This window comes from Sylvia atricapilla, chromosome 14, assembly GCF_009819655.1.
Source record: "Sylvia atricapilla isolate bSylAtr1 chromosome 14, bSylAtr1.pri, whole genome shotgun sequence".
In the NCBI taxonomy this organism is placed as follows: domain Eukaryota; kingdom Metazoa; phylum Chordata; class Aves; order Passeriformes; family Sylviidae; genus Sylvia; species Sylvia atricapilla.
In genome coordinates this window covers 7,212,154-7,356,332 of record NC_089153.1, presented here as the reverse complement: position 1 = coordinate 7,356,332, position 144,179 = coordinate 7,212,154, and the positions used below count along the sequence as shown (strand labels likewise).

The 144,179-nt window shown below is 37.1% G+C and overlaps 1 protein-coding gene across 2 annotated transcripts; it reads right to left on the bottom strand.

Annotated features, from left to right (window-relative positions):
* Window positions 1–34,322: 34,322 nt before the first annotated feature.
* LOC136367401 (gamma-aminobutyric acid receptor subunit beta-2) lies at window positions 34,323–127,986 on the bottom strand. Of its 2 annotated transcripts, XM_066328963.1 has the most exons (7): window positions 127,702–127,986; window positions 98,228–98,310; window positions 60,802–60,939; window positions 59,419–59,571; window positions 56,000–56,244; window positions 44,213–44,263; window positions 34,323–40,428 (listed from the first exon to the last, which is right to left on the bottom strand). In XM_066328963.1, exons 1-7 carry the CDS (start codon window positions 127,905–127,907, stop codon window positions 40,081–40,083), a joined length of 1,224 nt encoding a protein of 407 aa, XP_066185060.1. In that variant the 5' UTR covers window positions 127,908–127,986; the 3' UTR covers window positions 34,323–40,080. The 2 variants fall into 2 exon arrangements, with proteins under 2 accessions (XP_066185060.1, XP_066185061.1); XM_066328964.1 differs by lacking the exon at window positions 44,213–44,263.
* Between the last annotated feature and the right edge of the window lie 16,193 nt (window positions 127,987–144,179).

The following is a 144,179-nucleotide window of genomic DNA, read 5'->3' as shown; positions in this document are numbered from 1 at the left end:
AAATTTATTAACTCCTGAATAAAATTTCACAAAAATCATGAACTGAAGGCAACAAATTCCTACTTCATTCTTCGTAATGGGTGTGTACCAATTTAAAATTATCTGACAATGCTTTTTGTACAACACAGGGAAATTATTCAGGATTATCTTTAGTTAATTGAAATGTATTAATTCAGCTACTGACCAACTTTTCACATACTGGGAATTTTTATATACAATTGCCTTCAGTCTCAGAGCTACTTTAAAGGACTTGAAATTTTTCAATAATTTGATCACCACTGTGACTCAAAAGGAAAAAGTGGTTTCAGTTTTTTTCTATAAAATTTACTATTTTAAAAAATATTTGCATTTTTTTATCTATGTCTTGTATTTCTACTTTTCTGCCTTATTAGATCATAGTGGATGAAATAACAAACTGGAATGGATAATCAGAAATTTATAACAGAAACTCTCTGCAAATTTCTTTCAAGTTCAAATACTGACAACTTTCTTTTATCCTCCCTCTACACAGGGGTGGTTTGCATTTAAAGTTCCATCCATGACAGATTCCATGAAACACACATAGGTGTTTAAGCTTGAACATATTTGTGATGTCTATTAAAATTTGAAACTTGTTTTTTCTTTCATCTATTACAGTGCTTTGTTTAGTTACAGATGATGTTAACAGCACTTTTTGATATCATCCTCATCCTAGAAGAGCGTAATACAACATTCCAGATTTTCCAAGATCATTATGTCTCCAAAAGCTTGAAAGAGAAACACATCTTCAAAATGGAAACACAGGTTAGAAAGCAGTTCATGATGAGCAATCTTTATAAAACACTGATTCTCACAGAAGTTCACAATTAATGACAGTTCTAAATTTAGATCTGAGTCTTGAAATCCATTTTCCTTGCAGTGTTCCAGGGATATTTTTGTTCTTGAGGGAAAATAAACTCACAGCCCATTTACAAGCTAGCACATAATCCTGTGGCTCTCAAAGAATATAAAATAAACAGCACTAAATCTCCTTCAGTTCTTTATCTTTCCCACTTCATTATAAAAATTGCTTCAAGTGAAAAATTTAATAACTGAGGTTCTTCAGTCTATGAGAAATTACATAACAACTCATGGAAATCCATATGGCAAAAGTTTCAAAGTTGACCCACAGTTGAATTTGAATCACCAGAGATATCGTTAAATAAAATTAGCGAGAGAAAAATTAAGTATTCCAAAGGGCTATTTCTGCTTGGCATGATTCATGCTGGAAAACAGCTCACTTTTAAACTAATAAGGCCTAGCACCAAGCCATATGAATTAGGCCACCATCCTGCTGAAGGAAGGCCCTGAGTGGCTGATCCTGATGCACCTGTATATTTCTGTTACTATCTCAACAAAAAAGGAAGATGAGCCTTATATATTAAGGCTCTAATTAGCAGGAAGGATTTTTCATATTATTGCAGAGTGTTTTAGTGAATAAAAATCTTTTGCTTTTTTTGATTTGCCTGACAAGTCTTTAAAACCTGTGTGGGGATTCAGGGGTAAGTGTTGCATAATACAGAAAAAAAGCAAAAGTCAGCATTCAGGAGATCCAGTAGGAGAATGGTGTGTGCAAAGCTATGACTAAAATTGGTTGACAGTGGAAACATTCATTTACGGGAGTGTCACACCTTCACCAGTGTTAGAGCCACTTTTATGCTCCCTGGATCTTAGTCCAAAGCAAGCTGCAGCCCTGAGCTGCATAAATAAAATCCAGAAAGCAAAAAAGTGAAGCACTGTTTGGTATCTTTTAGTTTCTTATGAAATACTAAACAACACATTTTGAGCTTCAGTCTGTGTACAGTGAAAACAACTGACTGAAGTAAATCAAGGTGTATTTTGATTTTGATTGTCCAAAAAAATTGGACAAATTCCAGGGTCACTCACAAAAAGCAAAAAGTTGAATAGAAAAAAGAGGAGTAGGCCTGTTACAGAGAATTAAGTGATAGGATTGATAGGATCATATTCTCTTGTTATTTTATGTGAGCAATTTTCAGCCTCTGTGAGGTTTCATAAATGAACCATTTTTACTCTCCCTTGACCTGTCTAGGGTATTGATGTTGATCTCTGTTGAAAGGGCAGTTAGTATTAAAACATACAATCATTTTGCACAGCATTTAGGCCTCTCCACCTCTTACTTTATGTTTCACACACTTCCTCAAAAACCTCTTCTTTTGAATTAAACACCCAGATCTTAAAAATCTCAGAAATGTGTGCAAGAATGAATTCCTTGGCAACATGACTCACTTCAGTGTCTTAGCCTCATTAGTAAGCAAGGCAGATGTCCAGATACCAATGCTGTCTGTAGCACATACATTTTTATATAATATCTCATTATTTATACATAAATGTGTAATGCCTTATCCTGAGCATACAGCATCAATTTTTTGTGGAACATTACTAAGATTCACTCATTCTTAGGAGTGTCTTGTTTATTTTAGTCCACTTTATGGTTTTCTTCTTTAAATTTTGCCATGATTATTTAGGAGAAAGCAACCCCCCTTTGGGATATTTTCCCCTGAATGCATTGCATATTATAAAATGTCAGTGGCAGAATCTCCTATGGTGTAGCAGTTGACAGTCTGCATACTTTAATCAAGCCTTAAAGTTTTAATTATACTGCTGGAGGCACTGCATTTACATTTATTTTCTTTAATAAAGACTCTGTGAGAAATTAAAAAAAAATGGAAGAGGAAAAGGTAGAGCTCCTTGGGAAGAAAGAGGAGGGCACTCCTCTGTTTCTTAAACACAGACAAATCTGATCACTCACTATGAAACAGTCATCGAGTGTTTTAGGTTGGAAAAGACCTTAAAGGTCGTCAAGCCCAACCTTTAACCCAGCACTGCCAAGACCAGCACTAAACCATGTCCCTAAGCTCCACACCTCCAAGACTTTTAAACATCTCCAGGGATGGGAATTCAATGACTTCTCTTGAAATCCTGTTCCAGTGCTGGACAACCCTGTCAGTGAAAAAAATTCCTAGTAGTATAGAGTAATAGAACATCCTGAGTTGAAGGAGATGAACAAAGATCGTCAAGCCCATCTCCTGGTCCTGCACAGCACACCCCAGAATCCCACCATGTGTCTGAGAGGGTTCTCCAAATGCTCTGTGACCTCTGGCAGACTGGTGCTGTGACCACTGCCCTTGGGAGCCTGCTCCAGTTTCCAGTGAAGAATCCATAGTATCCAATTAGAAAACTTCCTCTGGCACCACTTAAGGCCATTTCCTCTTGTATTATCACTTGTAGCTTTAGAGAAGAGATCAACAACCACCTGTTCCCCACCATCTTTCAGGGAACTGTGGAGAAGAATAAAACCTCCTGATATTCCTTTTTCCCCGTACTGAATACCCTCAGTGCCCCCAGCCATTCCTTGTAGGACTTACTCTCTAGGCCTTCCCTGATCTGCTGCTCTTCTCTGGACTTGCCCCAGCAGCTCAATGTCATTCCTGAATTGAGGGGCCCAGAACTGGACACAGCACTCAAGGTCCCTCCCAGCAGAGGGGGACAATCCCTGCCCTGGTCCTGCTGCCAAATTATTGCTTGTTCAAGGCTGGAGTCCAGCCTGGAGCACTGCGGGGCGTTACAGTGACCCAAGAGCAGGACCTGTTATCACTGGTCTGAACTCATCAACCTGGCCTGTCCAGAGCCTCCTGCCCTTCAGGATATCTGACCTCCCACCCAGCTGGGTGTCCTCTGCAAACTGCCTGAGGCTGTGCTCCAGCTTCTATTCTGGATCATTGATAAAGATGTTAAATAGGACTGCCCCCAAAACTCAGCCATGGGGGACATAATCCCCTGACACCAGCTGGATTTAGCCACCACTCTCTGGATCTGGTCATCCAGCTTGTTTTTTACTCACTGAACAGTGCACCCAACCAGTGAGCAGCCAATGATATAATTTGGTGGTTTTTACACCAAGGAAGAGAAAAATATATGTTTGATACTATTAATTATAATGCTCTTGGATACTGTAACTGTTCTAATAGCAGGACCTTTAAATAAAATTCTCCTCCCTAGCCATTTCCCTTTTTTCTGTCTTCTGGCATTCAGTACTGGGAGTGGGTAACCCCATGCAGTTGGGAACTGTGCACCTGAACAAATACAGCTGTAAGAACAGCATGTGTCTTGACCTATTTAAGCTCACCTTGAACAATGTTGAGGCAGGGGATTTTAGCTTGGGAAATATAAGAAGGATCTTACCAGATGCCTGCTTTAGGAAAGAAAGGCACCATTATGAGATATCTGTTGGCCTTTGAAATTGATTAAAGAAAAAAAAGAAGCAGAAGGGCCCTGCTGTCATCTATTGAAATAGAATTTCTTCTCTTCTCAGAAGGACAGCACAATTTCTCATCAAAATTCGTTTTAGATTTAAATGTTATGCTATCATCATTGAAGTCACTAGGTCAGATCCTGTTCAATAGTATTTTATATATATATGTATTTCATTAAATAAATTTAATTAATGATCTGTTTTTGATGGCCATTACTTCTGGGTCTGAGTTCATAATTTACCTTATGGTGTTTTTTTTCCCCGAGGATGAGCTCATTAGCCATGGGGTTCCTGATTTCATTCCAAATCAGGTAGTTCTTTCTCCACAAATTCTCTTTAACCCTCATTTGGATGCACTGTATTTCTCTCCCTAGTCTCAAAGTACTATTTGTGTAGCATTACTGTTAGAAGCTTTTCCTCATTCTTTCCACACCATAGGTATCAGAACTGTAAGAGTGAGAAAAACAATCTATATGGGATGAGTAATGGCTGGAAGTTACAGATACAAGATACATTATATATGGGACTATTAATGTAGTCACAGTAGCAAGATAACAGATATTTTGATTAAAATTGCACTTAAATACCAGATCAAGTCTCTTCACAGTTGTCTTGTTTGACTGAGCAAACAAACACAGCACATATAAAATGTTTTAATCACCCCAAACCAGATATTCCAGCTCAAAAAAGGATTTAAATGTCTAATACATAAATTACATGGAGTTTAAACTCCCATATGCAAAGACACAGGCTTGAAACTATGCCCTTGGATTGCACAGACTCTAGGTAGCATAAACTGAAGAGAGAATTCAATATAAAAGTTATTCAGATAAAAAAAATCTAACTTCTCTAAATGATGACAAAGAATTAATTCCTGGAAGAGGTAAGTGTCACGTACTTCACTGCAGATGTCTAACCTGCATTTCTCTGCCTCCCCTTCTAAAGAACTTGTGCCAGAAGGTTTTAAAGAACACTGCAGAGTCATTTCTTCTTATAAAAAAAAATCCCATAAATTGTTTTCTTTTTCAAGATGAACAGAAAACGAGTGAGGTTTTCCTTTCCCTTGCTTTTAGACCAAAGCTCACTCTTTGGAACAGTGACCCAGGGTTCATTCTCTTTCTGCCTTTAAAATGGTGTTCAAACCCATGTAATTACCAGATAAGAACATGCACAGAGGTAAAGACAGAGGTGCTTTCAAGCTTCCTATGGAGGCTGTGGTATTTTCCATATAAGAATCAGGCACCACTTGTTGGGTATTAAGAGGAAGGAGAAAGGCTGAGTCACATTCCCTATCCTAGGAATAACAGCGGGCAGCTGGGGAGATGGATTTCCAGGCTGACCTACAGAATAAAAAAAACAAATATAATTCAAAACATTAAGGAAGATAATTGAAGGAAAAGGGATCCTTGTTTAAATTGAATCCATCTCTCTTCGTTTACTTTTTGTTCAAATGGAACCCATTCCCAATCTTATGCTGATTCCAGCAGCAAGTACAGTATGTGACAGTGCACTGACTTATGTAACAACAGATCTACAACTACTCCTATCTGGAACACAGGTGTCCTCTTGTGATACTTTTTTGGCTAGACAGACAGCATGTTAATTTTTTTGGACATCATCCACAGCCATTTCATAAAGACAATTGTACATCTTCTCTGCCACTAATTATAGTAATCATCTTACTGAACAACAAGCCAAGAGCTTGCGCCAGAGCAACTAATTTTGCTTTTACTCCCAATTCCCAATTCATGCAACATTGTTCAGCCTTGTGTCAATTAAAACTTGTCTAAATGTTTAGGTGGACTTAAAACAGAGGAAGTAATAATATTTCCTTCAAAATGTAGACTGGCTTTCCTGACATAGATTGTTAAGCAATACTATATTACAGTGTGAAGTAGAACAAACCACATTTTGAGGTGTTTATTTTCCAATAGCATGTTAAAAAAAAAATAAAAATCTTTTTGATTAAAAAGTACCTTAAATGCACTGTTTATGTCAGTGAAAACATTTAAAGCAGCCCTTCATATTATTTCAGTTTTGAGATGAGAAGAAATAAATGAGTTGTGCCAGCAATGTTATTCAATAAAGTGTCAAAAGTTTTATGAATCTCTTTGATATTAATGCTCAGCATTCTGAGAGCCAAAGACATGCAACAATGGAATTAAATTGATGACGGATATAATGGGTAAAACCCCTGAAATAATGACATTTTATCATCAGTAATATTCAGAAAATTCTCACAGAAATGTCATTACTGATCTGAAATTTAGCTGTGACATTGTGAACTACAATATATGCGGGAATATTTCAAAAGTTGGAAGTTATTTAGAAAATTTTGAATAGTGATAATATAAAATATGACATAATTACTGTCTCCTGTGAATTCCATATGTGATTTCCTGTATTTTAAGGATAAATATACATTGTCTGACCTGTAGACATCCTATCCATAGTCTTCTTGGCTTAGTTCTGTTCCATACTGAATCAATTATGAACATTTTGTGGGTTTAAAACTATTTATACCTATGCAAAGGAGACATTTTCATTATTATTGAATATATTGCCTTTGCATAGACTATGAGAAAAGGCTGAATTCTCTGTAGCCTGCTTGAGCTACATTTCTTTGTTTACTGGGTTGGGAGCTTAATTTTTCAGCTCAGAAATTATTAGTTAGACACACAGTGAGGGACTGATCTGTCTTAACTCAGATATCTAAGCACCAAATTAATAAATCTGAACCAGTCACACCCAATCCCTTTCCTAACTGAAAACAGGCATCTTTAAATGTTTTTAATTTGATCAGAAAAATTGCATCTCTATCTTTCTCTTTCCCCCAGCTCAACAGTTCTGAAATAAAGGAATTATTCTTGAAAACTAGACCTGCGGCTGGTTTAAAATTATTAAAACTTTCTGTGCCACCATTATGCAGTGCCTTGTTCACAGCTGAGAGTGCAGTGAGAGCAAGAGTTTCTTGAATGATAGTGCAATATCTCCATATCTTTTCTATGCTCTTCAATGTTAAAATCTTGAACTTACTAGCTTGAAACGGAACTTCAGTTGTCATTCTCTGTTTCTTCATAGCCTTACTGTCCTTAAGTGTTCTTGAGAGATTAGGACAACCTTGAGAACAAAAGAAAAAGCAGAAGTAATTTATTGCAAGCAGTACAACTGCAGAGGGTTTTATGTTGATAAGGGAATAGCCCTGGAACATGACAAATGCAAATAAGGCAGGCAGTAATGTACTGCATGTTTAAGAACTAGTTATATAATACATAAACACTGAAGGAAATTATTTCATATTGAGCATGGCAGCTTTTGATATATTTTGTGAACACCAAAATGCCATTCTTAGAGATGAATCACTGCTTATCAATCCTCTGTCCCTCAACACATAAATACATTCATACATGTGCATTTGGAAAAATTATTAATAAGAACAAGCAGAATCAATTGAAAAAACCTACATATATTAAAGAAAGTGTGCTTGTTTTAAGTCAGACAGCCAGCTCAAATATGCTTCAAATTGGTGCACTCACAAGAAGTAATCAGAACAGTATAAGTAGAGGTAGGTAACTTCAAAAACATCCCCCATAAATTTTATGAAGTTATAAAATTAAAAGAGGAAAACATGAATGTTTAGTAGCTTGGGGTTTTGCATAGGGAATACAATTTTTTCTTGCTCATGCTCCACTGAAAATATTTCAGACCTTCCAAGATGCAGCAAGGCATTTCATGCAGCTAATGGACAAAGAGGGTTCTAGTCCATCCAAAGTGGTGTTAAGCAAGCAGGAATTAACACAGAATAATGAATTCAGCATTAATTTTTCATTTTTTTTACTCAAGGATCAGATCTCCTTTTGCCTCCACCTGACTGTTTCATTGTAGTATGCTGGTTTCTGCCATGTACCGTATTTTGATACGCAAGGAAGCAATATTCTCTAAAAAGACTTGAAGCTTTCTTTGGTTTGCCTGCTACAAAAATCTGCAGGGTGGAAAATAACTCCCACAGGACACTTTCTTCTTTAAAACTTCTAAATCTAAAATATTATCCTTTCTGCCTTGTTCATTTGGAGAGCAGAACTGCAGAACATGTTAAGGTACACATTAGTCACTTCTTCAAGTGAGCTAGCTAACAGAATAGGAGACATTTAAAATGTACAAAACAAACAAAAATGTCTTTCAGATACATTATGAACAAAGATTGATTGTCATCAAAGCCAAACATTCAAAGAAATTTGATCCAAAGTCAAACGTTTCGCTCAATATAACTGCCACAGAAGAGACATACATTTGAATTTCTGTGTCTGTCAGTGATAAATTTTCAGTGACATTGAACATCTTACCCACATCAGTTAGCTGAAACTCATGACATTTTCCCTGCAAAATCAGGAAGGAATTCGACTTGAACATTTAGTAGATGTGGAAATGAAGAAGTTTTGTATCTGGTCTTCCAACTAAAGGTGAATTGCTCCAGATTTTTGCTTGAACAGATGACAGAAGTATTTGTCAAAACATGAAAGTTTTCCACCATCTTGTACAGAAAAAGTTATACTTCTGTAGCTATTCCACATATTTCTGTTTGGAAGTCAGCCTAGTTAATCCTATTTTATCCAAAGAACTGATATGCTCAAATCCATGGTTAAATTACTGGCATTTTCACAAAGTAAGAAATCTTTGATCTTTAAAATAGAAAAATCTTTGTTCTACTGGCCAAAGATTCTATTTCTACTTCCTTATAAATAAAATTTTTTAAACATTTTCATGTTTCTGTCTCTATTATCAAATAATACCAGATTTTTCTGAATATTTTTTAATTAAAATTGTTTTTTGAATGAAATCACATATTCTTTGGCTTTCCACTTGGTATTTAACAGAGGCTTTCCTTACTTAAAATATTCTAATTATTTTTGCCTAATGAAGCTACTCCAGATTTGTACAGTACATGGAGATATTGCTTTCTGGTCAACAATGAGGATGTTTTCTAGCAATGCATCTATCAGAAGTTTAGAGACTTCTTTGCCAAATAATTGCTACAAGGGTCTAATGCACAAAGAATTCCAACACATAAACTATTAAACTGGGAAGAATTTGCTGTTTTTCTCTCCTATTCCCTGGTATAATTAATTATGTAAATCTTTACCATATTTATTTCTATAAACTAGAATACATAATCTTTTTTTCTCTTTTTCTTAAAATAAGAATTTTTTGTCTACTTTATGACAGTTTTTGGTTACAATCCACTCACTAACTTGGAAGTAATGAGACACTAGAAACATTTTATGCACTCTCTCCTTTTGCTTTTCCTGTTTTGATATTTTTGGGATTTTAGCTATGCCACTGCTTGTTTTCCTAGCTTGTTTACAGTGAAGTTGAATTTGTGTGTGCTGGTTTTGAGGCTTGAGGTATTGAGGGACATGAAGACCTGGAAATGACTGCTGAAAATGCAGAAAACTAACTTGGGTGTTTAATCCATTTTTGTGCTGAAGTGAAAAAGCCCTTAAAATGATTTTCGGGCAGGTGTGCAGTCTGTCAAGAAATTTTCTTCATTCCAGTCCAACATATTTCCATACTCTAATGTCTGTGTAAGAAAGCTTATGTTGAACAAATTGTGGCTATTGATATTTGTATTCCCCACAGTCAGAGCACCCACACTGTCTAGCTCATTACTGAAATTGCTTTAGAATGCCTTCAGTATGAAAGGTGTTATTACAGTATCAAATTCTACTCTAGTCTGAATTTCAAATTCTTGATTAAAAAAACGTTTTGGGCTAACAGGTTCTCTATTAACATCTCACCTATATACTTTACACTGAATAATTCCAAATTATTTGTTACAGCTAAGGAAGGTTAAGGTTGCTTAAAATAATAGTCTGCTATTACTGCTTCAAATGAGATGTTTATTGCAACTGTGGATTCAGTATTATAAAATATTATATTCTATCAGCTACTGCCAGTGAAAGAAGCTCCTGAACATCTGTAGGGAGTGGGAGCTATAAGACTGAGGTTAGCATCATACACTGGTATCATTAGTTCTTTGAAAATATAAGTGAACAATAGATCAAGGATTAATTTTGTCATTCATGGCAGAAAGAAATAAAACTCTGATTACACAAAACTAAACATGCACAGACTATCTTAGAAGTAAGTATTACATATAGTTACAAATTCAAGACATCCTGGTCCTATCCATACTTTTACTTGTGGGAAATCTAATCAGATGCACAACCTTAATACGTATATGCCCTTTAAGGCAAGCATATAAATGGGTTTAAAGGAATTTAACATAAATTAGACATAGAAAGGCACGGCCTTTTTGTGCTCTTGTTTCCATCATTTAGCATCTCTTGCTGTGGATAGAAACAGTTCAGTAGTGAGGGAAAAGGCTCCAGGCTGTGTGGGACAGTGCCAGGGCTGGGTGGGACAGCCTCAGGGCTGGTTGTGACCATGTCCTGCCACAGATTGCATCCCACTTGTAAAGCGTGACCCCAAGAGATAATCCTGGAATCACAGAAGAGTTTGGGTTGAAGAGACCTTCAAGATCATCTCATTCCAAGTCCCCTACCATGGTCTTCAAAAGTCCTCCCTTACTGACAACACAAAGCCTTTTATTTCCAGGTAAAGGCAGATTTGCAGCATCACACAGGCAGGGTGATGCACCCCACAGAGTCACTTTCCTCTGTGTAGGTGTAGCTGTCAGAGAATGCCTTGGTTACATGTTTGGATCATATCCATAAACAGGAAGGCCCACAGCCTGGAATACAGAAGAGGGAAATCACTGAACCTGCTTCAGAGGGATTTGCTGCTCAAGCCAGTGAGCAGCTGAGACAAAGACAGCTTCAGAAGGGATCTCAGAAATTAGGTCAGACCCAGTTACCATCGGGGTATGCCAATCCCTCCAAGTGACTCAACCACGCCTGTAAACTGCTTTATCAAAGCAAAAACATGTGTAAACATTTTTTACATGTTTACACACAGGAAAAATCCTTTCTACTATTCATACAGTTGATTTCCAAAACAAATCAAAAAATGGTAAGGAATTTTTCTCCTCTCCCCAACTCCCAAAGTGCTGCACAGCAGTTAAATTCTCAGTGATCCATGTTCCCCAGGCAGGCACCATCTCCCCAAGTGCCAAGTGCTGACCATCGCCTGTGCCCCGTCTCACTCTCGGTTTGCACAGTCTTGCTTCTATTTTGGTCTAAAATTCCAGTGCAGCCATGAACTAAAGGAAACAAGGCCAGATGCTCACAGTGCAGCCCAGGCACAAATTGCAGTCCAAGACAGGCCCAAAGGAGTCAAAGTTGCTGCTCTGAGAAAGCTGGGAAGGAACCAGCAGTGAAATGTGGTGATAGGGAAGTGCTATGATCTGGAGAGGAGGGAAGACACACAATGCATAAGCCACCAAAGAGAACATAAGGAAATACTGTGAGGAAAGAAAAACTGGTGGGCTCAGAACACCATGACCTGAACAGTGATTCTGCAAAGGAGTCAATAAGCCTGAGAAACAGAGCCCATAAATAAATAAGTAAAGGAAATGAAGCAAGACAAGCTGAGGTAGAGAAGATATTCCAGAACTAGAATAGGTTGGACAAAACTTATGCAAGAGAAAGCAGGAAAGCCATTGGCTGCTAGAGGAAATTCTTTGGACTCCACATGGAAGGCAAGATTCCTGACAGTTATGATTCTGAACACTAGCATAGCCATTAGCCTGCTGCTCCTTCATCACATTTAGTGCTAATGAGCACTAATCAGAGCCTTTACTGCTGTCAGTTATTTCAATTGGTAATATAATGGGTTCCCTACATGCTAATCTTGTATATAAAATTAATATATTTTTATAGTTTTAGTGCAGGTTCTGTGTGTACAATTTTTATGTTATTTTAGTAAATGTTTTGCCTATATCCTTGGCAATATAAATGGCTAGAAATAAGTGAAAGGCAGCATGCCTATGAATTTGAAGATACATGCTTTTGAATTGTTGTGTAGGACTGACCAAACCCCTGCTGTTTCATGCTGAAACCTGTTGGAAGGTCTGTGTGAAACTGCAGAAATGGAAGCACTGTATTTAATTCCTTAATAAAACATCAATTTAAAACCACAAGTGAAAAAGACACCTTCCCAGCGGGTAATAGGACTCAATAATCTTTCAGATAGCCATATGAATGAGCTACGACAATGTCACAATTTTCCTACATGTTCAGTGAACCCTCAAAGCTAAGCCTACAGCTAACAAAATTCCTTTGTTGTGGAACTCAGCTCCTGCACTGCATTCAGGAGCACCCGTGGGTAACCTGGGAGAGACCCTACAATTCAGAATGCCATCAAGGTTCCTGTGTCTGGCCTTGCAGTCTTTGCCATTCTTATTTGCTTTTGTGATAGCATTTTACATTTCATACCAGAGAGACAAGGCTGAAATCACCCTGCACTGACAGGCAGCCCAGTATCACATATCCCAAAAGAGTAAATGAGTGGGTAAGTGCCTGCACTGAAATTAACTCAGAGGTTGATGGTGAAACAACATGAATGCAAGAAATTTTATATGATACGTTTCAGGTAATCAGTCCTTCAAATCCAGATCATGCTAATTTTTATCACTTATTGAGTAATTTCTAATGCTTTAAAACTTCAAAACCATCCTAATCTGTGTTTCATCCTAATCTGTTCTAGTCTTGTTGTCCACATATAGGATAAGGGCCTTTGTTGTATTTCCCCTTTCCTGTCCAGCTGTGGAGGGCACTGACAGAGAGGCTTTGGTGGGTGTCTGACACACAGCCAGGGTCAGCCCACTACAGGAACAAAACTATTACCAATTATTGATATTGATCTGGTTGGAATGAACTGTGGAAAGCAAACAGTTGAAGATTACACTGTGTAGAAGGAAGCAGGGCAGGAGTTGTATTGCTACAGGCATTTGAAATTTCAGAATATTCCCACTGTGTATTACAACAAACTAAAGCGCTCTCAAAGCTTTTCCTGACAAAGAAAAGAGGGCAGAAGAGGAAAAAAAGACCAAAACTACATTTTTAGCTACTATTTGGATGTTCACTTAGGCTGTAGGGAACTGGCATTGTGGTTTTCAATCTTCTGTATTGAGAGCAGGAACTTTGAAGATATTTTTCCTTTCACAGGCACTACAAAGCTGCTGGTAAGAAAATTCTTTGTTTAGCTCAGAATCAGTCTCTTGGCTGAACAGAAATTACATTCAGGAAAATAGTTCTTTGTAACAAGAAGAAAAAAGTGTATTCTAGTAGAATGTTTTCTTTTTTTTAATATTTTCCTTATTGAAAATATATATAATCAGAAAATTCCTACTTACCTCTAGGAGAAAAAAATCTTCCTCCATACATTTGTTTCAGTTGCAAGCTTTGTCACTATAATTAAACTATTACTTTTGTAAGATAAATCTCTTGAAGAAACTAGTGCTGTATTTGCATTTCTATTAAACATTCTATTTTCATGTTATCTTGAAAACACGCTGCTTATATTAACAGCATTTACTTTTTTGACTGTTTTGAAGGCATAAGATTTTCTCTGTGCAGATATCTATAAAACTTTTTAGTAAGTAATTCAACTGTTTGGTTATTAAATGAAACAGTTTCTCATTTCAATTAAGAATTCAGTGTTTGTTCATTTCTCTGGTTCAGTGGAATCAATTTGCTCTGTGCTGGCACAATGTTTATTTTAATGCTCAGCCTTAAAAAAAGGGTTTTGCAACCATAAATCTATCAAATAAAATGTTTAAGAATGTAACCTATGTTTCAATGTTTATCTTCTTCCAAACATGAATGCAAAATTGACACTTTTCAGGATCAAGCACAAGCAGTCCAGCTGACAAGGTGTGATATGACAACTGACTTACCTTTCCACCCACCTCAAGCTAAGATACTTGAAATATTAGTGGGGTAAGAATGCCTAGACATAAAAGCAGAGATAAAGTTATTCGAGCAAATTTCTACCTTTATTCTTTTACAATGTGAGTACAACTAAATTGTCAAATAACTGTCTGATGTTGATGTATGAAGACAGCCAAGTTCTTTTTCTAGGCTTTTTTTCTTTAGTCATTCGGCTTTTTGCAAGATACTCTCTGCTTAACAAAATTTTTGTTTTGTTGATTTTCAGGAATTGTTGGGTTTTTTTGAAAACACTCAGTTATTTGCTAAATAACATATTTTGCAGAGTTTTCTTTCCACCATACTAATGAAGATTGGAGGGAAATAAAGCTCCTGTGATTAAATTTGCTTATTAGAGGATAATATATTATAAATCAGCAGCAAAAATGGCCTGTTACAGGTAAAATACAAGAATTAAATGACCACTTTATGACAAAACATTTCAAAACCCGTGAAAAGCAATCTCATTAAGAAGTATAAACTTTAAAAAAAGAGTACAGCTGAATATGCCAAAGATTTCACATGATTTTGGAGTCAATATATAAAAGCAGTTACAGAAATGGAGTTTCATATCAAGTCATTCACAAATTTAAAGGGACATGTTGTCATGTATTAAAGTAATTTGTATTAATTCCTGTTGTCAAATATGAATACATGTCAATAGTCATTTAAATCTTATGCTAATACTTTAACTCAATCCCTGTGCCTTAAAAACTTTGTAGGAAAAAAATCTTAATCAAGTCACTTCAGCCTAATTTAAAAATAATAATAAAAAGAGCAGATAAGATGTCGATGACTGTAAACTGGTGTAATCTGTCTGCAGGATGTGAGATCACACTATCACATATCTGAAGATGTGGCCTTTACTTATTTTCCTCCAGGAACTGTGTGTTATTTGCCTTTTTATGATAAACAGCAAATAGGTCTTGGGCTTTCTGCTTGCCAGATGCTAGAATTTAGAATTTTTGAACTAAGTCAGAGATAGTTATTGGAAGAAAGGAAAAAAGGACTAAGCTGAGAACAAAGATAAAGCTTCACACAGAAGAGGATATTTCTGTACATGCATGTGCAGTTAATCACCTGTTATGGCCACCATGTCTGACAAAAATCCTAAAGCTAAGACATCCCAGGAGACTAAAACCCTGAACCTGTGCAAATCAGGTAGTGATGAGAGAGAGCAGAAAGGCAGTGGGGAGTTTGTGGGGCTCAGAGACTCCCCTTATGTGTCAGATAATGCACTAGACTCCTGTCCACAGCAACTTCAGTCCTTTGACATCACCTTCATTTCTGTAGAGTAAAAAAATGACAATGAAAAGGTTTTGAATGTTTTTGATCAGCTATTTGCTTTTAAATGAGAACATTCATAATTGCCACATGTACTTTGTACTTTATATCCAGACTTTTAGTCTGGATATAGAGGACAAGTTCCATACTGTATTTAAGTGTAGGGTTACTCACCTACAGAAAATAAGTTATTTTTATATATTATCTACTATAATTTATAAATTACTTACCATGAGAATTGCTCTTCTTGGCAACAATACCCATTTATTGGTGTAATAAAACAGCTCAGTGTAAAATAAATCTCTCAGGGCAAAGTACAATCATAAATAGGATAAATATTATTCAATTTACATAAACTAGTCCTATATTTCTGTTTCTCCAAATCCAATTTTTTCCCTTAGATTTAAATAAGATGTAATTTTTCTCTAAAATATATTCTAACTTTGTGTTCACTTGAGTAATTTTTTCTTTTATGGCCACTTTCAGTGAGATTTTAGTGCTCTACAGATCCTCTTGATTTTTCAGGTGAAAATTATAGTAAATGCCAAAAACTCCTTATGAGGTTTTAGTTGCAGCAATAATATCAGCAGCAAATTGAAGATAATCCAGGAAATTCTTGTTAATGATCTGGTCTCCCTTAAAGATTTTGGACAAAAGGTGAAATAGTGGCTGGGACAGTGTCTTCTTGTCTAATATGTCACTTTAATTTTCTATCTTAACTTCTCTTGTCAGGTGTAAAAGTTGTTCAGCTGGTCAGATAGACTCAGGTGAATTCAGTTGCATTTAATTTAGCTTTATCTTTTGTGCTTTATACAAAGAATCTCAACTGGCCCCTGAATTTTAACAGTTACTAACAATAACTTTATGAATATATGTTAAAAATAAATAAACCTCAAATCTCAGCCACTGTCACAGCAAAAGATTTCTTGAAGTATGTTAACCTGGAATTAAAGGATTTCAAGTTGTTGCCACTTACTAAAAGAGGCTCCCTGGGAAGTGAATATCTGAATTCCCAATCTCAAGAGGTATCAGCAAGCTAAAACCTTTCAGGGTGCTTGCAGAGCAAAGTAAAACAGAAAGACCTTCCGCCTGGATGTTGTTTTGACTGACATCATCAAAATTTTGATGAGGATACCTGAGCATCTGTATGGCTTGCCCTCCTCTAGAGGTCATATTTTCAACCTGACCCCACAAGGAGCTGCTGAAATTCATCAATTTGAAAAGGAATTCAAAGTACCTGTTTTAGCACTGCACTGGGACTGTTTGCCTTGTTCCAGCTGGAAATGTAACACATCATTTTGGAATGATCAGACATCCTGCAAACTGTGCACAAAAGGTCTCTTACCTGTCAGATACCAGTGAGCTCTCAGCAAGAATATCAAGTACTTCAGGGTGGGTTTTTTTGTTGCTAGGCTTTGTTTTGTTTTCAATTTTTATCTTCTAGATAGAAATCAAGCAGATTAAATTATGGGCCAATTATATAAATAAAGTTTCATTAAATAACAAAAGCTAAAAAGAAAACATAAATTACTGTAAGGCAAATCTGTCAGTCTTTCACTGCAGGGTGCCACTTGAATATGTGGCATTTTAGCACCATGTTTGATTCTGTATAAATGTTTACATTTTTTGTTCCCAGGAGACAGAAGTTTCCCTACTCTAAGCAAAACAGTAACTAAATCAATATTTTTTAAACACATCAAACACAGGAGGTGCTAATGTTTAAGAGGAAGGGGAGACTTTCAAAAAGAAGAGGGGTAAAAACTAATTCTACCCTTCTGCTTGGATTTTTGTCCTCCAGCCAATGTCCATTTTTTAATACCTAGTTAAAGGCTTCCCACTGCTGTTTATGCCTGGACCACCTGTTCCCACAATGCACTCAAATCAGCAGGATTTGGCAGTGCATTAGATACTTCATAAAAATACTAGTTCAACAGTAGACATTTAGGGTGACCAGCCTAGATCCCATGATCTGAGCTCTGTTTCAGTTCCATAAAAACCTAAATGGTTATAGTTAGGAAGGAAAAATTTTATTGTAGGCCAAGCTGGTGGAAGTGAAGGAAAAAAAAAAAACTTCGAAGAAAAGCCTCAAATGTATTTTTCCCTTGAGTGTTAGAGTGAGGGGGAAAAGGCACAATGAAGAGTAAGGAATGTAGACCATAATTTCTGGAGTTAAAGGAATGCAAATATGTTGAATAAAGAGAAGGAAGAAGCCATTTGTCTGTTGATAGATTAGAATAGGAAGATTAGATTAGAAGATAGATTAGAATAGGAAGAGCAGGTGATCAATCATCTCACATGAAGAGGTAAATGAGTGGTACAGAGACGAGAAGAGAAGGTGAAGTGGTAGGTGACATGGAGATTAAACAGGCAGGTTAGGCTGGTAAATAATTATTGAGTGGCAGTTTTTAAAATTCTCTGAATTTCAAATTTCAATTCAACCTTCACATCTAGGCTCTCACAAAACTTTATTATCTATAGGTATATATTCATGTCTGGAAGAAAAAGTCATGAAGCACAGTTACAAGTCTTTTGTGTTTATCTCATAAGAAACTTTTCTAGCTGCAAAACTGAAGCTTTCTGGTTCCTTTAACTTCCTCTCATTGCTACAGACATTAGACTCTGCCTAACAGCTGACATGTAATGGAATTAAGGTACTATTGCCATTCCAGGAGATGAGGAGGAAGAGGAGATCCTCCTCCTTTTGGAATGAAGAGCTTTTCATTCACTCCTGTTACAGCAGCCTCAGGCCTCTATAATTTGACTTTTCATGGAGAAAACCCTTTATTCCAGGTCTTGGCACTGTAGTGTTCTCTAACATTCAGTCCAGGGGGGTATTATCCCACACATAACACCACACAGAGGGAGAATCCCAAGCTTCTAAGTGAACAGCACTAGATCTCAAACATTTCATCCACTAAATCTGACATGATTTTTTACATACCTTCACAAGGAACTGAATGTAGACCCTGAACAGGTCTGTCCTCAGTGAATATTTACTGGTAAAATGAGACGCTTGCTTGAATAGAGGCAGCTTTCTCTGAAAAGAACATGATACTTAGCTAAGAGCCAAGTTAGTCCTGGAACTTGAAGAGAGGTTGATAGAGAGGTTAAAATATCAAAGTAAAAGGTTTCTTTGTATGAAGTTCAGGAAGGAAGAAAAAATATTAATGACAGAAGGTTTTATGAGCCATCCTGTACCTGGTGAGGCTGATACAGATCCAGAGCCAACAGTCTAATAACCTCCTTGCTCATCCACTTCTCTGTCTCTACTTGGAGCCTTACAATTATGTGTAAATAGTAGGTTCATTATGGCTGGGTATGCAAGGAGCTAGCTCAGATTCATGGTCCTCAATGCTTTCATAATATACCTAGTGTTTTCTTCATACACTTTAAAACCTTTTGTAGCTCAAACATGTCCTTATCCATACTGGTCTGCAATCCAGAAGATAAGAGAGTTTAAAGTTTGATATTTTAAGACAGTTAAACACAGATTTTTTTATCCTAGGAAAAGCACAAGTCTAACTTTTCAGAAAACATTTAAGGAAACTAGCACAACATGAATGCAAATTATTACAGTGATGCAATTCCTCCTTCAAATACACACCTTCCTTTGGGATTCTGCCCATGTAAATACCACCATGTTTTCTGTTTTGAGGTTTCAGAATGCATGTGAAGTGGATATCTAAGAGACACTGTTGAATTTAAGAAAAATTATTGAAAATCTTATTAGACTGAGCCCCAGCTGGTATACAGTCTTTTTTTTTTTTTTTGCCCCATCATAGAGGAGTTGGGACTTCTGCCCCTGCCTTTCCCTTGGTTCACAGCCTTCCACTAATTCTGAACATGTGCATATTTCCTACATTTTTTGACATCATCAAGCTGGCAAGTGTCTCATCCAATTTGCTGGAGCAAACCAAGGTGCTGGCATGGCTTTCTTGAATGGTAAATATCACCACTGAGTGTGTAACAGCTGAGAATGTTGCCTCTAGCATCTGCCCACATATTGCAGGATTATCTGGCATATCCAAAATCTATTTGCTAGCAGGAAAATAAATAAAACCCCAACAAACAAACAAAAAAACACCCCCCAAAAAACCAACTAACCAACCAAAAAAAAAAAAAAGCCACAAAAAACTTCAAAACAAAATCAAAACAAAAGAAACAAAACCAGTACAGACACAAAACCAAGCATTTAACTCATTTAACTCTAACTGAAGTTTTCTTTAACAAACACAGAAATATGACCATATCTGCTTCAAAAAGTAAAGTTAACAATGAGATCACTTATGCTGCCCACACACTGCCTCTTGCAAAGCAGCAAACATGATACAGATCCAGAGGAAGAAATTCTGTCAAATTTCATGTGGTTACTGTTGCTTGGGAAACCACTTCCTTGGTAACTACAATGCATTCTCAGCACGACTCAGTATCAATTTCTCTCTGCCTCTGAGAGACTCAAACCTGCAGTATGGTGTGAAGTGAGAACAAGAAAAACAAAAAACCAATAACAAGAAAGCCAACCTAAAGAAAAAAAGGAGAGAATGAGCAAAAGATTCCTTGTTGCTGTTTTTTCAAATGTGTCTAAATGAAAAATAACGTAATCAGAAGTCTCTCTGGAAGTTCTTTTTAATAGGGTTTGGAGGAGAAAACATTGATATATGTCAGAAAGTGTGTCTTGAATCATAAGTGTGAGGTTGGAAACAGGTTCCTGGGTGCCTCTGGAGAATTGGCACTGAGCCTGCTATGGAAACTTGGCTGTCACTGGTGTTTCCTCTGTTCCACTTTGTCAGGACATTTGTTGCTGAATCCACACTACTGAATGCAGTTTAAGAGAAGATCTGTAAGAATAACTCACTAGTATTTTAAACATATTTCTGAAGAAATTGTTTGCAAAAAGAAGATATAAACCTTAAATCCTTTGTTACACTGCTCCAAAAGAGTGGCTCAGGGACACTGCTGTAAACCAGTTACAGTTTCCTTACCCTAAAACACAGTGATCTTTCTTTTAGAAGTATTGATTTGAGCTTTTTAAATAAAATGCAAAATTTGGTTTATTCATTGTTTCACACCAAAATCTTGTCTTCTGCTTACCTGGACCTCCAACTTCTCTTTGACAACAGGCATGTAAGTAAGGACCTCAGCCCAGTTTTTATTCTTGAACTACACAAAAGAAATTTAATTTTTATATGAAACAAGTAGAAAAATTCTCTAGTTATAGCACTGGCAATTTGATTTTTTTTTCAGTTTGTCTTTTTCTGGGCCTTCTATCAGAATCATTATTGTGTCGTTCCAGTAGTCCAAATCAAGTAGTAGGGGAAAAAGAGAGGAAACACTGAGAATTAATTCTATTTTAATTGTCCTACTCTTACAGGCAAAGCAGAGCCACCAGCCTGTACAGTCCATAAAAGTGTGTGCAATGGAGGGTTGTTTTTACACAGCTTGAAGTGACGAGGGTGGCAAAAAGGAGACATCCTGACCTCTCTACTTCTTCCATTTATATCAAGTAGCTTAGGACAGAGTGACTCTAAGGAAGTATGAAAAATAAGTAAGCATGCTAGAGAAATCGTTTAAATCACCCTTTTTCTCAGTGCAATGACGTACTTCTTTTTTGTATGTCTGTTTAAATATGTAGATTTCTATCTGTACATAGACATACACACACTTGCCGTTTCAAGGACAGTAATAAATTAGCTTTCTACTTATTTGCAGACAAAAAAAATAATTGGTTGAAGTTATTTTATTCTTACAGAAGGAGCATCAGCAAAAAACATTAATAGTGTCATTTTAACACCTTTAGTTCAAGCATGCCTTCCACCCACACTCCAAATGGCAGAGGATATACAAAAAATACATCTCTTCCAGGAATTCAGGAACTTATTGAGTCAATGCAAACATTGGTGCTAAACTGCAATCATATACTCATCCCATTTCCTGGTGCTGTTTCCTGGATTAAATACAGGGACAAATCAAGAAATCTGAAAATTAGAAGAGTTTATCATTTGTCCTCTGGAAATACAAAAGTTTGTGTATCTGGTCTGGAGTATGTGGCTGTGGGATGAGGGCAGGAGGATATCTCTGGAATATTAGAAAAGATATGATGGAGAGATGGGACAGATCTGGGTAACAGCAATGGAAAGGGCACGCTCTCTTTTGGTGTTGACTACCTAATTTCTCTTCAAGTATAGTGTCTTAATTCAAGAAAAACAAATTAGGAAGTCCAGAGGAGTTGAACAGATATTATATTGTGCTACTCTTCTCAGGTAGTTGAAATATTTCTTTGGCATATGTTTATGCTACATTGAGAATGAAAAACAACAGTGGGAATTGCCAAGTCTTCCACATTGCTGAGATAGCACTTAAAATGTTTTGGCAGTTCTCCTTCCCCTCCCTGTGAGGTTTAGTTACTCTATCCAAAAGCACCAAGTAGCCATTAGGATCAACATTATTTGGACAGTGATGCCATGGAAGCTCTAGACTTGGATGTGAAGTTGTAGGTCTCCTGGTGCATAATTATTGTTTCCAAACTATTCTTGGATGAAGAGCGGGAAGTTACATATAGGCTAGCTGTTTAAGAATTTGTATATTTGATTTCTCAGAGGACTCAGTTATATCTACAGTCTGCAGGATTGAATTAAGATAATTACTCTTGCCTTTCAGGCATTTATTTGCAGGCACATCAGGTTTTCTGTGAATTTTTTTAAAGTATGTTTGCTATACATCTGAGGGAGGAATTCTTCTTACATGGAATGAGTAACAGACTTCCATTTATCTTTTATCATGGTGCAGATCAAGGTACTAGCTTGTCACCTCACTGTCCAAGAGATAATAGATTTTTTTGAGATGAAGTACAGTGTGATTAAACCTATTTCAAGTATGGTTTCATTACAGAATTTTATCAGTATCTGTCTGTGAAGTGTTCCAAAGCATTCTCAAAAAGCTTTATGGCTCTTCAATATTAGAGTACATAGAAAAATTTTCGAAAGAAATGTTTTCAATATATGAGGTTCCTGTGAACAATTTTTTTTAACAGACAAACAAGATGTGTTATTCAGAGAAAAATTGCTGGAATAACAGGGACCTGTAGTCAGATCTAGGATTTACACAAAACAGGAGCAAATATCCATCTCTCTTGTACCTTTGGTTGAAGTCCCAATGACTGGGATATTTGTATTCTGTGCCATTTCCCATACTTCTTTAAATATGCATCAAACTAATGAAGGGTGATCTGGAGCGTCGCCCATGACGTTAATGAATCAGGAAGAGCAACATCTCCAACCTTGGGCTCCCAGCAGCCAGCCAATTGTCATTCTCTGATGTTTTCACAACCTTAATTTGCATGGTTTTAATTTGTTTCAGTTCAGAATAAAGAACAAATGTCAAACCCCTCTAATTTTAACAGAGCTTCCATTTTTCAAGCAGGCTTTCTTACCATTTCTGAAGACTTTTTCTTCAGAGGACTCACACTATCACAGAGAAAATCCAAACACAGTCCCATGGAATATAGCTCTCCTCCAAACCAGTACAAATGGGCAATTTGTCTAAACTCTGGTTAAACCTTTCCCTGAGGCTGCAGGGAGCCCAAGCACAGTCAGCTCCAGGCAAGGATTGATTTGCAGAGGAGCACACTGGCCCATTTAGGCTGAACCAAGACCCTGTATTTCCAAACATCCTTCTAAACCCTGAGCAAGGGGCACCTTTAAGAAATTAAGAAAAGTATCAAGGAAAGTCCAAAGAACACGAATGGGCAGTGGGAGCAACTATTACAGATGTAAAGGAGGGAAATTATAAGAAAATGTTCACAGAGTCTTATTAAGACTCATTATTTCCAGTCCATGGCCTCACCTCTTCTGATACTTGCACTTCACCCCCACACCACATCTCCTCTCATGTGTCCCCAGTAAAATGAATTTTTGTATTGTAGCAACTCTCTTGCTCCTTAATTCCCTTTGGATTTCTTCCCACTTACAATGTATGTTTTATCTCCCTCATTGGATAAGTTTAAGGGGAGGAAAATGTAGTTGCTGTCATGTTGTCCTTTTCCCTTGTGTTTTTCATCCACCACTCTATTCTTTATCATAACGCCCATGACTATTAGTAAGTAAAAGTAACTGGTTTTTCTGCTGTCACTGACTGAAGTGCAATTAAACTGGTGTCACTTTTAGCACACAAGTTTTCAAAAAATAGTGGCAAGAGATTAGCTTAAAGCATTAAAAAAAAAAAAAAAGGTTTCTCCCTTAATGAATAAAAATTGACACCCCAGCTGGCACAACACCCCCTGGGCTGAGCCACCTGATCATTTCAGCCTCCTCTCCCCTAATCACCAGGATATTCATGTGACCACAGTCCCAAAGATCTCTTCAGTGCATATTTGTGTCCCACAATTTCATGGGCAGAGTGGCTCAGACCATGACAAATGATCAAATAATTTTCTAAAGCAAATAGTTTAAAGCTAATGAAAATTAGGATGCAGCTAAAATCCTGTGTCTAGCATAGGGTTATTTGCTTTTTGCTTTCAGCTTCCTAAATAATAGTGGTCCTATAACTGACATTGCTTATGATACTTCTGTTAACAATTCAAATACAACCAAATGCATTGCAAATACAGCCAAGGGTCAGAGATCTTTTTTCTCATGTTTTAAAATTTTAGTGACATCATTAGTCAGGTAAAGAGAGAAAAGAAAGGGAGATATAATAGAGATCTACAAAATTATGAGTATGATGAGAAAGTTTAACAGCAATATTTACTCTTTGTTGTAACAAAATGACTAGGATAGAAATTCAAACCAAAATTAGAAGCAACTTTCACACAAACTGAACTATGGAGATTATTAGTAAAACATGTCATTGATTCAGTTTATATGGATTCAAAAATACATTTATCAATTTATGGAATGAAAATTGGGAAAAGTACAGCTTTTCTTTTACTATCCTTAATAAGTGGCAACTCTGTGATAAGGTATTGACAGACAAGGGACCTGAGAGGTAGCTAAGACAGCAGTTATTAAGATGGAGGATGGCAGTTTCCTGAAAAATCAAGTAAAAATTGATTCTTTCATGCAGCTCCTGCCAAAACAAGAGCAAACCACAAAGCAATGCGCTGCTTGTATGAAAAACTAGCTTGAAATTTAAAGCCTAAATCCCCAGAAATTGCAGAGTGCTTAAGGATCTGAGTCACACTTTTGCAGATAAGTAGGCTTTTGTTTCATGTAATGGAACTAAATGCTTGAACTCAAGAGCTTTTCCTTAAGTGTAGCTTATTTATTCAAATAATATGAATTGTTCTAGATACTACAATTTCTTAACATTGGGATGACATTCAAATCAGATTTCCACAAAATTGCGTAAAGAGGTAGTCTAGTCAAAAATAAAAGTTTTCTCTCAATTATTCTTCTTATGCCACAGTAATGTAACACTGTAAATACAAATCATGTCCATAATTTTAGGAAATACTTGTATGAACAATGATCTTAATTATGTTGCTTGTATTGAACTTCAAGTAATCCCGGTTGCACTGAATTTTCTATACCTTTATCAATGAAATGAGAAAAAGAAACGGGGCAAAATGATGTTTAAACCATTATATGCCAAGAGAGACTCTCCCCTTTGGCTCCTGCCTCAAGCCTTGATAGTACTGCCCACCATAATGCTGCTGGTGGCACAGCTGCAAGGTGACACCACAGACCTGCACTCGGCTGATTGTCCCCAGGTCTCCCAGGACACCTGCAAAGCTGATGCTTTCCAATGGTAGGAAACAGCTACTCCCTACAAAAATGTGAGTATGAACCCAAAATTCATATTCTCATTCTCTTTTACAGTACTGAAAAGGGTTCTTTTCAATATACTTCTGGACTGTTATAAATACCTTCTGTGGAACCATCAGATCTAGTCAAGAAATTCTGGTGTTTCTAAGTTTGACAAGACTTCTAATTAGATTGTTGAGCTATTTTCCTATCCAGCCCAAACAAGAACAAAAACTAGTCACTAATTACAGTCTACATTAACCTTTACCATTCAAAAACTAACCCATGAACACTCTGGTTCTTCATTAAAATCAGCTTAAAAAAAACTTATTTTATTATTTACAAACCTCCAGGTTATGCATGAACTTTCCTGAGGTCCAGCTGATCAAGTAGAGCTTGTTAGTTCCAGACTCCACACAACCTACAAGGTTCAAATTTTAAACCCTCGAAAGTTTTTGCCCCAGACTCCTGACATTTTCACTTCATTAACTTCCTTTGAAATGGTGATATGTATATGCATTTCTGTGACCCTCACTTGTGTATATCTTCTCCCTAAAATACTCTAAAGTCAACAGAAAGTTGCAAACAGCACTGCATAAACAGGGTTTTTAAATGCAAGTACAGAAAGGGCAAGTTTAGCAAATTGCCTGAGCAAGAAAAGTATTCATTAGAGAATATGTCTTAGTGTGTACTTTAGTACCACTTCAAGTCTTCACAGGAACAAACCTTATTTACCCCTCACATTTTGAAAATGTATTTTAAATTCAATTGAACACAACTTTTCCTGTGCATTACTAGTAACAAACACAATTGATTTAAATCTATTTTAAAAATCGGGAGACAGGACACATGATGTTGTAAAAAGATCAGGATAAACATTCTAAGTTTGAAATTTTAAATTAAAACCTTGGGATAAATTATATTCTCTCATTTGAATAGTGAAACAGCAGGAATATTCAGAGACAGTGAGGAGTCCTCTCCCTGGATTCCTTAAGTAACTGCTCTCTTCTGTTTTAAAAAGAGAGGTTGTTATTCTCCTAAGAAGGACTCCAAGAGAAGAAGAAGGGGCAAGAGCTGATATTTACTACTGCAAAAACTACAACGTTCACCTAAACATAATACATGAAGCCAAGACATCTGGAGGAAGAGAACTTCCATCATCCATCTCTGCCTGTCTACTAGTTTTAAAACAAACCAGTGGGAGATTCCAAGCCAGAACGGCAGTTTAATAGGAAAAATAAGATAAAGGTGGAAAACATTGGCTTAAATCAACAGTCAGGATACAACGTGGCACCCTGTTGGTCAGGGTGGTGGTAGCAGCATGAGTAAACAGGGGCTGCAGTCCTGTTGAATGATAGATGTGGTTCTGTTGAAGCTGTGATCCTGTGGAAGGGTCTGGTCTCCCTCTGAAGGTCCCTTGGTAATCATCAAGCTCTTGTCCTCAGTGGAAAAAGGCTGCCCGTGCTGTTCCAAGCCTCAGATTATATCTGGGTAGGAATGCTTGGCTCCTCCCCCTGGGTGGAGCATCTCACAGTGGGGTGATTTAATTTGATCAGTGATGCAGTGAGACTTGATGGCCCATTGGTGCAGACAGCCCCCAGAGGGAATTACCAGGGATGAGTTATGGAGGAGATAAGGAACACTGCCCCATCAGTTTTAACAACTTATGAAGATGGTGGCAGAATATGGCATGAGACTGAGGGACAGGACTTCAAAAGAGGGGGTGCAAAAGTTGTCCGAACAGAGAGCCTTAAGCCAAACTTTGAGCAAAAATAGGTTTGTGTTCAAACTGAAGTCATTCAAATCCCAACAAGAAAAGGAGTTGGTTTATTTTCCTCTCAGTTCAGTTTTATGTACTGCTGCAGCTCTAGGCAGCCTAAGCGATCACATCCTTAAGCAAGAATTTCCCACTAGTTACAGAATTAGTCTATTGTTTTCATTACTTGGCAGCCTTACAAAACTACATAATTTCAAAAACCTTGATATCTGCATATGCTGCATTTTCTCAGTTCTTTTTCACATCTGTGATTGCTTGTCCTATGGATTGCATCTTACTAAGGCCAGGATATCTTGATCCATAAGCTCCACTGTGCTTTCTGTTCCCTCTCTCATCTGTTCTTCCATAGACTACATACTCCAGAGGGAGTTACCAGGGATGAGTCATGGAGGAGATAAGGAACACTGCCCCATTAACAATGAGGATGGTGATGGAATACATACTTTTGGTTACATCTTACACTGTAACCTAAGACACTGGCCAAGGGTGGAAATTGAGTTTATGGCCCAGAAGAGTTAATTATCACAGTACATCAGTTCCATGGTTTTCAGGACCAGCAGATGCCATGCTATTTTCTCAGGACAAAAATTAATTGAATGGAATACTTCAGTTAGAAGAGACCTACAGCAACCATCTAGTCCAACTTCTTAAATTGTGTGCAATCACTTAGGACCAAGGAGATATATTTTTGTCCTGAAAGGAATAAAATTGCTAGTGACCATTTTTGACCATCTTAAGTTGATTTAGAAAAAATCAAACCAGAAAATTTTCAAATTTTTTCACTTCTTTGCTTCCATATATTCACTTATAAATTTCTACAGAGTGGAATATATTATCATCTATTTAACCCTGCCAAGAAGCCATATCAATTAACAGCATAAATGTCTTACTGTATATGTTTTTTATTATAAGTAAGCTTAATGGCAGAATTCCTGTAGACATACTTCTTGTACATAATGATTTATAGTACATAGTGTCCTGAAGCCATTTTAAGCATGTCTTTTCCCTTTCTCCCCTCCAAGAGAGTGAAAATTTACATGGAATCAGAGGATTATGTTTGATTTTTTAAAATGTTGTTAAAAACAGGGTGGAATTGGAATGATTCTTACTCTTATAAACAAAAAAAGGCAAAAGGCTTTTGAAACTGTGAAATAGGACACATTTGAAAACCATGCAAGTAAACTGCCATTATCTGTATGTTAGGATAACTTGTGCTTTACAGTCTTTTCTGTCTATTTGCTGTGCAAACTGCTTAGGAGCAGAGGAAACCATAAGCTCCAGGAGCCAATCTGCCACTGTTGTCTGTTTATGTAGTCTGATAGAATTTACATAGGCTGGCAGAAAAAAATTGCCCTTTGCATGCTTTGTCTCTAGGGGAGTTTGGGAGTATGTCCAATTTCTATAAAATAGTGATAGTCACACAATACACCATGCACAAATAACCAATTTTCCAAGGCCATTTCTAAGCAAGCTGAGTCTGTTGACGAACAGAAGATAGCAGATAATACTTAAAAGAAAAGGAAAACCAACCCATTTATGCATCAAAGTTAAAGTGGGTCACTCTGCAACATAAAGCACATTTTTAGTGGATATAAATTTAGCAGCTCTCTGCAGCATTATGCATGACAGCTGTCTTGTGATATTTCTAGTATAGAACAGGTCCCTGGAGACACCCTGTAATTTATAATGGACTAACCATAATGAACCATAGCAGTCAGAAAAGGAGCTGGTTCCAGTGAAATAAGGAATGTTGGTCTACTTGTCTTATAGGAACATCATGTTGAAGATCTGACTTATCTGGGGTCAGACAGGAACAGTGGGGAGGTCAGTTTGTCAGCCACAAGAAAGGGAAAAGCCTAAACAGAAAATCTCCTCTTTGTCTAGAGTAAGAACTTAAAGGAAATAAATACAAAGGATCACAATGCACTTTTCCAGAAGACTAATAACTAGCGACCCTTTCCTCCAAGCACACAGCAAATGCCTTTCTGCTGTTTGTGCTGGCAATGCTTTATCATAATTGGTGCAGTAACAAAATCCAGTGATACCTGCAGGTATCTGCCTTCCTCAGCTGTGCTGCAGATTAATTAGGCCCCAGCTGTCTACAAAGGCACTCTTTATTTGTGATGTATCTGTTACTTCATTATTTCACAGGGTCCTTGCAGGTAGACTGTGGGTGTCTGTTTGCTCTGTTCATGGCTACCAGGGACTGATACCTGACAACCTGCACACAGTATGGGAAATGATAAGCAGATTAAAGGCTCTCTTTTCCAAAACACAAGGGCAACTTTAGCATGTCCATTCAGTGCAGTGATCTGCACACCTTGTAATTTATGAAAATTTAGGTTAACCTCTTGCTTTTCAAGACCTGGAAACTTCATTTCTATATCCTAATTTCTTACAAGCCTTTGATGACATGAGAAATTATCAGAGATAGTATTAACATGATGAGAGTTTTGCTTAACATTCTCCCATTCTGTCACTTTTTCCTTCAAAATAACAGTAACAAAGTGCTCTAGTTGCATACTTTGCAGTTATCGATTAATGATATAATTAAGGCACAGGTATAGCAATACTATAATTGTGATAGTTAACATCTAATTCAATATTAGTGGAGGTAAAGTGTCTAGGAGAGAAAAAGGGGGATGCCATATTGGATGCAAACCTGAGGCAAGTCCCAATCTGATGGCAGGCTTACTATCTATCAAACAAATGCTCTTGGAAATCCCAGAACATCTTTTCACATTCGCAATACGCAAAAACTTTGGTAATCTTAATTTAATTCCTCATAGCAAAGTGTCAGTGCTTGTACACAACTGTCATCCTCTTTCAGAGCTGAGTCTCAAACACAGATTCCAGCAAGAGGCGTTCTGTCTCTGCTAAAGAATGGTGCAGGGGCATTACAGTCTGACTTTTTGTATTTTCCAATGTCCATATCATTCTTCATTAGAATTAAATAAGTCACTTTACTTCCTGCAGGAATGAGCAAAGCCAACTCTCTTCTCAGCAACTCTCAGTGTACAGATTTTGCACAAAGTGTAGTTTTTATTGCAGCAACATGCATGAGTGCTTGCAAAATTTAGCCAAGGCATTTTGATTTACAGGACAATAGATTTGTCTTGTTATCTCAGTTTTTAAAGGAGAAAGTTCTTCCTCCCCTGCTCCATTGATACAACCACTCAAATATTTTTCAGGGTGTGCACAATAAATGGAAATGGGTGCTCAACCTCTTCTGAAGTCCTTTGGGCAGAGTAAAGGGAGCAGGATATGGTATTTGCTTTAAAGTATTGTCAAATGCAAAATACATTTTAGGAAAAAACTAGGGAAAATATAAGGATTTGGATGCTGGACATCCTTTCCTTTCATCAACATCAGGAGCTATTATATCACTTTCCTGTAAGCTGAAATGGGAAAACCCAGGTGATGAATGGCTGAACTGCAGTTAAAAGACAAGGAAACACCTTATGCCAGAGGAGCAGGTAGCATTTACTTAAAAATCTTACAGCATGAGATAGGAAAAACCCTTTATTTTTCATCTGCCTGTCCTTTCCAGTTTTATGTTTCTTTCTTCTGTCTGGACCTCACAGAAAAATTTCCCCCTGCCTCTTTCTCTCATCCTTAACTAGTCTGAATGTCAAACCTTTTCACTAATCACATTGCTTTGGGTACTAATGAAGGCAAATAAATAATGCTTAACCTTTCTTAAAGAGATTTAGAGACTCTTCCAAAACCAATTAAGGCTTACATTTTTTGCAGGAATTAGCTAAAGTCATCATGCTAAATTTCCAAACTTGTCTAAGAAAAAAACCCATTAAAATTAGGGTTGGGGAAGGAGAAAGAAAAAGTTTGTCCCTCCTACAGTCTTAAAATCATCTAATTTTAAAGTATGTTATGAGTGGGAGAAAAAAGAAGAAAATAAATTAGGTGATGCATGTTGCACTTCATGCTCGCTTGAGAGAATGGGAGGGAATTTGCTGGATTTCACCACACTGGTGGCTTTTTCCTTTGTTTGTTTGTTTTTGGTTTGTTTTTTACCCCCTTTTTCGGTCCAGCAATTTTTTTTCCTGTCTGTTTGGCACATATTTCCAATTCAGATATCTTTTGAATGATGACTAACAACACCAGCAGTAAAAAAGCCTTGATTTTTCATAACATAAAACACAGAAGCACATCAAAACCAATCCAATTTGTCTGCAAAACTCGCAGATAAATCTTGCTGCCGTGACGTGTAGTTTTTGATCTGTTTATTATCCACATTCCTTCTCCTGTCAGTGTCTTCTCACCTGAAGAAACAATTCCTTTGCATGACACGGAAGTGGAAATATCACCCCAGTAATGGGACTGCGCTGACCCTCCCATGACCACATTACCTCTTGTGCGCTGGATTTATCACTGCACATCTTGCCCTTTTTGCTACTGTCAAAGAACATATGAAAGGACTTCATTTCCTGCCTCCTGCATGACATTGCACTCCTGTGCTTGCCTGTGATGTCTCCTCACAGCACCTTCATAAGCATCAATGCCATGAAATGTCAACAAAGGCTGATATGATCAGTCAGACTCTTCAGAAAAAGATCTTTGGGAACGTTTAACAAGGAGATCTCAAAGGTCACAGTCCAGTGTCCTGTGGCCTTAAAAAGCAGCAGATTTCAGACATATCAACCAAGCTGAGAAGTGTGAGTACGTGTGACCATAGATACTCATATACAGATCTCTACTCAAGTCCCATCTGAAAACAAAACAGCATCAAAACCAAAAATGTGCTGTTTTCATGATCTAGTTTTTAAAGCTTTTGTAAGGGAACTTATGCAAGCTTTGTTTCCTTGGCTATATTTTTTCCAAAAAAGAGAAAATTTTAAAAAAGTGGTCTCAGCTGGAAGCATGCCCTTAGCCATTAGAGTGCCAAAATGAATGCAGTATGTCAGCTCTGACAATCTGTCAGAAAGAGAGAAAAAAAAACAAAAAAAACCAAAAAAAACCCTTTCGTTCTAAGAATAAGATGTATTGAAAAGTTTTGCCCTAACATTGAAACAAACACTCCCCCTCTCCCCAGAAAACCTGGCCCAGAGTCTCAGCCAAGGGAAGCACCTCTCCTTTAATACAAGCAAGTCTCATCTCCTGAATAGCCAACCCACATTTCTTGACACAACCATCATTTTTTTAAAAATATATCCCTTGATTAGATTTGTATCCATTTGAACACCATAATAAATGAGTCATTCCAGACATCCCTCAAGAATAACAAGCATTATGTATTAATAATGTCATGCTGGCCATTAATTTTGATAACCACAGAATTTATGTTAGTGAACATACTTGATCTGTTGTTACAATGTTGTGTTTATTTATATGCAGGAGTTACAATGTGTTAGATGCCAGTTCCCATTATTTCACTGTTTCACAACTGTTCAGTATTTGACAGATGCATAATTTCACTCTTTAAAATACTAATTTTCTTTCTATAAATGAAGAATTGTGATGTTAGGTAATTTCTCTCATGTTTTGTTAATCTTAGATTATCAAGATATATTCAACAGTGCAAGTTACCCATAAGAAGTTGCTATTAAGTTTTCTAATTTGCAATCTAGTAAACTGAATGATGGAGAGACCACATTACACAGGTCATGAAGTGTTAAAACTCAGAGTAAAGAAAATAAAATCTTCAAACACCCTATAGTAGTAGCCTTATTTTGTGCCAATTGATTTTATATAACTCCTGTTAGGATATGATAACATAAAATGCATTTATTTGTAAACACAGACAAGTGAAATTGTGGTTAGACATTTCTGATTTGGAAATAACACTCATCAATTAATATAAATATTTTTAGTCTCTGAAATCATGAAGCAGTCTTCAAGTTGAAATACTTTGCTTCCTAGCTTGTAATAATCTCGAAAATAAGGGGCAACAGTATATCACAGAGTTGTAACAAAGCAACTGTGCTGACATTTCAGTCTTTTTTCAGAATTTTGCTCTCCTTTTCAAAAGCTTCAGAGGAAAACATGGTATTTTAAACAGTGAGGGAAGAAAGTCATATTGGAGCTTTTCTTAACAGTCTGGAATATTTTACTTCTCATGTTCTGTGTCTCCTGACACAGAGTCAGCACCCTGCACCCAGCAGCTCCTCACCTCAGTGCCATCTGTAAGACTCAAATCTTCCCATCTTCAACCTCTGCTCTTTCTCTGCAGAACTGGTGCCCTTTATCCACAGAAAAGAGAGACAGAACAGATCAATCATTAAAGCAGTGCTGTTGTGGGGCTGGTACAGAGAATAGCCAGGTGGACAACCTCAAAAGGAATTACCAACTGCTGTTTGCGTTTCCAGACAAAAATGAGAATTTGGCAGTTTTAGCTTTTGGCAGCCTTTTGTCTGATGGCCATTTGTTCCCTTTTCTGGTGCTCCATCTGCTCCCCCTGGTAGGATACACCGAAGAATCAACTGCAGGAATGTGCAGCTAAAGCTACCAATAAACACCCTGTAATATCCCCCATGCAGTAATACTTGGGGTTTGGAAACACTGCTATGGATTTCCTGTTATTAGTGCTGGGACAGCAGACAAGAAAAACTACCGGACATGAACTGTTCACTCAGCACAGCCAGCAAACAAGTGTAAGTCTGAAGTATATTTAAGGCTCAAGATTCCACTAAGACAGAAAGAAGCATCAAAACCAGACCTGTATTAGTGGAGATTTTACTGCTTTGGAGCACAATGAGAGACCCAGTTTCTAATCCCTGCAATGGCCTTGTCCAAAGCAGTCAGAGCCTCTCATGACCATGCCTGACTGCCCTCTCCTCTGCTCATCTTGAATTGTTCTTCAGCTGAACCACTCCAACAGGAAAATATAAATCCACCATCCTGAAAGGCACAATAATTTGTCATCCAGAGTCTCTCCTATTAGAGCCTAAGTAGGATGAGGAAGGAACAAAACTTGGGACTTCTGTATCTGGAATCCACAGATTTAAGACCATTTACTGTAAAAGGAAATACCATCCCCTGCAAACAGACTCTTCCATATTTCTGTAATGGGGACACCAGCGACTCACCACGGGTGACAGATTCTCAAGAGTTGACTGGGGAGGTGTTACTGAATTTCTGAGATTTGTCAGCTGTTCACCCTCCTCTCAGCATTTCCTCACTGACCAGCACCAGGCTTCTCACTGCCCAGACACTCCAGTGCCCCCAGGGCTGCACAGGCAAATTAACACCATTCCCCCTTCCCATCCTACACCTACATTTCAGGTGCCCCAACACCCAACTTCTGACCCTTTCTGACCCAAATTCAGAGTTATTCACTTCAGTTGAGAACTGGAATCTGCAGCTTTGAGAAAAGAGCCTGCCCAACATAACACAACTACATGTACATATTTTAGGTTTTCTTTATTTATAGTTTTAAATTCAAGAATTACACACTAGCCAACATTATTATATATTTACATGCTGAAACTGGCTGCAATAATTTTAAATTCAAGAAAATATCTCTTATGTGCTACTCATTTACAATCATCATTTTACTACCTCATATATCCCAGAGGTTAGCAGTCCTTTTGAGAAAGACATGAAGATCTGATGCAATGATATCCACTAGTATTTTGCATTTTCTAGCCATTGGAAAATGTGCATTATGTGCATATAAGAAAGGCTACAAGGTCATTAGTAAGGCTGATGATTACTACATTATGAAATAAATAGTACTAAGTAAAAGATAACTCAGAACTGTGCAAAGACAGTACTAACAGAACCATTTAAACACCCATGCCAATAAAAACGTGATAGAAGTCAAATCATAGGCAATTTGTCATAATTAATCATGTTTCAAATGTTCTTTTTGTCTTCAACTGAAAGTAACAGGACAGACCATGAACCATACAGCCTGGTGAGTATCTGCCAATGACAGGAACAGTGAAAACATACAAAATGCTATCAAACTGGAATAGATGACCTCATGTCTGAAAAACATTAAAAAAATACAACCCTTAGTATGAAAGTAGAGGTGAGATTTTTCATCATTTAAGTTTCATTTTTTTGTCAAAGCACTTACAAAGAAAATAATTTTATATTTATGAAATGCTAGTGTTGCATATTCTTGTAGAGATGATCTATTTCAATTTTATATAACGGATATTTAAATTATTAGTATTTTTACAAAGTAGAATAGGGCAGTCTTTTTGATCAACAACATTCCATTTGCTTCTTAAAAATTTAGACAAAGTTCCTAGTGCATTTTACTAAGCTTTACCTTTGGTGTTAAGCAGAGACTTTTTAGATTTCCCTTTTAAACAATTTCTGGAGTGAAGATTCTTTGGCTTTGGGGGACTATGCTATCTAACGACAGTCAAACATCCAGTTTTGGTTTTTTGTTTGGTTTTTTTTTTTTTTTTTAAAAGAAAATATAAGCCTACTATTAAATACCATAAGAGAGAGATTTCAGAATCAGACAGATGCAATATGCAGGCTTCTGTAATGAAATCGCCAACAGCTGAATTCTCACTTACCCTGGACACCTTCACCTCTCCTCTCACTGGAGCAACATCAAGATGCCTTTATTGTAAGTGAGAACCAGGCCCTGTTTGTTTTGGCTAATCTGAGCACTGAGTGCGTGGCCTGAACATTTTCACCATACAAAAGAATCAGCTGTGCCAATAGGAACGCTGCCACGGTGGCTATTTTACACTACAGCACTTCCTGTACTATTTTATATCTGGAGTCCAAATCTGTTTATGCAAAAGGGTGTTTAAATTACTCTGCTAGAGCACTGCAATTATTGTACTTAGTAAAAAAAAGTCACTGAACAAATACTGTATCTATCGACTGCTCATTTACAGCTTATTTAATTATTTACATAATTTTAGGACACATTAACCTAAACCATAAGTAGAATTAGCTTTTTGCCTTACCATAAAGTACAAATTAGAAGTTAAAAATGTTTAAGAAATCTGATAATATTTACACACGTTCAGCTTAAGTTATGGTTGCTCACATTGTATGTTCTATGTACACATAGCAAAATGTTTTGATCACTACTGATATAGTATTGTACCCTGGCCATCCCACCCTAGATTATTTTCTAGAAATAGTTACTATTTTTGCCTTTTATTTTCTTGGCTCCCTAAGGAATTTGTTGGTTTTGAAAACTCACTAGTGGACAATGCTGTTATAAAAAGAGAGAGAAGAAATAGGCAAGCAATGTGAGGACTAGTCTAATTCCAGATGCAAGGAGGTACAGTACTATCATCATGTCAAACAGTGCAATACTCCATACGAATCATAAGCATTGATCTGCTGATATAGAAATGCCCAGTTACCCTGTAGAGTAAGTTGTTTGGTTTTTTTCTAAATACATTAATCTTTTTTTTTCTCAAAAATATATTCATACACTGGTTGATGGTAGAAACAAAACTAGTATTAGCTTATTCCTTTAACACACCAACATGTGAATGTGTGTGCATATATATATATACTCAGCAGGTGTATATATACACACATATGTCCATACAGGCATTTGGGGGTATGTCCATATGCACATACAGTTGGAAAATGTTTCACATCTGTTCACCTATGTTTAGCACTGTGTTATAGGATTGGAACACTCTCTAATAATTATAGTGAAAATTAATTGAGGTTTAATTTAAATGCATGTTTTTCTGAAATAAATAGGATATTTTCCCCAGGTGTAAAACCTCCACTCATTTTTCTCTATGCATTGTGCTTTTGTACCTTACAGATTTTATGTCTTTTTTGTTAGAATGTAAGAACTCTCTGAAGAACTCTGCCACATGCTGTTATCTAGGACTCTGTTTTCCTCCCCTGGGAATGAGAAAAGAAATGGTCACAATGTCATTGCTTGAGTCTTTCTTCCCAGTCATTGAACTGCAATAGGATAGAAACATAACATTCCTTATGCAAACACAGAAACATGTTGCATGAATTTTCAGTTCTGAAAATGTGTATCATACTTACTAGCAGTCATGTACAGTATATATTTACAGATTGATCTCAAAGATTTCATTAAAACTGTGCCATGTTATAATTCCCCCATGAATTTCACAAAGATGAAAAACACCTTAATTGCTGGCTATTATGTCTAATAGAACAATAAAATGTGCAACTATAATTATATTACAAGTTTTATCTAAATTATTAACTTTGCTATTTCATTTATTGAAACCAACAACAATTAACACGGTTAAAAAGATCTAGAATATTCATTTTCGGTCAATTCTAAAGTAAAGTAAATTTATTCTAGTTTACCTGGAGGGTAGCACACACAGCAAACCCTGTTATCTCATGTATGTTGGCATCATTTCCCACTTTCACTCAAGTATCTCAGGAGTAAGTGCTTACCTTGGGCTCGAGTTATGCTTTTCCCTTGACAGTGCCTCGCCAGCCTTTCTCACCCCCATCTTTTTATATCACAGTGTTAAGCCTTAGTACAAAATGGTAGAATCTTTCTCTTTCACTAATTTTATACATCACATTAATAGCCAGAAGAACATAGTAAAAGCAAAAGTGCTCCTTCCCCACAGATAATTTATCTTTCCTAGTGACACCTGAGCAGAAACCAAACATTTTCTTTCACTCCCTGAACAGCAACATCAGAGAGTATTATGGCTTGTACTGTAGCTTCAGAAAAGTGAATGTGCAGTTCCAGGATTTGATCTCTGTGGTTTTTGTAATAGCTGAAGCAGTTACCAATGCAGAGAGTCAACATATTCCCTGTAAGGTTTTATATTTGATGTGTATCAACCACAGACAGGCTGTGAGCTCCCTGCAGTCACACTCTGCTTCTGTGAAACAATAAAAGGAGCTGTCAGCTATCTTTGAAATCAAAGAAAAGCTTGTACAGAAAAATACTATAAGACTGCTTTAATTTAGGATAATTAATATAATTTTTAAAGAACAGACTTTGAAGAGAAATACTGAATTTTGATATGCTCCATTTCTTAAAATTGGGAAAAAAATCCAACATAACTCACATCTATCAGCTGAAATCCCAAATGCATCTACAAAGGTTATTGTGTTATGCATGAAATGCAGTCAAAAATTAAGTATTTGAACAAAGAGCAAAATTTTGACTTGGAAAGTTAATCACATGAGGAAAACCTGTCTCTACATATTGCAGAGTCTGAGCCTGGAGGCAGTGTGTGAATGTACACAACTTCCTGGCAGGTAGGGTGTATTGCAAATCCCATCCCAGGCTCCAAAACTATCCTCTCTTATTTGACACAGAAATAAGCATATGAAGTGCTCAAAAAAAGTCAGAATATTTGCCTATTAGCTCCCAGAACTGTTCTGCAATTAGCGTCATTCACTGCCAAATGGAAGGGGGAGGAAACCCAACAATAAAACCACAAAAACTTGTAAGAAAACTACTCTTTTAAAGTAAGAACAAAAAATACTTTATGAAAAATATTCCAAAGAATTTTTTTTAGTGCCCTGAAAAAAGACTTATACTCTCTAGTTTCTTTCAAAATTTTGTACACAGATGAGAGGTAGTATGGATGCAACAGATGTGGCTTTTGCTTCTTGAAACATTGTGTAAAATAATATTGGGATCTGATCTAGTAAAAGCCATCAAAAATTTTTACTTTTTATACAGTTCTTATGACTGCTGTTTTCATTACAAAAAATAAAAGTTCCACAGTGGAATAGGTGACAATTTTTTTTGTCTAAATTATTTTTTTCTATTCTCTTTTCCCTGTAAAAACAAAGGTCAATGGAATGGAATACTCAATCTTTTAATCCAAAAAGTTTCCCAAAGAAAAAATGAAATTTTCTAATTTTCAATGGAAATCACCCAAAAGCAGGAAACATTCAAGAGTGTACTTAAACCCTTAAAGTGATGACTATGAATTTCTTTCCTTTAGAACAGTGCATTAAGGAAAAGAAAAAGTGAAATGGTATTGCCATGGTAATCCAGACTGAGAAAACACCCTGTCAGTACCTCTTGTACAGAAATACATATGCTCAGATCTCGACTGCTGAAAGAGGTACAGAACCTTTAACCAACAGCAGGAAGCATAATGCTTGAAAGATGAAAACCTGGAAGAAATCACACAACTCCACATGACTATTTCAGACTAAGCTGTGTACAATGACAACATTCATCTGCACTGTGTATATACATGTATATAGGTACACACACACACTTTAATGTATATGTAGCCTCCTGTCTCCTTGCCCCTGCACCCTGTAATTGCTCTCTCACTCTCCCAGCCCTAGAGAAAGGCAGGGCACCGCTGGTTTCCTTCAGCCATCTGCAGAATTACTATTTGGGCAATCAATTTTGGCACTTTGGACAGATTCCCTTTCCCCAACACAACCCAGGAGCATCTACCCATTCAGTGCTGATGCATTTTTATACTGTCCCTACATTCCTCTACAAACACAGTCACTGTGACTGTGAGCATATGTTCTCTCTTTAAAATACAAACAAACTAGTGCTTCTTGCTTCAGCTTCTGTGCAAACACCCCAACCCCAATATTATCAGTCAAAGGCTCAGTTCTTTCAATAAATAAAAGGAAATACCTGAATATGGTTGGGAAACCTCTGACCATCATCATCTTGGAAAGATGATAGGCACTACTTGTTTTCAAGTTTACACATTTAAAAAGTAAAGTGTATGTGTTCCATAAGCGTGATAACTTTGTACACTCTCTTAAGTGTATATGCATGCCTTGGATATGTACTTTCCCTAGAATGGAAATTCTAGAAATCCCTAGAATACAGCTGTTGAAATTAAAACTTGTTTCTCAAATGCTGCTCTACAATTTGTACCACTAAACTCAAATGGCCATTAAAAAAAAGAAGAAAAAAAAGAAAAAAAAAAAAAAAGAGAGAGAAGTGATTTTCAAAACCCAATTTGCCTTTACACTCAAAATGCACTTATATTTTGATAAGGGGATATGTCCATACTGCAACTTAACATATATACGGTTTAGCAGATACAACCAAAACATAAAAACAGACCATAGAGTGGGCCAGCAACTAAGGTGTTTTAAAATAATTTTTTGTCCTGAATAGAATTTTTCCAAGTCCCACTTTTGGCTGTACAACCGATTTGAAGAGAAATCCAGTTCTTGCTTCCTGCGTGGCTTTGTTTCTTAGTTCACATAGTAAAGCCAATAGACGATGTTGAAGAAGGAAAAAACCACGGGGAAGAATATGCGAGACCATCGATCTATGGCATTGACATCAGTCAAGTCAGGGATGGTGATTTTCAGCTGGGAAGCACGTCTCCTTAGCCTGCTTTTCTTCTGTGCCACGTGTCGCTCCAGGGCGTTGCGGCCGAAGCTGTGTCGAGGCAATCCAGCTTTTCGGTACTGGATGCTGGAAGTGTCATAGGCCAGCATTGTGCTCCTAGGGTCCCCAAGCCCCATCACAGCCTCCGAGGCAGCCATCTCATTTTTGATTTCAAGCGTGCTCAACAAAATATTTTCGTGTGGATCCATCTGTAAGAAAGCAGGAAAGCAGATTTAGCGGGAGAGAAAGGAAGGCCGGCCAGCTGCAAACTGAAGCCATGCTGATAAAGGGCCACATCTAACGTTACTAATTTATTGGATGGCAGCCTAAAAGACTCTAAGCATAGCTGTGATCATGTTTATAATCATTTATTTGTGAGCTCAGGGAGAACTAGGGCCAGTATAGTATAATGTAATAAATGGTATTTCCCTAGACCCGATGTTCAGCAAGCACAAGCAATACCTGGGAACAGAGAACACGCTCAGCTCCTGAAAGTGGGATTCTGCCACTGAGTAGGATATCTGGGGAAAATATTGAACTTTTCAGGGCTTTTGGAAGGAAATTGAATGGGAAAGGATCTGCTTTGTTTTGTTCTTTCTTCTTTCAAATGAAAGCTTTCGCTCTGAGACAAACATTCACTATTCATGGGCTCTCTCTGCCTCTGTGAATGAGGCACAGAGCACAGCACATGAGAATGCACATTTTAGGTCCCCATATTCCAAACAGGAGTGCTAGTTACTTGGGGAAAGGCAGTGATCCACCTATATAGTCTAACTACAGCTATGTGGAAACTCCATGCCCCAGTAGTAATAAATTTCATAAATACAGTGCATGCTGTAATAGCATGCTGCTGTAATAGCAGAGATCTGCAATTTCAAGCAAGGAAAAAGATATGCAGAATGTAATCACATCAAATGTACACTGAACAGTTGTTTCAATGGGTAGATTTAGCTACTATGCATTCTTTAAAGGCAATTCAGTGAAAAAAAGAATAAAGCAACAATGTAGAGAAACCCCTTAGACAATCAAGAGGATTTCAAAGATAAGGAACTAAATTCCACTCTTAGGCAATCTGGAGAAGATCTGGAGTGTGGTAGGAGATTTTAAAAACAATCCATTTATACAAAACCAATAAAAGTTATTTAGGAAGTTCTAATTCTTCTCAGCCTTTCCTCTAAGCATGTATTTTGAATTGTGTGATAACAGATTATAATTAACTAAAAGTACTTAAAAACAATAACAACTAATGAAAAGCTAATTACACTAAATTAGTGATGGTAGTGCAGATGTACTCTGGGCCAAATAAGAGAAAAAACTGTCCCAGACCTCCTTTAAGAATAACTCATCCACATTATTCATTTATCATGTACAGAATATATTCTATAATTATTACCCACAGTGAAAAAACTGTGACTTGTGTGGATTTCTATACAATAACAGGGTATTAGTCTATTCTGTAATATTCAGAAACTAGCCTTCAGCAGCAGGTACCTCTCTGCATTGCCCAGTGCAGACTGTATTTGCCATTATTAAAGCCCCTATGTGATATTTACCATGGCAAGATGAGAGAACTGGGTTTAAACCAGTTCCTTTTTAGTAGCACCCCCTGCACAGTGTTATGAACTGTGAGAAGTCAGACACTCACAAAGGTACTTTGGACCTACTGAAACACTGTTATTTGAGTGATTACATCTGTTCAAGTGATGCACAAAAACTAGTGTTGCTCAGATGACAGATTTCCCTCAGTTTTTTCCACCAGTCCATGTGAGTTTGCACCCCTCTAGTTTCATTATATTTTAGTTATAAATCAAATATCATGACTCAATGTGAATAAGAGAAAATCTTTCATTTTTGTTAGCTTATCATCAAAGCCACATGAAATTTTTGAAATTCCTAGTGTGTTAGGGAAATCAATCTTTACTTGAAAAGCACTGTAAAAATGGGAAAGTTGAGTTGGAACTCAAGAAAAATTCCTTTAAGAACTCTCTGGCATGGTGAGGGAACACTCCTTCTATCTAGGAAGACCATCAAATCAGTTCTCATGTGCATTGGACAAAACTAAGGTAAAAGTAGTATTCCAACAGAAACATGTATCTGCAAAATCTTTCAAATACATCCATGAAACTTCTCATGCTCATTTCAAACATTATTTTCTAATGAGTGTATTTATTTGGAAAATTATTTTGTGATTTTTGGGCAAAAAGGAAAAGGGACTAATTTTTGTTATTAGATCTCAGACCAATCACTCCCCCTGACCAATCTCAGGGCCTTAAAAATAAAACAATTAATTACAGGCACTTGACATTCTTTGATCCCAAAATGCCTAATATCACAAGAGGTATGTTTCCTACATGAGGGGTGCAAAGTCATTTGGAAACTCCATTTTCTATATTTTCATATGACCTCAAGAAAAGAAGTTTTAGTTCCAGTGACATCAGGGGAAGTTTGATATAACATCCACTAATGTAATGGGTTTACCCCTTAGCCCAGAGCCTGGGTTATTTTCACCTCAATGTTGTGCATTCTAGGATACTATTTTTGGAAAGATTTTAGTGCCAACAATTTTTTTTCACATCTTAAATCTTCTTAGGATGAATCTACTTTAAGCATTTTATCCTTTTGATCTGCAATGATATTAGAAATTTGAGTGCTCTTTACATATTTGCATACATTCTATGCAACACACATGCAAGAAAGGCTATTTTAGTCTGCTAGAGTTAGACACAGACATGTTTCAGCAACATGATATCACTCTAGTCAACTTTTTTTCTTAATGCAGCAAAGTGCTGCAGATGTCTGATAATTTTGGAAGCAGTTAGTAAGATTAGTGATGCTGGGCAGAAAAAACATTAAGCAATATTTTAAACTATCTTCTAGGGAAAAATGTCTTCTTCTGTACAGAACACACTCATATCAGAGTTGAAGCACAGCATTTTTCAATATTTGAAGACTTTTTCAGAAGAAATAATGCAAAATACAATAAATATTAGTGATGGGTGAATCTTCTTCAAGTGTTACAATACCCAGGTAAACACCACAAAGTTCAGCTGTTTCTTGAGCACTAATTTTACCTTCCTGCATCTGGAATAATGAATTTATCACACAAATGAATGCATTTTTTGTGATATTTTGAATTTCCAACCCAAAGGAACAGGAAGGGAAGGGAAGGGAAGGGAAGGGAAGGGAAGGGAAGGGAAGGGAAGGGAAGGGAAGGGAAGGGAAGGGAAGGGAAGGGAAGGGAAGGGAAGGGAAGGGAAGGGAAGGGAAGGGAAGGGAAGGGAAGGGAAGGGAAGGGAAGGGAAGGGAAGGGAAGGGAAGGGAAGGGAAGGGAAGGGAAGGGAAGGGAAGGGGGGAGGAAGGAAGGAGGGAAGGAAGGAGGGAAGAAAAGGAAGGAAGGAAGGAAGGAAGGAAGGAAGGAAGGAAGGAAGGAAGGAAGGAAGGAAGGAAGGAAGGAAGGAAGGAAGGAATCTAACTCTTCAACCTTTGTCAAAAGGTTCACTGTCACATTAGAGAGAGCTGGGAATGTTTTTTCCACCAAGGAGATTCACCCAACTCTAACTAAAACATGCTTTTGTAACAAAGTGACATCTGAGATAGAATGACAGTGACCTACATTTATTGTAAACAGCACCACCCATTCAAAAGGATCCCAAAGCGCTTTACAAGCATCAGAAAGAAGAACCACTTCACTTCCCAGTGAAGCACAATCACCTCTGAGGTGAAATGTGGTGACTGACAGTGCAGAACAACACACTTTATTTTAGTCGAGGAAATGGAGAATGTTGTAGCCAATTGAAACTATGGGGTGGGTGAGTGGTGGTGGGGAATGTTGGGTAAGCAGAACAGTTACATAAATTGATATTTGGCCAGGTGCTTGGGGTTGAGATGACCACGCTATAAAAAAGTGCCATGGGATCTTTAATGACCATAACTGGTCAAGACCTGAATTTTACGTTTCTGAGGATAAAAACATTAGAAAACAATGAAAGATACCTTTGTTGAATACATTTCTGGACAATGATATGTGCCAATTATTCTTCTGTCCTGTAAGTTAATAAAATCAAGACCAGTTTCCTTAGAGATAAGGCAGCTATTATCTTTCATTTAAAATTAAAGCACTGTAGGATAATAGTAGGACAAGTAATTAAAATATATAGGGACCTCTAAGCCAACAATTAGCATAGGTACATTCTGGCTTCAGAGGTACTATTACTGCCTTGCTCTGCTCCTCAAGGTAACATAATGTTGTGATGTAATGTATTTTTTCCAACTGGTCATTTGACCAAGGAAGATATGATGATATGAAAACAATTATTAAAATTATTTTGGGGGGAAAGTAAGTGTAAAAGTGGTTTCAAAAGGAGGTGGAGGAAGGTTAAAAAGATCTCTCGGTGCTGAAGGATTGTTCAACCATAGAACTGGACTCTTTATGGTGAACAGGAGAGCTCAAACTTAATGGAGAAATTCCCAGGACAAGAAAGGAAGGGAGGATGAAGATGAAGAAAAAGCAGCAGCAAGTACTATGGAAATAAAAGGTGAGGCAGAAGTGGAGGAGAAATGACCAGAGCTCAGCAACCATGCAAGACACTGGTTTTTTATAAATCAATCTTAAATATGAACGACAAAATATATGATGAAAATGATTCGTTATAGGTCCAGGTCAAATGGAAGAAAATCTGACTCTGGAGCCTTGAAAGCGGCCATGACTTTTTTGATGGTCTCAAACAAAGGGTATACAGAGGAAAGCATAGAATTGTTACCATTATATATTCTCCCTGACACCTAGAAACTCCAAAATGATGGCTTTCTTGAGGAATTCCTCTTACAATAATACATTAGCAACTGTAAAACACAAGGAAATTACAACTCCCACACACATTCATAAGGAATCCTCCAAGGATGATCGGACCTCTGAAATGATTAATTTTCAGTAAATCAGTTCCTTGGTGATTATGCTCTGCTGTTCTTCCAGACACAGCTTTATAATACAAGAGCAATTTATACTGATGAATTGAAAAGATAAAACATTGACACTTCTCCTTTCTCATACAGTGTTAATTTTCACCTGTACTCTTCAACTACAGGCAGGATCTGATGGCTCCTTTTATGGTGGAGTGGATCAGAAACTGTGTATAAAATAGACAGTAGGGATGGAATTCCTGATAGAAAAACCTTTGAAACAAAACAGCTGTAAATTGAAAAGAACTATATTTTTTTAAGTTGAGCTCAATTTACTACCAGTATTGCAGTTACTGTTTATGAAACCAGGCTAGGATGCATTGTTGTATGCCTGATCTGGGTCAGACTGTAAAGAGTGCAGTTAGAGGACAGGAAAACTATAACTTCAGGTTGCTTCACCTGGTTTCAGGACAGAAAATTCAGAGAAACTCTGCAAATTACTGAAGGATTTTCTTCAGGTTCTTCACCTTCTAAAGACTAAAAATCTAAGCACACCCTGCCTCCCACAAGAAACATGTAAGAATTTAAAAAAAAAAAAAAAAAAAAAAAGAGGATGAGGAAAAAATACAAGATCTGAACATAGAGCTTTAACATTGCTCTGAATACTTGTAAATCAACTTCTAGATATCCATTTTTACCTTCTGATATATGTGACTTCTTGATCATGCTCTTTAGTAACGCATCAATAACTTGCAAGTATTGTAGGATTCTAGATAAATGGTTGAAGACATAACTTCCTGTTGGTATGCATTACTTAAACATGGGATTCTGTACATAAGGCACTGAAGAATGAGTGCCCAGATAAAATGTGAGAGGGTAAAGCATCTTTGGCTTGATGGCATTTTAATAAAAACCCATGAAATACGAACATGTTCAAACTGCTGCACAGAATCCAATAAGCTTGATGTTTATATCAATGTCTTCTCAAACACAATTTTCAGCAACAATTTTTCTTACTACTGAGACATTTAGGAGGAAGCAAAGGCAGGTGACAGAAGACTTCTGGGGTAGCAATTAGCAACAGCTTAAATCCTACTGTTTTACAAGAACCAAGGTGTTAGGCAATCCAGATTCTTAGTAATACTGCTCTGATGAAGTTTTTTTTTTTTTTGTTTTTTTTTTTTTTTTTTTAATATCATCACATTTACAAGTATACAATTAATTTTCTTGAAGATAATATAAATGAAGAACACATCAGCAAGAACCTGCATTTAAGAGGTGCTCACTTCTATGTATGATTAATAAAATCAAATTTTCATCAAACCTTCATGACAGTTATAAGTCTCCCATTATGGTGTCTTACAAAATACAAATAAGTAGATATACCTAGCACCAAAAATCTACTACAGAAACAGAGAAAAATTGGTTATATAGGAAAGTGTCATGAAAGACGAAAAAATGCATTGAACATACGATTATCATCACCACAACTGGCAAAATTTCTAGGGTATGTTTTGGATATAGTTATGGTTTTGAAATATGATCTAGATGGTAAAAATAAGGTTGTTAAGTTGCTCCTCTAGAACAGCTACTGTAAAATATACTAAAGATGTTATTTTTCTTGTTGAAGCCAAAAATATAATGCGCAAAGAACTATATAGCACATCCTTGTCACGGGAGTGGGTGGACTGAATGGCAGTCTACCAGTTTCATCCATCTGACCATGATATACTCACTTGTCAACAGATTTAGGCTTGTGGTTTTGGGGAAGACATAATTCTTGGGCCCAGCCCAAAGACAAACATGTTCAGAGACAGCAAGAGGTCCAAGGATAAAACTCTGGAGAGAAACTGCAACTAATTCAACAACAATAACAAAATTAAAAGAAAATTCCTGAGATTTTTTTTATGGAAAAATCACTGAGAAGATTTTGCTACAAAGAAAAGAAAGATAAATTTCTAACATTTTATAACAAATGTCCAAATTAAAAAAGATCCAGAAAAGTATTTCCTATGATCATGTTCAGTGCTGATTTAGAATCCTGAAACAGAGACAATTTCATACCTATAGATCGTGCAAAGCTTAGAGGACTAGTCCTGACAATATTAAAGTGAAAAATCGGCTTTAAAATTATTAAAAAAAGAAGAAAAAAGCTGACTAAATTAAAATGTTCCTGCACTTGTACACTGATAGTCTGTTTTTTGGGGGGAGAGTCTAACATTCTGTCACTCATTTCAAAATGAGTGACAAGAATGAAGAAACTTTCTCACCAAGATATGGTTAGTCATTTAAAATCTGTTTCTGAGTAAATTTCTGTATATAGAAAATACATACCAATATTATGTATACTTTAAAAAATGTATTATACTTTAATTGTTTTTATGTATGTGTTAATTCTAGGGAAATTAAAACTGGATTATAGTTTTCTTCATGACGTGGTGGCCTTTTTTGTCTGTACATTTCAATCAAACTTGAGTTCAGTTCGTTAAACATATTATATTTTGAATACTTATAAAATACATGGATGGAAAGTGGTCAAAAACCCTATTACACGAAAAAAATCATAATGATTTAGGCTCTATGACCTTTACGGCTGCATTCTTCAGGCCACAAGTGTTGAGTTTCTGACAACCACATTACCAGAACACGGAGCTTGTTTTGAGAACATGAGCAAGGACAGGTATGTAGAGCTTTCTGCACAGCTGTAAGATGCATTAAGTTCAGGGAGAATTCTTGACATTTTTTACATGAAGAAAATTATATTCAAGTCTCTAACCCTTCTTAAAAGAGGAACAGAGACATAAGAATAAAAAAAAGACATAGAATTCCATGTTCCAGTAAAACCTTTTATCATTACAGAAGTAGTCTTAAAACTAGTTTCTAAGGAGTAAAAAAGGTATTAGATATTATTCACATACAGGCATATATTTTCTCTATATTCACATATTTGAGTTTAGGCATAATCCTACCTAGTGTTTTCCTAAGCTACACAAAACCAGCTCCTGGTGTCCATCTTTCTCCATATGCCAAGTTTGGGAAAGCAGTGGAACCCAAAATAATTTGTAACTAAGTGAATTTACCAAGAAACCTAAGTCCTCATAGGTTGGCTTGACTGTTTCACTAAATTAGCACTTTTAAGCAATACAAACCCTAACATGCCTTAAAAAAAGAAAAAGTAAGTATTCAATCTCTGCATGTCTAAATGGATGCCTTCTAATGGATGGAGTCTTTAGAATGTGTTCTTGTGTAAGTAAAGAGACTAACAAATGGTCACTATAACAACATTATAATAATATTTTTCCCACTTAGTGACATCCAAGTGTACATAATCCAGTGATCTCAAAATCCATGAGCACAACTAGGTTACCTTCTCTAGCATATATTACTTGCAGTTACAACTTTTATTTTGGATAGAAATTTTCCAGCTCCTGGCTGCTGAATTAAACCTTCACAAACTTTAGATGTGTTTCAGAAAATCAATTAACCAAATTCCCTCGCCAGACATACCTCCTGGACTGCAGCTACATACATTTCTTCTACTTCACTGTAGATAATTTGTCTTTTTTTGTGTCTTGTTTCTTCACAACTTGATATAACGACCTAAGCTGCACTAAGGGATTCTTTAATGAACTAAAAATTGTTTTCACCCCTGTGCTCAGGGTCACAGGCTGTAGATGCAATACAAAAGCTAAGGGGAGAATGTGCTTTAAACAAGTGTACAGGCACTGGTCTTACATTAATTAAATATGGCATTCAAAGGAGTGCAAGTGGAGAAAAAAAAGCCTCATGTAGTTGACTTGACCTTTATTCAGATGTCATGTGGAATACCAGCACAGATCGTGGAAAAATCACCTTCTGACTGCTTCTGCAAAGTGCTGTGAGCTAAAACTGGGACCTCAAATTTCACTCCTATCCAAACTCCAGTTTGACAAAACACAAAGAGGCTGGCCAAACACCCCGTGCATTGCTGACTGCTTCACATGCAAGTTGTTTCTTGAGTATGCATGACTGTAAATTTACGAGAAAAGTCAAGCTATTATAACCCATGCCTACTTTATTACAAACTCTTCAGTAAACTGCCGTGTAAGGAATACTTTCTGATCCTGAGTCAACAATCAGTCCTCATGCAGCTTTACCTGTACTGCAAACAAAAGGAAAACTCTCCTTGGAGAGAAAGAAAGAGGATGAATTCTTTCACTGACATCTGGACAGTGGCAGCATTAGCTCCAGCAATATAAAGCAGTAAGGATTTGAGACTGAAATTTTAAGAGCTTCCTGTTGCCTTAGAGTTTTAATATCCTGTTCAGTTTATTAACCAAGTCTGTGCATATAACCAGTTTAAAAATCCTCTTTTTACCGAAAGCTTTTACATCTTATTGTAAACACGTTATATGTGCCCACTCATGTTTTATACTAGAAATACCTCTAGTCCATAGGGTACAAAATGCCATTCTATGTAATACGTACTGACTGGTTTTAGGTGCCTTTGCAATAGTTTCTTCTTCCTGAAGATGCATTTTATCGTTTCTTCAGATAGAAATGAACAAATATTCCTATGAACTGAAAAGGCCAGCGGCAAGCCAGCAGTAAATCAGTGGGGAAATAAAGGCATTAGCCAAGCCTAATTATTTTGGAGCATTGCTTTGGAGCAAGGTCTATTATCTCGGGCCTACAGCCCTGCTAATGCATCTTCACACCACAGCCTGAAAATTGAAGAGAGTGACCTTGTCTACTGAAAGCCATCACAAGCTGCAAAAAGCCACAGGTGCAGATCAGTGCATTCACTTTGGCTCAGGTTAACACACTCCTTCATCTAATCCACCCCTCCTTTTCTAGAGACATCTATGGATATGACAGAGAAAAAAGAAATACACAGGCTCTTCCAGTTATTCTCTAGTAAAGTGGTGAAAAGAAGTTTTGGAGCTGTCATGGGAAATGTCAGGTAGCACACCAGCACCTGAGCTGACTGTGTCATTTCCAAGTGTGCTGCTGTAATGGCATTACTCATGCTGTGAGGGCATTTCTGGTACAACTGACTAGAAAGTTCTCAGTCTCCCTGCTCCAAGAGCACCCATACATCAGATAATGAATCTGAAAGTAGGCATCTGGGGAAGGAGGATGCTGTGGGAGCCCCATTTCCCTGCTAGATTGCACAACTTTCAGTCCATCCTCAGCCTACCAGTTGTGTAGCTAAAATAATTAGGTGTATTCACTTGTGAAACAGGAAATTTCATGCCCTTATTTCTCCCAAAGCTCTGATAACACAATGGAGTTCCTTTAGAGTGAAAGATCTGGGGAAAACTATTTAACTTGTCCAGCTAACCTTGGTCAGATTCCTTTCCTTGGTCAAAAAGCTGTAGGGAAAAAACCCCAAAAAATCAAAAAAACCCACAAAAAACCTAGCAGCTGAGACATCTTGAAGGGAGAGAAAGTTACCAAGTGCATCTGAGGGCAGGTTAAGCTCCTATTTGTTGTTGGCTTGCCATCTCACCTCCTTTAGCAGCCCTGTGCTAATCCAGATATAACAACAGTGGGCCAGGAGGGCAATGAATTGCAAAGATATCTGTATTTGTTTAAACCTTCTTAGCTCCCTAAGCCCTTCATTAATTTTTCGAGAACACTTCTATTGTATTCAAATCTATTAATATGTGTTTAAACTCATGATCATATTGACATTCCACGTTCTCGGTACCCAAATTTTGGATTGAAAAATGCCATTATTCTGACAGCTTTCCTTGTTCATGATTTGCTCTATGAGCAGCAATGCTCTGTCTCTTTCAGGTGTGCTGACTGAATAGCTTATGTAATACAAAGAGGTCTGAGTAAAGAAAGAATTACTCACTGTTTTAAAAATACGCTCAGTGTATTTTAAAAAGTGTTTGTGTTCAGAAAATAAACCTTATCTAAACATGCTAGCAATGTCACTTTACATTTATTTAAAGAAAATGACTGAATAAATCTGTATAAACAGTTTTACAAAGCATTGCATAATACGCTGACATTTTTCCCCTCTTTCCCAGAGGGGAATTGCTGTGTTACTGCTCACAATAACAGAGTATGATTGCAAAATTAAAGGTAGTTTTATTTATGTGATTTATGTTACCATGTACTTCAAGTATATTGCCTGTGCATTGGAGCATTGTCTGTGTTTTATGTAAGTTGGAAACATGTAGACTTTAATGATTACTGCAACTGCATCCAATCTAAAAGTACATCTAAGTATTTACATGTATTTTACATTATGCAAAACATAATGCTGCTTCTGTGAAGTGGCAATCAAATTATTTGGAAGAACATAGCTAAAAAATTCTATATAAGGAATGTTAATTTGCAATAATTAACTCTTATAAACCTAGATGATTTAACCATAAAGAAAAAATTAAATAATTTAGAAATAACTTAAAACACTACCTGGATGACCTACAGGTAAGAATTAGAAAAATAGAAATGGAAGAAAGGTGCAACAAATCATTATGTGGTAATGCCTCTGAAAGGTTTGAAATCTGAGTTGAAAAAAGGAAGTATCATATCCTGTTTCTAGGTAATATCCTAGTAAGAAAACTATAGTGATGTTGAAGAAAAGACTGACCAGGAGCTCCTTAAAGAGACAAATCTGTGGCTCTTCCTTTAATGAGAGTCTTCACGTAAGAAGTGCTCCCAACACTCACAGTGACTATCACCTCTGCTGCCTGACACGTTTCAGCCTCTGATGCTGTGGAAGAGGATGGCACAGAGCTGCCATCCATGGGAATCACCTCTGGTCAAACATTCATATGGCAAGAACCACTCCCTTACAGAGGAAGAAGAGTCATCCTCTCATTTACCATGGTCTTTAAAGTGACAGTCCTCGTTTTACCACTCTAATGGAGGTTTTCTGATCTATCCAGAATAACAAATGTAGATTTAATTGATATTGAAAAGCATTTTCACCCTACTTACTCCTTGAGAGTAGTAAATTTATGTACATAGTAGTTTGGATCAAATGAGTCAGATGAGCAACTGTAGAAAAACCAGCAATAGAATCCAATAGATGTAACAGCAGCTTATGCAGCTGGTTGGCAGGAAATTTAGTAACATAGGAAAATATAGAACATGGCAGGTGATCAGACAGCAAATGTCTAGAAGACATATCAAACTCATCACAATGATTTAGATGGGCTTGCTGATGCTGACCAGAGTTCCAAGATGGAAACATCCAGGGTAAAATCATTAGAAACAACAAATTAAGAGTGAATTTAAAAAGTCTTGACAAGGCAAAAGATGATGAGTTAGAGTAAAGGAATAAACTGCTAAACACAGCTTGAGAAGTTTCGAGAGTGGAATGATGATACTCACAGACATTTTTATCTGAACTCACTGCAAAGAAAATCAAGCAAGTCCAGTATGATTTTAAAAGTCTATGGCAATGTATCTGCTGGTAACCAAGTCTGAGTCTTGAGTTTTTGTTCTTTTAAATTTCTACATGATTTTATTACTCAAGTTTCAGTATCCAAGAAGTAAATCAAGATATTTGCCCAATTCTTCTCTGCCTTTCCATTACCCCAAACAGGATCAACAGTCTTTGAAAATGGAGTACATCTTATATAATGATTCAGACTAGATATATGGAATATTATTTTTTTTTAATAAGAATGGTGAAATAGTGGAAGAGGTAGCCCAAAGAGCTGGTGGATGCCCCATCCCTGGCAACAGGGATCCAAGGACACATTGGATGGTGCCCTGAGCAACCTGATCTAGCTGAAGATGACACTGCTCATTGAAATGAGGTTGGAGTAGGTGACCTTTAAAGGTTCCTTCTGACTCAAACTACTCCACAATTTAAACAAAAAAACAAAACCAGAACAACCCCCAAACTACTATATTTTGCATATGATATAAATATGATATGAAATTTAAATAAAGATTTGGCCACAGTTTCATCTGGAATAGCCCTGGAGAAGGTCTGCAGCCAGCCTGATGGAGTTCACTCAAATGGAAAAAACAGGACACCTGAGTCCCCAAATCTCCAAGAGATTGCAATGGATTCAGCAGATATCACAGTCATGAAAAAAAGCTTCTGTTGCACACTGTGTTGTAGGCTCTCTCATATCTTCTGAATAACATCAGGCAAAAATAGAGACATTACCAATGCCTATGTCCACCCTGGAATCTGTCCATGAAAGAGAATTCAACAGCATAAAGGGAGCATGAATTCACTTCTCCTTTGACTTTGCAAGCAGTTGTGGATCAGTGGACTGATCAGCACTTCTCCTTTCGACACCCTCTGCTGATTGAAAATTGTATGAGATTATTACCAAACAAGAGTGTTGGAACTGCAAGAAAGCTATTGCAGATTTTCTGGTCTATAAAGTATAAGCAAGGATGCTGTGCTACAAAGAGCAGCTTCAATAATGATTTATCCACCTGTTTTACAGGGTCAATGCTGAATGCAGTAATAGAAGTTGTTTTGTGTGGAAGTTTTCATCTTCATGATGTGAGGTTTATTCCTTCTGGCGTCACTCCTCTCTCCTATAGTATCTGATTCTGATGAATTCATAATATTGCACATAGTGACTCAAGAGGAATCTTGTAATATCACAAAAGAACACTTATACCTTGTAAAATCAGACCTTCACTATTGGAGCCCAGTTAAAGATGGAGTGTTTGTGTGATCCCATTTCTAAAATATGTCGGGATTTATGAAAAACTGTTTCTGAACTAATTTTGGCAGTTCAGATCCCTTTTTGATTCTTATAAATGAAAATAATTACATAATATTTGTCTCCCTTTAATAGATAAAATATTCAGGTCCATTAAATATTAATATGTTTTCTCGCTGCTGGTCAAACAACAAGAACAGCTGTCAGCTCCTTCCCTTCTCCCAGAGCAGTCTCTGTGCAGTAGGACAAGTTCTCTGATCCTCTCCGATTTGATTCCCTGTCATTGTTTAAAGGATTGCAAACCTGATGACCAGATGAGAGTGGATACCAGAGCAGAACTGCCACAGAATGTTAACCATGTTGGCCTAGTATATTAACTCAAAGGCTCAGTATAAAAAAAAAATATACAAATCATGTAAAGCTGTTACTTGTGTTCCACAGTATACCTTGTGTCAATCCTGTAAGCTGGTAAATTTCTGCAGCAGTCATTGAAATTAATTTACTCTGCCCAGAGAATTGGATTAGCATACCACTTAGTGCTTTCAAATTCTTCTTCATGATCAGCAATTTGTCACTGGACTTTAGATATTCTTTTACACAGGTGAAAGGTCTATAGTATGAGTATTGAAAACACAAGTGAAGCAAAGTGTACAAAAATATACCTTAGCTAGTGGTGGCACTCTGACATGTATGGATCTTTAATTTCCATTGATGTTAGAGGAAAGACATCAGGTAAATGCAGGTCTAGTCTTACAAAATTACTTACAGGGTAGTTTATAGCTTTTTAAAAGTGAAATTTAATTAAAAAAAAAGAAAAAACCTTGAAAATTTTAATAAAAACTCACAATTTTTTTCATTGCCAAAAATCACCAGTAGAAATAAAAACATGCTACAATGTCTTCATGAAGTTTGCATTGCTAAAAGATGATATATGGTAACATAACATCAAAATTAAAGTCATCATTATGAGTATGCCTTAATTGATTAAAATGTGTTTCTCTCCAATCAAAAATAAAAAAAACAAACTATTGAATGGACGAGATCTGAATCATGGTGATACAATTCTCCTTCTTAAAAGACTATAAATTATAACCTATAAAACTTTTTTGGGCTAACAATTTGTGATGGATTTTTGGAATAATGTTCTTCTGTCTGCAGGCCCACTATGTGTGTAGGGGCTTGAGCAAAAATCAGAAATTTCACTACTAGAGCTTAAATATGAAACCTAAGTTTCTAATTGACAAATAACCCCTTGCTTTTTCCCTAATGCAAATTTTTTTTAAAATTCTGACTTTGATTTTTTCTCTTTGGACTATCATGATGAATTACAACTGAAAGAGCGTCCCATGACAAAAAAAAAAAAAAAAAAAAAAAAAAAAAAAAAAAAAAAAAAAAAAAAATCCCACAACCCCTTCACCCTCTCCAAAAACCCCTAAACCTCCAAAGATAATTCAGCCTTATTTAACTTTCCAATTTTGCATGTGTGTGAAAGTTTATACATTTCATACTGAGAACATTTTTGCATTCAGTACAGATTTGCCACTGTGTCAAATTCATCCCAAAATGGTCAAAGTGATAAATTACGAGTGCTTTATGATAAGTGCCCCATTTGGATAATGGATAAAGCATAATGGATACTTTTCCCAGAAGTGTGTATCTTGGCAAATATCTTTTCTGCCTCAATTCTCCATCCCTAGGGGGCAACTTGTAGATCCAAAATTAAGTACACAGCACATTGATGGTTTATTTCTGAGAAGTTCCTCATTTAGTCAATAGTATCCTGGCCCATTATACATTGAAAATATGCAAACTTGTCAAGCTTTAAACACTTCTGTGGCAAATATTTCTTATCCAGCTCATCTGAAAGATTTATGAAAGCAGGTTAAATTTAGGTTTTAGTTCCAATGTTCCATACAGCTCTTACTAAAGCCATCATTTTGGATTTATTCCTTTGGAAACAGATAGTACATATTCAAGTCTACATTCTGACTAAGAAAACATCTCTCAGTAAAGCTTCACTGACTGCATGCTTTAGAGACAAGTCACTCAGCTTTCCAGACTAGAGGGCAGAATTCACTGCTGAGGTGGCTAAGAACACTGCTCTGCAGAGCTAAGACAAGGTCATCATAATTCCACTCCACTCATTTTCTACAAGAAATTACATTTTAAAGCACTCTCTGACAGAAGTGAGAGTCTGCCTTCCTGGGGAAATGCTTAAAAATTTATCTCCATTACAGTTTACCTTATTGACATCCATTCTCAACTTCTCATTGTTGGCACTGGCAGCTTTTTCTGCTGCTTTCTTTTGACGTTGAGGTCCCCTGCCAAAGAAGATGTAGTTGACCAATGCATACTCCAGCAGAGCCATGAAAACGAAGACAAAACATCCCATAAGGTACATATCAATGGCTTTCACATATGGAATTTTGGGAAGAGTCTCTCGAAGATGGGTGTTAATTGTTGTCATTGTGAGCACAGTTGTGATTCCTGGAAGAAAGAATTGACAAGTCTAGTGATTGAAATAATTTTAGGTTTTTTTCTAGAATAATAATTTATACTATTCAAATGTTAGAGTTGAAAAAGATTTTATTTTTTCCCTGGTGGAAAAAAGGTATCTCTAACCTCTGTCCATATTCATAGAATCCTAGAAAGGTTTGGCTTGGAAGGAATCTTCAAAACTATCTAGTGCCACGGGCAGGGAACCTTCCACTAGAGCAGGCTGCTTATAACCCCATCCACCCTGGCCTTGAATATTTCCAGAGGTGGGGAAGCCTCATCTCCAGGCAACATGATCCACTGTCTCACTACACTCACAGTGAAGAATTTTTTCCTAAGATCTAATCTAAATCCACACCCTGTCAGTTTAAGGCATTCCCCTTTGTCCCAAGTCCCTCTCCAGCTCTCTCAGAGCCCTTTTAGGCTCCCAAAGGTGCTCTAAGGTCTCTCTGGAGCCTTCTCTGCTCCAGGCTGAACAATTCCAATTCCCAGTCTTCACAGAGAGAGGTGCTCCAGGCACACAATTATTGTTGTGACATTCCTCCAGCCTGTTCAGGTCTCTCTGGATGGCATCTCTTCCCTCCAGCGCGTGGACAGCTCAGTACCTTGCTGAGGATGCTCTCAGTCCCATTGTCCATGTTGCTGACATAGATGTTAAGCAGCACCAATCCCAACATAGACCCCTGAGGACACTTGTCACTGGTCCCCACTTGGACATCAAACTGTTGACAACAACTATTTAAGTGCAACCATCCAGCCAATTCCTTATCCACTGAGTGGCCCATCCAACAAATCCATAACTCTTCAGTTTAGAGAGAAGGATCTCATGTATAACAGCGTCAGATGCCTTGCACAAGTCCAGGTAGATGATGTTTGTTGCTCTTCCCTCATTCCACCAGCATTGGGACCCTGTTGTAGATGGCCACAGACTTTGCAGGCACAACTTGCCCTTAGTGAAACCAGGTTGGCTCTCATCAAGCACATCCTTAGTTTCCATGTGCCTTGGCATAGTTTCCAGGAGGATCTGCTCTATGATCTTGACTGGCACCAATGTGAGACTGACAGTTCTGTAGTTCCCCCTCTTAAAAAGGGGGGCCTTGCTTCCACTTTTCCAGTCAGTGAAACTGCCATGGCTTCTCAAATACAATGGATAGAGCTTTAGCCAACTCATTTGCCAGTTCCTTCAGGACCTGAGGGTGCATCTCATCAGGTCCCAGGGACTTGTGCTTGGGATCCCCAGGTTCCTCAGATGATGTCAAACAAGATCAAAGAAGAATTAAGCAGTGGATCTTCATTCTGCAGTCCCAGCTTTTGCCTTCAGCAGCTGTGAATGTGTCTGGAGCACTTGTCCATGAGTATAAGGCATTAAAAAGGTGTTCAGTACCTCAGGCTTCTCCAGATCCTGGGTATCCAGGCCTCCTGTTTCAGAGAGGACTCCCATTTTCCCTTTTTGTTTTTTAGCACTGATGTACCTATATAGAAGCTTTTCTTGTTGCCCTTCACGTCCCTGGACAGATTTAGTTCTGTCTTAGGGCTTTAGCTTACCTAACCTGATCCCTGGCTGCTCAGATTATTTTTGTGCATTTCTCACAGGCTACCTGACCTTGCTGTCACCCTCTGAAGGTTTCTTTTTTCTGTTTGAACTTTTTCAGGAAGATCTTGTTCAGTCCTTTACTTGGACTTGGATTTTTTGTATAGCATCAAAAAATCACACCTGTAATAAACTGAGCTCAATCAAGCAAACAGTACTTGAATTCCATAATCGTAATTTTAAGCAGCTAAACTGCAATCTTCTGTATGAGAATCAGTTAAAAATTACAGGCTGCAGTCACTTTATCTTCGTTTTCTCCAGCATTTTCAGGATGTCTGCAGTCTCAAATTTTCAAGGCAAAATGCTACACAGAAAGGTCTGGTAAAACTCAGATGTATTCTGTAACATTAAAATGTCATATTCTCAATGGCATCTTTTAGGGGTATTTACTCATTTTAGCTATACAAGAGCTGTACTGGCAGGAATCCATCTGATTTACACAAAATTTGGCAATAGATAGAGATACTTATTTTTGTAACATGCTCTTTTTGATGAGGGACACAGAATAAACAGACACACATGAGACTAGTGATGAGATATACAAATACTCTAGAGATTAATTAGGGAAAGAATTTTGCTTTTGGAATGTAAGGTAACAGTAGAAAAAAAAATCACACTCTTACAATCCTTTAGGCTGGAAAAGACCTTTGAGTTCATTGAATCCAATCTCCAACTCAGCACTGCCATGCCCACCATTAAACCATGTCCCCAAGCACCAAATCTACACATCTTTTAAATCCCTTCATGGATTGTAACTCCACCATTTCCCAGAACAGCCTCTGCCAGGGCTGGAAACCGTTTTGGTGAAGAAATTTCCCCTAGATCTAATCTAAACCACCCTTGGAATACCTTGAACCCATTTCCTCTTGTCCTTTCACTTGTTACGTGGCAGAAGAGACCAACCCCCAGCTGGCTGCAACCTCCTCCCAGGGAGTTTTAGAGAGCACAAAGGTCCCCCCTGAGCCTCCTTTCCTCCAGACTGAGCTCCCCCAGCTTCTCCTCATCAGTTTTGTGCTCCAGACCCTTCCCCAGCTCCACTCCCTTCTCTGGACACGGGACACACTCGGGACACTCAGCCCCTCAATGTCTGTCTTGAAGTGAGAGCCCAGAACTGGACACAGCGTTTGAGGCACAGCCTCCTCACTCCACTTAAGGACAGGGGAGCTACACAACCCTAGTAAAACTTTATTTAATTCCTGAAAGGAAAAGCAATTTATAATCCATAACACAATGATGAATGTGTGTTCTGGACTGCCATGGGCAAAAACAAAGTGCATTCTTTCTGGAGTAAAAAACAAGCAGCAAAAGAACAACAGAATATGTTGAGACAATTAGGCTAATTTTGGTTACAATGATGATACAGTTAGTTGATTCAGACATGAAATCACTTTAATTTTTATTTAAATTCTGATGTTTTAAATGTTGATTCAAATAATACAAAGCTTAACAAGTCAAACATAAAAAGATCTAACACGTATTTTTTAAATTTTCAAATCATGCACTATCCACTCAGCCAGAAGCTAGAAAAACCATTCAGCTAATGCAAACTGCATGAGATGTGTAAAAATGCCTACCTAAAGCAACTCTTGCAGCTGAAGCATCATAATTAATCCAGAAGGAAACCCAGGACAGGATAGTGATCAGAATAGAAGGCATGTAGGTCTGCAGAATGAAGTAACCAATGTTTCTCTTAAGTTTAAAGCTGAGAGACAGCCTTGGGTAGGCACCTAAAAGAGAATATTTGGTATGGCCATAATTTATTTGCATAATATCTGAAAACATTTTTTCTGTAATTTTGGTTTTATTTCTCATTCAACATAGAGTATACTCAGAGCTGAAAGATCCAGGATATTCAGCTGCAGAATTTCTAGCAAGAATTTGGATTAAATAATCTAAAGGTACAAAGATGCTCTAGTTGCTTATCTGCTGGTAATCATAACATTCAACAATCAACAGCCAAAATACACATCAGAGCAACAAAGCACAGAAATGCCTCTTCCCTGACAAACTGCCAGATGCCAGCTTCAGTGTAACCCTCATCCTAAACTTCTGCCCAAGAAATCTTATTCTTATCCTAAACTTCTCTCCAAGAAATGCAACACTTGTCTTTTGTCACTGGACACCAGAAATATCGTAGTGTATGAAACATTTGTTAATATGGGTGCCTAGAAATAATTCTTCAAGTCCCATTTCTGCTTGATTTTGAAGAATTTGGGGTGTACAGTATAGTCCTTCCACTGATGATTTCTACCCATATCTGGAAAGTGAGTTGGTAAGATAATTTTTATTTAACAAATCTAATGGGTTTCTCAAGTAGGTAGAAAATATCTCCTAGTAACAGCCTAACCAACTCTTGCCTCTTTTGAACAATTTAATATGATTGAAATATGTTAGTTTTTTGCTGTTGCTGTTGGGTGGTGTTTTTTTTTTTTTTTTTTTTTTTTTATTTCAGGAAATCCAATCTGATTTTCTGCTCCTTCTCAGAAAGCATCTTTTCAGCCTTCAGAAAGTCATATACTTGCTAGAATAGGCTAAACTAGAAATCCTGGAACAAGCATTTTAAAGATTTTATATTGAAGACAAAATAATTAGTCTAATACATCCCCAACTTGGCAAAAGGAACATCTAAAAATACAGAGAAAAACGTTCCTAAATTTCCTACATGCTGGGTTGGGATTATGTCACAGAGGTGTATAAGTGGCTAAATAAGTTTTCAGAGGTAAACAGAAAATACAGCTCATTTCATGAGCCTTTAATTACTGTGCCCTCTTCACATGCTATTGAATGATGTCTTACACATTGTGGAAGCTGCAATAAAAACTTGTGCTTTCCAAATTCACAGTTGCTGCTCTATTTTATTCCTGTTTGTAGAAATTTTGCTCCTCAACTACACGCTGAGAATTAATAGTTTTACAAGTCTTTAAAAGAATCCCCTTTTTAAGTTCCCCTCCACAAACCTGTAGAGAAAACAACATTCTTGGTGATAAGCTTGTAGTCTACAATGGAGAACTGTGGCAGTTCAATCTTTGTCACTCCTGTGACTGCATTATCACCCCCACGCCAGTAAAATTCAATGTCATCTGTTGTATAGCCATCTATAAAAACAGGAATAAACAAGTGAGATGCACATCTCTGCTGACATCATGGGGAACAGTTCATTCACTCAAAACATACAAAATATATTTCTAAAATTAAACCATTTATAAACATACAGACACAGGTCATTCCAAATATAATTTTGAAAGGCAATCCTAGGTGTATTTTAGTATTTGCTTAAGATATATTACATGAATGTATTAACAAAACAGACCTTTAAAACCAAATTAAGACTACACACATCCCACCTCTAGGTAGCAACTGTACATCACCTTAATGTAACTTCTGATCCCAAGGATGGATAAAATGGCATGAGTTTGCTGTAATTTCTGTCCCTGAGTTGAAACATCAGCACTGACAATGTTTAGCTTTTAGTTGTAAAAACCAGCATAATTCTTTTTCTAAAGTGGCTTGAATGCAGTAAAAGACAGCCACATTCAGTGAGGGTTGTAAGAGTCCTCATAGGAAGCAACTTTAGCAGATGCAACACTCATCAGTGGCAAAAAAAACCCCACCCACAAGACATCACTAAAGGAAAAAAAATTTCTACCACCCAAAAAACCACCCCAGAACACAGCACATGTTCACACAGTCATATAACAAATCCACGAAAAAGGAATCTGGTTTCCCACATGGCAGCTGAGCCAAGCTGCTCCGGAGTTGGTGTACAGCAATGATCATGAGACATCAGAAATAAATCTACTGCAAAACCAGGAAATATAATATTAATTAATGTTTCATTATATATTAATTTAAAGATTTTTGTCATTGAAAGTTGTAAACAAAATCAACTAAAACACAGAATAATGACTATGACTTTTTTGCAAATTGAGATAATAAATATATAAAACACCTTGATTTTAAGTCCTCATCCACAGACAAAGGACAAAATTGTACGCTAAACACCATCTTAGAGTGCTCCAATACCACTGGATTTCTAGGAATAAGGCAAAGAATCTATAAAATTGTTCCTGTGCATCATTCATTTTTTGATAGTCCAGGTAGAATCCAAGTGTACAGCATTAGCAGAAAGGAAGCAAGTTTGAACACATGAACAAAATAATCTGTAAAAACACTGAAACATTTATTGGCTGACCTTGAGATGTAAAAGCAATTTACTGCACTTCATGTTATGAAAAATATAAAAGAACCTCCTTGCAAGTTAGGAAGGTTGATATTACTCTTGTAGGAGTGTCTTTTTGATATTATCAAGTTTTACTGATATTCTGACATCTACCCTGCCTTCCAATGGCAAGTTCCAGATTCTAATGTCATTTACTGAACTTGGTGGAATTAACAAGGTAATATATTTAATTCTGAGGTAACTAAATTGTTAAACTTCACAGCTGATAAATCAGTATTTTATTTTTATTTTGTTTATTTCTGGAAAAAAATCCCAAATGCTAAAATAAGTTTCAGAAGGGAAATCCCCACTTTTCTATGTAAGAGAAAAAATTGATTTGGTTGTATTTTTTAGAATATCTGTTAGAAGAACATTTTGCTGAACTGCCTATGAAAAGTTTATCCTTGAACAGTCTAATGATACCAGGATTCTCACAAGAGAACTCCAGGATTTATATTCCAGCTGACTGCCAAATGCTTCAGCAGGAAGAATGTGGTTCAGCTTCTCCCTGGATTCTCACAGCCTTAGCACTAAGCAAACACTGACAACTACTTCTTAGGAAAGAGGAGTCCTTGGAAACTCTCACCCAAGAGTGAGAATCTTCAAACTGAAGATTTCAAACTCCACAGCTCTGGGTGGCTTTGGGGAGACCTGAGCAGAATTCCCTGCTGTTTAAGGGACTTATATTGGGCAAATGATAATCTGAAACAGGCCCAGAATGACAAGACTTGTTAGTAGGTATCAATAAGGAGAATTTCAGGAAGTCTCTTTAAGCTTTCATTAAAATACTTCTCTTTCTTTCCAGAAAGGATAAATTATCCCATTCATTTCAGAGCGTGGAGAAGGAGAGCAAAGAATATTACAGTCATCTGCACATTAATGCTAAAGTACCCAAAGATAATTGGATATAAGTCTAATATCAGCAAAACATCTGCCAAAAGAGAGAATGGGCCCATTCATGTCTCTAGTGGATGTTTTACAGTAAAGTCCAATTACCTGTGGCTATAATAAACTCTTTCTGCAGGTATCTGGGACTCAAAACAGTCCTACTTACAAGCTAAAATTAGTTAAAGATCAACCAATTTAAAGTAGTAATAAGCAGTCTAGAAAGAACAATCTATAGCTCTTGACAAGAAAAGACAAGAATTAATAAAGTCAGTTCAATATTTCTAATTTATCAGACCACATGCTGGTAAAGTAGAAAGGAAAGCATACTAAACCCAGAAATATTCCAAGTAGTCTTTGCAGGAATATGAGTTTAGCACAGAACACTATTTGATTTAGACTGTAAAACAACTGTTGGTTTACTATATATTAAATTGTATGTAGCTCTGCTGCCAGCAGCGAGCATCTGATTGATTGCTTTTCCCTCAGTCATTTATATATCATCATCAGCATGATTTACTTCACGTTCAGAAAGTTCAATTTCTCATTTCTGTCATGCATCACACACTGGCAGTCAACCAAATCAATACATTGTCCTGGTAATATGGCACCAATCCTGAGAGAAGCAAAGCATTCTTGACTCCCATTAACAGGGACAGGGAGTTTATCATCATGTATACATTGAGGAATGACAGATGATGAAGCACTGCAGAGGAAAAACAAACAACTAGTAGAACATAAAATAAAAACCCCTTCACACAGAAACTATAAAAGCACCAATTTTTCCAGGCTATTCAAGTCAAAAATAGGAAATTCTTCTAATGCAAACAACCTAAAATGAAAGCTGGAGCATTACTGGCTGAAAATGGAAATATTTAGACACAAGGCAATTATCAGAAACACCATACAATGGAAGAAAAGAGGCAGATATTTCTGAAAAACTTCAGGATTTATCAGGATGCACTGCAGGATTTACCAGGATAAACTACAGGATGTCAGCCGGGAGGTATTTTACATCTACACATCTATAGGGTGCACTGTGTGGGAATTCAAGTGCTCCACATTGCTGACACCACAGCAGCACCTGGAGACTGAAGATACGACATCTGTTGATTTAACTTGGTTTTTTTTTGGGGGGGTGGGGATTACATAAAGATGCAAAACAGTGAAAATGTGCCTAAAACAAAGAGGATTCTGAGGCCACGCCCTAATCTCTGTCTGCTCTGACCCATCAGGAATTTGTGTGAGCTTGGGCAATAGCTGTGCACATCCTGCATTACCTCTGGGCTAAGGAGCACTTCAGCAATGACAGAGACACAGGAGACAAAAGCATCCTCTTGGCAACTGTCTAAATCCTACCTCCAGCTGCTAAAGCTTATCCAAGTAACAGTTCCTCTAGTTACAATCTATATCTGTGATTCTGAGAGCATGGAATTATGATGAAGCACAGTTCAGCTACTTCCAAATTTTTGCTGAGCAGGTCCGGAGTCTTGGTGAAAGCTGGGAGCATGCCATCCCTTTGATCACCTGAGGTATTGGTCTTTTTCTCACCAATAAAAAACAAATGAGAACTCAGTTTACAGCAGATTCTGGAGTTAAATACTATCAAAAAGCAACCATTTACAAGATGAGCACTATATACCTCATGAAGAATAACAGAGTTGCATTATACATGTGGCATTTTTGGGGAAAAATTCAAAAATGTACATTACTATATACAAAAACCTATGGACTCATAGATAGGGAATGAGTAACAAGCTACTTAATTTCTCCTGCTGCTGTCAAATGGATTTTCTTTGCCTAGCCACTCCCAATATGGTAGCTTCCCAAAGTAAAATTGAGAGAACTCACGTATGATATCTATACCCAAGGGAATGTTTTAATTACAAATATACAAAATATTGTTATCTAACAATCATAACACATCAATTTATATAAATGCAGGTCACAGACTTTCAGAGTAATTGAAGAACTTGACATCTGTAAAATGAGATGAATATTAATTGATTAATCCTGCTTGTGTAACACACTGTAAAATACTATGCATTTAACTTATTTTTAAACATAGGACCACTACTTCCTCCTTTTTCAAGATTTTCTTCAGTAGTTTTGCATTTACTCAAAGTAAACAGTAAATTTTACTTTTATAAGTAAAATTACTTATAAAATCAGAAGTAACATGCAAAGCATATTTTGAAATTCTGAAGCCTTTCAGATCTCTCAAACTTGTTTCACTGCATCACTTCAGCCTCCACTTATCCAATTCACTTATTCATTTGAAAACATAGCCAGAAAGAGTAAGTTAGAAGTGTTTCTTGGAACTTGCAGAGATATTTAATGCTGAGGAGAGCACAAGACATGAGGTGCTGAAACCAGTGAGGTGATACAAGGGTGAGTAGGACAAACAGAGTCTGTGTGCCAGAGTAATTGGAAAAAAGCCCATTGTACTTTTTTCTCTCTCCTTTTCCCCATCCCTTCTAAATTCTGTATTTCTGAATAAAACATTAAAATTCTTCTTACATTTCACTTCAAAGGCTGTTTTCCCTAAGGGTCTGAGGATCTGGATATAAAGAGGATGTACAATTTTCTGACTGCAGTGAAATTCAATTGATTTTTAGACTGAATCGGCAACATTCTCAAAAAACAATCATCTTCAAGTTGTACAAATGGCTCCTTACTGGGGAGAGGAGGGTGGGTCAAAGAAAGAGACAGAAATGTGATGTCACAATTAGTATATACAGCAATTTAAAAAAAGAAAATGTCTTTTGATGAACAAGTGAAATGACGAAATTCATTCCAGGCTTTCGAGTAGGATTTTCATGATAGCAGAATCAAGTTTAATTTTCACATAGGTACTTCAGACTGATTCTTGCTTACAGGAAGCCTGGTTACATACAGAATATGTATCCTGGTGGAACTCATTAAATTTTTTTTCCTAATGATTTCACTGAGAATCATTCATTCTTTATAACACTTCCTGCAAAATGCTTTCATAAATATGTTTCCACTGCTCCAATATTTCTAGGAAAAGAAAGAGATCAGAAACAGATAGGGAAAACTGTATCCAGGCAATAATATTCAAAAACTTTTTATGGCCTGGAACACAGCAATTTCTTGCAATCTTTCTGCTTCCTGAACAAGTTCAGTTACTCCCACCAGTATGAATGATCTAAAAAGTTGTTGGATTCAACACTGTGGAGATCCTGCAAGAGCTCCTCATCCAGCAGAAACAAGAGAGTGTGGAGCAGAATGTGCATGGTGAAGGGAAGGCAATGGTGGATGACTGGCACAGAGAGGGTGCCACAGCATCAGGACCAAGTTCCTTCTGGGGCTCCAGGGACAGTTGGACACTCTCTGGGTAGGCTGGAGCACAGACCTTTTCCATATCCTGCACACAAGAAGGCTCTTCATCTTTCTGACTCCATCATCCTTTTGTCCTGCAGACCAAGTGCTACATTTATGCATTAAATATATCCCAGAACACAATAAAGTACGACACATCTGGCTCAGTTTTTATTCATAGGAATGGCTAAGGTCCAGGGATTTCCATCACTGAGGAAATGACATATCTGATTTCTGTAGGCAAACAAATAACATTAGATAATGGTGCATGTTTTATACAGTACACAGAAACATTCTATCCCCTATTTCTGCCACAGTTTGTATTCCCTAACCCACTTCATTTGGCAGACGACCTTTTCTGAGGATAAGGTTGACAGCATTATGCCAGCACATTGATTAAGTCTGGATCATCTTGAAGGCTTTTTCAGTGTAGCATGGGTGACATTAAGCAAATACGTGAGGAAAACATGGGTGGCAACAGTTGTCAATGTAAAGTTAGAGCTAAACATATTTCTCACTTCCACTACTACTAAAATTACAAAGACAAAAACCCTTAATCTTTAAATTAAAAAACACAGATTAGTATACATTAGACTTCTGCAGTAAAGTTGATTATTTCCCTATTACACATACCACAGAAAAAAAAGGAGTTTTTGAACATAAAATAACTATATGAGACATGACAAATCTGTCCTAGACATAAAAGATGCTGGGAAGCTTAATTTCATTTGCAATTAAAAGTAGAATATGGTAGAAAACTGTGAAACTCAATATTAAGAAACTCAATATAATGAACTATTTTCTTACATCTCAATTTTATTGTCAGTGACAGAGAAGAACTGAGAAATTTACTTTCACTTCTCATAATGGTAGATCTTCAAAGATGCAATAAGAAATTGCAATATGTGATCATGAAGACGATACCAATTATTGCTGAGGAAAGCAACATTTAGGCAGAAATAAATTTCTATTTAAATGTGAACTGATGTAAATAGGATAAAAATGAATGCATGAATACTTAAGTGATCTATTTCAATGCCATTAAATCACAAAATAACAGAACTCCAGTGAAAACAACCATTGAGAAAAGACAAGTGCAATCAGGTATAAGCAGGCAAAGGGCTTTTTTTTTTCCCCCAGAATGATCAACAAAGAGAAAATATAAATTATTTCCTATGTTTAAAGACTTAAGATTTTACTACGTAATTCACAGGTATTTTCTTCCTCATTTCAATCAATGAAAACAAGTCTAAGGTAAATAAAAAAAATAATAATAATTAAAAAAACCCTCAATATCATAGTGGCATGAAAAATTGCTTACAGGAAAACAAAAGTTGCTTTTCCTAGTTCATGAGAATTAATCTCAATCAGAGACAAAGCCCATGTCCCAGAAAGCTGAACTGGGAGATCTACGTGGAAGAGAGAACTTGGAATACCAAGAGACAACTCAAGGTCTGCTTGAACCTTCTGCAATATCCAAACCCTCCAGTTTAAAGAGCTTGATAGTGACGTGTACACACTTTAATAAACATGGCTAAAAATGTTCAACTGAACAATTCAGTAAATGAATGATGCCTCTCATATATTAACTGGATCATTTTATAAAGTCCATAAATTTGCATAGGTAATCTCATCAACTCCACAATCAAAGATGAAAACTCTTCTCTGTTTTTAAATGAGGGATATGTATAAGTAATGATTCAAATAGGAAGTATTGTGTTCTTCTGGCGTCATATTAAATTAATTTGATGGAAATGTCTTAACCCTCAACTCTTTGTGTAAAACTAAACACTGTTTCGTGTTTAGTTCACTGCTCTTTAAAAATAATTATTAGCAACTGTCTTCTACATTTGAAAGACCATATTTCAGGAACAGAATTTTTATAGCAAAATGTACATCCATACTGAGTGGGTGTAAAAGACAAATTATTTTCTCCTCTCTCCCTTCAGTAAGGACAAGGCTCATGTAGGGAAACCAAATACTTATATTTGCACCCATGAATTTCATCACTGCAGCCTGTACTTCATTTTCATGATTTGAGTGAATTCCTATACTTTTATCTCATTTGACTACATTAACTAATTTATGCATAGGAAAGTTGCTCTCCAAAACAATTTTATGCGATCTGGAAATTATTAAGGCCATTGAATATTGTTCACTTTTAGACAAACAAATCTCACAATTTACTTAGTTCAGAGAAGACTTCCTGAAAAGACAGTGTATGCTGTTTGCTCTTTGGTCTGATTTAAGAATTGATCTTTTTGAAACTGGAAATAGAAATGAGGGGCATATCCAAACAAATGAATCAGCAAAGCATCATCTCCACAAGCTCAATTTTTAATACCTTAGATATGCATGACCAAATGTTCTAAGCTTCCTGCAGCCCACTATCAGCCTACATTTTGAATGCTGATGTACATTAAAAAAAAGAGAAGAAAAATGAACAACATCTGGCAACCTTAACCTTATTTATAAAATTGCATTAATACTCCACTCTGCTTAGTTATTCCATTGCTGTATTAAAAATACAAAGCCACAAGCAGAAAAACGCAATTTATAGAAGGAAGCCCTTCTGTTTGTGGCTGTGCTATTTTTCAATTTAGAAAAATATTTATTCATCATGATATGCTAGCTAGCAATGCAGTGTGAGGTAATATTCTGAAATATTATTCTATCTTTGACTGAAGGACATCACAGTATGTAAAACTCTTCTACTTTTAGGTAAAGATCTGGGGTTATGAAGGTTTAGAAACACTGGGCTCACAGACTGTCCAGTAGGAACATGCTAAAAGCTGTTAATGCCAAGAGTGAAACACCATTAGAATGTAAAATCCCCCACAGGTTTTTACACATGTAGGATAAGGGTTGGGTTTGGACTCTTAACTGAAGCTGCAGAAATTAATTTATTTTAGTAATGATTATATGATTAATAAGGGGCTATAATTAATGCCCCTTCTAAAGTCATCCACACATACAGATTTGGGAACCTTTCCTATCTGGATAAGTCTTCTGTCATCCACAAGTTTTTCAAGGATAATTACATGTACCTTTGATGTGGAGAACTATTTATACAGTACCATGTGAATGAAATTCATAGGAACTTTAATTATAGACCATGATATTGTTAGAACTACATCATTATTTTCTAAAAATTGCAATAGTCCTGTAACATTTCTAGATGTCCTTCACAGAGCTTGCTTGGTATCAGAAACCACATCGCTGCCTCTTCAAAACATTTTAGTGGGAGCTCTGTGCCTCAAGGCTCAGAGGACTTTCCTGCAGGAAACTCTGTTGTGACACCTCTATCAGAAAAGACAGCACAGGTTTGTTGGCAGTATCCCAGCTACTTCCCTAGGATGCTGAAACAGGCCAGGATAAATTCTTTTGACACCCATCCCTCCTGCTTTTAGAAATGGTATGCAGAGAAAAGTTATTTGGCGGGTAACAAGATGCTAATGGTTGTGGATGGGTATGCACAAGGTAGCAAGAATTGGAAGCGTTTTAACAGGAGATGGGGACAAGGCCAAAGGAGAATGAAAGCTTCTTCAGCTCTCTGCATTTATCTGGCACAGGGGACTAACCCTGAGAGCCTCGAACACACTGTTAAGCAGCTACTTCTGTAAATCTATGGCAGATGTGACCCCATCCCACATTTTTTTCACTAGAAATGTTCACTTGCCCTAGTCCAGTCTAAAGTTTTGGCTTTTATGTACCACAAAGCCAGGTTAAATCCTGCTTCATTAGTAATATATTGTTTTAATTAGTACCTGGTATTCTCCTCTGATCTGCATTGATCTACCATACTAGGTTTCATTACCACGTTTGAGAAGTTTATAAGTTCACAAAATTGTCTATAACTTTTCTAACATTCACTTTTCTTCTGAGCTGTAACTCCAGGCATTGCTCGAGGCTATGCCTATTTCATGAAATTGATGTGACTGAGACAAGATAATGCCAACCCTTAAAGGGACTTTTCCCTGCAAGCAGATTTTAACACACTGTTGACTTCTATTCTGTTTTCCTCTAGCTCTAGTATTGTAACTGTGTCAATATGCAAATATGTATTACATAAGGTTGCCTCTTGGGCTGGAAAAGCAGGATATCTGCATTAAATGTTCATTAAGAAGAATCCAGTACAATATTTTAGCATACATAAAAGGAAATCAGCCTCAAATACAAAAGTTAAAGAACTACAACTTTTTGCTGAGAGCCCCATGTGGACTGCACCTCTCTCGTGCTTTTGAAATAAATACCCTTCTTCAGAAAAAACCAAGAGAAAAACACATGAATAATACAATAATGTATAATAAACCACGCAGCAATGGAATATGTTAAAATTAGTACTTCATAATCACTATACTTTCCTGATACAACTGCACTGAATCACTCTTGAAGGAGTTATGAGTCAAATTCACCTCTATGCTAAAAAAAAAAAAAAAAAAATCCCCAAATACCAGTGTAACTATTTTCAGTAAAAAACCCACAGTATTCTATACCTGTGTCACAGAATCACAAGGCTGAGGTTGGAAGAGACCTCCAAGATCATCAAGTCCAACCCAGCCCCAACACCTCAACTAAACCACGGCACCAAGTGCCACATCCAGTTTTTTTTAAACACATCCAGGGATGCTGACTCCACCACCTCCCTGGGCAGACCATTCCAATACTTTATCATCCTTTCTGTAAAAAACTTTTTGCAAACAACAGATCTTACGTAGCCCCTCCCCTGGTGGGCCCACATACCGCCTGCAACAAAAATTTGTCTCAACACACACTAAAAACTTCCTGCACTAACTCTTTTCTGCTGTATTAAGTTCCCAGCAGATGTCTGGTAGGTTGAAGTCACTTACAAGAACAAGGGCTGGTGATCCTGAAACGTTCTCCAGCTGCTTGTAGAATAAGTTGTCCACCTCTTCTTTCTGGCTGGGTGGATGATCACAGACTCTCAGCAGGATGTCAGCCTTGTTGGCCTTCCCCTTAATCCTTACCCACAGGCATTCAACTTCATCATCACAAGTTCCAATACCTGTGGCATCAAAATCCTCCCTATTACGAAGGGCCACCCCTTCACCTCTCCTCCCTTTCCTGTCTCTCCTGAAGAGCTTGCAGCCATCCAGTGCAGTGCTGCAGCCATGTGAGTCATCCCACCACATTCCTGTGGTGGAGGTACATCACAGCTCTGCTGCTGCACCACGGCCTCCAGCTCCTCTTTGTTACCCATGCTGTGTGCATTGGTGCACAGGCACCTCAGCTGGGCTGCTCATTTCACCCCTAGCTCAGGCCCACCACCCTTGGTCCTGCTTCCAGACAGCCCAGCTGCATCCCCTTCCCCCTTCAAACCCAGTTTAAAGCCCTCTTAACGAGTTCTGCCAGTTCATGAGCTGAAATCCTCCTGCTCCTAACAGAGATGGAGCCTGTCCAGTTCCAGCAGGCCAGGTGCTGGAAACATTGCCCCATGATCAAAGAACCCCAAATTCTGCTGATGGCACCAACCCTTGAGCCTCTTGATAATAATGTGGGCTCACCTATTCCTTTCATTATTTTTCTCTGCCACCAAAGGGACTAAGCCTGTGCTCCTGCCCCATCAACCATTTGACCCAATGCTCTACAGTCCTGCCTGTCTGTTCCTTATTTAAACTGCTTTTTCCTTTACACAGTGACATTCATTCCTAGCTTATCCTTACAAACCAAGGCTTATGTGCATCACACATGCCATTATCTACATTTATATTCCTAACTTTGTCTTTGCTTTGGAAGTGCTATCCTGTGTGTCTGTGGGCTTTATGAATCACAAAAGTTGTTACTTGTAGGGAACACATTGCTTCAGTGCAGAAGCAAGAAACTGAAAGTACAGAGAGCTCTGCTACTATAAATATGAAAATTGCATTCCTCCTCTGCTCTGTGGCATCCTTGGTATCCAGGAAGCTGTAATGGCCCAGGAACACATCCATGAGGAAGGTACCTAACAGACACCTGTAAACATGGTTATCAAACCATTGTGGTGCTCCCAACTTCACATCATTAAATTACTGCTGTACACTGATTATGTTACAAGTACATGCATGCTGTAGTATTTATAAGGAAATATTTCATTACTATTTTTGCATTCAGCAATTATTTGTTCAAAGCTTAAAATGAAAGGTCTCTTGTGTGGCAAAGAATAAATGCGAAACAAAACATCTTTGGAAGGCACTGAGCTGAGGGCTGTGATCTCTCTTATATGAGTTTTATCATGTCATTGTGTCATAAGTTTTAAGTGGGAATACTGGAAAACTGACCTGTCCCAAATGGCTTTTAATAACAGCCATTCTGACTTGGAACATCTCATGGAGCTCTCGGACAAATGGAAGGTATGCAAACCTGATGTTTTCCTGGGCACAGGATCTGTAATAAGATCCAATTCGTGTGTAGAGTGATGAAGGTAAAAAACACTTTCATTACCTTTCCTGTACCAAGCACATATGCAGAAAGACAGAATCTGATTCTTGCTTTCTAAAGTATCAAGAGCTATTGAAACAAAGAAGTGTTGGCAAGTCAATGAGGAAAGCATAGGACACTTTTTCTTTAAGAAAAGTAAAGTAAAGGACTCAGTAGTCCCAGCCTAAGCACCAGAAGGATGTTTCTTTCTTGGCACCTACCTGCCTCCCTAGTTCTAGTAACTCCCAGAGCAGAGTGGTGCCTTGCACATCCTTAAGTTCCCCAGGTCTGTTACTGACAGCAAACTTGGTCTTGGTGTACTATCACAGCCCAGTGGCTGCAGAATGAGAGCACAGGGAAAAAAATAGCAATAGTGATCAGCTTAACAACAATTAAATCTTCCCTGATGGGAGACAGGGCAGTAATGGAAAGTGGAGATTCAAGCCTATGCCACAATTCTTTATTCAGTGTGACTTTTGTCCGAGTTAGAGCAATTCAGTTTTTAGAGCCAAAATCCTCTTTAAGGCATCTTAAGTAATGTTTTAATCTCTTAAAAGTGTTGATTCCTACACATTGCAGAGATTTAGCAGCAGTGCTGCTGTAGGAAGACTTAAAATACCTGATTTTATAGATGCAGGTAATAACTGGTGGTAGGTGCACACACAGGAATTGAGGCATTTCTTTAATCAACAGCTCGCAGCCACTTTTCAGCAGATAATTAAAGTCATTTGCTGACTGAGAGCTGAGTTAGGGTAACCAAATGCTCCAGGTGAGAAGTGGGTTGGAAGGAAATCCACAGTGCACAAACGAATAGCAATAACACAGCACATGTCATGCCCTGGAGGCTTTCTTGCCAGTGTAAAAGCAACTTTACAAAAACAAACATGCTTTGAAAATAAATCAGATTTGTTAAAGCTGAATATATTTAATAAAACTACTTCAGAACATATAGCAATTTCTATTGCTTTGGATGGCTTGGAGAGAGAGACTTCTAAAGCATTCTTTTTTCTACTCAGGATTACAAGTAATTGCTTTTATTTCATCTACTTTAAGTTGCAGCATTTAATTTGGAGAACCAGTAATATATAGATTTAATTCACAATTTCCCAAATCACAAGGCTTTATTTGGCTTTCAGTAAAATTAATTGAAAGCAATACTGTGCATACACCTTCATATAATGATGAAAATTTTTATTTTCTAAATTGAATTAAAATTCTTATGTGAGAATTATAATAATGGTGCTCCATATTTCTGTTATTCAAAGGGCAGCCTTGAGGCAAAGATAAATTTTTTTGAAACTCTCTTTGCTTCGAGGTTTTAAAAATTATTTTCTCTCTCATTATTTATGTAATTGTCAAAGCTCAAAGCTTTAATCTTGATGCTTTATTTGTTCTGCACTGTAGTTACATGTGGATTTACTAACAGTAGGGTTCATTAATGCTGGGGTTCTGATATGTATTCCTTTCCTTTCATCACTAATAGGATAGGATTTTAACTTATAAGTATAATGCTGATGGATATAATGAACGGCTTAATCAGTGGCTTCATTTTTCATCAGTGAGGTAGTCCAGTGACTTGATGTTAATGATAATGAAGTTGCTAGTGAACCTAGAGAAAAACATTAACTGCAGTCATTAAAGATAGTAGAATTGAATTTGGATTTTAATTCACCATGTTAGTGAATGTAACAACTTGCCAGATGTAGAAAATGCTTTTATTAGACAATATATCCCTTCTAGAATTGTAAATGAAGGGTATGTTTCCAGGGATGTTTTGCATGTGTATCAAAGCAAATACCAACTTTCTCCTAAGCAAGCAAAAAAAAAAAAAACCAAAAAAACCAAAAAACCAAAAAACAAACCACCACCAAACCAAACCAAAAACCAAACCAAACCAAAACCCCCCCAAAACAAAAACAAACAAACAAACAAAAACACCCAAAAACCAAACACAAACAAACAAACCAAAAACAACACCAGAAGAATATAACAGAAAATGGCGATGATTCAGCCCATGCCTTTAATTAATTTTTAAAATTTCTGCTACTGGGAACACTTAAAAAAATTAGTCATCTGTATTTCAGGGGGTGTTCAAATATCTTTAGGTAAGTAAGCGTCCTCATTGCTACTTTGGGTATGCAAAAGGTAAATAGTGGAATTTAAGAAAATCTTAAATTAATTCAACTTGAAAAACATGATAGAACTGAGTTTTCTTGGCTCTGCCTACGTGGTTGGGAAGGTGCTCTTGGCTGTCCTCCCAGATGGGACATTCCCATGAGGAAGGCAGTTTCACTCCCTGTTTGTCCTCTCTGTTCTCTGACCAAGGGAATGACCTCAGGGTGGCTCACTTGCCATGGGCTGTGGCCACCACCTTGTGTCCCTGCAGCCACTGGCAGGGCTCACAGGAGGCTTCACAGAGCGGAGGTGAAGGATGCAAATAAATGAGATTTAGACCGTGAGCAGAAATCGAAAATCAGCGTTTCAGTGCTCCTGCAGTGCTGCTTGGGTTGGATTAGGATTTTGGGATGAGTCAGAGACTTCTGCAGCAGCACTGGTAGCTGAGAAAGCAGCTCTTCCCCAGTCTGAGGGAAACAAGGATCTAAATACAAATGGAAGGTAGCAAATACAACATAAATTATGACCAAAATGTTTGTTACTGCAGATTCACTTTACACTTCAGAACAGGTGTTAGCCACAGTCTTCTGGCAAAATCTTATTTGCTAATTAAATTCTGCCCTGCTAAATTCCCCGTGAAATTTTAATTGGTTTTTGTATTCCTCAATGTATGCCACAAATTGTTGTGTGAGGCTATTCTGTTCTATTAAATGGCTGCATTTAGCCTTAATGCTGGCATACTCCTTAATGCCTAATGCATATAATGATATTTTGGGAAATGATTTAAAATTTATTAATTTTAGTAGCTAAAATCCATGAAATCTTCATCTGACAAAACTCCTTCTTGTTTTCCCATAGTTTTCTCAAGTGATTTCATTTGGCTAAAAACTTTGTTAGAGAATTTTCTCTATGGAATGTGCAGGTAGAATTGCAAAGTGTTTCTTTCTTTCTTTAAATAAATAAATAAATATACCCCCCTTTGTCCATGCTGAGAACTAATTTAAAAAGAAAGTACTGCAGTACAAAGACTGCAAAAGAAACTAAGCTGCAATCACTAGGAAATTAGAAGTCCCCCACTCTCAGACCTCTTCCCCGTCCTAATTATGGACTTGAAAAAAAAATAAATTCAGTTCATAGAAAAGAATAGCAATAATTCCATTTTTTTTCTGTCTAGGAATAACCACTGCTAAGCTGGATTAGCTGTTACTGAAGATTGGAGAAATCCCACCTTATTGGCATTTAGACAGCTCTGATCAATATGCAAGGCTGAAGTCACTTTTCCATGTTATTTTTTCTCATAATATTGTTTCTTCTTCATCCTAATAACAAATTGCCTTAATAAGAAAAGGCTTATAACTGAAATGGCACAAGAAAATTGAAAAATGTGCAAGGAATATGCTTAAATACATGACTTTGCCTTTATTACATACTTATCAAAACCACCAGATTTCATCAATAAAGTCTGGGTTGATTCATGATTTAACAGTGCTCTATCACTTTATCAGTACTCTATTACTTCAGGCTTTACCTTGGAGACTTAATATATGTGGCTTTCACACAGTGAAGGCAGCTCTATCTAATTCAGCTTCTTTCCAAAATCAGATTTCAGTGTCAGTGATCTCAAATATGCTCCACACATTCCACATCAATTTTAGATTTTACTCGGTAAAAAGTAGGTAATAGCATAATCTCATCATTTAAATTTATAACCCCATGTCAAACAGAAAGCCTCAACAGCACTGTATTTCCTCTAGATCTTTAGCTCTCAACTGTTCTGACCTCTCACCTGTGCTGTCAGGATTTACACTAGAAGAGAAGGAAAAAAAACCCAAACAAAAACCCCCGAAAAATCCCAACAAACCACTTTCAAACCCATTCTACAGATGAAAACTGGCTGCTTGCAAAGATGAGAAAATAACTGCAGTATTCAAACCAGCATGACCTTGTTGAGCAAGTTTTGCTAAAAACTCTGACCTGAGGGCTTCTCATTGAAATATTTCAGATCTTCATGTCTCCTTGAGCTCTGCTGCTATTAATAATATGGGCAGCAGGGCTTATTCTCATCTCTGGTTTGGGGTTTTTTTTGTGGCTTTTTTAGTTCTTCAAAGGAATGTCTGTTTCCTGTGACAAACATTTATTCTCATACTTGATACTCGACAGTTTTATAAGAAAAGACAAAAAATCTTCTGTCCTTGTTGGAGATTGACTGAGACACAAAAGCAGGAATTTTTTTCCTCATTGCAATACCATTCTTATGTGCAAATGCCCTCGATATTCAAAGTATTTAGTTTTCGTCAGTCAACTTCCTATACAGTAAAAAAAAAAGGCACTAACTGAATGTTTCAGATAAAAGAAGGCTGGCTTGAGTGTTTCTTAAAATTACACTCTCTTAATTAGATAAATTCCAAGTACTTCACTGTTTTGTGAGAAAAAAGGAAAGTTCAAAGTCAAAGAAATAGAGAAAGGGGACTAAATTAGGAATTCATGCATATGTTACATAAATGCAATCAGGTGGAGTGCATTTAATCCCCTGGATTTCAATATACCTGCTCTATTTTTCAAATCTTGTTGGTATCGAAAATCTCTTGATTACCTGAAACTTTTTTTAAAAATATATACATAAATAATGCTGGATTCCTTTTTAAAATGTTATATGCGAATACTGATAGAATAAAAAGATGCATTTTAAGTAAATGTGTTGCAAAAATATAATATAATCTGTTAATTGTGTTCAAGCAGGCCAGACGGCATATAGCTTGTAATCTTCAGGGAGAGACAAATCAGATTACTGTGCTCCCATACACTGCCTAATGCTATCAATTTCTGCTTGCAATCTGTAAGAAAGGCAAAAAATAATAATTGGAAAATTAATGTGTAAAAGTCTATAGTATTATCTTATTATGCAGTTTGCACTAATGGGGCCAATCTGTGCATGGTCTGCTTTCTCTTGGGGGGTCATTAGGTGCCTGAAACATAAAACTTGTGGAAGAGGAAAAGCTTTACAAAACCAGCTTTAAATAAAGAGGTAATTACATGCAAAGGGCATAATGTTGATAGCAATTATTGCTGCTAACCTGGAAATACAATTGACTTAAGCAGTTCTCCCACATTAGTATTGTTTCTTATGAGAAGCTGTATGATATTTCCCTTCTCTTACTATGGGCAGCTTCTTCCTAACGTTCTGTGCTCCTAACAACCCAATCATTCTAGATTACAACAGCTTCAACTCATGCAGTGGGTTTGCCAGAGAAACATTAATACAGTATAAAAAGAAACGATAGCACAGATAAATGTTACCATGGGTCACAGAAGTGACCAATTTAGTAGTAAATGTAGAATCAGAAATCTGTTTCCCAGTCTGGTGCTTTTCCACACCAGCTGCTCACCCTTTCTGGGACACAACTCTCATAAATGAGTTTTCGTTAAGAGATACAAATTTTTGTCAACCTAATAACAACAATCAGTGACCTGACCTAAAAAAGAAATGCACCTTGTTCTAAACCTTAGACCAGCACCCCTTAAATGGGAATTTTCATCAGGTGGAGTCTCCAGGGCCTGGTGCCAGTGTGCACCACTTGGAAGTGGGTTACACACCTGAGATATTTAACATTTCCTACTCCTTTTCTTTGTAACAATTGTACTCACATATCCATTAGCATTTAGTCACCAGTTTTCTCTACAGAGCACAACTATAACTAAAGAAATACCACTCATGTGAGTATGGCATGTTGTCACCAGGTTGGCTTTTAATCCCTGAACCACACAAGACTGAGCTGCAAAGGCTCTGCTCAACTTGTAGGAAACAGTGCTGAGTGATGGGCTGTGCTTAGATACCCTGGGAATTGAAGAAAAAAAAAACCCAAGGGAAAAGTGCACACAATGTCAGAGACACTAAGCCTTCCTTCTGAGGTTATGGTATTAGCTCCTCCAGCCCAGATGACTGATCATTCCAAAGATTACTTTGGAATTAAGAAATTTTCTCTGAGAGAATCTAGAGATATAAATACTGATAACACATAAGAAGGTTTTTTTTTTTTCCTGTGATAAAAGAAGATGACTGAAGACACACAGTCCTTCAAATCATGATTATATCTAACCTGAAACCATTCTCATTTTGAATGAACTACCACGATTAAAGCCTCTTAGGATTCAAATATATTTATACAAAGACAGGTACTCATGGGCAAGCACTAAGATACATGATCAATTGTCCAGATCATAGAGTTGCTGCCTGGATATAAAATGTACATTCCATAGATATAGAATATGAGGATTCGAGAAAATTTCCAGTTTCACCAGCAGAATAAACAAGACAAAATATATATTCAATGTTGATAGTGCAAAAGGACAAAATTAACATAATAAGAATTCTGAGGATTTTAATAGTGCAATTCAGGCTAGAGAGAGATTTAGCATCCCTAAATTCACAATCCTAATCTTGAGACTCAGACTAGACACCTGGACTCAATAAGCAGGAACTGGAAAGAATTAACCTCCAGAAGGATACATCCCCTTGTGAACCAGGTTTGATGACCTGATTTTGGGGGGATGTACAAGTTTCCATTGGCAATACAGGTAAACCCAACAATCTATTTAGCTAGATCATTATCCTTAGATGATCTGAACACTAATGCATCAGAAAAATGCTACTCTAAGGCTGGTTTGTTATTTCTCTCAGCATTTAGGAAAGCTTAGCAGAATCACAAACACAAGGACATTCTCCTGAACCAAAGGATGGAATTACTTTTAATACTGGTCTCATAGGGAAGAAATGAAAAAAAAAAATAAATGCAGACACAGTCAAGCTACAGTCATGAAATAATGTTTAATTTGCCTGTGAACTGTGCCATTTTTACATCTGCTATGAGCTGTGAATATTAATAGTCTCAAGAATTCTAAAGACACATGGAGTGTGCTGCTGGCACAAACCTGAACAACGTTAAAAGGACTTATCCCCTCCAACCTTTTTCTTCTCTAAACTATATGAAGAATAAAACATGGGAGCTCTTTGGCCCAACAGTAGATCCTCCTAGTTGAAATCTGCTTAATTCACTGTGCTGTATGCTTGCATTAATACAGTCCAGACTAAGTTAATCACATGGCATTTTACCCACACAGCTCTCCCTACCACACACAACAAGCCAACAGAGACTTACTGTTCTCTCAGATACAGAAAATATTTTAACAGCTAAAAGTAACTGTGGACACGGGTATCTTTTGTGGCAACCCTGTGCTTTCCTGTTACAGAATCTACAAAACTGGGCATTGATTTCTCTCACAGTTATGAGTCTTAAAAAAAAAAAAAAAAAAAAAGAGAGAGAGAGAGAAAGAAAATAAAGAATACATGAAAGAGGTATAATCAGTTGCATACATCTTTCAGGGTACCAAAAAATCACTCAGAACAAATGTGATCTGAATACATATGTAGTAATAATTTCCATCCTTATTTTAAAGGACTGCTCTTCTACAGCAATGTATAAGAGAGGATTTCCTCAGTCCTCCCATAATCTAAAATAATTATTAAATGAAAAAACTATTATAATTAATAATTATTAATAATTATTAAATGAAAAAAAGTATATCCACTTTTTAAAAGTGTCTGGAATCTATTTAGATAGTTCTACAAGTAGCCAGAATCCAGGGTACTTGATCATTTGTGAAGAGCTGAGCCCTTCCAAGCCCTCACTGTAACAGCATGAGGAGAGATGGCAACTTCCCCACCTGGGCACTGACCTTTCCCTGGTGCTGGAGCATCAGGGAAGTGACAGGGCTGTCGAGCCTCCCCCGGGAGCCCTGAGCTGGCAGGGACAGGGACATGCCATCCCTCCACAGTGCTTTGCACCTGGTCGCCCCAGAGCCCTGCCAGGAGATGCCTCCTCACCTCAGGCACAAAGAGCAGCAGCTGCAAAGGGCCTGTCTCAGTGCTCAGCACAAGTTTACCTCTGGAGGAAAAAAAATGGTAGCGAGATTTCTGCTCTCTGTCACAGTATTTGATTAATGAGTGTAAGTATTGCCACCGACATAAAAATATGAGGAAACATTTTAACTGCATCACATGTGGGATTTTGACAAAATCAGACGGTTTGTTAGTGATACATTACAGCGTATCACACTAAAAATGATGTCCCTCAAAAAAAATTTTAAATTAAAAGCCCTTCCATAAGACACAAAAATATATTTACAAATACGAATTCTGGAACCTCACTGCAACTCAAAAGTTCTTTTGTCATTTCTATAAAACCAAGCAGCACAGTAATAAAACTCATAGTTTACAAATTGCAGCATGTTGAAATAGTTCAGGACTCTTCTTTGGTATAATAGACAGAGCTTTTTTAATTCCAATTCCACCGGAAAAGACCTTCACTTGATTATTCCCATTCCATATTTCATGGAATATTCCCATGAAATTATTTCTGTCAGAGCTTTTTCTGAACAAAGTTTGTCTTTCACTTGTATTTCTATCAGGTCTCCTTCCTGGGTACTCATGCTAATGCCCAGAGCAGAGCAGAAGTCAGCAGCAACACAGATTTCCACAGAGCAGGTTGCCAGTCTCCAGCATGCTTCAAACTAGATGCATCATTTCTCTTTTTTATAAATTTATAGAGGAAAAAAAATCATTTGGTTATGACACTAAGATTTTTTCTGAATCAAACTTGTTCTTTGTATTGTTCTACAAAGATGGCAACTTTCATTATCCTAATAAATTAACAAGAAAAGACATCTCTGTTGCAATCATGTTACATAAACATCTCACCGATAGAGATATATCATTAGATTATATTTTAAGCTCCCATATGTCACTAGAATTCATGCTGAAACCACCTTACAATGCAATCTTTATGACAGATTTCTGTGGATTAACCAGCTTCCAGTTTTCTCTGACATTTTGTTAAAACTTTAATACTCTAAGCACTGTCGTTTGACATGCTTTCTGCCACTACTTTTGCCAAGCACAAGCATATGCTACAACACAGCAAAGGCTGCTCTTTGACTTATGCCTTGCACGAGAGAAATATCTTGCACTGACACTGCATATTGTTTTAAAAATACTTAGCTGAATAATACTTTATTTTATACATGTGAGACTTTGCTTCCACATGTTTTGTTAATTTTCTTACAATCTGTTTAGATGGAGGATATTAGTGATATGAAGCTCACCGACTCTCTAAACTTGCCATCACTGCCTTTCCCTATCATAGCAGAAACCTGCTAAAGTTAATCACAGGAAAGAACTTTAACTAAGGAGCAGGACAGAACACAACACACAAAATGATGATGATTGAAGACAGGAAATAAACAGGCTCTTTCCCCATGGCACAGAGCATAAATCACACATTTCACAACCATGCTGTCAGGGGAGTTTCTTGCTATATCCATATTTGAATAAAATGTATTTTTCTCCCTTCTTGATAAGGCTGAATTTTTTTTTTTTTTTTTTTTTTTTTTTTTAAATCTTAGGTTAATAAAGATGACTTCCAGATTTGAAACTACGGATAATTAGAAGTTGCAGGTCATGAAGCATCTAAAACTAGATTTGTTTCACTCCTACATGCTCATCTGAAAATTCCTGGAAATACTTGCTGCAACACAAGATCTTCAAATGATGCAGCATGTCACTCCCTCCCTTGCTGAGTCAGCTCCATAAAGAAAAGTGGAACCACATCATCACCATTTCTTCTTCACACTGGTCTCCTTTAGGTATAAGGACTACCTAGAACTAATACCCGATACCCAAAAGAATGATTCCTATTAAGCAGTAATATCTGAAGAAACTTAATAAGAAGGTGAACATCCCCCCCCCCCCCTAATTTCCAGGACATTGGAAGCAAAGCAAAGTTGACAGAAATAAATTAGTTCTTAAACAGCAACCCAGAATAGTACCAATTTCATGAACACGAAAAAGCCAGGAATAAACCAAAATTGCCCAAAACCCAGCAGTGCAACTGTAAGTTCCTGAGGACATTTTAAATAATATTGCACATTCTTATAGGCTTTTCCTTTCACTGTTATAAGCAATAGGAACAAAGAAAACACACATGGTACTGATGCAGGGTAGTAATTTTCCTCTCAGAAAAAAAACCAAAATAGCCCAACCACCAAAACCTCTAGTATTTGTCCTCTTTTAAACTATTTTCATAGCACATAAATTACACACACAAGATAAGAGAGAGGATAACTACTTCCCATAGCCCAGAGGAAAACCTGAGATAAATTTACAAAGTCACAGCTTTTTATAAAGCTCCACCTGACCTTTTCCTGCAAATATTGAAAGATAAACATATCTATGCATACTCAAATACTACTCAATATGTACAGCAGTATACTTGTTATTTGCTGATGCTTGTATGCACCTGAAGAGGGAGTGTACACCATCAAAAGGAGAAAGTGTAGACAACCTTCTACGAGAAAATAAATCAAAACAACCTTTCTGATCTTGATTATACTCAGAGGCACCCATTCTGCTTCAGACTGGTAGGAGTAAAATGCAAATATAGTCTTTGAGTAAGACATGTTGAGTTCTTCATCTGTTTATCAAGCCTTACTTTTGGGTTTTAATCAGATGTTTATACACGGATAATTTTATGCTGGTGTATCCATCATTCATGCAAAATCCATTTATCAGCAAGGTTAGGGGCACCTGTACCTCCACAGTTCCTGTCAAATGGTTTTTTGATTGTCATGAGAGCCCTCCTGGTGTGGACAAAATGGATCAAAGCCCATCCCTGCATCTCACTCTGGTTATCTTTGCACTTCCCATTCCCACCACCTCCACTTTGAACTTTCACTGCTGCAATTTCAGATCTTCACTTCTTGTCCTGACCAAGATGATAGAGAACAGATTATCTTCTTCCATCGCAGTACATTTTGGATATTACAAGACTCACACACCTCTTCCTTAAATTCCCCTTTACCAGAACAGCTCTTTCTTCTAAGTCATGTTTTCTAGGACTTGGGTTAACTTTCTTGCTACGCCTTGGATATTCTCCAACTGATACAAATCTTCCTTGGGGAGCACCCCTTAGAAGGACACAGCCTGACCACCACATAAATAAAAATTCAGTTATTTTACAAATAGTACTTCCATTTATAGACCCTGATGTCAGCCTTACTATTGCTGCCAAGTAATCAGGGTCACATCACAATGCATGGTATCTCCCCAAGGTTGGGCTTTTTATTTTGTTTTGATTCTCACACCCCTGCCCTGAGCTGCCATTTACACCTAGTTATTTCCCAGTTCTGAGATGTCAGTATTAGATGTAAAATTGGGAATTTCATTTTTTTTCAGGCCACTTCTCTAGTGAGAACCATGAAAACCTAACTCTATCCTTTCAAGCTGCACAAATGTTTTGAAAGTTCCATAATCCTCAGATCATTAAATGAAAACAGTGAAGAGGGACTTGATGAAAAAATTGTTTCCTTCCTCTAAACTCAACAATTATGTTAGAGTTATTTTCCAAACGTGGTTTTCTCTAATCCATGTTTCCCTACCTTGTTTATAAGAATGTCATTCAAATCAACATCAGGAATCTTATTAATGTCAAAATATAGGACATCTACTGCCTCCAGCAAACCACTCTGCTGTTCAGAAATCATCCAGGCACCACCGCATGGGATCCACTCATGAACAGGAGCGTTGGGTTCAAAATGGAAAAGCAGTCACAAAAATAGGAGATATTTGCATTGGCAGAGGGGAGATATAGACAGCTGACCATTTTTGCAGACTAGAGGTTTAAAATTACTAATTGGGCAAATAATTCTGTTGCTCTTTTTAAATCCTTAACATTTCCAGCTCTTACTGTGACTGCCCAGAGGTGATTTTTCTCTGGAGACTGTGCCTCTAACAGTGCCATTGTACTGGCAGCAGTCTCAAGGGCTCCTCAGCTGGCACTGAGGGTGCAAGGTCTCTCTGTGCTGCCAGCTTTGCAAACACTCTGGTGCATGTTTTATTAAAGAAGGTTTAGAAAGGAGAGCAATCTCTTATTGATGATTCAAACACAAGAACTCAGAAAACAAACATCAGGTTCAGCATGGAACAGTCAGTAGTGAGATGGATTTATGGGGACACTCCCCATAATGTGGCAGGGCAGACACATTAACTGCATTGACTCCTGATATCTGTGCCACAGCCCAGGACAGACTATTAAAGGCAGTGAGGAAAAATCTAGAAATAACATTTCTGAGCAAGGCATGTTATTACCCTACTTAACAAAGCATGGAGGCACAGACATACATGCATTTACTCCTACAAAGGCAAGCGGTGACAGAAAACATGGACAAAGGCAATGACAATCAAAAATCCAAACAGCTCAGAATTTTCACAGCCACAAAGGTTATTTGCCAATTTTCTGTGGTCTGGCATCATCTTAGGAAAATACTCAAGAAAAAAATTCTTGTTTGGGTGTATGTATGGACATATTTCACAGGACATTTAACGTGTCAGGAGTTATGACACAAATCACAAGCAATTCAAGTAATCAGCATGTGTGGAAATAACATGGAAACATGAAAGGAGTCAACTTAGTTATAATAGATGAATAAAAACTGCAAAGCTGATACTGGGCTTCCATCCTGACATTGTGAGATTACCAAATTGTTGGGCTGAATGAAGACTTTGTAGAGCTTTGAAAAAATTCTGACAATTTAGGGATAGATGGAATTTTACAGATATGTGCAAGACCTTTCATTGTCAAGAGGCCTGTGATAACCTTACCCTTCTTCTATACATAAGAACAGAAGTGGTCGTCTATGCTCTCCCTCTTTCATGCACCGAACATTAATAAGCAAGAAAGGATATTCTCAGAAATTTTTATGTTTCACTCTAACAACCTGAAAGCTCAAATCATCAACATCAAGCACACAGCAAGTGAACTGGCTGGGTTCTTTTTTAGGAAGATTTAGAGCCCTTCATATTCAGAAAAGAGACTATTGAGACAGGCATCAACTCCAGGAGACCACTTTTTCTTTCTTACAATACCCTGGAAGTTACAGAACTTTTTCATTCTTTACTATAATGATTTTTCAGAGGTCATACAGAGCACACAGTCAGGTAAAAAATAGATATGGAATGAATAACCCTGTTATTAAAATATTCAACCACTAGCAAGATTTAAGGAAGCACAAACGTGCATTCCATAAGCTAGCACATCTACTCTTACAAATTTCTGAGATATCTGATCATACACCTCCCAACGACTTTTGCACTAGAGTTTGAACAACTTAAAATGCAAAAATATGTAATTTAGCTGCAGACACATAGTAAATACCACCCAATAATTTACTCATCAAAATCCGGTATAACTAAAGAGAACTACTATTCAAATGTGTTTAACTAAATTGTAACATTTATTCTGAAAACCAGACCAATTTTAAATAGGAGTATTTATTTTTGCATTTCATCCCTTAATTGTAATGCTGTATGGTCAAACATTGCCATATTGATAAATTGAGAACTTTTGATAAATTGAGATCAGTTAAGAAGGATTTCTTGCTGTGTACACTGAGGCACTAATGCCCAATTTAGGAAACAGTCACAGGATCCCCTTGAGACAACACAAAGCACCAAACCCTGCCTTGTCCAGATGGCACCTGGAGAAGACTGACCTCACACCTTTCATATCTATGAGTAGCCATCATAAAAAGACCGAGCAAATTTTTGGCTGAACAGTAAAAATCTCATTTAGCCACTCTGCCCCACAGATGACAGCAGAATGCTTCCATGGGTAAAACTCCATACACTGATTGTATGTTCCCAAAAATCTGGAATACAAACCCATTTACTAAAGACTCTGGGTATCACCACACATCAACAGTATGAGGTATTATGAGAGACCAGCAACACTCAGCTCAAAAGGGGTACAACACACCTCAGACTGCACGTTCCAGTTGCAACAACAATGACTTGAGATGGGAACATCTCTTACACAAACCTCTTTAAAGGGTGAAAGCTTTTGGTTAACATTTATTTGATCCGATTTTAGTGAGAGATGAGGACTCTGAATCTCTTTTAGCTATATTGAACAGAAAACTACATTGACATAAGCCATTCCCATCACAAACAAACCAGTTTAAAGCTCCACACATGCTGTAGGAAATAACACTGACTACTTATTGATAGATCTGCCTTCTGAAGACAGCTGCAATGCAGTGGACAAAATCTAAGACAACCAAGGGGCTGAAAATAGCCCAGGTTAAAGTACACAGAGCTCCACATCAGCTCATCTGCCCTTCTTTGATTCTGTAAGAACAGATGTACACTATCTGCTAATTATCTTTCTCTATGCAACAGACTCCGATATTTTGCTCGGATATTTTTATAGCATACTTTGATATTTTTATCATGATTGGAAAAACAATTTAGATAAGGAAAGATCTAACTAAAAGGCTTGCCTAGTCATCATTCTCATAATTATTTAGGGCTTACATTCATCCTTCCTATGGAAGCAGTTTGCAATCTATTCTGAACAAGTCACTAGGGATGATAGCGCTTGAGCTGAGAGCTGAGCTCCTTCGAAGGTCAGACACTCATAGAATAAGCATTATGCATAAGCAAATTATGAAATTTGGACATATATTTGTGATAACAGAACTATAAGTCTGTAATACAAGGTATTGCCTCCTTTTTTTACGGAGTGAATTAATTTTTGGCTGGTCAAGAGGCCTCATCTGTTGACTTATGAACATGTGGAAACAAGAATGCTGTATTTTCAGTCCCAGCTGGAGTCTCCTTTGTGAGCTGTGTTCTACCTTCTGGCTAAAATACTTGCCACACTCATCCAAATCCCTGAAGGTAAAGATGACTTTAAAAAGCCCCCAAAATACAAAAATATAAAAAAAAAACCAAAACAACACATAGAACAAACAGCTGCTCTAGGTCGCCTTGTGTTTAGGGAAAATATGCTGTGTCCCAAACCACACGGTGTTTTCCCTGTCAGAGCAAGAAAAATCACAAAATGACGTTGTTTCTGTATAACCTGACATTCTACTCACCTCTAGGGCAGCCATATTAACATCTCGGTATTCATTCACAAGAACACTTTTCTAGTCCAAGAAGAAACAAACTCAAAGAAGCAGTCAGAGGAGCCTGGCTTGGTGGGAGGTGCTGGCTAATGCTCAAGCAGGAAAGACTTGCTCCAGCCCCTTCAAAAAAAGATCGTCTTCCAACAGCAGATTTCATACCCAGAAAAAATGTGCAGTTTTAATCAGCCTAGAGAGCTCCCTGTAAATGCAAGTCATTCCAAGATATAAAGTATGAAAACATATTACAATGCCTGTTCACATGGCCATTACAACTATGAAAATTGTCCTTAAATGATAATTACATCACTGCTTTTACAATTTAACGTCTGGCAAAAATACGGACATACCATATGTAACAGGCATATTGACCTAATCCATCAAACATCTTTTTTAAAATTCCTTAAAATCAAAAGCAATTTGTCATCCAGCCAAAGAAAGAAGTGTCCCTGAGTACAGCCTCAAGGCCAAATAAGAGCTAGCACATATGCAAATATGTGCAGATAGGAACTCGCTGTTCAGTTACAAAGACCTATCTTCAAAAAAAAGTAACTAAAAGTCTGTTCATGGATCACTTAGCAGCACAAATTGACAGGAGTGTGCACAGTACAAATACTACTTATATTTGCATCACTTTCAAGAATCCCCATCCAAAATAAATATTTTTAAAGTATATTTTTTAAGATATAATTTTTTTATGTAGAAATAAAAATACTAGCTGACAGGCATTCAGACCTCACAGTTATCTCTCAGCAGATTTCAAATATTTCCCATGTTTCGCTGTGTTCATAATTCCATTACACTCTAAATGAAACACACAGATATGAAAGTTAAGACCAGCATTTTATTTTTTAAAGAAAGTTAACATATTTGGCAAGCACCTTGTACTTTTGCAATGCAAGCAAGTTTCCCACACCTATACAATCAATTAATTCTACAGTAGTATCAGCAGTACATAAAGGGTCATTGAAAGGGGAAAATTGGGAAAAGGGGAGGGAGAAAGAGAGGGAAAGATCAAAAAGGCGAAAGAGAAAAAAAGAGACAGCTATGCTGTACATAGCACAGTATCAGGTAAAAAGCTGATTTTGGACATAGTGAGATTTTCTGCAGCTTTTCTGACATCATAGCAAAATGTAAAACCCAATTCTTTAGTACCATCTTCCCAAAAACGAACAAAATAGAGAGAAATAAAAGATAGTTCTTCTTGGGCAGCAAGGCAACAACTTTGATAGCACAGTAGGTTGACTTCGCAGGAGAAAACTGTCATGCATTTAGCTAAAGTGCTGTGGAACTTGCAGGACTTGAAGAAAGTTGCTCTTGAAACCTGAAAGGAAAGCAATACTCTAACTAGTACAAATGCACAGTACCACCACTACCTACCTATGCTACAGCAACATAAACAACTTACAGTGTACAGGTATTACACTTGGAGCACTTCAGTGCACATCTGCTCCCCTGCACATTCCTGTTAGCTGTATATGGAGAATGAGAAGTTCCTCGGCATGGATACCATCCATATGATAATAATTCTAACAGAATAGGAGTCACTAATGTTACTGTATATATTACTTATTTTTGGTCATCAAAGATAGAGAGGTTACGGAGGAGGTCGGACTGACACCAAAGGAGGCTTCAAGCATCAGCACCTTGTTATCTAAAAGTCCCTCACACCTTTTCTGTGTAGCCTCCCATGGGCAGCTCCATGGAGCTCTGGCTCTTTCTCTCCTTCTTCTGCAGTTCCAGCTCCTTCCTGTCCCTGGCACAGCCACCCAACCCTGTGTGACCCTTACATGACACCTGACCCTTTCTGTCCCACACAACCTCCTGCCCTTTCCTCCTCACAGCACAGCAGACTGCAACTGACACCAACCAGCTCACTCACTCTTTATCACACCCATAGCTGTGAGGGCAAGGCTCTTCCACCCTTTGGTAATTAATACAGATGCAATATATCGGGGAGAAGATTGCCTTCAGCACTATCTCCATCTGTCCTCTCAAAGAGAGGGACCATACGGAAAATTAAAAAAGTCTACTGTTGTGCTCTTTGTCCCTTTACAGAATTTTCCCCCATGTTGTGTGTCAGGAACAGGTTAAAAGCATCCAGACACAGAAAGTCCCCAAAGGAATAAAATCAAAATCCACAAGCAAAAATGTAACTTACCAGCATTTCAGTATCACTCAGGTTGTCTGTGTAACTCGAAGATCATTCTTCCAGAAATCAGCTGTTGAAGGGGTGATTGTTCCACCAACAAATTGCTGGCTCCTTGGAGTCCCCTGATTTTCACTGATGGGCTCCCATACAGTCAGATTCAGGTGCCTGCTGTGCTTTTATGAAACTTGTTCCCATAGCAGCCCACAATAGGTGTGCTTGCCTTGAATAAAGCTGTGTCTCATATTGGACAAATATTCACTTCAATGTATGCTGTCAATTAAGTGTTTACCTGGCTAAAAAATGGTTATTTATCAGTAAACTGATGCGTAAGTTTATGCAAAATTCACAAAATACTCATGTAATCAACTTTCACCCATCAATAAAGTGCCTGGATTCAGTAGAATATTTGATCCCATCCATGCAATTGCAGACTCCTGCTGTTAACAAGGTGTTATTTCCAACATTGCATAGTGCCAGCTTACATGAAGTCAGAGTGGAAAGTTGTGTTCTTACACAGAGCCAAATACTGATTCCCACATTGTTTTTTCTTGTTATGTTACTCTGCTTTTATGTGAGATAATTGGCTGGGCTCAGGTAACATCTTGAATTCTAGCTGCACCGACACATCAGTCTCCAGATGAGACTGGCTTGTATGAGAGGAAATTCACATAGTGGAATCCTCTGCAGCTGAGGAGTAGAAGTATGACATCTCACAAGTTCCAAATCTCTGCATTTCCAACACACTCCTGCAAAACTGACTAATTATATCTGTGCTTCATTCCCAGTAAAGAAAATGTGTGTGTTGTACAGTCATAGAATATAGAGAATTGCCTTTTAAATGCATACAACAATGAAGATGTTACTGAGCCAAACAGCATAATAAAAATTCTGAGATTATTACTGAGGGGAAAAAAACCCTTATTTTGAGAGTTTCTAAACCATAACAAGCAGTGACAGACACTTCAGTCTATATAATGGGAATAGTACCTGTGTAACTGAAAAGAGAGATATGGAACAGATTATACCACACCAGGTCATACATGGAAGAAAAACTGTACCATTAACTCCTTGTTAAATTACAAGGCTACTTGTACAACATACTGATTTATTCAGAGCATTCTCATGATATTGTCCTTCTGTTACATGATGTATAACTTTTTCACAAAGCAGGTCATACATTGTGAAACTTAGGTTTTATTTCAGATCAGTAATGGAAAATACTTATTCCTGATTCTGTAAGGCAGATGTAGGATCCCAGGACAGGATAAATCAGATAGAAAACTTCAATTAAACTTCCTCACTGTTATGGTCAGGCACTGGAATAGTTTGTCTGGGGAGGTTTTCCAATCTCTGTCCTTGGAGGTTTTCTAGATTGGAAAAAGCCCTGAGTAACTTTGCATAACCACAGACCTGACCATTTTTTTAATAGATTAGACTAAGGATCTCCTGAGGTTCCTTTTATCCTGAATTATTTCTGAAGTATACCTTGAAATATAAGTACATATTACTCTACTTTCTCTTTCCTCATGTAAAAAGCAACACTGAGAAAAACAGACCCTAATTATCGCACAGGAAAAAAGGCAAAAATAAACCCTCTTATAAATACAATATGAATGAGAAAGACTAGAATCTTTATTTCTCTCAACCACTTAGACATCCTTTCCTTTATAAATGTTCACTCACAAAACATGTTCCAGGCTACTTAAGAGTAATAACAGTATTATTTGTGTTTCATTTTTGCTCAGAACAAATGCATACCACGAGAAAATTTACCTAAGGCTTAGAATATTTCACACATAAAAGATACATTGAATTTCCATCCAAATAATTTTGGGCAGTGTGTCAAAACCACATTGGATACTCTGAGTGGCATAGTTATCAAACATTTCTAAAACTGGAATAGTTTCCCTGTGTAGACCTGCACACCAATGCAGCATCTTAGTAAATTTGCAGCAGCATTTTCCCACATCAACTACAGTGGTGTCAGATGGGTAGAAGATAGAATTAGCCAGAGGATAACTCCCCTAGCACTGCCAAAAGTTGGATAATATAAGGCTGAATTATTTTAAAATTAATGACTACTGTCATAAGCACTACTAACTTCGACTTCAATATATAAACTTAAGGCATAGGAAAATGGGACTGCATCCAGTAAGAGAAAGCAGCTTGGTTTTGCTAAGTACAGGTGGGATTTGATCAGCCTGACTAGCAGTACCAAATTACAAGAGCAAATGAAAACAAAATTAACTTATTTCACAAAGCTCTCATCATTAGCAAGGTATGATCAAGGGATGAAAATATTGTAATTTTTAAGTTTGCCAATGCTGCTTCTAATTCTATTTCTTCTCTATTATTCCTCCAAAGTAAAATAATGTTTCCTGGGCTTGTCTGCTTGAAAGGTCAAGCCTTCCTCAACCCAAACCTAATGTAAAAATCAAAACTAAAGATGATTTTATTATTGACTCTGGCTTCTACTTGCTGAAACAAAACCAATGAAATTTTTTTCCTGTTCAGTGACCAATGATGCAATGTTTTGCATTTGAGCATCCGTAAGAAAAAGTAAAGAAAACTTGGAGTTTGGAAAAAACCAAATCACCCAAACAAAAAAATTACAACCCTGCTGGAGAATACAGATATTTCTTTTCTTTAACAAGAACCACTAAGGATGGTTAAGCTCATATTTGAGAGATGAGCCTCCAATTCCTATTCTAGAAACTTGGGACAAATGGACAAGTATCAGTGACCCAAATACAGCACACACTCACCAATCTGGTCATTTGGCTTGCTCCTCAAGCAGTAAATTGAATTCTTTTCTGAGAAGGAACCTCATGAGCACTGCCACATCTCACCCCAGTCCAACTCATCAACTATCTTATTTTGAAAAAGACAGTAGACTGCTTAAGTAACCTGATACCATGAAGAATAAGCCACTATTAGCTTTCAGTACCACCTCACATCTTTCAATGGTCTAAAAAATTTTTAAAAGAAGGACTTAACTACATGTGTCCACGAAGAAAATAATAAAAAACAAAGTATAATGTCAAATCATACACTACACCCTGTAAAGGTATGTAACTATCACATGAATTTTCCAATAACACTTATAAACCCCTATTTTTCTTGAAGAAGTCACCAGTAACAAGGCATCTGAAAAGAATACCAGACCTACAGAAAAAAAAAATTGCCTGAAGTATTTGTCTAAACATTTTATAACTGAGATCCTAAAAAAGAAAACCAAATGGAAAGGTGAAAAATTTCATTCCTTTTAAAATTCATGCCTTCTCAAAACAGGACTGTAAAGTGCTAACCCATCAGCCTTCCATACTTCCACAAAATTTATTTGCTATAAGATTATCAGAGCTTTTGTCGAAGTATATTATTCTCTTTTGGAAAATACCTTTCTGCACAAGAGATACCCTCCTGGACATGTAATTTCTTTCCCAAACCTTAGCAAATACATTTGATGCTTTCTGAATATGGACTCCTTGAAAAGGACCCTTTTTGTTTGCAATAATCCCTTGATAAAATTATTTATTGGGGTTATTTTTAATAAGGAAAAATTTACTCTTGTTCAAACTGAATATAAAAGACAAAATCCATTAGAAGTTTTAAAACCATTCACATTTTGTTTCTGTCTTTTTGATTATATATGTTCTCCCTATTCAACTGTAGAATGATAAAAAAAGGCACTTAAAAATATTAATTTCGCTGTAGAAATCTATATTGCTGGTATGGTCTAGGGCTGATAGGCACAGATTAAATATTTGTATACTGTGGGATGACGTGGGGCTATAATTGTGAAAGTTGTTAAGGCTTATGTTCACCAGAAGGCCCAGTGGGAAGGCTCAGCTGCAGGCTCTGGATGGTTGGAGGTCAGCAGGGGGGTGAGAGGCAGTTATGGACAGAAGCTGCAGCTGAGCAGCCAATGGTGCCCTCCTGTTAAATTTTGGTTTTATCTTGTTGAGATGAAAGGTATAAAAGGAGAGTGTTTTCTACAGTAAAGTAGATGGCTGCATAAGGGGGTCCGTGTCTCTTTGTTCCCCATTGCTACAGTATACTGCATTCCCTTTTACATTTAACTCCAGGTAGCATGAAAGCATTAAAAGTCAGCTGCAGAACTCCTGTACAATTCTTTCTTCATTTGCAAACACGGCATCACCTTGTTTGTGCTGTGAGAACTCCCAGGATGCAGAGACTGCTGCAAAGATGTACTGAGATATAATGAAAAAAGGAAAATACTTCCTTCCTTCTTGCCTACCTGTAGGGTAAATATATCTCGGGTGTTCTTTGAGCTCCAGCCTGAAAGTCCAACCCCCAGCTGGGTGTGGGGGTGTGTGTTACCAAAACCTTACAAACACTGGTTCCCTTGCACACAGCCCACCCTGATCATATGCACTGATGGTGAACCTAAATTTCCTTCCCCTCTTCAGACTCTACAGAGGAATCATCTAGTGCTGGGGATTATTTTAGCTCTTCCTGAATCATCCTATCTCCACACTGAAGAGGAGTCAAGGATTTCCTGTTCATTTTCAGTGCATCATGCCACTGAAATTATACCTTTTCTCAGCATACTGGAGACAAATAAACTGAGGACAAATAAAGAACAAAGCACCTGTCCCGAGGAAGTCACACTAGAAGCTGATGGTGCCAAAATGGCAATGGACCTGTGTGGAATTCATCCCTGTTTGCTAAACAACTCATGTCTCTGCTCCACACATAGTGTTGGATTGGCATAGAATCTATATTAGGAAATCTGAACATGGAGATGATGAGCAACATGAAAAAAGGGGCACTTTGATAGGACCACCTTCTGCTGATAGAGGAATATCCTCTCTGCAAGGGCCATGATGCAAAACACACTCAGAAGTGACAAAGGGGATGGAATACACATCATGTTTGATAAAAGGACAAAAAAAAGGAATTAACAACTTTTTAAATTCTAGCTGTGAGTGGCCCAAGAGTCATGTGTTCATCCTTCCACTTACTGTGCAGTAGTTGGAAGTCCCATGTTGCCATGGTATCCTCCTATGCTGAACTCCCCACTGCTGGGCATGGCAGTTCCTTGCCTGGCATCAAACACAGTCCTGCTCTCCCAGAAAAGCCTTGCCTGGTCAGCTCCTGGAGCTCCCCCATTTGTCCCGTGTGACCTGATTACAGCTTTGATCGATGGCCAGAGCAGCCATCTGCAAAGCGCTCAAAGCTTCAGCAAAAGGCTGCTTTGATTTCTTTTTGGTGCCTTAAAAGTACCCATAAAGTCACCTTGAGCACACAAAGATGACTTCTCTTTCTCTTGTTGAGCTTCCACAGATGATTTGATTAGAAAGTCTTTGGTGCTACCCTGCAATGCCATGAGGAGGAATGATACTGGTTTGGCTCTGTTTCTGGCATTTTCCACATTCTCTCACTGAGTGGAAGTTTTTAACCTAGTGTGCTTCTCTGGAGGTTTTGTTATGAAGTAGGAAAAAGAAAAAAATCTATTGATTTCTGCTCCAAACACCCCAGGCTTTTACATAAATGAAATGTCCTGAAAACAATTATTTTTTCATTCATCAGCAAAGCATTCCTCCTGCCCCTGAGTGTTTTTCCCTGGTCAGTACAGCTGCATGGGGAGCTCCCTGTCTGCCAAAGGCTGAGGACAGCAGGGCTTTGATGTCTTTAATGACTCTTGGTTAAAACACTATGGAAAGTGTTTCTGAGGAAACACGCTTCTGAGCGGAAACTCAATGCCTTTTTTTTTTTTTTTTTTTTTTTTTCCACATCAACAAAGAAATAGAAAACAAAACAAAAAACAAACAAAAATAATCCACTGTCATAAAGCAGATTCTGAATTTTACCTCAGTATAACATAAATATCGCCAGGCCTAACACATTATGAAATAAGATAAGAAGGAATTGAAGTAAATATTTGTCTTTACAAAATGAACAAAGGTCCAGATGCACCAGATGAATCTCAAATTATTGCACTTAAAAATATTCAAAAGAACCACAATAATTTCTGTTAGACTGAGGATGTGCAATATGATATTTTATTAGTTTATAGGAATATGAAGTCATCAAATTCACTTTTACCTCTTATTGCCTTTGAGCTTTCACTAGTCTTATGGATGATTAGCTGAGATATTCCTTTCAACAGTTACAATTCCAGAGAGGCAGGAAACAGCAGAGAGATAAAATCATTCTCAAGAATCATCAGAAACTCAGCAACACAAACTGCAGTGGCAGAGGTAGGGTGCAGAATAGACAGGTATTTACTGAGTGAAGCCAATATTCAACTAAGACAAAAACCCAAACCCTCTCTGTTGCCTGCAAGTTGGGAAACTAAAAAATTAATATATAGGAAAAGTGTTTTCTCTCTGAACCCTACTGTTCAGTATGTTGGAGAATAAAAAAAGAAAGGGAGAAGTAGAATACCTCAGAGTAGACCCTCTTGGACATGATAGCCCACATATTCAGAAGCATCTTAGCAAAACTGAATATTCAACAAGCTTCTGCTTTTAAAGGACCTTATAGTGTAACTAGTTTTACATGGTAAAAAACCAGGATTTACTTTCTCAAAACTGATATTTTTAAATTAATGCGAAATAGTCCTCTCTTACACTTTCTGTATCTCACTAAGACTGTCCTAGAGTGACATAGGATGCTTCTCTTGTATCTTAATAGATGGCATCACTTCCTCTATGTCATGTTTCATATTTTATACACAACCCTTTTGCACAAGACTTGCTAACTTGCAAATTAATCTATACTTATGCAAATCTAGGTTAACAAAAACTTGATATTAGCCCCAAATTTCAGTAAACACAATGACATGAAGAAAAAAGAGGGATATCTAGTTTGTGAATCCAAATAAGACTTAGTCATCTCAGCAATGCAGAGAGATGTCAAGACCTTGTTGGCCATTTAAACAATGCCGTAAACAGAGAGAAAGGATTTCCTCTGACTCACCAGCTTCCCCCCCTTACACACACAAATGGAGAATAGAAAAATACCAGGTCCTTGCTATGAGTTAAAAGACACTGTCATAGCAAAAATTTTCTCAATAAAAATTTCTGTAAGCCTGAATTATGCCAATAGTTTTCTCACACATCATAATCAGCCTAATATATATACTAGCTATATAATGGTTGTATAATAGCTGGGTGCAGGCATGAGATCATGAATCAAATGCTATCAATGGAAATTCTACACTGAACTACAAAAAAACCCCAAAACAAACTAGATTTTATCCACTCTCAGTGCAAAGTCCATCACTACATTTGCTGCTTGTTAATACAGGTACACAGAATTTTAATGATAGTCTCACTCTGCTTACTTATGCATGGAAATTATTTCAGGCAACAGTGTCACAAGAATTTTAGCATATCTGTAAATTCCAGTAAAATGAATTAAATTTGGATGCAAATGTACAGTATATTCTTAAATACTTTCTCAAAAAGAAGTTCAGCTTTACTGAGTTCTTACCAGACTATAGCACAAATTAAACACAGAAATCCCACATATTTCATAATACAGAAATTATTTTAAAAGAACACATACTTGTGTACTGTATATTAAAATGTGACATTATTCTTGAAAATTCTGATATAATGTTAATTAGACTGTTAAATAACATGCTGGCAATATTGTCATTATAAAAGTGATCATGAATATTTTTCAGAGAAAAGAAATCTTTTACTTCACGAGTTTTATCTACATAAAAAGTTCAACAGACATCAGCCATTAAATTAGTTTAAATAAACAGATTGTATATCTGCATTGAAAGTTTAACTACAACATAGTGGTTAGGAAAAACCCCACAAAACACCTATTTCAAGGACAATTCTAACCTCTTGCCTTCACTTATATATGGAAACAAGCTGCCACACAGTTCAGCAGTAAAGGAGGATAAAGAACTGACAATAATCCTTGTGCTCCTCACATGAACTCCGACAAAGCATTTGAATGAGACTTTTAAAGCTGTAAATTGTCCATCAAAACACAGAATAACTTTTGCCTCAGAATAACTTTTAATCCTCATGCCATAAATTACTAATCCATCTGGAAAGCTATTTTTTTTTTTTTGCATTTGTTTACAAGGATCTAAACATCATCAGACAGAAAGACAACTGGGTTAGTAGCATGGGGGAAAAAAAAAAAAAAAAAACCAACTGAACGAAACCTGAAAAAAACAGAACCTGGCAGAAATAAAAACTCTAAAGCAGTTGACGAGAGAATAAGTAGGATTTGCAGAAGTACTTACAGCTTTCAATCTCCAGTGTGCAGTTCTGCTCATCCAGCGGATATCTCCGCAGGTCCATCATACAAGCAGCTGTTGTCGTAATTCTGGGAAGGAAAGAGAAGGGTTTGTTAACGTGCCTTGTGCCAATCCTGCCTCAATCACACTTTGTTGAAAGAAGAAGCTGTATTTCTACCTAACTGATGCTTTTACATGTCTTCTGCTTGCCTGTAACCAGTGCTGTCCCAGGGAGGTTATCCCAGCCTGGTGACCACACGTGGCTTCCTCTCGACACGAGTATTTTCTGCTGGGTGTTATCCACAGCTGACTGGCCAATGCACCTGGAGAACCTGCTTCCACACCATTAAAACCATGAGAGCACAGGGCAGCAACCATTTGTACAAGCTTTCTTCAAGCTGAAAGGCTGAACGAATGAATTAGCTAAAACTGTAAAATCCAAGATGATGATCTCCACAGTGGAACCCAAGATGGAGCAGATGGATGCATTAAGACATTTGTGCTTGGAAAGATCAATGTCTTTCCAAGGTATTAATTAGAGACTGGGTGACCAACAGTTTCCTTCTCAAAATCCTGTCTCATGTATGAGGTTTACTACTGGCCTTTCATGATAGATATTTAGAATGTTCAAGAACAGTTCAAAACCTTCTGGTACAACCTTTGTTCTGATAAAAAGACTTCAGAGAACTCTTTCATTTGATAGATCTTCTTATTTCTCCTTGAATGCCTAAAAAGTGTTCATTAGTGGCAGAAAATTCCTGTTGCCTGGTCAAAATTGACTGTAGCAACTATTTCTGCACTTAAGAACCTTCATAAGTATGCTTACTGTCCTATCCTACTGGTCTCTTGGAGAAAAGGAACATCTTTTGGCACCAAGTTTGTTCTTCATTCCATACAGGGGTACTCAGGATTGCTCTGGGTAATATAATGTTTTTAATCAGTGTGCGTTACTTGAGATGCTTCACAAGAAAGCTTTTTGGAGTGGGACAAAAGCAAGGGTAAAAAGACCACTCAGTGAAAGCCTTCCAGCTTTTAACAAAACCAATCTGCTGAGAAATGCATGTCTGTTGATAGCAAGTGCAACCGGAGCAAGCAGCAGCACATATTGGTAAAAAAACCTCTTGGTATTTCATAAGGAACCTCTTGGTTCACTATTTTAAAATTTAAAGAAAAATCAAAGAAACTGGCCTGTTCCAGTATAAATGTAAGACTGATTATTCTGGGATAAGCTTCAAGAATGGAATTGTGAGACCAGAAAAAATTTACAGCTCATGTTTTTTGTTGGGTTATGTTGGGGTTTTTTGTGGGGAGGTTTGTTGTTTTTATTTCCTCAGTATTTCTGTACTTGCCTTATATTATAGTCAGGAGTTTTACAAGAGGAAAAGGCAGAGCACAGACTTACAGCCAAGATTTAAATGCACAAAAGAGTTGTAGTAAAAGCTAACCTGGTTGACAACCCAGTTTTCTCACAGCTTTCTCTGCACTAAACACTTCCTACCAGAGTCTCCCAGATCCAAGGGTTCCACACAGAGACAACTCCCAGCCCATGGGACCTTCAACAGTGTCTGTTCAAACTGATGGAGTGGAGAACTCACAATTCTCACACGTTTCCAGAGGATTTTTATTGCAAAAACCCCAAGAGTAGCCAAAGGCTGCAGACAGCTGGGATAAAAGCTCTGTAGGGAACATTAGCAAATCATGAAAAGACACAATGCCCTACCTCACCAGAAAGTAAAGAAAAAAAGTGACACAATAAGGAAAATGATTGGTAGAGCAGGGATTTAATCAAATCAAAACAGAAGTTTTGAATGATGTATTTAATTCAACTTGCTTGCTCCTTCTTATCTTCTTATCCACACTGCAAATCCATTGAAATAAAATGAGAAATCTGTCCTTTCCTCTCCTCATTCCTCTCTCATATTTTTAGCCTGGCTTCTCACATTTATTGTAACATAGAAAAAGTTCTCTTTCATCTTCATAATTATTTAAACAGCAAAACTACCTTGGGATAATTCTTGGTGGTTCCCAATTTCTTCAAAATTACCAGAGCAAGAGAGTTCAAGAATTACCACCTTGGAACACTTTTAAGGACAAGAGACATGACCCACACTTTTTCAGACAGAGGAAGAAACAGCAGATTTTAGAATTTGGGAACACTTGAAACAGGCCCAAAGCCTCTCCCCCAGAGCAGAGCTGTTTCGATTTTCACAGCAGGATTAAAAATATTTTTATACAGTCTGTACTAGTGCAAAAAATGTAACATTGTGTTTTGCATAATGTAACCTTGAGAACAAACAATGAAAAAGTGAAAGCTTTTAAAAAAACAACACTGTGACTCAAGGCACTGCAGTCATTAGGGATTATACACAATAACAGGACTCAGAAGCACCACATGAAATGAAACACATCACAGAACTGTCTCCCTCATACACTCATCTTTTCATCTGTTGCTAAAGAAAGAGAAACCTTGTGATATTTTTATGATTCCTAACAATGAAAATGAGTTTTCATCTTCCTCTTTTATGAACTATATTTTGAATGTAGACTTATTATGAAGCACAATAAAAAAGCAAACCCAAAAGCATCACTAAACAGACTAAGTAAAGTATTATGAAGTAGATCTAGAGAAAACTTCATGAGTTAAAACAAGCACAGCTACACTGCAAAAAATCTGCAGCACCACTGACTTTCAGGGAAAGTAAAGTTTCTATCAACAATTCAAAATAATTCAGATAAACTCTGAGAAAGCTGAAAAACTGCCCACCTCCAAATCTTTGGAGGGCTTGTGATTTGTTGAAAATTTGCACTACTTTCAGAGGCCAAATGTGAAGGCATAAAGAACTCTTTTTAAACAGTTCCAAACTTAAAGTGAGGCAGAAAACACCTGTATTATAATACTATGCCAGCAGTGCTAGTAGGTCTTATTTTTCAGTTATTTGCAGGGAACAGTTCTGCAAAATCTATAGATTTTGCTTTTCTGACAAGTTCAAGTGGAATTTGAAATTCAAAATAGCAACTTAAACAGTTCTGACACCACCAGTGAAGAAAAAACAGCACTGGAAGACAGGAGAGCAATGCTAATGACATGTGGAGATGGACAGAATCCAGCTCCCTCTTGGAGCTGCAATGGCTTTGCAAAGCTGTGGAGAATAAGCAGTAAAAGAAACTTATCTCTGCCCTGGAAGGAAGCAGCCCTGACCTGTAATTACAGGTTTGCAGATATGCAGAAACGATGAGACAGTTTCAGATAGCTCTCCTGAGTGGTAGTACAAGAACCCTGTAACACCCTCCTCTCCTGTTCTGGCTCTAACAGATCACAATCCTCTGGAGCCAAAGAGAGAGACGAAGCCCAGGAAAATACAAAAACTAATTCTTTCTCTAAATATATGCACATATATCTAGTTGAAAGCAGAGTGAAATTCTGCTTCAGATTTGTGTATCTGTAAGCTGACTGACTCTCCATTAACAGCATCAGGAGCAATCCACAGAGCTCACAGGGACAACAGACTGAATCTCTTTATCAAGGGCTTTTTAAGAATTCTCTGTGGGCTGGGAGTAAGGAACCCTCTAAATTAGTTACTGAATAATGTACTGCAGCCAGATCCACTATTCACCTTCGCTTCTTGGAAAAAGTCCTCCTGCATGACAAGCTGGAAATAGCTGGGACAGCAGCAGCCAGCAAAACCAATTTTAAATACCTGGAAATTCTGGAAACAAAACATCAGTGGGATAAATCTCTCTCCTGGATGATAGCATCAGGTTTAAATATACGTCAAAGTTGATAGACATATTAACGTATCCACTTTTAAATAAAATAAATTTATTGCTAATCAGAGTTCACAAAATTTTTCCTCCTTCTGCTTATTCACAGAAAAGAAAAGCTTCACTTGCATGATCATAGGTTAAGAGATGGTTGTAGGAAACATCAAACAATAGTGACATTTCCAAAAATTCAACATTAAATCTCAACATTCAGCTACTGAATCTTTCAGTTATAAATCAGCTATAAGCTTTCAACTGTAGACAGCAGATTGAGTCTAGTGTAGTTTTATAGAGAAAAAAGAACAGCTGTTTTATTGATGTTGATGTCTCTATTTGAGATGAAACAATACACACACGCTACCCAGAATCTGTAAAATGCTCTTCTAGCATTCCTCCTCAGCATTTCCTGAGTATTCCAACCAAAGTGCCAACAGCTCACTTTTCTTACTCCATTTAAAACTCATTAGCTAATGACATGTAGATATTTCTCCCTTGTTTCTGTAGTGTGCAATCCTTAGCAAGGTGTTCTCTGAAAGCACTAAGCATATTTGTCAAAGCTGAATGGCATAACCATAATACAAGGATATGAAGGATATGATACTACAGCATTACCTAAATGTAATACAAGAGATTTGTGTTTGTAGAGTTTTGTAGCTGATAAAACACAGAGAGTCAGAACCCACACAGAAACTTAGATCTCATTAAGTTCTGTTCTCGCTGAGACTGGTAAAAGAAGCATACCAGATTTTTAATAGGAAACTAAAATCTCTATGCCTCTGAGCTTTCTTGGGAAGATGTTCTGCATTTCTCTGCTAAAGTACAGCCTATTGTGCCATCTGCATGCCAGCAGGGAAGAGTCATGAAAAACCAGAGAACTGGGCTCTTACTTCATGGTAAAAGAACTGTCACAGAAGAATCAGAATTTTGCTGCAGTGTTCCACTCCATCTTCTGCTATACATGCAGCTCTATAAATTGTTCTTTAAGTGAGATAGCATTTCCTACTAATCTGTCACTGTGTCCAAAATTCAGCCACAGCATCATCCTAATTTAAATCCTTGCAAAAAGCACACATCACACTGCAGTATAATCTTCTGCTACAATAATCTCAGCTTTATATTGAATTCATTCAAACCTTTTTTTGAAGTAATAGGCTCTTCTCTAGAAAATAACACCTATATAAAATGGAAGAAGAGCTCAAAGGAGCACTTCATAATTTTAATATTTTATCACTGAGAAATGTATCCTTATCTTTCAGCATTCAATTCACTTCTCCCTTTCAAAAGAAATTAATAAAAGGGATCATGCTAAAATACTAGAGGGCTTACAGAAGATGAAACAATATGAGCATGATCAGTAGTATGAAACAACCAAGCTTGGAATAAAGAGTTCTTACATCTCCTCCACTTACCCAGAATTTATAGTCCTTTTGCTTTACTAACCATCACTGAAAACCCCAAAGTCTTACTTTCAAATATTTTGCAAAACATGTTTCTTATTCTGGGTGGGAAAATTACAGGTCTATCTACTTCACTCAAATAATGTCAGCATTAAAATAAAAAGTGCATTATTTCACTTTCTTTCTCTTAAAAATTTATATTGCTACCACTGAAGTAATACTGCACAAAATAAATCATACATACACAACATTTTTAAACCAGTTGTTCTGATATTGCATCACATTAAATACAGACTCTCAAACTATGGAAGAAAGGTAGAATTTTCCAAGGAGACACAGGCATTTGGTGCGTTTTTAATCAGTTCTCACTACCTAAAATAACGTGCTTAGCTCTAACATGTAAATTGCACTGTAGACATACCCTATATTAACAATTTTTATTCCAGGAAGATAAAGACACAGTTCCTAATTAACTGAAGTCCTAGAGAAAACAGGGAATATATTCTCCATAAAGTATGCACTGCTTCAGCGCACCAATTGTGCAGGTAATACTGCATGTAAAAACACAGGAATAAGGAAGCACAAATTATCATGGACAAAATAATATTAACTTTCCCCCTTAATAAGCCTTACCAGAGTAACAACTGCAGTAGCCTGATGCCTATCTTTGGAGGAACAGTGTCTTGTTTCACCCCAGGATCTGTGTCAGAATGTTTTGTTATGTGGGTCTTAGAAGTCAGCAACCCTTTCCTCCAAAACATCTGCAGGTGCCAACCCCCAGCAACCTCCCTCTGTTAGTGAGGAGCTTGTGCTCTGAAGAATGAGCTTATACAGAAACTGTAGTCACTTCATTATGTTCTTAATCCGTGGTTACTGTGCATTTGATTTCTTCAAATTCTTCCCTTCTCACAAACATGCCACCAGTCAAGAATATTGCCCATCAGTTGCCTATTCCAGGAAACTGAGTGGAAGGTGTTTGCACTGTTTTGGAGGTAAAAAGTTCTATTTGAGTTAAAAACTAATGTGAAAGTCAAAACAATATCCAGTTAAAAGTTTTATGATTGTAGCTTATTTAGTAATTCTTACAGAAGTAGTAAGATGAGAACCCAAAACTCTCATTTCTCTGGCTTTTGTGAGTCAGACAGCTCATTTCCCACAGGAAAGTGGCAACAGAAATAATAAACGCAAGTGGAGTCATAATATGCAGAATTACTCCCAGATCCAAAAAGGTGGGAAAAAAGTAAGTAAAACTCCCTATAGCACAGACCAGAAACTATTAAATTTATTTCAACAACCCTTAAAATAAAGCAGTAACCCATGCAATTCTAACAAAGCATTGAAACAAAAGTAAAATGAACTCTCCCTGTCCTAAAACAGGAGTCACACTTTAAAACCAATCCATCAGGGAGACAGTTTAGAGTCAGCATGAAGGTGAGCTGAAGAAGCACAGCAGAGTACCAGACACAGGTTGTTACTACTACCTAACTCCATTTTTATTAGAAATTTTTATCCATACAGACTGGAATGCAATGAAAATTGCACCGCCCCGATAGGATTTCCATTAGACCATTTACTTTCTATGCCTTTTACCCCATTAGACAAGCTACTATATACCTTTGCATTTCGAGCAAAAAAGAAAAGCTCACAAATATGTAAGTTCTTTCCTCTTCAGTCTGCTCAGAAAAACTTTACCTGAGGTAGCAATGAAGCATTTGCTCACCTTTTCTTAATATCTTCTTCTACTTTCTATAGACAATCTGACCTTACCAAAAATGCACCAACATCTATTTCAGTAGCGTGTCAGAGTGACACAGAACCATGATTTTCTCACCGCAACGAAGAATGAGTAAGGGAAAAATCCTCCTCCAAGCAGATCCACAACTACATCATTATTGTTAACCCTGCTGCCTTGCAGTTACCACCATTGCTCAGGATGTCTTGAGTGCCCCAGTTACTGAAACTTTCTAGAGAACATTGCACTAGGCCACCTCTATCCATGATAGAGTCTTATAAAAATGCTGATTTTTAAATTTTTTTAAAAAATTTTTTGGTTCTGCTTTTCCTGATGTTAAAGAGGATGATGTTCCCCATTCCTTACTCACTGAACAGGTCTCAAACCAAACTGTCATTCACCAGATGCTCAGTTTAAAAATACAGAGCATGCTTAGAGATCTCCCAGAGTAAGAGCCACAGATGTGTGTCCCAGGGAAGCACATCCTGAGCAGCCTGACCCACTGCACCTGTAATGTGCTCTCTACTTGCCACAGAGTGCTCTTGCAAAATGCATCCCCTTACCTCTGGTAATACATCCTCTTTCCTTCTCTCAGAAGTGAGCCACCATCAAACAGCTGTAGAAAATAATTTTATTTTTTAAAACATTTCCCATGAGAGCTGGAAGCACATGCAGTTGCTCAGCTCATCAGAAGGAGAAGGATGTAGCCAAAATCTCCCTTGTCCCCACATTCCCTCTCCCCTCATGCATCTTGAAGGCCTAAAACAGTGCTACAAGCAAAAAAGAGAATGAGAAACAGCCTCTTTTGTCCTAGCTATTGCACAAGCTGATTAAATCTCCTGTAATCTTTCAGCAAAATAACCCAAATATCCTTGTAATTGACTATTGTCATAAGATCAATATTCTAGCTTGGCAAATAAATATTTCAGCTTATTTCTGATATTTAGGGCAAGAGTAAGAGACACGTACCCAAATATGTAATTTTACCCTACTGACATCCTTTCAAATATCACTGTAATATCAACTGTCAATAAAGGCAGAACACAAAAAAAATAACACAAATGATCTTAAAGCTACAAAGCATCTGAAGTCCAGCCCTCAGACTTTGTCTAAAAGTTAATGTATTACACTACCATTGGCTAGATTAGCACACTGACACTAATATCTCAGTTTGCTTTTAATTTTATTGAATGGCCATTATTTGTAGTTAGTAGGTCATAATGCTTCATCCCCTCTGTGGCAATAAGGGGATGAGGATGGTGAAATGCATGGGTAGGTCGTGATGTCCACAGCAGATGTTTTAAAACAAAAAAATTCTCCAGTGCACAAAAACGTGTGTATATATGTATATATGTATGTGTGTGTGTGTGTATCTCATTGCTACAGGTAAAACAGAAAGTCATGTAAGGGATATTATATTTCAGTGAGAATGAGACTGTCCATACTACATTTATCTTGCATCTACAAAGCCAATGCACATAATTCTAATTGCAAGCATGTTTGCATATCCTCACCTGATCAGCATCTCCAGGGGCTGTGTAAAAGCTTTTAAAAGGAAACAGTAAGAAACCAGCTTCCCTCCCTCTCCTGCCCCTTTCTTTTGACTGCAAGATTTACGACTTGATACTTTAAAACCGACACCTTTCAGGGCTCAGCTGAAGGGAAAATGGGAACCCTGTTTTGCAATACTTAGAAGTATCTGTCTTCCGATATATATATATACAGTGGGTCTCAAAGTATATGAAAGCATGATTTGAAAAGAAGAAAACAAACATAGCTTTGAAACACACAGAACAATTCAATCAACTGTGTGGCCTTATCAGAAAACACTACTAATTCCATTTTCTGTTCATATTCATCATGAGTGACAAGCAACACAAACACATTCACACACACACATATATATACATAACAACATAAATAACATATGCTCCTTCATCACACTTGATGAATGCTCTTTCTGACTTTTGGGGCTTATCCCTGCAGCTGTATTTTCCTTTTGTTTTTTTGCAGTCAAATACCATTTTCAATCCCTGCCACAGAGGCTAGGAAGGATTGGGTGCCATTGATTGGGAAGTATCTCACCAAGCTTTTATCCTTGATTTTACACAAATCTTGATTGCTAATAATTCCTGGACTGTACTTCACTATTGCATCATCCAAGTAATTTTTTAGATTTAACACAGAGAATAGAAGCAGACCACAATATTAATGTCATGAGACCCCAGTTAATACCTAGCATTGATCTATAATTTCATTCCTAAGAATCCAACTTTTTACCATTATTTTTATCTAATTCTTTTTTTACATCATTTAATTTGCTGATTGCTGTAGCAATAAAACAATAAAACTGCTGTCAACACACCTATCGTCTTATTTCAATTGGTTTTAGATTTTGTTTTTTATTGCAAAAAGTTACCATGCTATGACTGCAAAAATGTAATAAGTATAATTGGACTGAATTATTCTTTTTTTTCCCCACAGCTCTGATGTCAGCAGATCACACACACTGCACACAAAGACATCATTGGTCAGTTTTTAAAAATGTGTTTAATTCATGCCCTTAGGAGTGTCTACATGGCAGCACCAAGGGCCTATTTCCAGATATTAGAGTGGTACAACTGACATAATACATAATGACCTGGAACATCGCACAGAATTAAAAGATGGAGTGTAGAATTACAGATAAGCCCTTGGGGGAAGGTTTTAACATTCCTTTTACAGCAACTGTTACGTCCATAGAGTAGTGATTACTGAAGAGTGTCAAGTTTATCACTCAGCAATGAGAGCATTTTTCCCTAGAACAGGGAGAAATCTAATGGGTCAACAGCACTGCAGGTAGTTAAGACACCAAGAATATGAGAAAAAACCCCAACTAAAAGCCAAAAAATACATGTATAATAAAACCCAGTTTTGATACTGGTGTTAATGTTAAGGCTGCAAAACAGAGGTAGCACTTCACAAGTCCTCTTGCACAAGTACAGGACTGCAAGACCTGTACATCCAAGTGTCTCAGCAAATTACAGGCATCAGACACTGACACCTCACAAAACTGCCGATGGGTAGGATAAATAGATTTTTAAAACAGAATGAGTACTGTCAGTGTCAGAACTTCAATTAAGATTCAAATCTTTTAGTCCAATGTGGCTAATTACAGATGACTTTCAACTACTTTTCCCACTTTTTTACTTTGTTAGAATAGAACTGCTCCTTCTCACCTGCCTGCCAGAATTTACAGAATTATTTCCACTGGCAAGTGGGCAGGAGGCAGTATTAGCAAACAAAAAATGACAAGCCACTGCTGCTAACTGCTCCTGAATTGCCTCATTTTGTTTCAGTGATGTTTTTATTTCCAGAAGATTCGTTTGGGTTGTATCAAGGATTTTACATCATTTATTCTGTAGAATTGGCTGTTAATTAATATTTTTAAATTTTTTTATTATTTATTAATTAAAGATTCAGTGCCTACATTTAATCCTAAAAGTTAACCTAAGCAGATGTCCATGTATACCAAGCAGGACACCAAATCCTGCACAGAGTAAATAAGATCTGACAAACATGGCCAGTACAAATACAGATAGTGGGTATTCCAGAACAATATTTTGAATTTATAGAAGTCGCTCACTTAAAATGACTACCAGAATTCTTAACAATGGTTACAATTTATTCAATGATTTGTATTAAATTATTACCTATAAAACACAGATGAAAGAAACATGTATGTAAATCATCCCCTCTCTATGTGCACACTAAGAATTGACATGTAGGGATATATAGGCCCAGATCTTCACCCTTCACTTCAGTCCAGTGTGTCCAGCCTGTCCCTGGGAATTCTCCTGCCCAATTATCAGATGGATTTGAGGCTGTTTAAGCTGTCTTGAGCAAATCACCTGTTTGCATTGTAGTTACACACCTCAGCTCAACAACCATTCCCATGTGAACAGTATTTAACTGAAGAAATGAATAAAGATTTAGGAGATATTTTTAGGCCTAATTCACACCAAATGGGTTTCAAGTCACAAATTTCTATTAGCATCAAACGACTTAAGGTAAGGCTCCTGCAGAGAGGAAAAAAAAAAAGACAAGAAAAACACCTACAAATAGTTTTTTATATGAAATACTGCAATGGGGAGTTGTGAAAAGATCCTTCTTATTCATATAAATGCTTTAGGATAGGTCTGACATGGGGAAAGTATTCTGCACATTTTATTCTTAAACACTGCTATTTTTCCTGCTCAGGCTAATCTGCAGGTGGAGATCTGTGGGGAAAACCCATTTTGCAGCTATTTCTGATCCTAATTCCTCTTTTCTCTCTTCTGACAGATAGGTCAAGTAAGTAGGCCCAAGCCAGTACACTTCCTTTTTATTTTGACAATGGAAAAATAAATTACTTAGAATTGCCTTCTATCACATTCCAGATGTCATGTCTGGCCTCAGCACTCTCCTCATCTATTTTGTTAGGCTTGTATTGCCCATTTCATATCTGATCCATTTGGGACACCAGATACTCTTATTGCTTTAATACATTATTGAAAAAGCAGGAATATTATTTTGAAAATGAGAAGCTGTGTTCTCTTTGAACATTTCAGAATCAGTACTTACATCAATTCAACTCAGCTTTAGCAATGAGTTTACTGGATGTGTGAGAGAAGCAGAACAATGACTCAAATCTAATGACTAAAATTAACAGGCATCTAAGTTAACTCCAGCCATCCTTCTGGAATCCAGTTCCCAAGGGCTACATCTCCTCCTGTGCCAAAATTAGGATGCTCAGTCACGACCTTTCTCTTCCTCATCTTAATTTCAGAACATTCGTAACTTTATTCCAAACAGAAACAGGAAAATCACCAAAAAGATTTCTGACTTATCAGCTGCATCATACTGGAAAAAACCTGAAAGTTTGATAAGCTGTATGACACACTGAATGCTGGAAATCTAAACAGAAAATCTGGATAGGGAATATTCAGTTTGTCCTGTTCTGTTTATGAAACAAAACCTTTGAAAGGTCTCAGTAAGTAGATCTCAGTGGCAAAACTAATCCATACACTGCAAAATGCAACCCTCCCTTCCAAAAAAAAAGGAGTTTCCTCTTCATTACCTTGTTTTCCTGCAAAATATGCTTCAATCTCTATTCCCTTAGGACAAGCTTTAGAAATTTTACCTTCTTTTCCACTCTAAAGCTTGTAAGATACTTGAGTTTCTGCAATCAAAGTTATTTGCATTTATGACCAACAAAGCCATTAGACTTGGAAGATCTGTGACTGACCTGCCTAGGATGACACTGCTCACAATCCCATTAGCAGAGAGGGTGTGACCTGAGTCAGATCAGAATCACTTGAACTTAAGAGGGTCTCAAAGACAGCCTGAGTTCAACTGATTCCAATCAGAGTTTAATCAGGTTTCTGCTTCCCACAGACTTATGCAGACAGTGGGGATCACTTTTAACATTCTATGCAGCCAGAACTGCATCTTAACACTTCACACTGCAGTGAAAATTGAATCAATACATGAGCTACATAAGAAGGATTTCTTTGTATTTTGTACGTTTATAATTTAATTTAGAAAACATCTCCTCCATTGCTTTTTTTGTTACCTTGTCTATACATGAACCTTCTTTTCTCCAAGAAACAATTTAAAACTAGTTCACATTTGAGGTAGATGAAAAGTCAGCTGGAAAATGTCAGTCCTACCCAACACAGCAGACATATATCTGATGAGAAATTAAATGTTTATCTCAAATATATCACACCAGTCTGCGAGCCATTCCTTCAATTCAGAGAATTTTTAAAGTGATCATTTTGTAGAAAGTACACCTTTTTCTTTCTTTTTTTTTTTTTTTTTTTTTTTAACCAATCTCTGAAATTACTCCTATGCTTTACTTAAAAGTCTTTTATACATCAACAATAGGACAACACATGCTGCAACTCAGTAAATCAAATTCAGAGCCTTGGGAAGCATTTACTTGATTAAATGCCCAGGTGCTTTGAGGTGACTGCAAACACTGGCAATAAAGCAAAAGCACCACTGGCACAGCAGGTTTAGCACAGAGCCATCCCCGAGGCACAGCATGGAGATTGGAGCTGCTATGTCCCCTCCTACACATCCCCACCCATCCTGAGCCCAGGTGAGCAATGGCATCCAGCCACAGGCCTTCAGCAAAATCTGCAGAACCACAGAATCATGTACATGTCAGCACTGCTATCACTTACCATGGTAAAAAGTTATGGTAGCTTCCACTGTCCACCTGGCAAGAAGACCTTTTAATTTGTTTAATGTACAAGGCTAACACTAACACAGTATCAAACCAGCACTCTCTCCATGAGGCAGAGGGTTCACGGGAAATATGCTGGAAGATCTTTTTAAAAACAACTACTCAACAGCAGTCTTAGCAGGGATGGGGACTTCAAGTTAGTGCTGCCTGCAATATGAGGTCAGAAGGAGAGGATGCTGTGTAACAAAATGGCCACACTTTTATGGGTGAGCAGGTTTCCCAGGTGACAAGCATGGGATGGTTCATGAAAATTATCTGTGCCATGTTTTAAATGGGTAAGAAAATTCTCTATAAGCCAGTTCAACATTTCTCTCATTTCCCAGTACACATTCTCAAGTAGGTAGTTAAATACTGTGTTAGAAATATCCATCTGTTTAAGTTTCACTTGGTTCACTCGGGCTTTTTTATTTCACACAACATATCAGTAGTTCTGATACAAATCTACTTTCAGATATTCCAAGCACTGACCAGAATTCATCACTACTGTCATGCATTACCTATGTTCATTTAACCTAATGCTAGAGCCAGTGACTGCCAAATCTCTGGTGGTAAATCTCATTTCTAACCACAGACAAGAAATTTAGTGAACAATGTCAGCAGTTTAATAACTCTTCTGTTAAGTTTAAATGTTTTTCTCCTGCTGCCCCTCCAAGCTGACAAAAGAGAAATCTGTATGAACATCAGTACTGCATTACAGAAACCATTCTTTGGAATTTAGATTGGAGTCTGTTTATATTGTGATCCACATTTCATAGAGACACAGAAACTGAGGCAATAACCAGCTTGCTCAAATGGCTCCACTCTTCAGAATTTTCGGCAGTACCCATCTCAAATTTCTGATGCTGAAAGCATTACGAGTCTGTTGATGCAGTGGATCTGTCTCAGCTTTCCGTTTATTCCAAATCTCCTTCTATCAACAGATTCAAATATGAATGCAATGCCTTAAAAGAGTGTTAATAATTTCTCTTTTCCTGGAATAGCAGAGACATTCCTAAATTCAGAATACCAGCACCTCACTCTGAGAGCAAACTTCATATTATGCAAAGTCTTTGCATTTTTTGTGTTAGGTAACAGAAACCACGCTCTGGGTCAAGCCTACAACTCTGTGTGGAGGAAAATCAGGTTCCTTTCAGGTTCTTTCTACTTTTTAGGTCACTTCTTCATTCGCATTTCTGACTGTTTATATTCTGGAAACCTTGACACATGCCAGACTCAGCCCCTCTCTCTCAGCATCACTTCTTTGTGTCACTCCAAAGACTCACCATCCCCTGGGCCTTGCACGCAGCTTCAAATTGAGAGGTATTCATACCGGTATGGCCAGAAACAATAGATATGTACTTGCTAAGGAGACACTTGTGGTAGAACTCTCATTGCTAGAAAAAGAACTGTAGCTTTTAAAAAGTAACCATGAACTTCCTTTAATTCTACCTGCAGCACAGGATCTTTCCTAAACAAAAAGCAAAATAGACCAAACCAAATTACCCTTTACCATTATTTGCAAATAATGACCAGGAACACAGCAGTGATATTTAAAAGAAAACAAGCCTTTAAATTATAAGGAAAACAAATTAAATCTGTGACTTCTTTGGAGAACAAACCCGGAATATGTTTGAACACAGAAATGTCAATACTATTGTGTGAAAGAAGCAATACTAGAAAATCTGGGGAGCAGAACAGCCATGAAAAACAGATGAAATCAAAGAAAGAAAATTTTAAGGAATTGTCTTCTTAACTGTGCCTAAATTACTCCTGTCGTTTCTTGCAAACCGTAAAAAACAAATGAATGCATGAGTAGAAAAGCAAAACAATAATGCAGTAAAAGTATTTATTTTCTACCTATCATATACAAATTATACTCAAATTCCAGTAGTTAAAAAAGAAATGCTTACAGTGAAACTTCAATACCTGTAAATCCTGACTTAAGTTCTGCCAGGTTTACAGACTGAAAAGTCTGAGAATCTCTTGAACACGTAAGGAATGACTTAGTTACCCGCATAAAGCTGGCACTGCAAATTTCACATGTTGCTAGTAGGAATGAAGAAGAAAATCCAGTCCTCTTGGCTGTGATTTGCTTGAAGGTTTCAGGCAAAGCTTGGCACAGGTGTACTTAAAAGAAGAATGTGCACGTGCAAATTCTGCCTCTTAGCAACAAGATGTGATCATAGTATTGGGTTTAAAAGGCAGGTGATGAATCACAAGGCCCTCATAAATAACAAGATGGCAATACACCCTCTTTGCACAGTGTAAATGCCATGAGAGGGGGAGATGGAAAGGGAACTATCACATAGCTAAGCCACTACCATCTGCACAATTAATATACGCTCTAAGCAATGAGGGAGTAGGAGGAAAAGCATCATCACTTATGACTATGTAGTCATTAGCCAAGATCCTCATCTTCATTAGACAAATAAATTAAAATTCACATTTACTGAAACTGTCACAGTGGCTCCAAAACAATACTCTAAAAATGGTCTCACTGGATTTGGATGAAAATGATGCCTTTTGAAAGAGTAGTTGGTAAGCAGAAACATGACATCAAATATACCGACAATCCTGTGCTATTAATCTAAGGCAACCCTCCCTCCACCCCCCTCTACAACAAGGAGAAAAAAAATGGAGCACATGCTAAATTTTAGTGGAAAACAATGACTCAGGATAATAAAGGTCTCTAATTCAATGAAAAACTAACTACAAAACCACCCTGCATTTCCACAATTTTAGAGCTTGGGGAGATTTTACATTAGAAAATTGCTAAACAGAAAGCATGGATGAGCACAGTGATGAGGTAGAATAGCAAAACTAAGGAAAGCCAGAAGGGGAGAGGATAATGCATTTTCAAAACAATCATAAGAAAGCAGGAAAATTTGGTCAGTGCTAACATTATATTTGATGAATTAAAAATTGGGAGGCAATTTTTAGGAGGGGTAGGGGCACTGTTTTCATTACTACTCAATATTGAAAATAACACAAAGTTATGCTGAAGAAGACAAGGGGGATGTTTTTGGTAGGGCTGACCCTTTGTACCAAGATTGAGAAGGACTTGTTTACCTACATGGAAACTCTTCCATGTTCCTGGGCACAAAACATCTTCACTAAAACATTGTTAGTAGATAAATCCCCTGATGCAGAGCTGACACCCCGTTCTCCTGACTGGCATCACACTTTCAGAAGGAAGACAATGGATTGTCACACTAGGCCTGACCTGTCAATGTCTTTTAAAAAGCACTTTGAACATCATGTTTTCCAGGGCTGGTAAGAAGTGCTTAACAACAAATAACTGAGGAATGAAACTGAAACAGAATTTTTAAAGTGTCAAAGCATAAGGATACTTTATCTCTATAAACAGGGGTTTAGTTTAGGGGTTATGCCACGGGCACAGTATTAAATTTGCCACAATCCTTCCCTATATTGCAGGAGAGGGAAATTCAGGATTCTAGGAGTGATATTCAGCCCAGCACTCTCCAGGTTTATCAGCTGGGCCATCACACATCTAACATCACACTGACTATTGAACCAATACTTTACAAAGCAAAATGAAAACCTGTTCTTACTACATACTGCACCAACAAATACAACTTAATAAAAAGGTTATCCAAGTGAAAAAACTGCTTTACCAATGCTTTTTTCTTGTGTCAGTAATAATTATCTCTGCCTATCTGAAGTTGAGCATTGCATCCATCAATCATGTATATATATATGATTTTATATATATATATATATATAATTTCTTTATATTGATGCAATATCCATACTTTCCTCTGAACAAATTACTAGTAAGATTCTGTAATACTGTAATGGCAGGTAACATTTAATATTTACTTTCATTCTAGATATTAAACAAAAACTACTCCCCATGCTCTTTTACTTGTCTTCAGTTCTGTGGGGTAGTGTTCCCCTCTGTGAACAATTTCAGTGCCTTGGTTTAGTCTTACCCCTCTTTCTAAAACCAGGACACAGCCAATTTTCTTAGCAATCCTATAAATCATAAATATAGATTGTACTGAAATTAAAGCCAAATTAAAGTAAAATGGAAAGATAAACCCTAAAGAAAATTAAATGAGGTGAAGCAGAGAAGATGTGACCAGATAAGACAGCTGGGAGCCTATCTCCTTCAGTAAAAGAAAAATATCTTCAGTACTCATGGAAACAAAACATATTCATGGAAAATAAAACAAAACAAAAACCCCCCAAACAACCCCCCAAAAAAACCCAAAAAAACACAACCAAAAAAACCCCCCCCAAAAACCCCAAAACAACAAAAGAAACCCCAAACCACAACACCCACACCAAAAAAAAAAAAAAACAACAACCAAAAAAACACAAAACAAACAAAACCCAAACAAAAACAAACAAACAAAAATTTCAAATAAACAAAACTAAAGAAACTACCAAAATGCTTACCATAATACTCCAGTATCACATTCTGAGATATCCCTACACATAATATTTTTACATGGTTTTAGAACTACTGTTAAGTATTCAATTGTGAAAAAAGAAAGAGTGCCATGACATTAGCTTTGGATCTGTCCAGTCAAATCAAAGAAGGAACAGAAAAGAAATGATGACTGAAGGCCTGACTTAAATGGCAAAGTGCAGCTGCTGTTGATTTCTATGGGTGAGACCCTACCTACATCAGTGGTAACATACAGAACCTGTGCAGGAAAAAGATTTCCTCCTAATCCTTGTCTACAAAGATCTTTATACACCCAATAAAACCATCATAATTCTGCATACTGCAGTATACACATCTGGAAATTACTCTAGGACCCTTCAAGCCAGGATAAGGTTTTTTGCATTTTGTTATTACAGACCTATATAACTGCAAAATAAGAACACCTTCCTGAACATTCAATATTTTATCCATATTCTTCAGTTTTAATAATGGGCAAATAATTGACTTGAAATTATGCTGTGACTTCTTTATAACACAGAACTACCTTGCATTAGAAGATGAAGACAGAAGGCAATGAAAAAGTTATCTTGAGTATATCTTCAGTATCTCTTTCTTCAAAAAGAAATAAACGTCTCTGTTTGGTTGGGAGAAGGAGTGGATGTCTCTTTAATACACAGCAGTGTCCTTAGAAAATTCTTTTTCAGATAAATATTGCAACTCTTGAATGCATTTCTGGAAGGCATAGCCAAGTTACATGAAAACGACTAATGGCATATCTTTCTTATAGCTACTCTACCACCTCTTTAAAAATCCAACAGCAACAAAAATCATCTTCTCTCTGTTGTATGTGCCATTTCTCCAGTAACACTAATGCTGTGAAACAATATTCAAAGGCATTTCAGGATAACCATAATGTAATATTTGTGATACATTCCAATTGTATGTGCTTTGAAGACCCCCTTGTAGAAGCAGCTCACAGACTTGGTGCTTAAAGATGCACACTGCTTCACTCTCAGTTGTTTGCCAAGAATAAGATATACCCTGAGATGGAACTATGAAATAAGCTCCTGTTGTGTAATGAAAAATAGAAGGAGAGAGGGATAAATATTCAGGATTTGCCTCCTTGCCTTCATCTTGTTTTCCATCTCGTGCACTGATGGTCATCTCTGCTTTTTACAGAGAGAACCAAAGGGAAAAAAACATGAGGCATCTCCTAAAGAGTGAATGACACGATGAAAACACAGGTGATGATAACCCCCTGAAAGAACAGAGCTTATCAGCAAGGTCTAACAATAATTTACCTCCTCAGCTGACCACAAACAAATGCCCTGCAGTCATCTGAGTTCAAAGGATTTGTAAGTTCTTTCCAAGTAGTTTTCATTGCCTGAAATTTGTAACATTTTGGTAAAAAAATCTGAGGTAAACTGTAATAGGCCTTATGATTAAAATAAATTAATGTTTTCTTGGTTTCCCACATTAGCATAAGCATCCCAAATTTTGCTGTGACTGTTTCCTCCTATGCAGTATCAGCCATATTGTCTTGTTAAGGTACAAGACTATTATTCTAAAGCACACATCTTGTTTTTAAGTTAAAAAACCCCAGTGCTACACAAAGATCTACTGCTGATAGCTAATTTTTGCTAGCATTTCTGCCAGTAACAAATGCTGTAAAAACCTGCACAAGAAAGAAAGTCACAATAGGAAAGGACAAAAAGAGAGGACAGAATTTGTGGATGTCAACATCGTGGTAAAGAACATTTTTCTTCTAGCGCCAACATTTCTGATACTTACCCAGATCTCTCCAAAAGGGGGATAAACAGAAACAACTCACTGAAGTAGGTTGAAAAGTTATGATCCCTAAGAGAGAAGCCAGCCAAATAATGCTGGACCCCTTGGTCTTAACCCTACTGTTCCAGTTCCCATTAATGCAAATGAAACTGAGATCTCAGTGTTTCCCCAACAGTTACACATCCCTTGGTTTCTTCTATTCTAACACTGAAGAGAATGCACCATAACATTTTTCAATTTATATTGAATAATTTTCCCATTGCCACTTTAAATAGGAAAAAACTGGCATGTAACACCTACAGTAGAGATATCTCAGTCTTGCAGGGATTGTTAAGGTCTATCACTACTTTTTTATGTGAAAACAAATGTTAGCTTTATAATCCCCAGTGGCTTTACAACCTTGCAAAGGGCTTTGGGAAAAGGAGATTTTTCCACATTAAAAGGTCATATGCTTTCATATGCTTTTCACTTTTCAAGATAAATTTTTGGAGCAAATACTTTAAAATGTCAGAGTTTTAATAAACAGTCCTGAGACAGATCCCTGTCAGTGAATGATAACAAACCCATAAGCTATAAATATTTTTCTGAGCAACACACATGAGGAGCAGGGGGCCATTGTGCAGCAGAAAAATTATGATGTATTTGCAGTTGTGGAAAGACCACGAGATGACTGGCACAACTGCAGGGCTCAGCTCAGGGCCCCTCCTTGCAAGGAAGACAAAGAGGTACTGGAGCAAGTCCAGAGAAGGCCAATGGAGCTGGGACAGTGTTTGGAGCCTGTGTTCTACACGCAGCACCTGAGGGACCTGGGGGTGCTCAGCCTGGAGAAAAGTAGATCTCAGTAGAGATCTTCTCACTCTCTACAGCTCCCTGGCAGGACAATTTTAGCCAGATGAGGGTCATTCTCCTCTACCAAGTAATAAGCAAAGGGCAACAGTAAATAGCCTCAAGTTGAACTAGGAAAGGTGCAGGTTGCATATTAGGAAAAATTTCTTTACTGTAAGGGCTGATAAGCATGATAACAGGCTGCCCTAAAGAGGTGGACTCACCATCCCTGGAGGGATTTCAAAGATGTGTGGATGTATCAGCAGCAGCCACCATAAAAAAAGATATGGTAAGCTGTTGAAGGATTTCATGTGTATTCGATATTCTGCAGTTACTGCAGTATTTTTAAAAAGGTATTCTCAAAAATGACACTGTGCCACATGAAGATGGAGAAAACAGTGACCTCACAATTCAGAAGTTGAGCAGGATAAGGCACTCTGGCAAAGCCTCCCTGTGAAATGCTGAATGTGGACTTACAGCCCATATGTGAGAATCATTTAGGGTCCTGAAGATGTGCTTGTTTCTGAACAACTGCCAGAAAATATCATGTCCACTGAATACAAACCCTGGGGATCCTCACTGTATTGATTACACCACCTTGAACCACCTTCTGCCACTGGAGCAGCACTTTCTGGGGGAACAGTCTCCAGGTAACATCAGGAAGGGGATTGCTGTGGCCCTTTTTTTTCTGACACAAGGAACATGTCTCATGTAGTTCTTTCCTTGTGACTTGATCTCACAGTCTCCTCCTGGCCCCAAGATATTCTTGCCATCTGCTCCTACAGATGGCACATTCATGTGGATTTTAAAAAAGAGTTTCCCAAACATTTTCTATTCTCTCACTTCTCAGATAGTTCTAGACTACCAGATGCAGTAAATGTTCTAGGAATGACTATTCAGAGAGGGAAAAAGCAACAGAAAAAATAAAATTATGATCTTACACAAGTGATTTAGAGGAGAAAAAAATTCTAGTCACTGAACAGCAAGTAGAAATATCTGTGTTATAGTCTAAAAATCACTGATAGGTCTGGCTTTAAAGTGCTCTTCTGCAGAGGCTTACACACATCCTGAGTCTGGAGAACTTACCTGGAAGCACAAACCCCCAGAATTCCTTATAACTTATCCTGGTTTCTCTCCTAAGCAGGACTGAAATCCAGTCTTCCAAGAAGAGCTCTCTTCAATTACTTTGCACATTGAAGACCGCAAGAAATTTCAATTTTCAGATAAATAAATAGACCGAGGAGATGTAAGGAAAAAAGACCCCAACAAAGCCCTTACACTTGAAGATTTTACTTAGAAAACATTTTAGCATTCTTTTAATAATAAAGTGGGATAAAACACTGGGTGAAAAAATCAGCCATTATCTTCCCAGAAAATGCATTGAAACATAAAGAAAATGTTTTTTGGTTGAAAAAAAAAATCACCCAAACTAGATATTTAACTAGAATAAAAACTAAATCCAAGTACTTACACCTTCAGATATTACATTTGGTAGGGAAAAACCCAATATTCTTTCATTCAATAAATAGTATTCTACAATGTCTTATATTAAATGTGTAAAAGAAAAGCTCTATCTATAAAATCACAACTAGAAAGTGATTATGCATGACCCACAAGAGGTATTATTGATTCTACAGACAGTGTCCTAACTTTTATTTTTCTTACACATGCAAGGACCCTAACTCTGCTCCTACTCCTGACATCCACCTCAGATTTTACCAATCTCAGTAAAAACCCCCAATATGTGCAAGTAGAATTTATACCTATACAAATATACTGTATTTAGTTATCAAATATATATCATATATTTAAGCATGTGTTTGTAGACACACATTTAGCATGTATCTCATTAGCTGAGTCTTGATCAGAGCATTCTGAGATTTTATAATTTCCTTCCAGCTAGAAAATCTCCCCTCTCAGGATCACCAACTACCAGCTCAGATGATATGATCAGAGACATTGCAGAAGAGAAATGACAGATTGCTGTAATTCTAAATTATATAAATTAATACATTTTAATTTAATATTCAATGTCTGATGACCTCTATTTGTTTTTGGAATATGCAATACCCTTGGAGCAACTTAAAGTATTTCACGGTTCTGTAGCTGATTGAGTTTTTCTTAGTAATAAAGACTAAATGCCACAGTCTGTCTGTTAGGCAATAAAACTTAGAATTTTTTTCACTTCATTGCAATGTAATAATTTTGGATAATAGGGCTTTTAATGGAAAGGATTCCTGTGACTTAAAGCTTTTTTTTTTTAATTAAGCTTAATTGAATTAATTATTCACATACTAATGACTTAACACTCAATACTTAACACTTCGTAAAAAAATAAAAGCAAAAGACCTTTCTTAATACTTACCATCCTTAAAATCTAATAAAGAGAAATAGAAAGATATTTCTGTTTTCTTTCAGATAGGGGAGATATTTAAAGACAGCTACTCTCCCTCCTGCTGAGGATGAATGGTGAAACGATGCCATATCCTACAGAAAAATGCATAATAATCTATGACTCCTTAATTGAAAAAAGGTACTTCTAAGGGTCAATGATCTCCTTTGTTTTTCCCCAGAAATCGCATCTTTCCTTAAACTGGCTCATTTTTTGAATGGGCTGCTACATAGGAAAACTGGAACAATGTGATTCTGAGAAAATAAACCAGGTTTGTATCTATAACCTGGCCATCCCAAGGTGCACATGAGGGTTGGCATTTTATAATCCTTCATAATAATGCTTGGCACTTATGTAGTGTTTTATGGGATCAAAGCACTTTAGGAACTAATTAATTAATCTTCACAACACCCCTGTGAGAAGGTAGGTTTCAGCATTCCAATTTACCAAATGGAACAACAGAACAGAGAAGCTGGATGATTTGTTTAATGTCCAAATCTTTGGTTCATAGAAACAGTAGTATTAGAAACAACAGCAGTTGCATTTCTCTGCTTTATTCTTTGGAACCTACAAAAGAACTGTTTTCATAAGAAAGGAAAACAGCATCTTGGCCACACCTTGGGCTGACACCTTGTTTATTTAAAACAACAATTAATTCACTTAAGTGACATGCTGGGATTCAAGTTCCTTTCCTTATGCTGGATCTATATTGACTGTGCAAGAAAAGGGCCATGATCAGACTTGTCCTGCCCCAGGATTTCCAAATAATGAGATTGGGGTGGTAATGCTTCCTTGTTAATGCAGAAATTCTTTGTACTTGAAATTCTACATAATTGTACCGTATTCAATTTTTTCAGGTCTTTGAGAGAGCTGCATGACTTCAGTTTGAAACGATGTTTTTCTACATTTGTATTTATTTCTGCAAGTTTCCAAAAAGTTCTTGCTTTGACCAGCTGCATACAAGATTTAAGGGTTTTTACACGTCTATGTACACTAACAGCCTTGAAAATCTGGACACAGAAATTGAATTCACCTCATTTCTTGTGCAAGAGTAAACAACTGCATGTCAGACTGTGAATTAGCTTTGGCAAGTGCTGGCAAAGGAAAAGTCAGTAATTGCATCTATAGGTGTGAGCGCCAGCACAAAAAAAATTACCCACTTAACACAATGGAAATGCTTCTTCACAGATTGATATTCTCATGTTCAAACAAGTCTTATAAAAACAACTTTCTACTTCCTCTTTGCAATGCCTATATATCCAAAATTAAGAAAACTTGTATTTTTAATTGGAGAACAGAAAGCTGCTGACACTTCAGACATCCTAACAAAAATATGCATAATATTTATTTATTTTAACAAATGGCAACACTACTCTGAGATGCTACTGATGCTATTTATGCTACGGGGTACCTCATGTTTATTTCCTCCTCTTCTCTGGGGCTGGGCAAGGCCCCAGTTGGTGTGATGGGCTGCACAGCTGATGACCACAAATATGATGGAACCAGAAACACCTGCCCCCTTCACAGGTATCACAACCAAGAACAGAGCATCACAAAATTTAAGGAGTTAGAATGGATCTGAATGACCCTACAGTTCTAAACCCCTGCCATGAGCAGGGACACCTCCCACCAGGTTGCTTGAGCCCCCTCACACCTGCCCTAGAACACTTCCAGAGTTCCAGCTAGTACAAATGACTGTATGATTTTAAAACTGAAAAATGGAGCTTAAACTCCAAATTATGCTCAGGATTTAATTAAAATAAATCCCTATCAGGAAAAAAAGAAACCCAAAAACCAAAATAAAACAAAACCCCCAACCCTCCAAAACAAACAAACCCCGTCCCATAAAACTAAACAACCTCCACAGTGGCCCTTGCCCGCTTAAAAAACCATCAACCAGAGAAAAGAAAAAAGTAGCAAAATAAAGATCACATGCTGATTACTGAGGGGTAGCTGGTGTGAACAATTCACCTTTCAAAGAATAAGATCTGAGAACTAAAGATATTTGCAAAGCAATCACTTTTAAAATTGTCTGTAGGATTTCACAGACAACAAGCTGCCTATGAGGAGTTAAACTGCTGAGCAAGCCTAATAATACAACAAAAAATGCCCAAAAAATGCTGTTTTACCAGAGCAAAATGTGGGAGAACCTATTTTACTTGCAGAAGTGAAAATTTCCAAGCAGCTGAAACTGAGTGAGCAGACAGCAGAAGGCACAGCTGAGACAACACAAAATACAGTCATCCAGGACTACTTAAGATTCATGTGACTCAATGCTGGTAGCAGGAAAGAGAGAACAAAGCAAGGCCATCATACACATAATTCTCTCATTTGTGGGAGATTACTGTGTTCCATCAGTCAGATAGGAATTATTGCTGGCTGAGTTGAAGACTCATAGTTGGTAATGCATTAGATGAATCTTGGCAAGTAAAACTGGGCTGTCAGATGGGAAAAGTCTTTAATTTCTGAAAAAAACTCTTCTGTTCCGCTTCTTTTGTTTTCATTTTGGCTAAAAAGGATGGGAATGTCATTACCTTGCAGAACATGGCTTGTATGAGGAGTTCTGTTTATATTCTATTTTTCTGTAAAAAACACCCACAAACTTCATTTACAAAAAGCATAAAACCATCCTACTGAAGAGATACAAAAGCATACAGTGCTCTTGGTCATGTAATGATCAGTTCTCTACCCACTGTCACAGAGCTCTCATGTGAGGAATGTTGGGAGAAGTGTATGCAAGAGTCAATATCTCTGTAAACGGCCTTGTAATGGTGCAAACCCACGCAAAACATCTTGATTTTCAGCAGCTTCTTCAGGTGTATTTAATCCTTGTATTCTAAACTAAATTTCCCCCCTTTACCCCTCTACTCTGACACATGGCACTGCAAGACTCTCAACCATCAAAGAGGCAAGTTCCAGAAAGACACCATAACGCAGTTACACAAAAAGTAGTAATTCTAAATTGGCAAATAGAAGGATCTTACTTGTCACCATTCTCAAATCTTGCATTCCTATCCCTGGAAAAAAACAGGCTCACACAGAAGAAAGCAGAAGACAGCTGAACTTTCCATCCACATTTTAGAACAGGTTTGATGTCAAAAGTCAGAGGAAGTTTTATATATATATGTGTGTGTGTGCTTGCAAAAATAAATCTAAGAAATAGCAAATCTCATCTACTGTAGCAGCCATTTCTGCTAAGTGTATTATATAAACCAGATCTTTTAACACAGAGAAATTTAGTTAAAGTCATATATTTTCCTCAGTTCTGACTGCATATCTAATTCAAGCTTCACTCAACCTACTGTTAAACTACTTGCTATCCTAGATTTGAATGTCTAAATTCACTGTTCTAAATGTTGTCAAATCACTAATATCCTCTTGCAAGTCATCTTAATTTCCAACATAGTAATTTTCCCTGTAATGACTATTCATTTAAAACTCATGTTTACAATTTTCTACCATTTAGGTGATTTAAGTATATAATCTATTGAACATCCCGGTCTTGGCATCAATGAACAATGTTCTTGACAGATGGAATATGAAAAAAATAGAAAATAAAACATTTTCCCAAAACATAAATAGCTGGCAGTTATCCCTCAGAAATAAAAGTCCTTTTTAACTTAAAAGCAACCAGCATGTCATATGCTCTGTGAAAAAAAGGTCAAGAATTTAGTTATGCCCTTAACTAATGCCCTGTCACAATGAAGAAGGCAGGCTATGAGAACACACCAACCATTTAGAGGTCTCCATTCATTATCAGCCATTTTTTCCCCTCCTCTCCCCTCCTTCAGCAACAGTATAATCGAGGTGCTCACAGAACTGCCTCTTAGTCCCTCCTGAAATTTACCTTCCCAATGTCAAATCTAATCAGATGTGACATGCACACCATGTATGGATTCTGCTCACAAAACCAAAGAGAACAATGTTAAGGGATCACTGCTTGCTGTATGAAATAGAAATTCAACTATAGGGACACAAAAGAAAGGGGTGCTTACATTTATACTGATAAGATCACTTGCAGTTCAACAAATTTGGCTACAGCAATCAAAGTAAATGCAACTGAATTCACAGCAACATTTATATGTCTGTGTATATGATGATGATTATAAATAGGTGTATGGGGAGGTAAAAAAAAATTCAAACTGATACTTAAAGGAATGTCAGTTTGGAAAAATTAATCCAAAAGCAACAGTATGTGACTGCAAGGATAAGCTAAAGCAAATTGATGCAGCAACAACAGTAGTGATTTTCAGAATAATAGTGTACAGGGGGACAGGGGTTTTTAATATGTGAGAAATACAACTAAGCAGACATTTTTAAGATGTGGAAATTATTAATAAGCAAGAATTAAATATATCAGTACTGTGGACACTTAACATAACAATAACTCTAAGTTGAATTTACATAAAATAGATATGTCAAGCTACTTAAAGCTATAAAACTAAAACCTTAATATTAGAATGAGATCACTGATTGCCACTTGGTCCAGGGAAGGCAAAGACAGAATATGGCCAGTCACCCAACCCTGCTGTGTTACCACTGGTGCATTTGTCCCATCCAGTCCAGGGTCTGAAAGATGTTTTAGCCAGAAAGCCTTTCTGAGACCTGCTGAGCTGAGTTTGAGGAGGAGGAATCGATTCTACATTTCACAAGGCTTGTCTGTGGTTCATTAAGAATCAGGACATATAAGAAGGGGTTTTCTTACCACGTCATCTATTAGGTATCTGTAATGTTCCATAGTGTCTAGCCCAGAAGACACAGGAAGCAGCAGTGTCCTTCACCTCTGTGCTGTCCAGGGACACAGTTGCCATAGGAGGGAAGGCAATGGCAATCCCCAATGTCCCCAATCTCAGGGCTGGCTTGGGCAGTGTGGTGTGACAATCATCCTGCCGCTGCCCTCAGTTACAACTCATTGCATCACAGCAACACAACATCCCAATTCACATCCACCATTCATCTTTTGCCAGCTTGCAAGGCAAACAGAACAATTGAAATGCACCAAGTAGAGTCTTAAAAGAGATGTAAGAACTGATAATCTCAAATGTGAGATTGCTAAATATCCCAGAATACTCGAAAATTATTTCCTAAAGTGAATTTTTTTACCTAGGAAAAAAGCTGTCTAAATATCTTTAACTCTGGGCTGTGCACAAGTCCTAAAATAGAGAGAAATCTCATTTTAGAATTATTCTAAAACCATTTTGGATAACATATTGTGATTGCAAGTATTGAGGAAAATAACTCTGGAAAATAAAGGCTCAAAGCATTAATAATGATTCTTCTAATTACATTAAACTGCTTTAAGTAAAAAATAGACACCATTTCACTTTATTGCATCTCATAAAGGACATTAAAACTGATTTGCTATTTACGCTGAATGAAAAGGAGGAAAGGTTTCACCCAAAACAATGAAACAGTACCAATACCGGCTCAGCTCAAAAAAAAAAAAACCAAAAACAAAACAAAAACAAAACAAAAAACAAACAACAAAACAAAAACCAAAAAAACCAAAAAAAACCAAAAAACAAAAACAAAACAAACAAAAAACCACAAACAACAACAACAAAAAACCAAAACCAAAAACAAAAACCCACCAAAAAAACCCCAAAACCTCAAAACCTTAAACAAAGTATATTTCATGAAAAGTTATAGGTTTTTGAAAAACAAATGAACATCAATAAAACCTTCCCAGTAAAGAAAACTTTCATTTACTTGATTCTTCTATGGACAATTTTTGTGCGCTGTACTTACTGTTTACCTTTTAAAAAAATAGAAATTATTATATATTGTTAAGTAGCCAGAATAAAAAATTACAGAAATAGCAAAACACAGTTAGCATCATTGAAGACATTAAATCTAGTATTTATTTCTAATTTATTCTAAAAGATAATAATAAAGATTACAATTTCAGAATCTTAAACTGAAAACTACACCAAAACCTTGGTTCTGTTTGCTCTCACTCCATTAATATGAATGTGTGTTACATAGTTCATATTTCACTTTAACTTACAACTACATTTCAAAGAACCAAGGATCTGTTTATTCACTGAACAATCACAAAAAACTCCAGACTTGCTCCCAGCCAGAGTGCCAGAGGCTGAACTGCCCCCACAGAAAACACAATTGGACACCACCCACACAGGTAAACACAATCCCAGCTCTGCAGCGTTTTCTGCTGTTAACCCAGACAAAGCTTTCCTGCTATTTTGTTACCTACCCACACGGCATTGCCAGTCACCTTTTGCAGCTATATTTTTAAATCAATTTCTCAACAATTATTTATCCTGTTAACATCACTAAACAGACAATTTCCCAAGTTTTCAGGCTTCTCAAGAGTGAAGCCCTATTGTTGATTTCTTTAGTCACTCCTCTCCATACAGTCATGCAGAACAACAGGCTGTAAAACATTTCAAGCCATATCTCATCTGACTGAAAATCAGAAAGCTTATTCATCTGGGTTGCATACAAACTAATTTAACATTCAACCAAAAATATTTTTAAGGCATATCAGTTAAACTATTGGTTCAGCTGTCATATACATTTTCTGTTTTTTCCTCTAATCCTCATTTTGTATTTCGTATTTCAATTCCTTTGAAGAAGCAGTTCTAACCCAGGCTTTTAATCCATAATGAGTATTTCAAATAATATTTACAGTCTTATCTGTTCTTAATACAAGTCTCTGAACTGTACTAAAAATGGCAGTTTATCTCAAAAGATATTATTAAAAAAATCCTTAGATTTAGAATACAACCTTAGAATACTTCTTTTTTTGCTGGAATATCTATCATTTACATAGAATACAGCAATAAATAGAAAAGCATTAAAAAAAAAAAAAAAGAGAGCAAGGAATAGCTTTTATTTTTAGCTTTTTAATCATGGTTTTAAATGAAGATACTGAAGAGTACGAAATGTTTCATACTGACCTGAGTCCATAAAGGACTGTTCCATCTGGATGCAAGCGAATCATTCTGTTCTTCACAGTGACACCATGAACAAATGACTTCTTGTCATTCAGGAAATAGGTGTCGGGCACCCAGAGCTGGTCAGCTACTCTGTTGTCCAGAGTAAGGTTTAGAGGTATTACATTATAGGACAGCCTCTTATCCCTCCACGCTTGCTGGAAGTACATTGTCAACGTATAGTCCTGTGATTAGGAAAAACAAACAAACAAAAAAGGTTTGCATTGAAACAGATGGCATACCTATGCAAAAAAAAAAAAAGACAATACAAATTCACACGTATTCATTGTAACTGTTCCTAAAGGCAAATGTTTCTGTTCAGAATTTCCATAAGTAGATTTATTTATTTTTACCGTACTGAACATCATGTATACACTTGATAACAGCAGTGAAAACACAAAGAAGATGGGGCATTTACATTTTATGAATGACTTGGAAATTCTCATTTCAATATTTAAAAATAAAATTTAAAAAACATAGACACTCAACAGCCTGCAATTTCTGTAGCACTTTACAAGCCTGGGAGTTCTAGGAAATAGGAACACTCACAGATCCAAATTTAATTTCAAGGTCTCCACTGTATTCAACAGAGCTCTGGATCAAGCCTTCTGTCTCTGAAGTTGCAGTCACCACCCGAAGACTTCCCTAAATTAAAACCTTTTCCAAGTCTGCTAATTTTGCCCTAGGCACTGAAATCAATGGGAATTTTTTGAGGTTCCTATGCTATACACTCTTAGTCTTAATTGTACAGATCAAGTAACTGGTTACTTCAGGGGGACAATTCAGAGAGCATGATTAGCATCTCAATAAATATTCACAGTATTATGAGACTTGCATTGTCTTGATGCTGGCCACCACTGTACAGTGCTTTAGAGATGTATGACCTCTTAGTGTTCTAAAGAATAATACATTTACAAAGGTTACATCTTTGTAAAAACTGTTACATAGATGCAGAATAATCATTATATTTAGTCAGTGCTAAAAATATCTCTACAAATAACACAAAAAGTATATTAAGAGCTGTGGAGAAAGATTTGCATAAATGGCAAATGTTAGTTCTTATTCCCTGTTTTATATTGCAAAGTAGACTCCAATGTTTAAAATATTTTTTATTACAGGCGGAAAAGAAAAAATTATCTTCTTGCTGAACTACTTTAATGACATATGCCACAAGTGTAATTTAGAAGCATTTTCATTTAAAAGGATATTTGACATATGAATGCTATATAGAACTTCTCAGAAAATACAAAAATAGATTCTTCTTATTCTGCATTTTCAGACTGAACACCCCAGAAAGAAATCACTGAAATTCGGTTGCTGTAATTATTCTCTTTACAATGTACAATGTTCCCCCTTGAACTAGGGAGGGCTTGTAGGAAATATGGCTATTTCAGCAGAGTTCTGTAAGCAATGACACAGCACCTCGAAACTAAGTGACCCTGCCTCTTCTGCAGAACAGTGTGCACTCAGATGAATCAGTAGAATCAGTATTTTAATCAAATTAATTTCAGTGGTGGAAAAGCTCTTATTTTTTGCCTTATCCCTCCCCAGAAGAGCCCATGTACATGGGCTTGAAAATGCCTCTTCAATTTTCAGTGAAGCAGGGAGAAATACATGTTCTGTTGGGAAGTTACTGCACTTCCTCCTTACCAACACACCCACAAATGGTATTGCTGCCCCTTCAGTGTTCCTGTCTGCACTGGTTAAAGGTCAATCCCCTTCCCTTGCTGTGCCCCTGGAACCCTGGCACCTTTGGCCAGGTGTCACCACAGCGACTCTGCAAGGACTCCAGTACACCAATTACCAATTACACTATTTGGTAAACACCAAATAAGTCTTCCTGTTGGAGTCCAGGGCATCCCTTTGGTCACCCTGGAGGGTCAGGGACCTCGCAGGGTCTGGGACCTCAGCAAGAGGGTTTCAAACATGGACAGGGGAGTCTGGGATCAGTACGGGGGGGTTAGAGACTCTGGCACAGAGCCCAGGAAGACACTGTCTTTGATTTCAGTCCATGGGAAAGGCTTCCAACACTGAGAGAGGAATTGCAAGTCACAAGAGTGTGAAAGATAGTAGTTTAGCTTATCACAGGGTGGAAAATTCTGTAGTTTTGGGCTTTTAACATGGAGGTGAATGAGAGCAAGATGAATTTTAGGCAGTGCCCTGGGTTCTTCTTCTTCTTTGTTTCCATCTTCTCCTATGATGGTAGCACAAAGTAGTTCAAAGAGATTGGGTCAGAGTAGAAATGATCTGTTTAGTATAAACAGAGGGTATTGGTATGTAACTGGAAATAAGGAATATGTAATAATCAGTATAAAGTGCATAAGGGTTTTACTACCAAATTGTTTTATTACCAAACATATTCACCTGGTGGCTGTTCTACAACCTGATCAGTTTCAACAATCTGAAACCTCCTCCCCTTCCCCCTCCCCAGTCAGGATGAGATTCTGCTTGCAAGAATGTTCCACCTACATCTGAAGAATTTTACTGTTATGCTTCATCACTGCTCTGCAGGATTTGATTCATAACCAGCTATCAGAAAATCTTCAGGAAAATTCATTATACTAACACATCACGTCATAAAGTAATGATCTGTAGCAATTATTTCTCTATTATCCTTGGAATGCTGCATTTTATTCCTATTCAAAGGAATAACCTACATGTATTAATATACTGCATAAATACATAGAACATGCTTTCCTTTTTTTACCTCAGTAAAAAAGGAAAAGAAGAGGAGGAAAACCCCTAAACATACATGGTTCATTGCATAGATGTGAATGACATAAAACTGTAAATTTGGAGCACTGGAATTGCTGAAAGAAAAGCCAAGTCACCAGGCTGGAGTTTAAAATCAAACACACTGTGTTCCAGAAAGAGCTGGTGTTCTGATTAAAAATTATTTGTCATCTGTTGGCCCTAGTTTTCAGATGTGACTGGAATTTCTGATGGTCAAAACAGAACTCCTTTGAAATTGTTACAAAACTCTCACAAGCTTTTGAATTTACATTTTTATTTTAAATAATTTTGATAATTTATAATTTAAAAAAACCCAAACACCCAAACCCAAGATGTTCCAAGCTACATATTTCGAATTGAAATTGATAAGACAGGAAAAAAGCAAAACCTTTCACATAAACTGCGATTTCTTAGAAAGGAAAGAGGCATCTGTTTTCAAAATCCCAACTGAAAGAGTCATTAAAAAAAATGTGTAGGTACAAAATGTCCCTAAGGTATCCCAAGACCCTTTATACTTTGAGATTAAGAACATTTTCATCTAATAGGAATACTATAAGAAAAAAAGTGTGTTAAACTCACATTAAATATGGGCATTCCCCTCTACTCTAAGGATAAATATAAAACCAAACATAAATATGTTGTCTCTAGGAAGAAATGCACACACAAAAAAAGTAGAGGAATAGAAATAAAGGATGCTTTTAATTTGCTAAGGTTTAGCATCTTTTTAAATTCACAGGGTGGGATTGTTAGAAACAATAAAAGTTTGACAAGGAAACAGGAGCAAATTCATTTTCACAGCCTTGCACAAGGGACTAATTGTAATGAGCAGAGAGAACTCCAAGCCCAAAGCTCCCAGTGATGGTGTCTGTGTAAACCATTACACAGACAGGAAGTACAAAGGTACAGACTCTTTGCAGCACAGGCACATAGACACATTTCTTCCACTGACATAAAGATTTTCCTCAGTTGCTTTGGACATGAAATGCTGTATAAAACTGTATTAATGTTGACAAAGTTGCAAGAAAAACCTAGAATATGAAGAAGCAAACATATTTTCTGTAAATAATATCAAATTTGTAGCTTTCATTATTATTCCATTGTTTGCCTAGATTTAAATTTAATAAAGTTTTTTGTTCTGCCCAGAGCAAAAATTTAGGCATCAGAAAATGGATCATTACCCCTATTCTATTGTGAGCAAAGAAAACGTGTCTCCTCTTTTCCTTAACTCACCTTTCCACTTTTCCTTTTATTTCATACAACGAACAAATATAAGACAAAGTTAATCTTTATACATAATTTTCCATAGGAATAAAAAAGTATCAAACAGTTTCATTAGAATTAGCATATTCATGAGTAACTTTTATCCTGCATATTAACTCTGTGCAGTGGTTGCCTGCAAACATTTTAGCTGCTGGAAGTGTAAACACACTGAGAGATTTAAACTTTTTTTAGATAAATAGAAGTATCACAGACAAACATGTTGTCAGTGAATGATCATCTATTTCAGTGATGTAACAGAAGACACTGGACAGGAAAGCATCCAATCTTAATATTGGCATTCTTATTTATATTCTCACATTTCATTCATGCTCTCAAATAAATGTTTAAGTCAAAAAAAAAGAAAAATCAATTTAGGCCTATTATTAGTTTAAAAAGATTAGAACACAGGCCTTAGTTAAACCTACCCATGGGCCAATAACTGAGATATTGCTGATCCTCTTTTTATATTAGAAAAAGGATCGAGGCAAAAAGGGAAATAGAGGTCATGAATATTCACAATGACAGTGGGTGTCTAATGCAAAAGACTCTACCAGATGTAAATTTTTTCAAAGCATAATAATAAGGTCCAATGTGAGAAAACACATTTAAAATATAGCTCAGTCTTCTGCATTACACAAATCAGGACTGATTCACACTGCAGCTTAAAACTGTAACCAGCACTTGTATTAACAGGGCCAGAAAACAGCTACTGAAACACTGGAAGCAATGAAGGCAGGAAACTTCAGGGGAGGAAAAAAATTATTATATCTACATATATATAGTATATATATAGAGTATATATATACCTATATATATATATAGGTATATATACATATATCTAATGTATATAATATACATTCTGTATATTGTAAACATAGTATAAGACAGCCTGAAGTTGAAGCTATTTATCATTGCTCTGATGTAATGAATGGAGAGCTCATGCATGATTTGGCTTAAGTTCACATTACTGGTTATTATTAACTTGTAAAAATGCTTTCCTATGTTTCCACGTATGGCAATTTTAAACCAAAATAATTTCCTTCTGAAAATGCTTGAAGCAGAAGATTTTGCCTGAACACTACATTTATTTAACATGTACATTTAAAACACTGTTTGTTGATAACATTTAAAAGTGCTGATTGACAATCCTTTCAATCCTCTTTTCGTTTAAAACCAACCATTACATGTGTGCTTCTAAATCATCTATCTCTGTCTCTCATTGAGAAAAAATAATGTAAAAGGTCTGCTTAACGCTGGAGACACCACAAAGTGCACAAAGTGAAATATAAAAATTAGAAAGAACTGTTGAAGGAACTGGTTATACCAAAGAAATGCCAGAATAGTCATATGCCCTTTTAAAAATAGTATTTTTCACATTCTGTAGATCTTTACTTCAAAATAAACTAAAAGCACCTCAAAACAAATTAAAAAAAGCCACAAACAATGACATCAGGAACCTTACACAGAATTCAGGTTGAACTCTCTGAGTCTACTAAATCCCACTTCCCAAGCTGGCATTAAATCTGTGAAACATCTGTAATTAACTCAACTAAAACTTACTAGGGGAGTTTCCCTCAATGGGAATTACATCTTCTCAAGTTTATGATCTTTCTCAAAACAAGAAGATCGCAACACCAAGATAACCATTTATACTGCTGCAATTCTCCTGGAAATATTCATCAGCAATTCTCATTTATCAGCTGAACAAGGCAGCAAAGATGGGCTGTTTATCTCCCACCACAGCTGTCAGAAAAACTGTTACAGAATCAAGCAAGAGACTTGGGTAGGAAAGCCAAATGACTGTCAGCAGAGCTTGACTCCTTGGCAGGAAAGCTTTGATCCTGATTATACGAAATCTGTAATAAGAGACTGTAAGATTTCAGCAACAAGAGCATGAATTTGTGTCTCCAAAGAACTACTGAGGGTAGCCAATATTTATACTATTTCTCCATGGTGATTTAGGTAATGACACAGCCTCACAGCACAGTGCACTGAAGTGAAATGAAGCACTTGTGGCTGATAATTTCCTGTAACCTTAATTAGTTTAGCATGATGCTGTGACACTTGATTTTCACTTCTGACAAGTCATCCAGACTGAAGCATGAGACTGCACTTTTCCTGAGCCAGCAAGCTGCATGTCACTCCAATCAGTGAGCATCTGCCATAGGTCTTTTAGCTCTCTCTGATTTGCTGTCTCTTGATAATAATAAGATTGATTAAAGTGAACCTGGACTGAAAACTGTAATCTAACTGCTACTTGATTAAGAGAGTCATGTGTCTTGAGATCCTCAGATTGTTCTGTTTTGAAAGGATCTCATCATCCTGATACAGCACTGCAGGATTCTCAGATGAATAAAGCAAATGCAGAATATGATGAATAAATGCAACTATACTCACTTAAAAGAAGTTATGAAAACAGTAATTTTCTGCCTCAGACGAGATTATTATTTAGTTGTGTCTTTGAAGTAAAATAAAATTTTAGCCCATAAGAAATGTCAAAAAGTTTATTTATATTTGAATTTCAAAGTTTTCTTTACTCATGTATCTCAAGTTATTTCCCAGAGCTCACAGATCATTCCCCATGTATAATTCCAGAGATCTTCAGGAAGGTAAATACCTTCAACAGAAATGATATTTATAATGCTTTTTATTATAGTCTATTATACAATTGCCATGCAAAGTAGTAGAGAATTTGTTAAAAATACTAAAGAAAAAAAAAATCATAATAATCATTAAGTAGAGTGGAAATAAACCTGTGGTTAAGAAGAAGCGGAGATCCAGCTGAAAGGTTTGATGAGAGCACGTAGCTTAAGATACTGTTTTGCAGAAGAGACTCGAGTAAAAAACCATGAACAACAACCAGAACCCTGACTGTCCAATGCTTTTAGTGGGGGGGAGGGGAGAGGGAGGAATTCCAGGTAAGAATATAGTTATTGATATATTAAATCTCATTTAAATCTGAGAATTAAGGTTTTGCCTAGATGCAGAACTAAACTGGCATAACATTTGAATAAGTGCTCTTTTTCCTTATGCTTTGCAGATTCCTAAGTTCCTTCACAAATCAACAAAGCCTTAAGAATTCATTCAGAGACTGAAAGGATTGGCAAATTATTGCTGCTCTGGATCATTGCAATTAACTTCTGAAAAATATACTAAATTAGTACTAAAACAAATAAGTGTTAATCTAAACCACATATTACTTATTTTTAATACAAGTATTTTGCAATATTTTTCAAGGAGACTTATGAAAATGAATAAATATTCCCAGAACTTATTTATTTATTGTCGCGCTGATGTTGGAGACAGGAATGCAGTAAGAACACACCAAGGTTCTTGTAGCAACAGCCAAAGTTTATTGTAGGGCAGCTTCTGTTATAAGGCTTTCAAATTTCCCCTGCTTACAAACACAATTGGTCAAGGGTCTCAGCTCTGCCCAGCTCAGTGGCCAACGATATATCTGCAATTAGGATCGAATGCACTTGGCTGAGATTCCCTGCTTGGGTTTGATTCCAACATATCCCTGCCTTATTTGGGGATTTTTTTACTTCTGGGCTGGTTGACCTTGGGGGGCAGCTCCAGTGATGGTTCTTGCAGCCAGGGTGCGGGCGGTCCCAGGCACTCTGATGATGCACCTGGTGGTGCCTTGGGTGGCGGCAGCACTGGTGAACCTGTGCACAATGCAGACATGGCCAGCACTGGTGGCTCTACGCGTGGTAAGAGCATGGGCAGCACCAGGAGGGCTCCAGCAGAGGAGCTGCTGGCTTTCCGGCTTGAGCGCTCCGCTATCTTGAGTAGGCAGCCCCTGCACCATGTGGGGGCCGCCATCTTGGGGGACCTGCATGGTGACCGTCATCCTCAGTGACCTGTGTCTGAAGCGCATGGCGTCCGCCATCTTAGGGATTTTTGGTGGGCTGTCTCTGATGTGTTATGGGATGTGAAGCACAGAGATGGCCCCTGCAGCTGGGGCGTGGGCGGCCCTGGGCATCCTGAGGATACACTCCATGGCAGCGGCTTGGGTGGTTGCAGCATGGGCGAACCCACGCGTGATGCAATGACTGCTGATGCTGACGATGCGGTGGGATGCTGCTGCAGGGACAGGGAGCCTAAGTAACAGCTGCCCCCACCTCAGTTTCTTGCCTGTCTTCTTTGCCCGCACGCCTAAAATGGAATCTGCTCTCCCTGTGGCTCTCCCCGCTTTCTGCGCTTGCAGGCAGTGTCTGCGGCGTCTTTACTGCCGTCTCTGTGTCTCACTCACCCACCTTCCAACTGCCCCCACAAGTCTGAAACAATTCTCCAGGGCTTTGTATGTTCAGTCCGTGGTTCCCAGACCATGCCAGCAAGGCTAGCAACACCTGCTGCATATACTTCACTCCCCATTTAGGTGAGAGGAGAACCATACCTTGGTGAGGGGTTTTCTTCCAGTGAAACCCATCCTTTCGTATTTCCTGATGCACTTCTTCTATTTACAAGGGTTATATACAACAGAGCTCCAGACTTTGGTCAGCCCTTTACACCTTTTTTGGTCGGCTCTTTATGCCATTTTGGTGGTACTCCTCACTCAGCAGATTTTTATACCGCCTGATGGGCTGTTCTGTCTCCCCACAGTCTGCTGGCAGGATGGCTGTCATCCTGACATGGAGTCACCACATGTCGTAGGTTGGAGACAGATTCACGACTCAAGTACAATGATCATGAGATAAACAGCTAAGAGTTTATTACAGCAGCTTTTTTATAGAAGTTTTGAATTTCCTGGGTTTAGACAACTGATTGGTCTGGGTCTTAACACCAGCTCCTTGACTAGTGACATGTCTGCACTCCAGATTCAACATGATTGGGTGAGGCTCCTGTTTAGGTTTGAATCCAACTGATCCCCACCTTATTCAGGGATTGGTTTACTTCTGGGCTGGTTGAATCTGGGGGGCAGCTTTAGACCAGCTGCACTGTGACAATTTACAAGCATAGATTACACAGATTAAACAACAATCAGACAGAGAATACCGATGTAAGAGATAGGCAGTGAGAGAGCACGAGTTGAAGGAAAATATTTATAAAATAATCCAGAATATTTCCTTTAGTATTCAGCTCATTGCAGAATTACAAAAACAATGGGATACATAATATTTACTTTAATAATGTGCTGAATAACTGAAACACAATTAAACCAGTTTATTTTTTTAGCTTATTACGGTCTCTAAAAGCTGCTGATAGTTCACACAAATTTACAGGACAAAAACAGCCAGGTCTGTGCATGACATTTCTTGAGTTTATTTTTGCTTTATTTTTCTTCTAAATGAGCTCAGAGTCCTTCTCCCTTTGTATGCATACATTTTCTCGCATACTACTACTACTACTACTATTAACCAAGATCATTATGCTGATTTTCTTGGCATTTTTGCAGTTTCATTTGTTTTTCTTTTTCTTCTAAATCTCTGTCAAATGCGTGTACTCCAGAAACAGAAACAGAGATGTTTGTAGGCAAGGGTGATCAGGCAGTTTTCTCATGCCATTCCCCAGTCCCATGAGGAGCACCAGCAGCGGTTCTCTCCTGTTAAACACTGTCACATTCCATAACACTTCATCCCTCTGCCCTGCTGATTCCCAGCTCTCTAAAACGGTTCATTAATTCAGCAGTGACAAACCGACACCTTGAAAGAAGCAATGGTCTCTGGAGACCACAAATCTCCTCCAGAAACATCCCTAGAAGTGTTTCTGAATCTTGGTGCAATATGCCAGAGGCTACACTGCAAACTGATGGGTTTCCTCTCCATTTACATATAAATCTTGTGGGAATAGAAAAACCACCCTGATTCAGCCCTTCCTCAGCCAATAATCTCTTGCATACTGCAACCTTATGTACAGATTTCATGAAATTTGAACAGTGAGGAGAGTGAGGATGAAAAAAAAGCAACAGTGTCATGTCACCTAGACCTTTTCCTGTATTCTAAATGCTCTCCTCCCTGAAGCCCAAGATGTGACAGGCTGTTTCCTCTCAAAAATGTCAAGCACTGCAGAGAACTGCCAGCACTGAAGTAAAAAGGACAATTTATTATAAATACATATCATTTCTTTCAGTGATGACAAGCCTGTGGAAGCTGGTAGAAGGTCCAATTTGCATGACAGCACAACACTTCAGTGAAGAGAATACACTTAGTTGAGACACTGCAAGAGAATAAATTATTTATTCAGATGAAAGAAAAATTAATATTATTATGCTCTAGGAAAAAAATCCAGGGGAAAAAAAAAAACAGGTGGAAAAATATTGCATCTGTAATAGTCATTAATTATACTCGAAATTGTTCATGGTTCAGCGAAGCCAAAACCTATTGGAACATTTCAGAGCAAAAATTTCATTACAAGTGCCTCTGTTACAAAGGTGTATTTTCCTCTAGTTCAACCTCACACTCAAAGCAAGATCAGCTGTGAAGTCAGACCAAGTTGCTCAGGGTTTTATCCAACCTGGTCTTGGAGACCTTGAAGAGTGGATTAGAACAAGACTTTATTAAAAATGAAATTGCTACTTGCATTTAGAAAGAAGCTCCCTATGCTTCAAACAGGAAAACCGTAATCTAGCAGTGACTGCAACTTAATTTCAGTTTGATTCAAAATCACCACTGTGTGATTTTTAGAGCCATTGCACACTACTGCTTTTATGTACCGTTTAGCGTATTATTATTCCAGTCTTTTTGTGTCATTTTCTCAGCAATTGCCTCCAGTCTTTAATCTCACAACTATTTGAGACACTTAGAAATCAACAGGATTCAGTTACCACTGAGGTTTTGAATGCATCTATTGTTCACCATTTCCTATATGCTTCAATTGCCACCAATATTTTCTCATGAAAATATTCCCTGTAACTATACAGTACATGATTTTTGCCATTTTGTTTTGTTTTTGTTTTGTTTTTTTCTCTAATATTCTTCAAGGTTTCCATCTGGGCCAGAGAATCTCCTATGCAATTAAAAAATTTATTTCCACTTTCAACACAGTTAATAGAAACTTTCTAAACCATCCTGATTGTACTTTATCAGACTGAAGCTATCCTCTCATCAAGAGATACTAATGTCTCTACACTTGTACTATTAGTTCAGAAATATACTCCAAGAATCAAAAAGAAAAAAATAATTTGGCATACTTTACTACCAAATGGGTTCATTTATTTGTCACTGATTAAATACCTCATCTCAACCTTCAATATATATGTCACCTCCTTTGTGATTCACTAGTTCTTTCAGAGTTCAAGTCAGACTTGTTCAGTGACCGAGTGGAAATAACTGTTTTGACAGCTGGAAAGATCAAGAACAAGTCCCAAGAGAATATTTTTTCAAGGAATTAAAAGTATTTAGTTAATGGAGATGGCATGGAAAATATTTCTGACTTGGCATTAATACAAATCCAGCATATTTTAATAAAATAAGGATAAATAAGTATACCATACTTCTTTTTTTCCTGGTCAGAGTGCTTGTTGGGAATATGGCAATAAAAGTATTACTGGTTCCATGCTTTTTATTTGCTTCTAGCAAACACCCATATAAGTGCATCAGGAAATTATTCAGGAAACATGGATCACATTTTAACTAAGCTGCTTCATTAGAATCATGCTTTAAATGTATTTGACTTGGCAGACATTCTTCTGAAAACACGGCTGGGTTTTAAGCAATTTTAAGATCTTGCACAGAGCTAACTTTCAACTTACACAGCAGTTCCCTCCAGCTACTCTTACTGGAAGGCATTTACACAACCTGCTGGGACTCAGTTTGACATCATTCCATCTGGACATCCAAACCAGCAGTCTGGATACAATCTTTCCTGCCTTCTCTCTGCTTCACACACTTGACATCCATTGAAATTTCTGGAAAATGAAATGCCTAAGAATCAGAACTCTCTGAATACTTCAGAACCCCTTGAGAAAGGGTTTTGCTTTTTCTTCACAGCTGAGAGAACACTAAATCAGTGTTTCCAAAAGCAGTAGTCATTTTTTCACAGGTAAAAGAATGCATTTGGTTCCTTTTTTTAGATGTGGACTTGGATTATTATTCTCACATCTTTATATATTTGAAAACAAATCAAAATTAACCAAGTCAATGTGCTCTGTTAGAAAGAAGTCTAAGGGCATATTCCAACTTAAAACCTGTCAATTCTTACATTAAAAACTCTCCAAAATTTGATAAAAATATGGAAATCAACTAATCCATGGATCAGAAACAAGCACTAAATTTCCAGGAGAAACTATCATCAAACATTCCTTAAAACTTACACAAAACATGTTTTCCTTCATAAGATGACCTGGCAAAAGAGTTTCAATCCCTCCTTATTGAAGGGATAACCATCATTGAAGGAATAAAACGTTATTTCCCTTTCCCTCCAATGGTCAGTAGATACCAAACATATTTTTCAGTCTTACTATTGGAATTTTGGAGAGAAATAAAAATTTAAAAAAAAAAAAAAATCAATCACACAGACACAAAAATAATCAAAGAGCTCTGTGATGACTCCACTGAGATTGTCCTGAAAACAATGACTCATCTCCTGGCAGCTTCATCAGTCCTGGTGAGTTGTAACATTGGATTTCCGAGTTAGTTTTCTACCTTCACAACAAAGATTTCCCGAAATATTTTAGTCATAATAGGTTCAAAAAGAAATTAGCTGAAGTGCTTTGCTTTTTCTCTCAAATTATTAGACCACAGTAAGTAAGTGCAGGGCTGTAGCAGGTGCTACACAAGCAAAGCCTCCAGTAGCTCATGAACCTCATGTGCTGGATATAGTATTTCTGCTTGAGCACATTCCATATTAGCTGGGAAGCAGCACACATCGATTTGGTATCTACTAGCTAGTAGCTGGTTAATTCATGCATGAAATGCACTTATATAGCAGTTCACTGCTTTGATTGATGACACATCTATTCTTTCAAAATAACAGCATACTTCCTGTCTTGAGTCACGAAAGTGCTTTACAGCATATTCTTATGTTGCTACACACTACTTGAAATTTAGAATTTTTTTCAAAGAAACTTTTCTTTGAGATGCATTGTCCATCATGTCCAAATGAAGCAGAACCTCTATAAAATTTTCCCATTAAGAATTATTTTCTTTTATTTTAAAAAGTGAATTCCTAAGTAATGCACTTGCCAGAAATGTGGTTTCTATATATTTTTTTTTATCTACTGGGCTTTGCTTATCAACACCCTATTCTTGAATTCTGATCATCATCACAGGGAAAATGAGGAAGGATTCAGATCCACATTTATAATCAAACACAACAGAACCCATATTTGATACCAGTACCACGGATAAGAAGCCCTACTTTGCTTTTACAGGCAGGGGTTTGGGTTTTTTAATGTTATTGCTTCCAGCTAATCCATAACCAACCACTAGGAAGCTTGAAGCCTTCTTTGTTGTGAAATAATTAAAAAAGAAAGGAAACACAGCTCAAAATAATAAAAAAGTAAGTTGGTAAGTGCTGCCCCATATGCTCTGCCCTGTTCTTGAGTAGAGAGTACCTGTACAATAATTTTGAGAAGAGTTCCGTACCTAAGGGTATTAAAATTAAAGTTATAAGTTTATCAGAAACCTTGCTTGTCAAATGACTGGTATATGGGGCTTCTACCCATTGTTCTCTCTCTCGTTTGTAGCACTTTCCGGAAATAATTGTTACATCTCAGTTCATTATAAGAAGTAACACATAGAGTACATTAGGGGTATACGTAGGGATTGTAAATCTTGAAAAAAGGAATCATGCTAGTGAAAAGTACTGGTGTTATATTCTTGTAACAATATTCTTTCTTCCCAAATGTCTAAAAATCAATGTAAGTACAAAGAGAGGATATACAGATGTGAATTAAATCAACACAATGACTGAAAATTGTTTGCATGGATGAAAGTTTTTGTTTTGACTTAAAATATAAAAAGCATGAGAATAAACCATGTTTTCAAACACCAATTTGAATCATAAACATGTAAAGGAATTTGAAAATCCTATTTAATAGATCTTCCTGTTAAAAACAGGTATTTATATTTTCTCATGGCTCTATTATCCCAGTACCTAGGCCAAACCTAAAGTTAAGCAAAAATCTTCAAACAACAATTATTCATTCCAAACAGCATTTTAGAACCAGCACTTACACACTCCTCCCAAAAATGTCTTTATTGATTCTACTCAAAGTAGCTCATTTACTGTCACCATTTGCATATAACTTGGTCTGAAGTTCTGATTTATACCAATGCAGATTGTTTACTATTTACCTTTTGCTGTGTTACTTGATGCAGCATTTCTTCCTTACCTGTCCCAAAGGTCTCCTCTCGGGCACTACAGAATGTTACAGATGCTTGTAGTGTGTTCTATTAGCACTGATTTCACTAATGAAAATATCACCCAGACACAGATACTTGCATTCTAACACATGGTCTTATGTAGAAAACTGGTGCACAATTTGGCGGGTTTTTTGTTTGATTGGTGGTGATTTTTGGGGTTTTTTTTTTTTTTTTTTTTTTTTTTTTTTTTTTTTTTTTTCCCTCACTGGGTGTGAAGAGGGAAAAACAGGGAATATAAGCAAGTACATATGATCTGTCAAGGTCCTTCCCAACTTGGGTGGTTCCATGAACGTTCTGAGACAAGCACACCCTAAATTAATTGCTTAATTTCTCGTATTAGACAACTTGTTATTAATGTCACCAAATATTCCAATTAAGTACTCCTCTTAAATTATCTCCTCATCTCTGCAGTGTTCAAAAAGTCAAACTAGACCTCAGCTGGCCTACGGCATAACATGATTATCTACAGCAGCTCACAATTAACGAATTACCCTCTATAAAGCATGCGCTCTCACACACAATTATTTAGGAACTCACTGAAACATGAATTTAGTATCTGCTTGTTTGAGCTATTGAGCAAGGAATATTTACAACTGAAGATGCTCTCTGAGCCTGGGAGAATTAAAGACTCTTTAGATTAAATAGGAAAAAATACCTAAAATTAATTATTGCAAAATCTGCACACACACAAAGCAAATGCAATCAATACTTCATAAAAGCACCTTTCCTGAGGAAAATATTAAGTGCTTAAAACTAAGCATGTAATTTGGGGTTTTACAAAAGAGCACTTTATTAAATCAGTAGTGAAGGGTCTTAAAAAACCCCCCCAAAATAAAAAAACAACCCCAAAATCAAACAAGACAAACCAGATAAATTCACAGGCAAAACTAGATCTCTCTTCTGGTTTCAAGTGGGATCAGAGATTTTAGGCATGAAGCTTCACATATCTGCTAATCCTGTACCTAGTGAAATCATGGACTTGCTTCAGTGCAGGGCTTTGAAAAAAAAAAAAAAGCAAACAAAACTTCTATGGATTTTTGACGCAGACAGTGACAATTCTGAGTTTTGTTTTTCTCACAACTGGATATACACATAAGCCACTTAAAAATGGATTCTTCATTAGATTCTGTTTGATTCTTAGGTTTTATCTGGATCCTTATTTCTCTAGATCTGAGTTCAAGAAAAGCCTTTTTGTACTTTATTCCATTCCTAGTGACTTTATTTCCCTTGCTTTTTATTTACATTGCTAGCACACTTTGCAAAAAATGTATCCATTGATCAGCTAAATAAACAGTAAATATCTTTTTTATTCCCTAGTCTGAGTTTATTTTAAATCTTTACATGAGTGTGATTCCTTTGAGTCAAATATATACAATGGAATTAAAAATAAAAAAACCTACACAGCCCTAAACTTCTCTGTTTTTTCTGAGAAAGAAAAAAAAAATCTCTGCACTCTGCTATATAAGGAAGTGTAATTGTAAATAACTCTTTGGGTGATTTAATCAAAAATGTATCCCTCTATATCATAGACCTCAACTTTTGTGATAACATCACATTTATTTAATTAAAATTTAACCCCCTCTTCTACCTAGATGAAGTTACAACAAAACAGACAGAAGTACTAAATTTCTGAGTATCATTCTTAAGGAGATCATGACACTTTAGTACCACAAAATATGGATTTTCATTACTTTAGAACATAAAAATACAACAACTGCAATGAGTGAGCTGGGAAAAGCTGGTATTTATATGTTTTTTTTTTAATTTCTATGTTCAAGAACAACATAATCTCACAGTAAATTCTTAGTTAATAGGGAAACTTCAGTCAATTCATTACTTCATGCTTATTTGTAGCCGAATAGCAATTTTTAACATTTATCTTAGTTCAGTATAATTAACCATTCCACTTAGAATTGAACAGACAACAAAAATGGAGGGGTAAAAGAGGATTCCGATTGCAACCACTGGATAATTTACACAATATCCACACATATTATCTGTTATTAACACTAAAAATCACATTTTAAAAACTGAATGTTGAAATCTAATATCCCTGGCTGCCAGCCAGGCATAGAAAACAGACAGGCTAATGCTAAAGAAAACAATTTTTTATTCATTTACCTTCTGTGGGAAATGAACTGT

Coding starts and splice junctions, on each gene's coding strand:
- LOC136367401 (XM_066328963.1), bottom strand. CDS start 127,907: ATGTACTTCCAGCAAGCGTGGAGGGATAAGAGGCTGTCCTATAATGTA. Junction 44,264..55,999: donor TGAGAATGGATGTCAATAAG/GTAAACTGTAAT, acceptor ATTAACTTACAG/GACAGAAGAATAATTGGCAC. Junction 40,429..44,212: donor CAGAAATGTATTCAACAAAG/GTATCTTTCATT, acceptor GCTTTCTTACAG/ATGGATCCACACGAAAATAT.